The following is a 144,179-nucleotide window of genomic DNA, read 5'->3' on the forward strand; positions in this document are numbered from 1 at the left end:
TATTTATGTTTTCCTGGGGGCAAATAGGCATAGGTTTCCAAACTGTGTCAAATTATTGCCCCTCCCCACATGACACTTTACCAGAGAGTTCCCAGAGTTACTGTGAACACAATTCACTAAACTAGATCAAACTGCTTTTACCCCTTACCCTCATCATGGGGTTTGGCTTAAATCAGAGTTCATGACAGAACATACCACCCATCCATTTTAAGGTCTTCATAGACTAAGAATGTTTCAAGGGAAAGGAAGAGTTACAGAAATAGCACATACATTCTGTAAGGTTGTGGCTGCGACATTAAATGGTCTTACGTGTTCAAGAAAGGCAGAAGTGTGCAGCCATTGGAGACTCGGGAACACTGGGTAAGGCCTGAGCCCAGACCTTAGAGGTCACTATTCTCCACCATTAGTGTGCATCACAAACATGCATGGAACTGGTTAAAAATAGAAATATCCAGACCTACTGAATCAAAATTCAAGATTACTGTTGTAGAAGAATTTAAAAACCCATTCCTATGTCAAGCTTGACGCTGTTTTGCCACAAGCCAGTGCTTCGCAGAGTTCCCAAACACTAAAAACAAGACCAAGCATAAGCCCTGTTAGAGCCATTTGTTCTGGAAAACACTGTCCTGTATCAAACACCCTTCTATAAATGAGTTGGCCATGATGCTTTAGAGACCAGATGGGAGTTTTGTACAGTGAGTGACAGGGTTTTCCTTCCAGGGTTTCCATCTATTCAGACCACAAGGAAAATAAATGCTTTGTAAGAGAGCTATGCTTTCACCAAAAGCTGGTTGATTATCATTTATAGAGAGATAGCTTGAAGATTCTGTTTGTGTCTACAACTGTAGCTTTGATATTCCAATAGTCAGTCCTTCAACTGTAGAATCATTTTCTCCTGGTCAGTATCAGGGATTTTAAGAACCGGAGAGAAACTGGCACATGTTTTCATTCATTAGGACAAGAAAGACTGGGGTGGTCCTACATCTAACCACTCGGAATCTCAGCAGCCACACCTACCTGGGCCCTTGCCAGCCTGCACTTCACTGGCCGGCTCTGTCTGTGGGTCCCACATGGGTGAGCCATCAGGACAGAGCATCATGTACCCTGTCCAGCTGTACTCTCGCTCCTGAGCTCTAACAGCTCTATGACATGGGGCATGTTAGTTACCTTTTCCAAGCCTGTTTCCTCACCTGCAAAGTGAGGTTGAAAACATTTATTGGGTTGTTACACAAATTAGGTAAGTCCCATATGGTGCACAGTGTGGTGCCAGGCACAAGGTTAGCACTCAGTGAATGGCAGGGATGCTTTTGATGACCACCCTGCATCCATGTGAGTCAGTATCTAACTGCTCAAAGTCCACAAATGTGCTGGCAGTCACAGTGTTGCCACAGCCCATGCGTGATTCTCTCTCCTAGACTTTTTCCCCCACATTACATAAATCAGACAGTTTATTATTTTATACTAAGGTGTGTAACTTTTACCATGGACACTGAAATACCTATGTCAGAATATAGTTTATTTTTTCTAAAGGCAGTTACACAGAAAAACAGGGTATTATCAGGTTATCTGTCAAATATAGTACCCAAAGGGAAGCTAATCTTAAGGCCCACATCTCACCTAGGGAGCTGTGCACACCTTGCCACCACAGGGACAGCCCAGGCCCCAGTGTTCTTTGACTCTTCCATCCCTATGTGGCCCTGGGCAGGCAGTGCAACCTGGGCTTGCTCTTACTAATGTAGCCTCACTTGTTGACTTTGAGGGAATGAATGAATATGCTTACCCCTGTGTCTCTCTCCAGAAACTTTACATCATGCAGCTCTGAATTTGAGACAGTAATTTAAGGAAACAGATGGCATAATTAATTACTAACCAAAGGTACCTCTATCTCAAAAAAGAAAATGGTAACAGAGATTGCCCTGAGGGCAACTGGGGAATTGGAGCCAGGGATGGGAGTTTGACTTTTCACTATATACCACTTTATCTTTTGAATTTTGAACATCAAAAGTATTTCTAGCATATTAATATTTAAAAAGTTATGACATAATTTGTATTTTTGAAAGTTATGCCTCAGCATAGAGAATATTGTAATGAGGACTTATCAGGGTGATTGCTCTGTAAGGCATATAAGTGTCTGATCACTATGTTGTACACCTGAAGGTAGTATGTCATTTGTCAAAAAACTTTTGACTTATATGCAAGGAGTATGGGGGCTTATAATTCATGACTTTATGCAGGTCACTATTTCATTTACATGAGCATATTATAATCCAGTGAGTTTTGCTTAATCAATCCAATTGTCACATGAACAAAGAGAAACACATAAATAACTCCGATAATGATACTAATATATAAATACAGTGTTTCAGTTGGGAATAACAGAAGAGTTTTGGAGGTGAAGGGCAGTGATGGTCACACAATAATGTGAATGAATGTCCCTAATGCCACTAACCTCTACTTGTAAGTGGTTAAAATGAAACTCAAAACCCATTAGGCAACTCTTTTTTTGTGGTATATTTCAGTTTTGCGAGGTGAGAAAGTTTTGGAGATTTGCTTCACAATGCGAATGTACTTCATACTACTAAACTGTACCCTTTAAACAATTGGTAAAGATGGCGAATTTCATGTATTTTTTTACCACAATATTTTAACAAACCTTTTGAAAACGGTTAAAATGGTAAATTGTATGTTATGAACATTTTACCACCACTTGTAAAAAGTTCTTTGTGATCTGTGGAGATGGAAATCAGATGAGTGGTTGTCTGGCCCTGGGGCAGAGGGAGTGACGGGCAGTCACTGCTGGTGGGCATCAGGTTTCTTGGGGGTGATGAAAATTTCTAAAACTGGACTGTGGTGATGGTTGAGCAACTCCGAATACGCTACTAAAATCATTGAATTATAAACTTTAAATGGGTAAATTGTATCATATGTAATCTCTAGCTCAATAGTTTTTTAAACCAACAAACAAGTTTTGTCTCACCTGTGAGGGCTGGGGAGCTTGTGCAGTCTCCGCCATGTGCCCCCAGCTGGAAGGGTATGGAAGCATGGGAGGGGGCAGAAAAGGAAGGGAATCTTCTGGGTTCAGGATTATTCAGGTTTTGACTGGTTTCTGCACAAGGTAACCAAAGGAATTCCTATTATAGATTTGGCACAGGGCTTTCTCTCTAACTCTCGTCTACTGCCCAGGGAAAGTAAAGGCCCGAATTTGTAAAAGAACGGGGCAAATGCAGTGTGTGTGGGTGTGTGTCATTCAATAACCCACTCTGGTTCACCCTTCAATGCTGTTTTTCAAAATATTATCACAATAAAGAAAGATCTGGAAAAAACTCTGTGCCCTCTTAAAAATTGACTGGCTTAGAAATAACAAAGGTTGCATTTTATTTGATCAAGTACAGTCTGGTATTACAAAGCAGTTAGTTTTCTCCTTTTAGTCATCATTTTCCATCCCTGATGGAATTGTGTGTGCATAAAGAGAACAGCCCTGGAAAAAAACCTTAAATCTCATTATACAGTAGCCCATGGCAAAATGGGGTTTTGAAGAACAGTGTTAAAAATACATCTGGAAATGTGAAATGAATTAATATGAAATGCACTTATGAGGAAGTGAATTTACATAGAAAAAAGCTACACATAAAGCATAAAGACTGAGATATGCCAAGCTTACGCAGTTCAGAATCAGGCCTTTGTGTCTGGGGTGGCATTAGAAAAGAGGCACATTTAAGTTTCTGAGCATCTTGACCTACTGCCATGAAACAATGCCAACTGGCAACAGCTCTGCTTGTCTCAGGTATGTCCCAGCTGCTTCAATGATTTTGATGCACTCCAGATGAACACCGTGTTGGTGTCACAAGTCCTCACTGTGTGTCCGAAGGTGTCCTTTGGGTGCATAGGAAACATCAAGTACAGAGCAGAAGGGCGAATGCAGAAAACTGAGAAGAGTGGTTACTGAGGTGACATGGTCTCAGTTTCAGGCAGGTGTGGTGCTCTTACATGTCCAAATACCAAGAAGTTCATTCCCTTTATTTTCCGATTTTGAATGATTTAGAATCATGAACTACCTAGTTAAATATGACAAAGTGGTATAATCCCATGATCCAGAATCAGTGATTTCTATACCAAAAATCTTGATTCTGAAAATTTTAGGATTAAAAAATCCACAAAGCCTGCTCTGAATTCTATGTTATACTAGATGTACGATATCCATGCGTCTTCCAACTTTCTGCTTGCTGTGTTCAGCAAGTTTGTAGGCAATACCTATGGAGGCTGATTGGAGAGTTGTAAAAGCATGTTATTTTGGTAGCAAGAGCTTTGGTATCAGGGACAAACTGCATGAGCAAGAATTCAGTTCTGATGCCCCTTTGAGAGCTCAGCCGTAGCCCCAGGCCTCACAGCTGTCCCCACCATCCAGAGCAGGGTCAGCACTCACCTCTCTGGGTGATAACCACAGTTGCCTGCACACCTTTCTCCCAGAACTGCTTTGTTCAATACTGATGGTCATGCTTCACAGAAGCCTGAACCATCTCAGCCCCAGGGGTTGAATGTCCACTAGTTATTCAGTGCTTTGAGTTCCATTCTCCTTGCCAGTGACTGGCTATGATGAAAAGCTGGCTAGTGAGACTCAGAGGAGATGTGCTGGTGCAGGTCCCCTGAGCCAGTTGTCTTTCCTCTTAAAACAGGACAAAAGGACAAGATGCTGGCTGTCTCCTCCTCACCGGTGCCTACAGCTATGGTGACAATATTAGCATTGGGAGACTCAGCCTAAACAGGGAGTGGGATAGGAAGGACCTGGTCATGATGCCATTAAGTTATTACATTAAGCAACCTTAGGATTTCCTACCTCTAGACTTATGTGGTGAGGTAATAAAATATTCTTATTTCTAAAGCACTAGGGAATGGATGGGATATCTGCTATTTCTGGCCTCAAGTAATCAGACACGATCTTCTTCCCTGAAATGACCACCCATTCTATAGAGTGAAGTACACACATGCAGGCACACACACTCTTTTACACTAAACTAACTGGTGTGAGCACGAACTTTACCCCTCATCTCCTAAATTCAAGCCCCTGGGAGTGGAGTGCATGTCTGGATTCCCTGTCTGGTTGCCCTCTTCCCCAGCATGATCACATCAAGGTCCAGTTCAGAATCTGCCTCCTACAGGATCAGTCTCTTATGAAGTCCCTGCCTGAAGCTTTCTCCGATTCTAACACACAACATCTACTGCCTCTAATCTGCCTCCATGCTGTCTGCTGCTTCCTGAGTCTGCTCGGTGTCCAGCACTGGGCACGTATTTGGTTTAGTGACTGACTGAACAGAAGACTGAGTGCAAAGCACCATATCCCTTCACCTGAAACTTGGGGTTTCCCTTTGCTCTTTTTGTTCTTGTCTTCTTTCCTCATCTTTCTTCTCTGTAAAGACAAAAACTGAGATAAAAGAAATTCAGAGCTCAAATTCTGAAGGAAGAATATGCATTTCTAAACAAAGCTGCAAATGGTATGCCCTGTCTCTGGGAGTTACAAATAAGTGACAGAATTACAAAATGGGGGAATAGCAGTTAGATGCTATATAAGTGACCTCCTGTTGCTGTACCTCCCATAGACATTGACCATTTCCACTACTGAAACTAGGGCTGGGATGGAGGCATCCTAAAAAATCATGAGTTATAGCAGAAAATACAGCAGAGCTCTAGTCAAGATGGAGGCATAGGCAGATACACTTTGCCTCCTTGCATAACCATAAGAAAGATTACAACTAACCTCAAAACAAAAATACCCAAAACTGCCAAAACACTGAACTGTAAGAATTTAAAGAAGATATATTCATCCAGGCAGGTAAGAGGGGCAGAGATGGGGAGCTGGGTGGAAAGGATGTGGTGTAGCAGCAGTGAGGTGGTGCAACAGGCAGTCTGTTTTAGGGATACCTGGGGTGCAAGCCCTAGGCCAGCCTGTGAAGCCTAGGGTTCCAGTGCAGGGAAAATAAAGCCTGGTAACTCCTGCCTATAAAAACCAGTAGGGATTGGGGTGGTGGAAGAAACTGCTGGTCTCTCAGGAGAGTCTGTTAAAGGGCTCTCAGTGTCCTGGACATTCACAAACCCACCCACTCTGGGAATCACCACCAGGGCAACAGCTAGAAGAGCACCAGTTATGTAAGTGACTGAAAGTTGGATGAGTGCCGAACAAGCCTCCAGTAGTCAGGCAGTAGCATTGCCCCCTTTCTGCCCCCCTCACACACATACAAAGCCATAAAGTGGTGAAGCAGAGTGCCCTGCCCTGGTGATTGCCTAAGGCTCTGCCCATAAAATGAAACAGGTGCGCCAAGACAGGGAGTCAAAGCAGCTTGACCTAAAACACAGAAACAAACACAAGGAGGCTGCCAGAATGAGGAGACAAAGAAATATGGCCTCATATAAAAGAACAGAAAAAAACCACAGTAAAATAACTAAGTGAGACAGAGATAGCCAACCTATCAAATGTGGAGTTTAAAACACTGGTTGCTTAGAGATCTCATTGGGTATGACAAAAGCATAGAGGAAGAAATGAAGGCTACATTAACTGAAATAAAGAAAACTCCACAGGGAAACAGTGAAAAGAAGGAAAACTGGGTTCACATCAAAGAATTGGAACATAAAGAAATAAACATTTAACCAGAATGGAAAGAAACAAAAATTCAAAAAAATAAAAGAATAAGAAGACTTTAGGATGTTTCCAAATGTGCCAACATTTGAATCATAAGGATACCAGAAAGAGAAGAAGACCAAGAAATTGAAAACTTATTTGGAAAAATGATGAAAGAAGACGTCCCTAATTTGGTGAAGGAAATAGATGTACAAGTCCAGGAAGCACAGAGTCCCAAACAAGTTGGACCCAAAGAGGACCACACCAAGATACATCATCATTGAACTTCCAAAGGTTAAAGATAAAGAGGGAATCTTACAAACATCAAGAGAAAAGCAGAGAGTAACCTACAAAGGAATTCCCATAAGACTGTCAGCTGATTTCTCTACACTTTGCAGGCTAGAAGGGACTGACAAAAAGTATTCAAAGTGATGAAAACCAAGAACCTACAACCAAGATTACTTTATCCAGCAAAGCTATCATTTGGAATGGGAGGGCAGATAAAGTGCTTCCCAGACAAGGTAAAGCTAAAGGAGTTCATCCTCACCAAGTCCTTATTTATATGAAATGTTAAAGGGACTTATTAAAAAAAGATCAAAATATGAACATTAAAATGATAACAAACTCACAACTATGAACTGAATTTACGGAACAAACTAAGCAAACAACCAGAATAGGAACAGAATCATAGAAATGGAGATCACATGGAGGGTTATCAATGAGGAGGGGGAAGGAAGGAATAAGGGGGGGGGAAGGTACAAGGAATAAGAAGCATAATTGGTAGGTACAAAATAGATGGAGGGGGGCGGGTTAAGAATAGTATAGTAAATGGAGAAGCCAAAGAACTTATATGTATGACCCATGGACACGAAATAAGTGGGGGAATGGTTGGAGGCAATGGGGTTACCAGGAAGAAGAGGGCAAAGGAGGGAAAATTGGAACAACTGTAATAGCATCATCAATAAAATATACTTAAAAAAAAGAAAATACATCAGAGTGTAGCAAAGAGTAGGCCTTCAACAAAGGTCTCATGAGTGAAGGAGAGAAGACATAGCATCATATTGTTAGGGCTTTGGGCTTATAACTTAGAGCTTTTTATTGTAAACATAGAGTAAAATGTGGATACCAGTAATCATGCTGCTGTCTCAATGTAATGAACTTCATCTAAAGGTGTGACATAAAAAACATTTGATATAAGGTCAACTTCAAGATGTTTTGAAATGCAGAATGAAATCTTGGGTTGTTTTTCCTTCAAAATTCCCACACAGATTTCCAGACCATGTGCAGAAAGGCCTGTTGCACCACACAAGCTGAACTTCTCATAGTGGCTTTTCTGTGTAAAAGGTCTGGGGCATCCTTCTGGTGAGAGGGCAGAGCATTTCCAGAAATCAGACCCCGTGTGCAAAGAAGCTCACGTACCCTTGAAGGTATGTAAATGCCATTCTAACTATAACTTTCAATTCATTCCAGGTACTAATGACTTGTAACTTTCATTGTGTGGTATGAAACCGGCACTAGAGGTTCTGTGACATATTTTCTATTACACAAGAGTAAAAACTGCCCAAAATGTTCATATAGTTAAATGACCACCAAACACTACAAGTGTAACCAACATGGTTCTATTAAAAATGCTCTCCAACTATGGCATTCAAGGATAGCAATAAAATGTTTTCTTTACAAAGCACTAATGTAAAAATCTGCAAATGACAAATTCACTTGTAGTCTATTTTTTTCATATAGGCAGGTTATTAGATTCTTTCAATTATTTCCTGAGGTATTTTTTTTTGCACAGTGTACTTTTATTGTACTACTGGATGCATTATCTTTGATCATCCTTTCTTAAGATATTTTTAAAAGACCTGCAGAAAATTTTATTGCATAGCACACTATTCAGGACATAGAAATTGGGAACTGCAAATATGTGCCATTGGAGAAGTCTTACAAAGGCTACATTTAAGATTTTCCTAGCCCTGGCTGGTGTAGCTCAGTGGATTGAACGCAGGCTTGCAAACCAAAGGATGGTGGTTTGATTCCAAGTCAGGGCACATGCCTAGGTTGCAGGCCAGTTCCCAGCAGGGGATGCACAAGAGGCAACCATATATTGATGTTTCTCTTCCTCTCTCCTTCCCTTCCCCTCTAAAAATAAATAGGTAAAAATCTTTTTTAAAAACAATTTTGCTAAATACAGACTTCTGGCCAAGATGGAGGCATAGGCAGAGACACTTCTCTTCCTTGCACAATCAAAAGAAGGACAATAACAAATAAAAAAAAACAACAACCCAGAACTGCCAGAAAATCAAACTGTATGGAAGTCTGATAAGCAAGAAATTAAAGAAGAAACATTCATCCAGACTACATCACAATGCAACAAGGTGGGTTGCCCCACCCCAGTGAATACCGAAGGCTCCACCCCTTACAACATAACAGGTATGCTGAGACAAAGAAAAATGGGCAAATGAAAGAATAGATCAAAGCTCCAGAAAAAGGGCTAAGCGACAAGGAGATAGCCAACCTATCATATGCAGAGTTCAAAACACTGATAATCAGGTTGCTAACAGAAATGATTAAGTACAGATGTAAAATAAAGGAAGAAGTAAAGGCTATACAAAGTGAAGTAAAGCAAAATATACAGGGAACCAACAGTGAAGGGAAGGAAACTGGGACTCAGATAAAATATTTGGAACAGAAGGAAGAAATAAACATTCAACCAGAACAGTATGAAGAAACAAGAATTCAAAGAAATGAGGAGAGGCAGAGGAACCTCTGGGACAACTTTAAATGGTCCAGCATCTGAATCATAGGGGTTCCAGAAGGAGAAGAGGAAGAGCAAGAAATTGAAAACTTATTTGAAAAAATAATGAAGGAAAACTTCCTCAATCTGGCAAAGGAAATAAACATGCAGGTCCAGTAAGCTCAGAGAGTCCCAAAGAAGTTGGACCCAAGGAGGAACACACCAAGATACCTCATAATCAAATTACCCAAGATTAAAGGCAAAGAGAAAATCTTAAAAGCAACAAGAAAAAAGGAGACAGTTACCTACAAAAGAGTTCCCATAAGACTATCAGGTGATTTTGCAAAAGAAACCATGCAGGCAAGAAGGGGCTGGAAAGAAGTATTTGAAGTCATGAAAGGCAAGAACCTACAACCAAGATTACTCTATCCAGCAAAGCTATCACTTAGAATGGAAGGGTAGATAAAGTGCTTCCCAGACAAGGTAAAGCTAAAGGAGTTCATCATCACCAAGCTTTATTATATGAAATGTTAAAGGGACTTTTGTAAGAAAAAGAAGAAGATCAAAACTAAGAACAGTAAAATGATGACAAACTCACAACTATCAACAACTGGATCTAAAAACAAAAACAAACTAAGCAAACAACTAGAATGATAACAGAATCACAGAAATGGGGATCACATGAAGAGTTATTAAGGAGGAGAGGGAGGGAGAGAATAGGGAAAAAGGTACAGGGAATAAGAAGCATAATTGGTAGTTACAAATTAGGGGGAGGTTAAGAACAGTATAGTAAATGGAGAAGCCAAAGAACTTATATGTATGACTCACAGACATGAACTAATTGGGGTGAGGGGGCGGATGATGGATGGAGGGGGCATACTGCTCAGAGGGGGATGAAGAGGAGAAAAAATGGGACAACTATATGAGCCTAATCAAGAAAATATACTTAAGGCCCTACCTGTTGTAGCTCAGTGGACTGAGTTCAGGCTGCGAACCAAAGTGTCACGGGTTCGATTCCCAGTCATGGTACATGCCTGGTTTATGGGCCAGGTCCCTAGTGGGGACCATGTGAGAGGCAACCACACATTGATATTTCTCCCTCCCTTCCCCTCTCTCTAAAAATAAATAAAATCTTTAGAAATATATATACTTTAAAAATTTGCTAAATACATTTTTTTTTACAATTTGTCTCTTTTTAAAAATTGAAGTTACAGCTAAGAGTTCACTACATACAATGAAGCATTTTGGGAATGTTAGAGGTTAGATAATATTATGAATGATACAAAGGAAAAAAGCCATAATTCTTGCTGACTACATATTGTATTGCTTTCGAAAGCAACTGTACATGTAATCAGTTCATAGTTAGTTAAGTACTACTACTAATCTGTTTTAGGAGAGCAAATGTCTTTCAAGGTTTCAAGTTCCTCTATAAGCTTCTTGTTCTGAACTTCCAGCACCGCAACTCGACTCTCCAGACATTTTACATATTCTTTCTTTCGACGTCGACATTCTTTAGCAGCTTCCCTGAAAAAAAAAAAAAAGAAGCAAAGGGCAAAGAAAACAATTTTTGCATGCTATTGACTGAACAGACTGAAGTGAGCTTGGTGTATGTGATCACGGTTGCATTCCAAATTTGGAACAACACTCCCCACTCAATTTCAAACACTAAGCCAAACTGGATTCTTAAGGGTTACAAGTGTCCCTTCCATATGTCTACATGGCAATTAGTGGAACTGCTGCATCTCCTGCCTTGACTTCAGTTCATAGTAAACAAGGTCCAAATCAAAGACAGTTACTCTGCTTTATGGCAATAAAGATCTTTAAGGGCCTTGAGTTCCTCAATGAGAGTCTTGTTTTGGTTTTCAAGCACAGCCACACGATTTTCAAGACATGTGACATATTCTTTCTTCTTCCTGCGACACTCCCGGGCAGCTTCCCTGCAACCAACACAAGGCAAATGACTTAGGAATGACCTCCCAGCACAGTCCTGAGGGGCTCCATGAACTTTGGCCCCTCAAACTCAACAGTCAATCAATCCTAGGTAAGGTTTGCAGAAAGCCACACAACAAATGTTCTCAATGCCATGCCTTTTTGTAAGATGACTCTAAGACAACAGGAATGATTTGGAAGCAGAGTCCATTTGCCCAGCATTCATTGTAAATGGTGTTTTCATAGAGCACACATTCCACAATAACAGTGACCAGAATGGTTTTCAGTAACCTAAAACATTAGAACCACATTTCCAAGTGGAATTCCTACAAAAACATCTATGGATCCTTTTGAATCTCTTGGTTATTTTTGTCCACCAAAAGCCCTACATTCCATCATAATGAGTTAACTTTATTTCATCAAGAATAATTACAAAAATTAATCCTCAGAGACCTTATATATCAATGGAGATTTTCATTCTTTGAGACTAAATCACAGTGAAACAAATAAATTAATCAGGACAGTAAGACAGTTGTTGACTGGGAAACAACATGAATAAAAATAACAATAAATGAATAATAAATCATTGCATATTTTCATAAACCAAAATGAAATGGACTCTGCTTCTGAAAATTAAAGATGGAAAGAAGGAGAATACAAGATACAATACTCAACAGTTCAGACAATTTAAATCCAGGAATGTGAAAATACCAGGAAAATCATGAAAAGAAAGCTACTTAATTACTCAAGGCTATTCTCTCATCATAGGCATTTACTATCCAATCTACTGAATTTTAACACACTGTAGGCATACCCAGAGGAAAGAACAGACCAGCAGCCAAAGCAACAGACACAAGTAAAAATATGAGCCACAGTCATTTTCATGCATCGCTCCATCAAAAGAAACACAATGAATACAGCCAACATTCTCTCTCTCCTTTCTTTCTGGGCCTGAGGGGTTGGCGACAACATCATTTAATTCCTCTATAGATTGTATCCTGCTAACAGTTTCATTTTGGAGTTTTCGATTCAGAAATAACTGCCTTGGGGGTACCCTTCACATCAAAAAATCATACACTGAAAGGTAATTCAGGCCCTAGCTGGGTAGCTCAGTTGGTTGGAGTGGTGTCCTGACACTCCAAGGTTGCAGGTTCAATCCCTGATCAGAGCATATATAAGAATCAACCTATAAATGCATAAATGCAGGAACAATAAATCACTGTTTCTCTCTCTCTCTCTCATTTCTTCTCTCACTCTAAGATCAATAAATTAAAAAAAAAGAATTTAAGTATATTTTATCAAAGGTTGTGTCGAATATCTAAACACCAGTTACAGTAATGCCAATTACCACTGTTGCACACATGAATTAGGAGTGAGCATATGACAGATCTGGCCAATTCTGTTTTATTTTTAGGATAGTTGACTCTCACCCAAAACTGATTATGTGTTTCTTCCTTGCAGGAAGCAAGAGTCAGCAGAAATAAGGAGATCCTGAAATGCCAATAAACTGCAGGAAAAGATCAACCCCTGTTTCCTAACCAAGAACAATGCACTCACCCTGTGAACCCACAAAGTTCTCAGACTTCTCAACTCGTTAACAAAAAATAACAATGTATAAATGAATTGAATCTCATAAGTACTGCTTAACTTAATCTAATGATGCATGGGAAAAAGCTCAGAATAAATCCAAGGACACATATAAAACATGCCAGTTTGGGAACAGAATTCAACTATTCCACAAAGGAATAAAATATACATTTAATGAATACCAAGGTTTCCATAATTAACTCATTATATTAAATTCTAGATCTGGAAGGAAGATGGTCATTTTATAAAACGAGTCACCATTAAATGAAATTTTAAATATCTAATGGCAGTGTTATGGGCTATTTAACTTAAAATTTTTTTACCGAGGTGTACTATGTACTGTAAACATCTATACTTGGTGTTTCACACATGTGCATGTGCTGCTACCAGAGTCGAATGTTCCAAGCACAAAGCTTTAACTGATCACACTAGTAGAAGGCACACTCCTAAGAACTTAACTTCTCAGCTATGGAAAACACCTGTTTCTTCTATTAATAGTTAGAGCTCAGCTTTCAGGCCTTGCTTTTGTCTGGATATATCTTCAGCATGGAGAGAAAATACATGGCAAATGGGAAAAGCTGACAAGGCTGTAAAGAAAGAAAAACTGTGGCTGGATTGGTAGAAATATAATTAAATATCCACTATAAGTGCTAGACAAAGAATAAAAAGAAAAAAGGTGTAAAAGATCTTTCACATCGTTGAGTGAAATGTACATTCTTTCCATAAAGTTGAATCTGAAGCTCATGCTGAGGTCTTTCAGGGGTGACTCTGGTGTTAGTGTAGTGGGCAGGCTCTGGAATAGAGGCTGGCTGGTTGCGTATCCAGGTTCAGTCTAGTTTGCACTGTGCGATATTAACCAACTCATGTAAAGTCTCTGAATCTCAGTTCCTACCTGTAAGGTAAGGATAATAGCCAGACCTATTCTCATGTGATAGTTATGTGACAGTTATGCAAACAGTAGAAACAAAGCACTTAAAATGTGCATATGGTGCTCACTCAACAGATACTGAGCAACATAATAGACATTCATTTTCTGCTTTTCTCTTGTCTTTCTTCAAAACAGATTTGAAAAGCTAAAAGACTCAGAATCCCTTGAAGGTAGGGATTCTATTAGCTATTTCTAGTCATTGAAATGTGGGCAAAAGTTGCTGGCAGAGCCCAAAGTTTTTAGAAGGGTCAGACTCAACCAGCCCCCACTTTAAGCTTCAGTTCTTCTCTCCTCTTCCTGATGAAATGGCTGGAGGGGAGGCAGCCACACTGCGATCACAGGAACAAATGTCGCACAGGGGAGATTGGCAGGGCAGGGAGGAGGAGCGTGGATCCTGGATGACACTGTGGGGCCTTTGTTCTGGCTGCATGTACCTCTGGACCCACAATGTGAGATCAAATAACACCTACGCCCTGACCAGCATGGCTCAGTTGGTTGAATATCACCCTGCAAAGCAAAAGGTCACTGGTTTGGTTCCTGGTCAGGGCACATGCCTGGGTTGCAGTCCAGGTCCAAGTTGGGGGGTGTGTGAGAGGCAATGGATTGATGTTTCTCTCACACATCGATGTTTTTCTCCCTCTCTTTCTCCCTCTCTTCCCCCACTCCCTAAAAATAAATAAACAAACAAACAAACAAATAAATAAATAAAATCTTTTTAAAATACCACCTGCAAGGTTAAGCCTCCATTCCCTTTGGTTATTTAGAGTCCAAACACAAATGCTATCTAATTGTTATTAACAAATTATTTTAATCCCAATATTTTATAATTTTTCCCTCAGGAAGAGCTCATGTATGTGTAGGTAGCTGTGGGGCACCTTTTATAGGAACCCACTGCCTAATGTTTTATCTATTTCATTTTGGTAGTTCTGACATTTTTTATTAATCTAAAAATAAAGGTATAAAATGACATCAGGGAGATAACAACACTAAACTCCTAGTTCTTCCTTTTTTATTTTCTTTGGGAAAATAAGACATCGATGAACAATTCTGCATTATTATCACACTTTACATTATAAAATGAACTTCACAATGTACGTTCTGTGACCAGAGAGACAGTTATATTTGAGCTCCTGGGATCTCTGAAAGTGCAGTTTTAAAGTATCCACAATCCTCCATCTGATCCAAGTTAAGGACCTTTGATGACAGGATCTGCACACACCAACTGTGATACTATGTGAGTCCTGCCCATTCAGCCCCTTTAGACTTTCTGAGCAAAATGCTGATGATGCAAAACATGAATCCAGCAGGACTTACAACCTGGAACAACCACTGATACAGATGTGCGTATCTAATGGTCCTGTTGCCGGTAATCTGTCACAGGGCACAAAACTCCATCTAGTGATTTGTGATAACTAATAAGCCTGGGAACAGTAGAAAACAAAGTACTGTAACACAGCAAATTATGACATTTAAAAGGCTATTAGTAAACTGAATATAAACTGCTTCATAGTTACAAAGGACAATGATGAACTTATTTCTGGATTTGAGTCTTTTTTTAATTGTTCAGTTACAGTTGTCCCCATTTTCCTCCCATTATTCTCTCACACCCTACCTGTACCCCTTTCAATCCTCCCCCAACCCCTGTTGTTTTTGTCCATGGGTCCTTTATACATGTTCTTTGATGATCCTTCCCCTTCCCCCCATTATCACTTTCCCTCCTCCCCTCTGATGAGTGTCAGTTTGTTCTTTATTACAATGTTTCTGGTTATATTTTGCTTGCTTGTTTGTTTTGCTGTTTAGGTTCCACTGATAAGAGATCATATGGTATTTGTCTTTTACCACCTGGTTTATTTCACTTAGCATAATATTCTCCAGTTCCATCCATGCTGCCATGAAGGGCAGGAGTTCCCTCTTTCTGCTGTGTAGTATTCCATTGTGTAAATGTACCACAGCTTTTTGATCCATTTATTTACAGATGGGCACTTAGGCTGTTTCCAGCACTTGGCTATTGTAAATGACAGTGCTCTGAACACTGGGGTGCATAAGTTCTTTTCAATTGGTGTTTCAGGGTTCTTAGGGTATGATCCCAGCAGTGGAATCACTGGGTCAAAAGGCAGTTCCATTTTTTATTTTTTATTTTTTTGAGGAAATTCCATACTGTTTTCCACAGTGGCTGTACCAGTCTGTATTCCCACCAACAGTGTGTGAGAGGGTTCCCTTTTCTCCACATCCTCTCCAACACTTGTTATTTGTTGATTGTGGGGTCAACTTTTCCCACAAGTTCCCCCCTCCCAGCCCTCACAAATGAAAGTAAACACTACCAAGACATGATCTGCTTGGGCGGGGGGAGTGGTTGATCCCTCAAAGGAGAAGGGCCAAGAGCCCCCTGCTAAAGGGGCTTTTATTGGGTTAATTTGCATAAGAATACAGGTAAGGATCAAACAATAGCTAGCATTCAAAGAACTATGAGGGCTTATTCTCAGTCAGGGTGAGATAGCTAATGAGCCATAAAACTTTAAGGAACAAACTTCTTGCTTGGACCCTTATCATTTAAATGAGAGCATTCTAAACAAAGCAAGTTTCACAGGATTTTAACATTCTTTCTTAGGCCTGATCACCCAGGGAACCCACCCTTTCCAGCACTGGGCTGCACTGCCTTTCTCATCATAGGTTTTTAGGCTTAAGTGGATTAGAGCCAGGAAGTGTTTCTCCCAGAGGACATGGGAACTCAGGCTATGTCACATAGCCTGGGGGCTAGGGTCCATTGCTCCCTCTTTGTCCCAGCCCACTGGGTCCTTCTATGATGGCCTCCCAAGTGACCCAGTCTGGCTTAGGTTGCCCCTCCTCTGAGGGGTCTTACCCATCTCTGACTTCTGACCATGCTTTAGGGGCAGGGAGAGGAAACTGAGGCAGTATTCACTACCAGAGACAAACTTTTGTCTCCTGTGGCTGGCATTCCAGAGGTTACTCGCTCATCCTTAGCCATGGGGGGTAGTTACAATTCCTGAAACCAGGTAGGGTGGTTCCCAACAGTTGATTTGTTTATGATGACCATTCTGACCCGTGTGAGGTGCTATCTCATTGTGGTTTTAATTTGCATCTCTCTGATGACTAGTGATGCTGAGTATCCTTTCTTATGTCCCTGGGCCCTCCGTACGTCCTCCTGGGAGAAGTGTCTGTTCAGGTTCTTTGCCCATCTTTTAATTAGATTATTCGTCTTTCTGGTGTGGAATCCCTGTGAGTTCTTTAAAATGTTTTAGAGATCAAATCTCAGATCAAAATGTCTGAGATTTCATTGACAATTATATTTTCCTATACAATTGGTTCCCTTTTCATTTTGCTGATGTTTTCTTTAGCTCTGCAGAAGCTTTTTAATTTGATGAAGTTCCAACTGTTTATTCTTTCATGTCCCTTACTCTAGGGGACATTTCAGTGAAAATATTGTTGCATGGAATACCTGAAATTTTCCTGCCTATATCCTCCTTTAGGACTCTTATGGTGTCATGACTTATATTTAAGTCTTTTATGCACCTTGAATTTATTTTTGTGTATGGTGTGAGTTGGTGATCAAGTTTCTTTCTTTCTTTCTTTTTTTTTTTGCATGTAGCTGTCCAGATCACCCAACACCATTTGTTGAAGAGGCTATTTTTACTCCATCTTATGCTTCTGCCCCCTTTGTCAAATATTAATTGGCCATAGACACTTGGGTTTATTTTTGGGATCTCTCTATTACATTGTTCTATGTGTTTGTTCTTATGTCAGTACCAGACTGTTTTGATTACAGTGGCTTTGTAATATAGCTTGGTATCAGGTATTGTGATCCCTCCTACTTTGTTCTTGTTTCTCAGAATTGCTGAGGCTATTCAGGGTCATTTATGGTTCCATATAAATTTTTGAAATGGTTGTTCTATGTCTGTAAAATATGTCATTGGTATTTTAATAAGGATTGCATTGAATCTATAAGTTGCTTTGGGCAGTATGGACATTTTGATGATGTTAATTCTTCCAATCCATAAACATGGTACATGCTTCCATTTGTTTGTGTCTTCCTTAATTTCTTTTTTGAGTGTGTATAGTTTTCTGAGTACAGGTCTTTTACTTCCTTGGTTAGGTTTATTCCTAGATACTTTATTTTTCTTGTTACTATATCAAATGGGATTTTTTTAAATGATTTTTGTTTCTGATATTTCATTGTTGATGCACAAAAATGTCTTTGATTTCTGAATATCAACTTTGTATTCTGCTGTTTTGCCAAATTCACTTATTAGGTCGAATAGTTTTTTGGTGGAGTCTTTAGGGTTTTTTATGTACACTATCATGTCATCTGCCAACAATGAGTTTTACTTTCTCCTTTCCAATTTGGATGTCTTTTATTTCCCTTTCTTGCCTTAATACTGAGGCTAGACTTCCAATACTAGGTTGAATAAAAGTGGTGAAAGCAGACACCCTTCTCTCATTCTTAATCTTAGTGGTAAAGCTTTTAATTTTTGCCTCTTGAGTATGATGTTGGCTATTGGTTTCTCATATATGGCCTTTTTTTAATGTTGAAGTATGCACCCTTTACTCCCACTTTGCTCAGTTTTTATCATAAATGATAAGATCGTGATTTTTGTCTTTCCTTTTCTTTATGTCATGTATTACATTTATTGATTTGCGACTATTGTACCATCCTTTCATCCCTGGTATGCATCCCACTTGATCATGGTGTATGATCTTTTTAATGTATTACTGTATCCAGTTTGCCAATATTTTGTTGAGGATTTTAGCATCTATTTTCATCAGTAACATTGGCTTGTAATTTTCTTTTTTAGTTGTGTCTTTATCTGGTTTTGGGATTAGGATGATGCTGGCTTCATAAAAAGAGTTGGGGAGGCTTCCCTTGTCTTGGGTTTTTGGGAATAGTCTGACAAGGATAAGAGTTAGCTCTTCCTTAAATGTTTTGTAAAATTCTTCTGTGGAACTGTCTGGTCCAGGACTTTTGTGTGCTGGGAGTTTATTGATTACTGCTTCGATTTCAAAAGCTGTTATTAGTCTGTTCAGGTTTTCTGCTGCTTCTTGATTTGGTTTTGGAAGATTATTTTTTCTAGAAACATGTCCATTTCACCTAGGTTTTCGAATTTCTTGGCATATAGTCATTCATAGTAATTTCTTACAATGCTTTGTGTATCTGAGGTCAGTTGTAATCTCTCCTCTTTCACTTCTGATTTTATTCATTTAGGTTGTCTCTATTTTTTTCTTGATGAGTCTGTGTAAAGGCTTGTCAATTTGTTTATCTTTGCAAAAACCCAGCTCTTGGATTTATCGATCCTTAGAATTGTTCTTTTAATCTCTATGACATTTAATATTGCTCTGATCTTGGTTATTTTCTTCCTTCTACTCACTCTGGGCTGTCTTTGTTGTTGTCCTCTAGTTCTTGTGGATGTAGGCTTAGGTTGTTTATTTAAAATGTTTCTCTTTTTTACGTAGGGCTTGTATTGCTTAGAACTTCCATCTAAGAACTTCCTTGGTTGTGCCTCATAAATTTTGGACTGTTGTGAGTTCATTTTCATTTGTTTCCAGAAACTTTTTTATTTCTTCCTTGATCTCACTGTTACCCCATTCATTGTTTAATAGCATGCTATTCATTCTCCATGAATTTGAGTGTTTCTGATTTTTTTCCTTGAGGTTGGTTTCTAGTCTTAGTCCCATATGGTCTGAGAAAATGCTTGATATGATTTCAATTTTCTTGAATTTGTTGAGGCTTGTTTTGTGCTCTTATCATATGGTCTATTGTTGGAAATGGTCCATGTGCATTTGAAAAGAATGTGTGTTTTGCTTCATTGGGACAAAAGGTTCTATATATATCAGTCTGTTTGATCTACGGCATTGTTCAATGCTGCAATATCCTTGCTTATATTTTGTTTGGAAGATCTGTCCATTGTTGACAGTGGGGTGTTAAAATCCCCTCCTATAATTGTGTTGCTGTCTATATCTTTCTTGAAGTCCTCCAATATTTTCCTTATGTATTTGGGTGCTCCTGTTTGGGTGCATATGTTTACAATGTTTATGTCTTCTTCATGGATCTGATGGATTCTTCCCTTGAGTATTTTTAAGTGTCCTTCTGTGTCTCTTTTTCTGGTCTTTGTTTTGAAGTCTATTTTGTCTGATATGAGTACTGCTACCCCAGGGTTTTTCCCTGTCCATTTGCTTGGAGTATTTTTTTCTAGCCCTTCACTTTCAGTCTGTGTAGGTCTTTTGTTCTGAGGTAGGTCTCTTGTAGGCAGCATATGTGTGGGTCATGATTTCTTTCTTTTTTTTTTAATATTAAATTTTATTTAGTTACTTTTCAAGTACATTTTTTAAAATCTATTTCTCCCATCCCACCCCACCCCCCCGCCCGGTCTCCCCCCTCCCTCCCACTCCCCCCCCAGTCCTCATCTCTGTGTCTTTCATACTTGTTCCTCAAAATCCCTCCCCCTTTTTCCCCTTAAGTTCCCTTCCCTCTCCCCTCTGGTCGCTGCCCACTTGTTCTCTATTTCAGCGTCTTTGTTTTTATTCTGTTTGCTTGTTTGTTTTATTCTTTAGCTTCCTGTCAAAGGTGAGATCATATGGTATTTGTCCTTCAATGCCTGGCCTATTTCACTCAGCATAATGCTTTCCAGTTCCATCCATGTTGTTGCAAAAGGTAGTAGCTCCTTCTTTCTCTCTGCTGCATAGAATTCCATGGTGTATATGTACCACAATTTTTTGATCCATTCATTTACTGATGGGCACCTAGGTTGCTTCCAACTCTTGGCTATTGTAAATTGTGCTGCTATGAACATTGTGGTGCATAGGTTCTTTGAAATTGATGTTTTAGGATTCTTGGGGTATAATCCTAGCAGTGGAATTGCTGGGTCAAAAGGCAGGTCAATTTTTATTTTTCTGAGAAAATTCCATACTGTTTTCCATAATGGTTGTACCAGTCTGCAATCCCACCAACAGTGAACTAAGGTCCCCTTTTCCCCACACCCTCTCCAACATTTGTTGTTTGTTGCTTTGTCTATTATAGCCATCCTGACTGGTGTAAAGTGGTATCTCATTGTGGTTTTAATTTGCATCTCTGGGTCATGATTTCTTATCCATGCAGCTACCCTATGTCTTTTGATTGCAGCATTTAATCCATTAACATTTAAGGTTATTATTGATAGGTACTTTTTTCATTTTACCTACTTTGTACCTGTGTGTGTCTCTCTCTCACTCTTTTCCTTCCTCTTCTTATAGAAGTCCCTTTAAAATATCTTGCATTGCTAGTTTGGTGGAGATGTGTTCATTCAGCCTTCTTTTGTCTGGGAAACTCCTTCTTTGGCCTTCCATTTTAATTGAGAGCCTTGCTGGGTAGAGTAGTCTTGGTTGCAGGCCTTTGCTTCATTAGTTGGAATATTTCTTTCCATTCTCTCCAGGATTGGAGTGTTTCTGTTGAGAAATCAGCTGCTAGCCTTATTGGAGCCCCTTTGTATGTTACTTCTTGTTTCTCCCTTGCTACTTTTGAGATTCTCTTTTTGTCTTTAAAACTTGGCATTTTAATTATGTTGTGTCTTGGAGTAGGCCTCTTTGGGTTCATGTTGATCGGGACTCTCTGTGCCTCCTGCACTTGTGTAGTTTTTTCCCTCTCCAGGTTTGCAAAGTTTTCTGTCGTTTTTTCAAACAGGGTTTCTATCCCTTATGCCTTTTCTTCTGCTTCTGATATTCCTATGATTTGAATGTTGTTGCATTATCCTGGAGTTCCCTTAAGCCATCTTCATACTTTTGAGGGGTTTTTTTTTGTGCAGCTACTCTAACTGGGTGTTTCTTTCTACCTTGTCTTCCAGCTCCCAAATTTGGTCCTCTGCTTCATCCAGCCTGCTTTTAATTCCTTATAGTGGTTTTTTTTTTTTTAATTTCGGAAATTGTATTTTCCATTTCTTCCTGGTTCTTGTTTATAGTTTCTATTTCCTTTTTAATGCTGTAGTAGTTCCCACAAGTCCCTTATGCATTCTTATAACCATTCTTTTGAATTCTTTGTGATAGTTTGCTTGCCTCAATTTCATTTAGCTCTTTACTAGGGAATCTTCCAGTCCTTTCAATTGCAGGTTCTATTTTTTTGTCTTCCCATTTTAGGTGACTGTCTTTGTTGTTTCTGTGATTCTGGGTGCTCTGCCTTGCCAGCTATCTTCAAAGGGTGAACTTTTGTGGTAAGAGTTCTGTGGGACTCATTGGTACGGTCTCTTTGATATTCTTGTCTGGATGTTTTAGGGCTGCCCTTTCTTCCATTTGTGTGAGCTCCCTTGTTGGTCTGGGCTTTACCTGTTGGTGGCTTCTTTGTTGGTGGGTGCTCCCCTCCAGCGGGTTTACTGGTAGTTGTAACTTCCACCTTGTCTTATATGTTGCTGTACAGGTGTTGGTTAACAAAGCAGTATTACCACATGACCAAACCTATGCCAGGAAAAAGAACTACCTACCACATTTGTAGTTTCAATTGCAATAGGACTAAGATTAACAAAGGTAAAGAGAGATTGCAGATATTCTATGGTATGTCAAAGGGAATATGAGGGAAAGAAGGGAAAATGTTATTTCATGGTAAAAGGGAGAAATGTTGATTAAGAGTTGGGATAAACTGAGGTGAAGAAAAGGAGAGAAAAATTTTAAAACATAAATAAAACACAAAAGGGTGATGAGAAAAATGGGGTAAGAAGAGGGAAGAGTATACTGTGAAGTTTGGAGTAAAATTGGAAGTTTGGAGTAAAACTGGACCAACAAGAGCAATTTGCAGAAAAACCACAGCAGGGTCCATATCAATTACAGCTAAATCAAGTTTAATAAAGGTGGATCGGTAATAAGAATGTTGTAGAAAAGTGAAAAGTGAATATGAGATATCTATAGTAAAGAAAAATGGTTTTGTGAGGATGGGGGGAGTAAACTAATAGGAGTAAGGAATAAAGATCAGGTTGAGAGAGTGGGTAAAAAAAGGGAGAGAGGAAACAATGAAATAAAATTTCTCCCTCAACTGATTAGGGGCAGGTGGAAGTCAAAATGGAATGAGACAGTGCGAGAGCATTCTATGGGATTTAAAGTACATACAAGTAGTAAACAAATAAGTAGGAGATCCTTTGGAGAAGAACACCAATAACCCTGGTAGTTCGCTCAACCAGCCACTGTTTATAAAAGGTAGAATAGAAATAAGAGTCATAAGAAGGGATAAAGAATGTGAGCTGACTTAAGAAAGAGGAGCACTTGTGCAAGGTTAGATGGAAGAGAAAGAGTGAGAGTCAGGGATAGGAACTTGGCATAGTGTGAGAAAAAATAAAGTTTATAACAACAGTGATAAAACTCATGGAAACAATTAAATGAATTAAGACCAGGGAACGGTGCTGTGTGGAATTTGGAATAACAATAGTATGATAAGAAATACATAATCTGATTAAAAAGAATAAAAAGTGAAAGACCAAGAATAGTGTGTTATTTGGAATACGAGTGAAGTGAAAGAAGAAAAATTAAAATGCAATATGAAAGGGAGAATAAAAAGTCTAAACAAATCATCAAAAACAAACACAAGCACAAAAACTGAATAAATGGAAAGAAGAAAGGGAAATTAAGAAAAAAACATGCAAGTTCTGAAGGATAGCAAAGTGAAATCTGTCTCAGCTGTTGGTGTTCCCCTTCTGACTTCTTTCTGGATTTGTCTGTGGTTTTCTCTCAACCCCAGGTGCTACTGTCTCACTCTGGAGAAAACAGAAAGTCTTTCGAAAGAGAAAGCCCTGCAGGCAGAGGAGGTTGGGCTCCGTTTTTTCCTTTCCTGTGGGTTCCTCTAGGACTGGGGCTCAGTCTGGGCTACTGTAATCACTGGCGCCGAGTTTCCAGCCCAGGCCCTCAGAGTACTGTGCATCCCGCCCTCTGCACCGTGCGAATTTGAGCTCAGCCGGCACCAACAAGTCACCTCACTTTGCACCCCTTTGATCAGTCAGTGAAGTACACTGACTGGGAGCAAATCGCACCCATACTCCTCCCTCTTTGTTGGCTGGGCCGCTGTGCATGCGAGGTCCCTTCACAGTGAGGTGCGGCTAAGTTCCCCTTTTGAAAAGTCTCCAGGGTGCCATTGCTGCTCAGAGCCACAGCCTGGCTTTCTACACAGCACAACCCTCTGGCAAGTCCAGAGTCTATGTGGGTCACAGCCAGTTGCAGCCCGTCTCCTCTCTTGGCTCCAGGTGTCATCAGGATCCCTCAAATTCTCTGGCAATGTCCCAGGCAGCAACCGCCACCCCAGTCTTGGTACACAGCTGGCTGTACTTAGCTTGTTGCTCCGCCACCCCCCACCCCCCCCAACAACTTTATGGGGCCGGTCTGGGACTCCCCGCTTTGGGAGGGGAGGGAGCCGCTGCGCAGCCATCACTGACTGGTCTCTCCTCCTAGGTTCCCACAGCAGGCATGCTTTCGGCACCTGGTCCAGGTACCTTCCTCTAGGCCTATAAAATCTCCCTACTACCCATTTCGTTTCGAAGCATCCTCCGCACACTTTGGTTTTTAAACTTCTTATCAGCTGAGATTCTGGTAGCTGTTCACTCTGTTTTTCAGAAGATTGGCTAAGTGTCCCAGCTGGCTGTAAGAGCAAGTGGGCTCAGCTCCCAGCTACATTGCCACCATCTTTCCCTCAATTTGAGAGTCTTACAAACCACAATTTCTACATTAATCCAGTTGCTAACACCTGGTAAATTTACTACCATGTATTCCTGATCATAGGCAAACACATGATTCGATCTGAAATGTTTGGTTCTCCTGCAACAAGGACTTAGGAGAGGGTGACAAGACTACTGGGAAAAGACTATTTTTATTCTGTTCATTTTGAAAAATCAGATTCATTTGTACCATTCTCTTTAATAAAAAAGAAAACCAAGAAATAATATGCAAATTAGATCTATGTATTTATTTTAAATCCTCGCCAGAGGATATGTTTATTGATTTTAGAGATAGAGGAAGGAAGGCAGAGAGAGGGAGAGGGAGGAGAGGATGAATATTGGTGTGAGAGAGAAACATCAATTGTTGCCTCCATTAAGATGTGCTCTAACTAGGGATCACACCCACAACCTTTTAGTGTATGGGATGACACTCCAACCAGCTGAGAAACCTGGCCAGGGCTCAAACTAGATTTTAAAAATGTTGGAAAAGAGTATGATATACTGCTCTTTAAAAAATAAAGTTACGGAGAGACAGTACAAGAATAAGTGAGAAAATGAGAGACAGCAGGTTGGAAGTATATATACTATAATATTAGTGGGTATCTCTAGGTGGTGCAGTTATAGGTAATTTTAATTCTGTTGTTTTGTGTTTTTACTTGACTAGAATTTATCAGGATAAAGATGAATTGTGGTACAACTGGAAAAAACAGTTAAAAGTAAGTAAAAGGAAACATGTAAAAAACTTAGAAAATTCTTAACTCACACTTAAAGTTTTTTGCTTATAAAGAAACTAGGAAATTATACTTATCACCTAATTTCATGAAGTAAATGCCAAGTACAAAATAAATTTTTATTTGTAATAAAGTCCTCCCATCATCATTTAAAAAATTAATGTATCTTACAGACATTACCTTTCTAACACTTAGGGATGTACCTCCTGCTGATGAAATAGTTGCATGTCTAGCAGACAGTCTATCATCACATGCAGAGCACAAGCCCAGATAAAATGCCACTTAACACTGAACTTGGGGAAATAGCTTAGGAAAAGTAATTTTTAAAAAGCCCCACAGTTACAAATTATATGTCCTCTAAGTGGTTGCTGATTTCTTGTGAACCATCTTACCTGTTTTTCATCAACCTCAGCTCTCGTTTGCGTGTGGCTTCTTCTGCGAGTTGCTGGGGGCTGTGCAAACTTCCTGGGGAGGCAGCCACCACCACTCCCTGAGGCAAAGCAGTCGGAGGAGCTCGGATCTGGTAGGTTGGCATGTCGCCAGTGGCAGCTGCAATGAAATATTACATGCTTATATAAACATTTTACAACTTGGTATTTTATATAAAATTGACCTGGAAAAGCATACATCTCATGTCTTAAGGGGTAATGTTGCCAACGTTTAAGATGATTATTCTGAGCATTATAGGAATCGTAGGTATTAGAGTGCTTCAGCACTAGGAACAATGATATTTAGCATGCTCTAGACATTTAAGGAAGAAAATTGCCCTAATGCATTTTGGGGTAAGTTTTTTTATCAAAGGCTAAAAGTAGAGAGGCTTTTCAACTGAGAGTTTGTTGAGCCTAAAATCAGTGGTGTGCTGATGAAGGTTTAAACACCAGCTCTCCTGGAGCAAGCTGAGATCTGCAGCATGTTGATTCCATGATGTAAACACTTTCGCCATGGCCAATTGGAGGCTACCAGTATGACTTCAGTGAATGCAGAATTGGGAAGACATACACAGGAAGTGGCACAGCATGCAGATGAAACAGATGTAAATGACAGCAAGAGCATAGATTAAAAATTATAAAATGATAAATTTTGAATATTAATGTTTTAAGTAACTTATTAAATTTATCTTTAAATTTTTAATAGCTATTTTAACAACCAGCTCACAAAAATCCTGAAAGTTTAACAATTAGCTCTAGCAAATCAGTGAGAGCTTGTTCCAGCACACCACTGCAGAAATTTTAATTAAACAGAACACTTCCATCCAGTTAGATTTTCCTATAGCTTATACCCTCACCTAACATCCTTTAGTGCAAATCCTATTGCCAGAAAAAGTACTGGAAGGCAAATACTTGCTCACTGTATTTTCATCTAAGAGCAAAAAATAACATACAGAATAGCAAAGCTCTACTTAAAACTGGTTTGTACAGAGAATAGTAATTTTGTCTTAGTCTTCTTGGGATAATAATATATTCCTAAGTATTCATTTAAAAATATTGTCCAATTATAGTATAATCATAGTTAAAGACTTAGTATTTATTGTAGAATTCAGATTGAATCCTACAGTCCTCCAGGTGTCCTAATTTACATTTTGCATGAGTCCACCTACTGCAATAAACAGCTTCCTTAAGACAGATGGGTTAAATTGATGAAACATGTTCCTGCCACCACTGTTTCAACTTTGAGAACATACAGTCCAGAGTTCATGTGACATTCTGATGAGCTATGACCAAATACATGCTCTGTCAGAACTTAATGCAAGAAAATGGGTTGAAAATGATAAAACCCTATAAAAGTTGGTCTGAAGCAAATGCCAATCAAATATGAAACACATCACTTCCATACTTCACTAAGAAATGAAACTTTACTCAAAAGGGAGGCAAAGGCTTTTTTTCAGGTAAATGGAATATAATCTCTTAAAATAGCCAAGTGGTTTAAAGGGTTAATGAAAAATTGATCTATATGTTTCTTTTTAGGTAAATGCCATATTTTATCCTCCCTGGACTAAAGAATTACATGAAAGAATAAAATAATAAAAACATGGCTTTGGGAGAAAACCACTTAAAGGTCTTCGTAAGATTGTAAGGCTGTACTGCTTCTTCCTTCTACACATAATTTAAGAAAGAGTGATGAAACAATTATCACAGCTGTAATTGTGATAAATATAGTGATGATCACCAACTTGGGAATAAACCTAAATTTGTTTCTGTGACAATTTAAAGTACTGTACACACAGATGTCTCAGTATATGTCATAGAAAATTTTATACCTTTGAAATATTTTAGAAAAGAATTTTAAAGTCAGCTATAAACTGTTAGCGGACAAAAGATGAAAAAATATGTATTTAAGTTATATTGTAGAGGAGACAGATTGGAGCCTGGAGTAACAGTTCTCTTTACCCACATCAGGGAAGAAGGTTATGGGGTAATGAGGATGAAACAATGGGGCAGCTGGAGGAGACAAAGGCTTTCTAAAACTGGAACAATGGCAGTGACAAGGGGAAGTTTCCCATCATCATGTTGACATATGTAAGCAGCAGGGATGCAGGCCTTGGTCTAGGGTTGTTCTTGCCAAATTGCTCACAAACAAGTGCAATAAAATAATACAAAGGCACAGAAGTGTTCGTTAATCTCTCTAGTTTTGTATATATCTGCTTTTCTCTGTAAAGTTAGAGCAGGATGTTTACACAATATACAAAAGTTAGTTGGAGAGTACTCATTAAAAAGTCAAAAGGGGCCCTGGCTGGTGTAGCTCAGTGGATTGAGAATGGGCCTGTGAAGCAAAGGGTCACTGGTTCAATTCCCAGTCAGGGCACATGCCTAGGTTGCAGGCCAGGTCCCCAGTAGGGGACACATGAGAGGCAACCACACATTAATGTTTCTCTCCCACTCTTTCCCTTCCCCTCTCTCTAAAAATAAATAGATAAAATATATTTTTAAGAAGGTTAAAAGGGAAGGCAGGAATATTTCACAGATGAAAAAGGAAGTTCAGCCCTGACTAGCGTGGCTCCGTTGGTTGGGCATCCTTCAGCAAACCAAAAGGTCGCCGCTTGGATTCGGGGCACACGCCTGGGTTGCAGGCCAGATCCCCAGTTGGGGGTGCACCAGAGGCAACCAATTGATGTTTCTTCTTTCCACATCAGTGTTTCGCTCCCTCTCTTTCTCCCTCCCTTCTCCTCTCTCTAAAAATAAGTAAATAAAAATATATATATATTTTAAGTTTATTGGTCTTAGAAACAGAAAAGGCTCTAAATTCTTGCCTGTTTCCAAAACTGAAGCCACCTTACAAAGACCAAACATGGCACTGTGAAGGATCATGGCAATTCCAAAACAGGCATACTTAAAACATTTTGAGCAATAGCTTAGGAAAAAATACCCTAACATGGTGTTTTGGAAAGGATAATATATATGGATGTATTAGTCCTCAAATCTTAGCTAACAAACTAGGTTTTATTATGATTTTTCAGACATACTATGTATTCATTTTATCTCTCTCAACAAAAATCACATTGCAGCTCACTGGTTCAAGCCAGAAATATGAATTAGTATAAATTAGATGAAATTAGTATAACTCTCCAGTGATGGTATACTTCTAATGGTCACTGAATAAATATCAATGGATAAATTTCATAGAGTCAAATGATCTTATTAGTTAATACATTAAAAAGATATGGGCAAAGAGAAGGTCTTATTTTAAGGACATCCAAGTGTTAAAAGTTTTGTTAGTCAAACAAGTGATAAAAAGTTTATATACAAAAATTCAGTGGTAATTTAACGCAGATGAGATACCTGGCATCACAGTGCAAAGGGCATCCTGCATTCTTGGATGTCGTATTCTTACACCGGTATGCTAATAAAGGCCATGCTCCATCTGATTACTAATGTGCCAAAATTATTTTTATTCTAAAATTTCACTGTATAAATTATTCCTAAAAATAAATAGGTCATCAGTGGGGAGTTTAAACTCATGATCTAAGAAAGATAATAAAAAGATACACTAATTTAATTTTATTCTGAGGTAGCAAAAGTTTTAGACAAGCTGCAGTACCTTTTGTGCCTTGCATGTAATCCCCTAGAACCCAGCAACACTTGTCATATAATGGGTGGCTGGTAGGCTTACTTGTGCACCAGGGAGGAAAATGTTGAACTTCCCAGGGTTTTGCACAAGCCCACTGTCAACTGGAATACCTCAAGTAAGCAGTCTTATTATTATAAAACTATCATTAGCCATTATCAAAGCTAAGTCTGTAACACTAAGACATGGAAAGTCCTGAAATATGCTATGTATTTATTCAAACTGGCCTTTCTTGATAGAAGGCATTATTTTCTAAGCCTTCCCCCCTTTGGTGCTACTCAAATAACTTGGCATTTTAGAAGCAGAGGAGTTCTAATTACTCTATAGGGTTTCCAACCATCTAACTCCTGACATAAAAATATGTTTTAGGTTTGGTATCAAATATTTCATGAGAAAAGAAAATTCTTAGAACTCTCCAGTTCTGGTAATTAACTGCATACCTCTCTGTGTGAGCTTTAAACACAGTACAGAAGAAAAAAACATGGGATTTGGAGTCTGAGTTCTGGTGCAGCTCTGCCACTTACCAGCCATGTGACTTGGGGCAAGTTCAGTTTCCTCATCTGCAAAATGAGATACATTATCTCATTTAATACTCAGCACAGAGCCTGGCTTATGGTAGGCATTCAGCAAGTGTTAGTTCCCTTCCCCTTCCCTCCCTTAAGTTCTGGAAGATAATATTCTAAACCATGCTTATACTGCATATTAATTAAAAGGCAAATAACATCCATAAATTATTTCACTGAAATTTCCCTTCTAACAAACCTGGGTAATGGAATGATTAAAATGTATGGCTCTCATTCTTTATTTTGTAAAAAAACATGCCTATTAACTTTAAAAATGTATACTATATTTTATTATATCCCTTTGCAGTATTAAAAGATAGTATTATAAAATATCCCTTTAAATGTATGTAATTATTTAAAATATGTAATTGTAAAGGTGAAGAATCACAAAACACTGAATGATACAATCTCATCAACTCATAATAAAGAAACTGAAAAACCCCACAAGTAAAAGAGGTGTTTGTTTCCTCCTAAAAGAGAAAGAAATGAGAAGCCTAGCCCAATGCCTATCTTGATAACTTCCAATGGGAAAGTCTGTCAACACCCCACAATAGTGACTTTGCCTATTAATTGATTGATTGATATCTCTATAGTACTGAACACATTAACTGAACCAAAACATTTTTATCTGTGGAGCTCCTATCTTCACAGGTCTTTTTGCTATGTGTCACTAATCACAAATACACCTAAGTAAGAAGCAATAGAGGTAACTTAGATGTCACACTTAGAAGCAGAGAGCTCCAGGAAGCTACTGACATCTGTTTTTAAACACCTTTCTGTTTTTTTAAAATATATTTTATTGATTATGCCATTACAGTTGTCCTAATTCCCCCCACCCTGCACACCCCTCCCCCCATTCCCCTCCTTTAGTTCATGTCCACACGTCACAAGTTCTTTACCATCTACATTTCCCATACCATTCTTGCCCTCCCCCTGTCTATTTCCTACCTACTGTCTATGCTACTTATTCTCTGTACCTTATCTTCCTCTCTCTTCCTCCCACTCCTCTGTTGCTAACCCTCCATGTGATCTCCATTTCTATGGTTCTGCTCCTGATCTAGCTGTCCTCTTAGTTTGCTTGTTTTAGGTGTGGCTGTTAGTAACTGTGAGTTTGCTGTCCTTTCACTGTTCATATTTTTTATCTTCTTTTTCTTAGATAAGTCCCTTTAACATTTCATATAATAAGGGCTTGGTGATGATGAACTCCTTGAACTTGATCTTATCTGAGAAGCACTTTATCTGCCCTTCCATTCTAAATGAAAGTTTTGCTGGATAGAGCAATCTTGGATGTAGGTCCTTGCCTTTCATGACTTGGAATACTTCTTTCCAGCCCCTTCTTACCTGTCAGGTCTCTTTTGAGAAATCAGCTGACAGTGTGATGGGAACTCCTTTGTAGGTAACTGTCTCTTTTTCTCTTGCTTTTAAGATTCTCTCCTTATCCTTAATCTTGGGTAATGTAATTATGATGTGCCTTGGTGTGTTCCTCCTTGGGTGCAACTTCTTTGGGACTCTCTGAGCTTCCTGGATTTCCTGAAAGTCTATTTCCTTTGGCACATTGGGGAAGTTCTCCTTTATTATTTGTTCAAATAAGGTTTCCACTTGTGGCTGTTCCTCTTCCCCTTCTTGTACCCCTATAATTCAGATGCTGGAATGTTTAAAGATGTCCTGAAGGTTCCTAAGCCTCTCCTCATTTTTCTGAATTCTTATTTCTTCATTCTTTTCTGATTGGATGTTTCTTCCTCCTGGTCCACTCCATTGATTTGAGCCCCAGTTTCCTTTCCACCACTATTGGTTCCCTGTGCATTTTGCTTCATTTCACTTAGTGTAGCCTTCATTTTATCATCTAATTTGTGACTAAACCAGTTCTGTGAGCATCCTGATCACCAGTGTTTTGAACTATGTATCTGATGGGTTGGTTATCTCTTGGTCACTTAGAAATATTGGCTCTGGGGCTTTTAGTTGTTTTTCTGCTTGAGCCATAATGTTTTGGTGTGTAAGCACCTGTTATGTATGAGGGGAGAAAGCTTAGGTGTTCATGGTGCGGGGAGGGTCAACCCAGTCCCTAGGTTGTGACTGGGGGTTGGGTCAGAGAGGGAGAAATGGCGTTTGTTCCACTGTCTCAGATTTCAGTCCCCTCTGCTGCTTCCCACAGGCAAATTGGGCCCTTCTTGTGCTGCTTCCGGGGCGTGTGGGCTTGTGTACGTTCTAGGACCCTGTGGGTCTCTCCAATGAACTCTCCTGTGAGGCTGGGAGCCTCTCCTGGCACCTCAACCCCCGAAAGTTTTTTCAATCAGTGCTTTTAGGCTTTATTTCCCAGCACTGGGGCCTTGGGTTGCATGGTTTGTCTCGCTGTCCATTTTTTTTACCTGGTTTATGTGCATGTGAATGTGTGACCGTGGTCAGCCAGCTGCCTTGCACCCTCACTGGGTCTGCCTGATACCACCCCACATCTGGAATCTGTCAAATGCTGCCTGTGCACCTGGGTCAGTCCAGCAGCCACTGTTTTTCCCTGCTGTGACCCCACTTCACCAGCCACTGACCCTGCCCCTCTTACCAGTCTGGATGAGTGGTTCATTATTGTCAGACTTCCGTAAAGTTCAATTTTATGTGTTTTGGTTGTGTTTTTGTTTCTAAATCTTTGTTATCCTTAAACTTGGTTGTGTACAGTATTTCCACCTACACCTCCATCTTGTCCGGAAGTCCTATCTTCACCTTTCTGTTTTGGTTCTTGCCCTCCCTATGACCACACCAGTGCTCCTAATGCTGAAATCAGGCTCGTCCCTGATGGGTACCTCACTCTGTTAGGAAGGTTCTCCTCATTCTTGGTCCAGGTTTCCCAGCAAAATTAAATCCCATGCAAACATGACTATTTAAGTGCCAAACAGTTCAAATATGTTACAACACATAGACCACATAGAATCAAGTCATTAAGTAGTTTTTACTTTAAGTTATACATGAGTTATGCATTCAGTGAAAACCATAAGAGTAAAAAAATCTGTAAAAAATGAGAAATTATATGGATATTTTTAGTTGTACGTAATAACAAACTTATGCTCTGTTGTCCTAAGAGAGTAATAATGCTAGAAAAAATCTATTTTGACTACTTAAAATGATACAAACTTTATTTTGTATATTTTATAAGCAGTGTGTAGTGTGCTATTGTAACTCACCTAACATCAGCATTATTTTATCAATGTCAAGGTGAATTCTGAGAAGCAGCGTAATGTGAACAGAATCAGATAAGGACTTTGAAGAGCCAAGCTGTTTCACCTCTTGCTAGTTCTGTAAGCTTGTAACAGTCATATACCCACTCTGATCTGTGTGCTTATGTACACGATGAACATAATAATGTCTGCCTTGAGTAAATCAGGGGGTGTGGAAAGTGCTTTCCCTTGTGGGTATTTAAATGTGGCTTCCTCAGCAAGGCCTACCCTGATCCTTCAAACTATATTAGCTGTGAGTCTCTTACAATATGATAGTTTGATAGCACTTACCACACTTATATTTATTTTTATTTGTGAGATTAAGAGATTTTTTATTTTAAATTTTACAGAAATGCAAAGTATTATTTTACTAGTCAGCCAGTATGTTTACATAGGCAAATATAACTGGCAATTATCCCAAGTGATCTTTCATTAAAGATTTTTCAAAAATAGTGGGAAAATAGCATATAACAATTTCATACAGATTCAGAGTTCTAATGAAACTTAAGGTATGTGCCTCCTATATTTTCACTTCCAATATAATTATACTTGCTTTGCTACCAACTTCAAGAAGCTGTTATACCTGATACAAACTATACTTTTATGTGAAAATTACCAAAAACCTTTCCTTTCACAAAGGTGAAATGTATCCTCATTCTCTTATATCAAATATTAATTAAGATACTATTTTATAAATTTGAATAAGTTGGAACATTTGTTTTTAATAATTCAGATATCCAGGCTGAATACAATTCATTAGAGATTTTTAGACCCAGAGACTAAAAGATGAAGAGTTAGACTCTTAACAATCAGCTTATAAATAAAGCCAAAACTATTTCTAATAAAAACTTAAATTACATCTAACAGAATAATATAATTCTGTAAACTGTAAGTATTCCCTTTTCAAATTCAATCCCCTGTCCCTGTAAGTAAATGCTTCTAAAACCTTGCCCAGACTGGTCATTATTGTCAGCAGCCTGACGCTGGTCTAGATCAGTTTTCCAAACTGTAAGTTGTAGATCATTGGTGAGTCATAAAGTCAACTTCATGGGTCAAGAATAGCATTTAAAAAAAAACAAATAGAAAAGTATGACTACATTACATATACTAAAGCTAAGGATTACTTTTCAAGCAGATTTTTATACAGACACACAAGTCTACTGTCATGTAAATGTGGGTCATGGTCAAAAAGTTTGTGAGCCAATAATCTATACCAATCAACCTTAGAGAGAGAGAGAGAGAAAGAAATGTCCTTTTGATTTTCGAATAGCACTTTAAATAGAATTGATTCTGTGAGAACTGACCAGATTTCAAAAAACAATGATTTCCAGGGGTACAAATGAGGTAGTGAAAAAGTTTGACATTTTAAAGTGTCATCATTTAGAAAATTTTGAATTGGAAAGCATAAATCATACATAGGCATTATGGGTAAAACTGTGGAAAATTTATTCAAGTATGCTATATTCATTCTGGAAATGTTTACTTACAAGCAAAGGTTAAAAATTTATGCAAATTGTTATAAATGTTCATATTTAAATATATTCTAATTTCAGATCATTTTCTTTTTTTGTTATGATATTCGTTCATGTTTAGAGAAGTCAAATGATGAATTTAAATTTATAAACCAATTACTATGTTTTAGGAAATAAATATATGCACAAAAGTGGTTTTTGGTCCTAAGAATCATATGACATGCACTATTTCAGGTTACTTTAAGTTCATCTATACCTTACAATAAATTTGCCATTTGAGAGCTTCTGCAATCTATACTATCTCTAAAATTTCACAGAAGTTTTGAGAAAAACAATAGCTCAACATAGTTTTAAAAACAATTTTATACAGGTGTTATTTGCTTGAGACAATGGAATGTTCCTGTTTAGGAGGAGGAGCTAAGATCCACTAACTGAAGATGTAAATTGTGAGCAAGCTGTTTACAACTTTCCATTCTTCGTGAACTCAAAATGCAAATCAGTACTGGGTTAGAAATAGGGCACCACTCAATAAACACACTTGCAACAACATAATGAACATTGGTGACTAAGTCAGGATCATTGTCTATAACTAAGGAAACCGAACCAGGGCAAGAACTGCGGATTTTCAGAAGTGCGCTTCCCTAACCATGCACCGAGGGCACCGTGAGCTGCAGATCCTGCAGAGCACCGGGGTGAATGAGGGCGGGATGAGCGAGGGCGCCTGACCCGACCCAGATAGAGCCCACGCACAGGCGGACCTTGGAGTGTTGCAGGGCTCCTGGGATCTGCCCACACACGGCGGGGTAGTGCTGGCTTCCTACAGCAGATACTTACCTGCAGAAAAACGGTAAAGTGAGGCTCACAAGTCAAGCTACCCAGTCCAGGAGCTTCCAGGGAGACAGGCAAGCAGCGAGCTAGTTAACAACCTCGAGCTGTCAGCAGCGCTTCACAGAGCGGAAGGGAACTGGCCCAGTCACAGCCTGGCTCGGGGCTGACGTCAATGTGCAGCCCGCTTGGAGTTTAACTTTTCCACTTCCCCTGAGGACCCATGATTCCAGGAAATGCAATGACGTCAGCCCTTTGAACTCCATTAGGGAGGAACAGACCATTTTAAACACTGGAGCAAAGAAAGGAGTAGGCACAAAAACATCCCAACACTCTGGTCTGCTTTGGAGCTACATTTGTACACAGCAACGAAATCGGAAGCTTAATTTTTTACAACTTGAACAGTACGTATGTTTAACTTGCAGCCGCACTGGATATGCAACAGGTTGCCGATGAAGCAAGAGTTTACTTTAGTGGAGGCAGGGGAATGGGGGGAGGGGGGAGAGAAACTGAGACACTATCTTGATCAAGTAAGCGATATAACACTGACCAAAGAACCAATTCCACTAAGTTGCCTTGCAGGCTTGTCCGACCTTTTGGCGTCTCTGGGCCACACTGGAAGAAGAAGAGCTGTCTTGGGCCACACATTAAATAGATGAACACTAACAAAAACCGATAAGCAAAAAAAGGAAGGTTTTAAGTAAATTTACAATTTTGCATTGGGCTGCATTCATAGCCATCCTGGGCTGCAGGTTAGACACCTCTGCAAGCATGCTAAATAGATATAAAACTCCTCAGCTACTAGAAAAGTAGTATTTTTGATATACTCAGAGGTCTCTAAATAAGTTTTCAAAACTTCAAAACCAATTTCACAGAATTAAATCTTTCGCTGAAGCTCTTCTTACCTCTTTCATCTCCAGTCACAGCCATGACAAGCTTCTGCATAGGGACCTCCCCACTCTTCCTTTCACAGGCCAACACAGAGTGTTCTGACTAGCAAGCACGTGCAGTTATAAGTGGCAGTGCTGACCTCACAATGACATCACTAGCCTATCACTGCCATAAATTTGCTTTGTCACAGACAAGCTCACCAAAACCAAAGCACTATGAAAGCCCTGCAATAAACCATCAATGCTCGTTTCTTATTTTTACACAAAAAATCTCTTGAGAAAGGCTCTTTTTTTCTTATGGGGCTATTTCTTTATTATTATTCTGTCCAAGGCTTCTAAGTAAGGGACCTTAAGCCCTATAGACTTTTCATTAAGTTGGGGGAGAAAAAGAATATTTGGAGATTTAAAAAATAAACAACTGACATTCAGTCGAGAGATGCTGTACAGCAAACAGAAATGTATTTCATAGACATCTAGATTTTCTTACTAAGAAATAACTAGCTGCCTTTGTTTACTTATAATACATTTCTATCTGTTACACCAGAAAATCCAGCTGTTCCTAAGGTGACATATAATTTGCTAATTTCATTTGAAAGGAACGGATACTGAAATTTAAAAAATTCAAATGTAGCCAGTATAATATAGCACTCTTCCACAAATATTAGATTTAATATTGCTTATATTTGAGCTTTTGGGCCCACAAAAACAGCAATTACATGTGGCTCAATCTAACACATCATTTTACAAAATTAAAATCCCTTGAAATGAATTTTGTGACTCTTAAAAATTCATAAATAGAAGTTCTGGCCAAGATGGAGACATACATAGATACACTGTGCCTCCTTGCACAACCAAAAGAAGGACAACAACATTTTTAAAAACAGAAAACAACCAGTACTGACAGGAAATCAAACTATCGAAGTCCAACAACCAAGGAGTTAAAGAAGAGACATTTCATCCAGACCAGCAGCCAAGGTGGAGAGGACTTGTGGCAAGGTGGCACTGGAAGACCAGGGCAGGCCCACATTCATGTGCAGGTAACCAGGAGGAACAACTGGGAAGCGAGACAGATCATGCAACCCAGGGTTCCAGCATTGGGAAATAAGCCTCAAACCTCTAACTGAAAAAACCTGTGGGTATTACAGTGGCAGGAGAAACTACCAGTCTCAAAGGAGAATTTGTTATAGAGTCTCACAGGGTCCTAGCATTTACACAAACCTACTGTCCCCCAGAATCAGCACCAGAAGGGCCCACTTTGCTTGTGGGTAGCAGAGGAGGTGATTGAAAACTGACAGGGAGGTGAGCTAGCAGCATTGTTCCCTCTTCAACCCCTCCCCCATATACAGCATCATAAAGCACCAAAGTGGGTTGCCCTGCCCTGGTGAACACCTAAGGCTCTGCCCCTTACTACATAATAGGTGTGGCAAGACAAAAAAATGGCCCAGATGAAAGAACAGATCAAAGCTCCAGAAAAAAATACAACTAGACTTCTGGCCATGATGGAGACATAGATAGACAAACTGTGCCTCCTTGCACAACCGAAATAAGGACAACAACAATTTAAAAACAGAAAACAACCAGTACTGACAGAAAATTGAACTGTATGGAAGTCTGACAATCAAGGAGTTGAAGTAGACACATTCATCCAGATCAGTAAGAGGGGTGGAGCCATGGAGCAGGGTCAGAGAGGGCTCTTGGCAGGGTGGCTGGTGGACCCCAGGTGCACAGGTGGTGGCTGGCAGACCCCAGGCACACAAAGCAGCAGCTGGTGGACCCTGCGAGGTGGTGGATTGTGGAAAGGGTGCAGTGTGCAAGACAGCTGGCAGGTCGGGTGGTCCCACATTTGTGTGCAGATAAACCATGCAAAAAATGAAGAGCAAAACAGCACAACCCAGGGCCCCAGCACAGGGAAATAAAGCCTCAAAACACCAATTGAAAACACCTGTGGGGGTTGAGGTACCAAGAGAAACTCCCAGTCTCACAGAAGAGTTCATTGGAGAGACCCACAGTGTCCCAGGATGTACAAAAACCCACCCACATGGGAATCAGCACCAGAAGGGCCCAATTTGTTTGCAGGAAGCGGAGGAAGTGACTGAAATCCAGCAGAGAATGGAGCAAGCACCATTGCTCCCCCTAGGACCCCCGCCCCACATACAGCATCACAACCCTGCCACTGGGTTGCCCTGCCCTGGTGAACACCTAAGGCTCCACCCCTTACTATGTAACAGGTGTGTCAAGGAAAAAAAATGGCCCAAACAAAAGAACAGATCAAAGCTCCAGAAAAAATACAACTAAATGATAATGAGATAGCCAACGTATCAGATGCACAGTTCAAAACACTGGTAATCAGGATGCTCACAGAACTGGTTGAATTTGGTCACAAATTAGATGAAAAAATTAAGGCTATGCTAAGGGAAATAAAGGAAAATGTACAGGGAACCAATAGTAATGGAAAGGAAACTGGGACTCAAATCAACTGTTTGGAACAGAAGGAAGAAAGAAATATCCAATCGGAAAAGAATGAAGAAACAAGAATTCAAAAAATGAGGAGAGGCTTAAGAACCTCCAGGACATCTTTAAACATTCCAACATTCGAATTATAGGGGTACCAGAAGGGGAAGAGGAAGAGAAACAAGTGAAAAAGTTATTTGGAAAAATAATAGAGGAGAACTTCCCCATTCTGGCTAAGGAAATAGACTTCCAGAAAGTCCAGGGAGCTCAGAGAGTCCCAAAGAAGTTGCACCCAAGGAGGAACCCACCAAGGCACATCATCATTACATTAGCCAAGATTAAAGATAAGGAGAGAATCTTAAAAGCAGCAAAAGAAAGGGAGGTAGTTACCTACAAAGGAGTTCCCATAAGACTGTCAGCTGGTTTCTCAAAAGAGATCTGACAGGTAAGAAGGGGCTGGAAAGAAGTATTCCAAGTCATGAAAGGCAAGGACCTACATCCAAGATTGCTCTACCCAGCAAAGCTTTCATTAGAGTGGGAGGGCATATAAAGCACTTCCCAAATAAGATCAAGTTCAAGGAGTTCATCATCACCAAGCCCTTATTATATGAAATGTTAAAGGAACTTATCTAAGGAAACTAAGAAGATCAAAACTATGAATAGTAAAATGACAGCGAACTCACAACTATCAATTGAACTTAAAACAAAAACAAACTAAGCAAACAATATAACGAGAAGAGAATCACATAAATGGAGATCACATGGAGGGTTATCAGTGGGAAGGTGGAAAGGGAGAATGGGGGAAAAGATACAGGGAATAAGAAGCATAAATGGTAGGTACAAAATAGAGAGGGGGAGGTTAAGAATAGTATAGAAAAAGGAGAAGATGAAGAACTTACATGTACAACCCATGGACATGAACTAAAGGGGTGGGAGAGTGGTGCAGGGCAGAGGCAAATAAAGCGGGGGGGGGAATGGGACAAACTGTAATAGCATAATCAATAAAATATATTTATAAATTAGAAAAATAAAACTTCATAAATAAATTACAATTAATATTAATAAATTAAAAATATGTCCATTAAAAAAGTATCTCTGAATTTATTTAGGTTACTTAATGAAGACTTGACACAGGAAAAGCTAGATCACTGTAAATTTTACAATTCAAGGTTGGACACAGAATTGGAGCTGTTCAACAGTATAATGGACCATAGCCTGAGGAAAAATGATTGGCGTCTTAGGACACCAAAGTAAGTGACATGTCCCTGAGACCTTTCACTTTCATCAGTGGCTTATACAAAGTCCAGCCCCTTTTATGGTTAGAATTCAAGCTGACCTTAAATCAGTGAAAGGACATCCCACCACATTTTTGCCTTGTTCAAAGAAGCATCTTCTCATAAAATCAGGGACACTCAGATGCTTAGGAGAAGAAACATCAGGGAGAACCCATGTTTCCACTAATTCTCCAGAACACATAAACTGAAGACATCCTGGTAATGTGTAAGAAGATCTGGGGAGTACCTTCAACATCAACCCCATCAGTGGCTCTGTACAAATATCTTGTCATTGCATCCACACCTGAGTTTGGATCTAAGACTACTAATTGGTTTTATTCACATTTTAGAAAGTTCAAATTATTCTCAACATTTGTTTAATATATATTAGTGTAAAAAAGTGTAAAGAAGGAAAGGAAAGAGGGAAGTTGGTTGCTTGGCTGACTACTATTAGAAAGTTTTAATAAATTCTATATACCCAAAAAACTCAGTTAATCAGCACACAGAACTAGTAACATTTTCACTAGAGGAAGTGTATTCTACTTTCATTCAGTAAATGGTCACTGAACCCACTAGTCATATGCTAGGGACAGTCCTAGTGACTAAGAATCCCTGTCTTAGCACAAGTTGCCATCTAGGCAGGATCCCGAGAGTCACAATTCAGTGATACTGGCTCTGAGAAGGTGCAGTAGAAGCTGCAAGGGGTGACCTAAGCCAGTTGTGGAGGTCAGGGAAGGCTTTCTGGGGGAAGTGCTATCCAAGATGAAACAGAAACAATGTTTCAGGGTAAACGGGTGTGTGAAGGCCGGTAGATGAGAGCAGGCACAACACATGACAGGAAATGAAAGAAATCCAGCATAAGAGGGAGAAGTGAGAAAGAGGAAGTAAGGCCCAGATCAAGCAAAGGCTGGGCCATGTTAAGGATTCTGTCTCTGTCCAACAAGTAAGAGGCATTCATCCACTGAAGGGTTTTGAGTGGGAGGCTGACCTAATGAGATGTGAATTTTAGAATTACCACTGTGAACTGTAGAACTGAGAGTATAACAGAGAAAGGGAATGCTCAAGACACAGACTTTTGTTTTTAAGAACTATTAGCTCCCAGAATCGTTGGGAGGAATAAAGAAAGAGAGCCTAGCTGAACTTGCAGGGATAATTTCCTAAAAAATGAGCCAAGAAGGGATATGCTGTTCCCTGCATGATCAGGAAACTGAGGATACTGCTCCAGAGCTACCAGCTTGAGGCCAGGCACTTGGCAGGCCCAAGTCTGTTACAGGAATCCAGGTGAGAGGGGACAGCAGCTGGAACCAAAATTATGGTGGGGTGGAGAAAGAAGAATGAATGGAGAAGGCAAGAGACTAAGACATGACACCCAGGTTTCTGAACTGAAGCAACAGGATGGGAGAATCCATTACTAAAGTAGAGTAAACAAAGGAGAACTGGGGCTGTGAAATGGGTGGGGAGTTTTGGATTTAAGAAGTCAAGATGTATGAGGAATATGTCCATAGCTGACTGGAATCAGGGGCAGAGTCACAGTGAACTGGAGCCATGGGCAGGCATGAGTTCATCCAGGGACAGTAGCCAAGTCAGATGGAGGAAGGCCCAGGATGCAATCCTGAAGAACACCACTGACACTTCTGGGTGGAGGAAGGTTAGACCAATGAAGGAGCCTGAAAGAGAGGTAGGAGAGACAGAAAAAAATGGAAAGAATGCAATATCAGGGAAGTGAAGGAAGCACATGTCAACAGTGCTAAATACTGCTGAGGGATTCAATCAAGATAAAAACCAAGATCTAAAAAAGAAATTGCTGTGACCTTTCAATGGAATAGAGAGTAAGGGAAGAATGCCCACTGACCTGCTCTGTTTATCATCAAACTAGAACTCCTGGCCATTGTTATTTTTAAAAAGAAGAAGAAAAGGAAAAAGAGAAGAGGCAAGATGAGGAGAAAAAGAAAACAAGAGGAATAAAAGATCTGAAGGGAAGAAACAAAACATCTTATTTATGTTTGATATAAATATTCACATAGTATCAGAGATAGAGTCACGAAGAACCAGCACATTATTGGACGTAATTAGAGTTTCAAGAGTTAATAGTCAAAAGATACTTAAAAAAAAATCAGTCATATTTCTCCACACCAGCAACAACTAGAAAATGTAATAGAAAGGTATCCTTTAAGAGAGCAACAAAATCTGGGGGATGTGACTATAGTTAATAATACTGCATGTATATTTTTAAATTGCTGAAGAATAGATCTTAAAAGTTCTCATCACAAGACAGACAAATTTGTAACTATTTGTGGGGATAGATGTTAACTAGACCTATTGTGGTGATCATTTACTGTGACTTATACAAATGTCAAATCACTATGTTGTGCACCTAAAATTAATATCATGTTATATGTCAATTATATCACAATAAAAAAGACTTTTAGTTCTTTCTAAATTAATCTATAAATTAAATTTAATCTCATCATTGGTTTTATATTATTATTATTTAGAAACTCAAATTTATTCCAAATGCACATGAAAGAATAATGGTTCAAAAAAGCTAAATCATAACTTTAAAAAAAAATAAACTTGTTCTGTGAGATAACAGAGTTCTGAGACAGATCCAAGTAAAAGAGAACCTACTGTGTAATTAAGACTGCCTCATAAATTAATGGAGAAAGGACAAACCATTCGTAGGGGAAAACTGGCTCCATACTCCTGCCTAATACTATACACAGAGGTGAACCTCAGGTGAATTAAGGACCTAAATGTAAAAGTAAAAACTATGATGCTAACAGAGTTTTTGTAGAAGATATCTTTGTGACTGAGGGAAGAAAATAGTTCTTAAATAAACCTCAAAATCACAACACTTGCATGTTACCTATGCAAAACTTATTGTTAAAGTATCAATGAAAAAGCACTCATTGTTCAAGTATGAAGTTTGTGGTGGACTTTCTATATTAAAGACATTAGAAATGATGATTCTTTATGGCTATTCATTTATATATAGAGGTTTCATGAGTATAAGGAATACATATAGTCCCTGACTTAAGTTGGTTTGCCTTACAATATTTGAGTTTACAATGCTTAAAAAGCGATACCCATTCAATAGAAACTGCAGTTGGAATTTTGAATTTTGATCTTTTCCAGGGCTAGTGATATGAGGTCTGATCCTGTCTCCTGATGCTGGGCAGGTGCAGTGAGCTGCAGCTCCCAGTCAGCCAGGCGATCACAAGGGTCAACAGCCCAAGCTCCATGGTGTTCTCTGTGTGGCATGACTGGGCCCAACTGAGCATGTGTAAGGCAGGTTCGGCTAAGCTATGGCGTTTGGTAGATTAGGTGTCTTAAATGCATTTTCAACTTACTACATTTTCAACTTATAATAGGTTTATCAGGATGTAATTCCACCATAAACACACCATAAATCATCTCTTAATAAGTAGCTTTACTATACATTTAAAAGAAAACATTAGAGTTTTGGGTAAGTACTATGAAATTTTTCATACCTATAAATGCTACCACTACAGTTCTTCATATACCTTTATTACAGTCCACATTCACCTCTAAAATACGTAGGAGGAAAGCTAATTAACAAGAAATTTATCAATTATATTTGCATTTGTCCGTACTTGGAAGACTTTCAAACTAAAGGAACTGATATCACTCCCCTTAAAATTAGTGCTATATCATAAGTCCTCAGCATATGGCCCAACAATAATAGAATTAAGTTTAAAAAAGCAGATTTTTGAAAGTTCTAATAAACACATTGTAGTTATTATAAGCACTACTGAATAAAATTAAAATAATGCATAACTCAAATTTAATTGAAAGCTTAAGTTCCCCTAAAAGCATAGGGCTACATTCCAACTGCTTTATTTCACTACTATCAGCTTCCGTAAGAGGTAGAATGGGCACCCCAGATTTCAAACATATTATGAATAGTCTAAAGAAAAAAAAATCAGCCAGTTTTGAAATAAGATGTCTATATAGGACTTGAGCGTAACAGCTGACTTTGGGAAAGACCCAAACTCAGTGCATCACAGACTGGCTACTTCAGTCTTCATAAACTACAGGGTTTGGCGGAAATAACCCCTGCTTGAGAGTAGGTGGTAGGGTAATAATATGTGTGTGAAAATTTACAGTTTTAATTTGAACACTTCACTTAACATGTCATATGGTGTGCTTGAGTATGCTATTGTTATGTCACAGAATTATAGGCTTATTATTTTGTATTAAAACATAGGCATTATTTGTGCTGGACCCTGTAGGTAATAAACATAGATACAACATTTATAACCCTCTCAAAGAGATTATTTACTTAAACAATTCACTCATGTTTTCAACTCCCCTTTTTCATTATGATACTCTGAATTTAACTTTTCTTTAGCCAATAAAACCTGCTAGAAAATAAAAATCATGTAATGTATTTAACTTACTAAATGTATTAAATATACTAAAATATTTCTTCTTCAAGCCTTTAAGGGCCCCCCCCATCTACCTCCTGCATATTTCAGAACACCATAAAACCACCGCTGAGTGGAGTGCTTCAGTAACCCACAGGTACTGTAAATGCATCAGGTTAATAAACTATACCTTGGACAACCACTTGGCTGCCTGGAACAAAGAACTGCTGTGTGCCGTCAGCTGCCTGCACTGTGTCCTGCACAATTGTAGCACCTGGTGGAAGAGCTCCTGAATTTGTCACTGTTAATGCCTGCAGTCCCTGAACAACATCAGATCCTGGTTTAGAAATCTGGATTGTTCCACCTTGAGCTATAGCAACTTAACAAAAAAGAAAAGAAATATTAGAGAATTCAAAGCTTCATTTTTAATAATCTCATATTGGAAGGAAACACTCTGGGTCTATGTATTACCAGTGCTTCTCATTCTCAATTTATCCTTATTTCTGTGTGCTGAATTGATAAGGAGATCCTCTTTCACAGGATAATAGACTGAATGGCTCATAAACACTTGAAAATACCTTTCTTCAAGATTATTTTTAATATATATTATTGATTATGCTATTACAGTTGTCTTATTTTTACCCCTTCATTCCCCTCCACCCCCCCCTCCAACCCACAATCCCCCCCTTTAGTTAATGTCCATGGGTGATACATATAAGTTCTTTGGTTTCTACATTTCCCATACCATTCTATTTTTTAATATATTTTATTGATTATGCCATTACGGTTGTCCTATTTTTTCCCCTTCATTTACCTCCTCCCTGCACACCCCCTTCCCCACTATTCCCCCCTTTAGTTTATGTTCTTGTATCACAAGTTCTTTAGATTCTATATTATCCATACTATACTTGCCCTCCCCCCTATTTTCTACCTACTGTCTATGCTACTTATTCTCTGTATCTTCTCCTTTTCCCAATCCCCTGTTGCTAACCCTCCTTGTAATCTCCATTTCTATGGTTCCACTCCTGATCTAGCTGTCCTCTTAGTTTCCTTAGGTGTGGTTGTTAGTAACTGTGAGTTTGCTGTCCTTTCACTGTTCATATTTTTTATCTTCTTTTTCTTAGATAAGTCCCTTTAACATTTCATATAATAAGGGCTTGTTGATGATGAACTCCTTGAATTTCACCTTATCTGAGAAGTACTTTATCTGTCCTTCCATTATAAATGAAAGCTTTGCTGACTTCTGCCAAGATGGAGGCGTAGGTGGAAACATTGTGCCTTCTCGCACAACCAAGTTTAAAAACAACAAAGTTTAGCAACAAAAACCCAGCCAAACCTCAGAAAATTGAACTATAAGGAAGTCTGACAACAATGAACCATTAAGCCAGACCGATAAACTGGTGAGGGAGCTAGCAGTGAGACGGACCACACAGCCCCCAGCAGTGGGGAGCAGCAGAGTGGACCACTATTGTCCCTCTCTGACCCCACCCAAACATGCAGCATCACAAACCAGTGACCTGGGTGGCCCTGCCCTAGTGAACACCTAAGGCTCTGCTCCTCATACTGTGACAGGCTCGAACAGAGAAAAACACTATGGCTCAAGAAGAACTCAAAGCCCCAGAGCCCATAACTCTAAGTGACGAAGAAATAGCCAACCTTTCAGATGCACAGTCCAAAACACTGGTCATCAGGATGGTCACAGAACTGGTTGATTTTAGTCACAAATTAGAGGAACAAATGAAGGCTGAACTAAGTGAAATGAAGGGTAATGCACAGGAAACCAATAGTAATGGAAAGGAAACTGGGACTCAAATCAGTGGAGTGGACCAGAAGAAAGAAAAAAATGACCAAACAGAAAAGGATAAACAAACAAGAATTGAAATACATGAGGAGAGGCTTAGGAACCTCCAGGACATCTTTAAACACTCCAACATCCGAATTACAGGGGTACCAGAAGGGGAAGACGAATAGCCACGAGTGGAAACCTTATTTGAACAAATAATAAAAGAACTTCCTCAATCTGGCAAAGGAAATACACTTCCAGGAAATCCAGGAAGCTCAGAGAGTCCCAAAGAAGTTGGACCCAAGAAGGAACACACCAAGGCACATCATCATTACATTAGCCAAGATTCAAATGAAGGAGAGAATCCTAGAAGCAGCAAGAGAAAAGGGGACAGTCACCTACGAAGGAGTTCCCATCAGACTGTCAGCTGATTTCTCAGAAGAGACCTTATAGGCAAGAAGGGGCTGGAAAGAAGTATTCCAAGTCATGAAATCCAAAGACCTACATCCAAGATTGCTCTATCCAGCAAAGCTTTCATTTAGAATGGAAGGACAGATAAAGTGCTTCTCAGATAAGATCAAATCCAAGGAGTTCATCATCACCAAGCCCTTATTATATGAAATGTTAAAGGGACTTATCTAAGAAAAAGAAGATAAAAAAGATGAACAGTGAAAGGACAGCAAACTCACAGCTGTTAACAACCACACCTAAAACAAAAGCAAACTAAGAGGACAGCTAGACCAGGAGTGAACTATAGAAATGAAGATCACATGGAGGGTTAGCAAAAGGGGAGTGGGAGGAGAAGGAGGCAGAAGGTACAGAAAAAAAGTAGCACAGACAGTAGGTAGAAAATAGATGGGGGAGAGGGCAAGAATAGTAGGGGAAATATAGAATCTAAAGAACTTGAGACACATGGTCATAAACTAAAGGGGGGAATGGGGGGGAGGGGGTGTGCAGGGTGGAGGGGAATGAAGGGGAGAAAATAGAACAACTGTAATGGCATAATCAATAAAATATATTTTTAAAAAAAGCTTTGCTGGATAGAGCAATCTTGGATGTAGGTTTTTGGATTTCATGACTTGGAATACTTCTTTCCAGCTCCTTCTTGCCTGTAAGGTCTCTTCGGGGAAGTCAGCTGATAGTCTGATGAGAACTCCTTTGTAGATGACTGTGCTCTTATCCCTTGCTGCTTCTAGGATTCTCTCCTTCATTTTAATCTTGGCTAATATAATGACGATGTGCCTTGGTGTGTTCCTCCTTGGGTCCAACTTCTTTGGGACTCTCTGAGCTTCCTGGACTTCCTGGAAGTCTATTTCCTTTGCCAGATTGGGGAAGTTCTCCTTTATTATTTGTTCAAATAAGTTTTCCAGTTGTGGCTGTTCCTCTTCCCCTTCTGGTACCCCTATAATTTGGATGTTGGAATGTTTAAAGATATCCTGGAGATTCCTAAGCCTCTCCTCATTTTTCTGAATTCTTATTTCTTCATTCTTTTCTGTTTGGTCATTTTTTTCTTCCTTCTTGTCCACTCCATTAATTTGAGTCCAAGTTTCCTTCCCATCACTATTGGTTCCCTGTGCATTTCCCTTTATTTCACTTAGTTTAGCCTTCATTTGTTCCTCTAATTTGTGACTAAAATCAACCAGTTCTGTGAGCATCCTGATCACCAGTGTTTTGGACTGTGCATATAATAGGTTGGCTATCTCTTGGTCACTTTACAAGTATTGGCTCTGGGTCTTTGAACTGTTCTTCTTCCTGAGCCATAATGTTTTGGTCTGTTCGCACCTATTACATATGAGGGGCAAAACCTTAGGTGTTCACCAGGGTGGGGCGACCCAGTTGCTGGGTTGTGATACTGTATGTGGGGGTGGGGTCAAAGAGGAGCAATGGTGTTTGTTCTGAGGTCTCTCGGATTTCAGTCCCCTCTGCTGCTTCCCACAAGCAAATTGGGCCCTTCTGGTGCTGGTTCCCAGGTGTGTGGGCTTGTGTACATTCTAGGACCCTGTGGGTCTCTCCAACAAACTCTCTGTGATCCTGAGAGCCTCTCCCAGCACCTTGAACCCCAAAAATTTTTCCCAAAAGTGCTTTTAGGCTTTATTTCCTGGCACTGGGGCCCTGGCTTGCACAGTTTATCTCTGTTCATTTTTTTCACCTGGTTTATCTGCACATGAATTCGTGACCTCAGTCAGCCAGCTGCCTTGCGCCCTCACTGGGTCTGCCCATTGCCACCCTGTGCCTGGCATCTGCCAACCACCACCTGTGCACCTGGGTCAGCCTGGCCACTTTTTTGTGTGCTACCCTTCTCTGCCAGCTGCTGACTCTACCCCTCTTACCGGTCTGGATGAATGGTTCATTGTCGGACTTTCATATAGTTCAATTTTCTGTCTGAGTTGGTGGTGTTTTTGTTACTAAATCTTTGTCTTTAAACTTGGTTGTGAGAGGAGGCACAGTGTTTCCACTTATGCCTCCATTGTGGCCGGAAGTCCTCCTATACTATTCTTAACCTCTCCCTGTCTATTTTCTACCTACCATTTATGCTACTTATTCTCTTTACCTTTTCCCTCTCTCTCCCCCTCCCACTCTCCTGTTGATAACCCTCCATGTGATCTTTATTTCTATGGTTCTATTTCTCTTCTAGTTATTTGCTTTTGTTTCTGTTTTAGGTGTGGTTGTTAATTACTGTGAGTTTGCTATCATTTTTACTGTTCATATTTTTTATCTTCTTTTTCTTAGATAAGTCCCTTTGACATTTCATATAATAAGAGCTCGGAGATGATGAACTCCTTGAACTTGATCTTATTTGGGAAGTGCCTTATATGCCCTCCCACTCTAATGAAAGCTTTGCTGGGTAGAGCAATCTTGGATGTAGGTCCTTGCCTTTCATAACTTCAAATACTTCTTTCCAGCACCTTCTTGCCTGTCATATCTCTTTTGAGAAATTGCTGATAGTCTTATGGGAACTCCTTTGTCGGTAACTGTCTTCTTTTCTCTTGCTGCTTCTAAGTTCTCTCCTTATTTTTAGTCTTGGGTAACTTAATGATGATGTGCCTTGGTGTGTTCCTCCATGGGTCCAATTTCTTTGGGACTCTCTGAGCTTCTCAGAGTTTCTGGGAGTCTATTTCCTTTGCTAGATTGAGGAAGTTTTCCTTCATTATTTTTTCAAATAAGTTTCCAATTTATTGCTCTTCTTCCTCTCCTTCTGGTACCCCTCTAATTCAGATGTTGGAAAGTTTAAAGATATCCTGCAAGTTCCTAAGCTTCTCCTCATTTTTTTTGAATTGTCTCTTCATTTTGTCCTGGTTGAATGTTTCTTTCTTCCTTCTGGTCCAAATTGTTGATTAAAGTTCCAGTTTCCTTCCCATCACTATTGGTTCCCTGTACATTTTCCTTTATTTCCCTTAGCATAGCCTTCATTTTTTAAATCTAATTTGCAACCAAATTCAACCAGTTCTGTGAGCATTCTGATTACCAGTGTTTTGAACTGTGCATCTGATAGGTTGACTATCTCTTCATTGCTCTGTTGTATTTTTTGTGGAGCTTTTATCTGTTCTTTGGGGCCTTTTTGTTTGTTTGTTTTTGGCCTTGGCCTGCCTGCTAGGTGTAAGGGGCGAAGCCTTAGGTGTTCACCATGGCAGAGCAACCCACATGGCTGCTTTGTGAAACTGTGTGTGGGGGAGGGGTCCGAGAGGGAACAATGGTGCTTGCTCCACTCCTGGCTGAATTTCGGTCACTTCCCTGGCTACCCACAAGCAAAGTGGGCCCTTCTGGTGCTGATTCCTGAGTGGGTGGGCTTATGTACATTCTAAGACCCTTTGGGTCTCTCCATTGAACTCTCCTGTGAAGCTTGGAGTTTCTCCCACTTCCACAACCACAGGTATTTTCAATCAGTGGTTTGAGGCTTTATTTCTTCACATGGATACTCTGGGTTGAGAGGTTTGTCTGGCTCTCCAGGTGTTCCTCCTGGCTTATCTGCACATGAATATGGGACCGCCCACTCCACCAGCCACCACCTCACCACGTCCACCAGCCACCTAGCTGAGAGTCCTCTCTGTCTGGCTGCCCATCTCTACCCCTCCTAACGATCTGGATGGATGTTTTTTAACTCCTTGATGGTTGGACTTCCATACAGTTAAGTTTTCTGTCAGTTCTTGTTGGTTTTTGTTTTTAAATCGCTGTTGTCCTTCTTTTGGTTGTGCAAGGAGGCACAGTGTGTCTACCTATGCCTCCATCTTGGCCCAAAGTCCAACACTTAAAAATATCTTATGATCAAAATTATTTGAAATACATAGAGCCCATGGAACCTCCCTCCTCCCTGGCATCCATCCAACTAAATTATTTAAGAGGAAGAATTGGAGATACAGAGAGGAAGTCTTGATTCTTTATTCTTTCAGATATTTTTAGATATGTACAAACAGCATTCTTCTAACATTTAAGAAATGGTCAGTGAAATTTCATTGAGCATCATAAATACAATGAATATATTACTTCACTCAGCTAAATACTTTTCTAATTTATCATTAAAAGAAAATAGAGCCCTGGCTGGTGTAGCCCAGTGGATTGAGTACGGGCCTGTGAACCACATGATCACAGTTCAATTCCCAGTCAGGGCACATGCCTGGGTTGCAGACCAGTTCCCAGAAGGGGGCCCATGAGAGGCAGCCATACACTGATATTTCTCTCCTTCTCTCCTTCACTTCACCTCTAAAGATAAATAAATAAAATCTTAAAAAAAAAAAAAGAAAATAGAGTTCTGGCCAAGATGGAGATGTAGATAGAAACCCTTCACTTCCTCACACAATCAAAAGGAGGACAACAACCAATCGAAAACCAAAAACCAATAAACAACCAAAAGTGCCAGAAAATCAAAGTGCATGGAACTCCAACAACCAAAGAATTAAAGAAACAGTCAGCCAGAACAACCAGACTGGTAAGGCAACGGACAGAGAGAACCCCAGGTGGGGTGGTGGACCACATGGGTGGGACTGACTGAACAGGAAACTGAGACTCAGAGCTGACTGTGGACTACCTTGGTTCCCATGGTGTGAGAAACTCTGAGTCTCACACAAGAGTTCCTTGGAAAGGGGGGCGAGAGCTGAGGAGATGAGTTGCATTGTTCCCTCTCTGGCCCCTCCCCCACAGTCAGCGCCTCAGTGCAGCAAGGATGTTTGCTCTGCATGGGTATATATGGAAGACTCTGCCCCCTTACAACTTATCATGGGCCCCAAGCAAAGAAATAGGGCCAAAATGAAAAAACAGAGTAAAGCTTCAGAAAGAGAGCTAAGAGAAGATAACCAGCCTATCTGATGGATAATTTAAAGCCCTGGTAATCAAAATGTTCAAAGAACTGATTGAGCTTGGTTGGAAAATGAAAGATACCCAAAATGAAATAAAGCAAAATATTCAGGGAACCAACAGTGACAGGAAGGAAACCAGGACTCAAAACAACAATTTGGAACAAAGGGAAGAAATAAACATCCAGTGGGAACAGAATGAAGAAACAAGAATCCAAGAAGGTGAAGACAGGCTTAGGAACCTCTGGGACAACTTGAAATATTCCAATACCCAAATTATAGGTGTGCCAGAAGGAGAAGAACAACAGCAAGAAATTGAAAACTTATTTGAACAAATAATGAAGGAAAACTTCCCCAATCTAGTGAAGAAAATAGACTTTTAGGAAGCCCAGAGAGTCCCAAAGTTGGATCCAAGAAGGAACACACCAAGGTACATCATCATTAAGTTATCCAAGATTAAAGACAAAGAGAGAATCTTAAAAGCAGCAAGGGGAAAGGAAAGAGTTACCTACAAAAGAGTTCCCATAAATCTATCAGATGATTTCTCGAAACCTTACAGGCAAGAAGGAGCTGGAAAGAAGTATTCCAAATCATGAAAGGAAAGGACTTGGTTCATTTGGAATGGAAGGGCAGATAAAGTGCTTCTCAGATAAGGTCAAGTTAAAGGAGTTCATCAGCACCAACCCATTATTATATGAAATGTTAAAGGGACTTATCTAAGAAGTGGAAGAACAAAGTATGAACAGTAAAAGGACAACAAGCTCACAACTATTAACAAATGAACCTAAAAAAAATAAAAGAAAGAAAAACAACAAAAACAAAAACTAAGTAAACTAGAACTGGAACAGAGTCAGAGAAATGGATATCACATGGAAGGTTTCTGGTGGGGAGGAGGAGGGAATAGGGGATAAAGGTACAGGGAAGAAGAAGCATAATTGGTAGGCTTTAAATAGACAGGGAGAGGTAAAAAAATGGTATAAAAAACAGAACTCAAAAAACTTATATGTACAACCCATGGACATTAACTAAGGCAGGGGGAATGCTGGAGGGTTGGGGGACATAGGGAGGAGGGGGGATAAAAGGGGAAAATTGGGAAAACTGTAATAGCATAATCAATAAAATATACTTAAAAAAAGAAATCAAAGTCCTTTGTGTATACCAACAATGAAAAATAAGCAACAGAAATCAGGAAAAAAAGTCTCATTTGATATAGTGACAAGAAAAATAAAGCTAACCAAGGAATGAAGTTGTACCTAGAAATAAGGCTAACCAAGGAGGTAAAAGAACTGTACCCAGAAAACTACACAACAATGAAGAAAGAAATTAAGGAAGACACAAAACAAATGGAAGCAGGTACCATGTTCATGGAGTGGAAGAATTAACATCAAAATGTCCATACTACCCAAAGTAATTTATAGATTCAACACAATCCTCATTAAAGTACCAATGGCACATTTCATAGATAAAGAACAAACATTTCAAAAATTTATATGGAAACATAAATGACCCCAAATAGCCACAGTAATTTTGAAAAGGTAGAAAATAGGAGGGATCACAATGCCTGATATCAAAGGCCACTGTAGTCAAAACAGTCTGGTAACAGCATAAAAAAAATAGGACAATGGAACAGAATAGGGAGCCCAGAAATAAACCCAAGTGTCTGTGGTCGGTTAATATTTGACAAGGGGTCAGAAACATAAAATAGAGTAAAAATAGCCTCTTCAACAAATGGGGTTGGGAGATCTGGATGAGAACATGCAAAAAATTGAAACTCAATCACCAACTTACACCATACACAAAAATAAATTCAAGGTGCATAAAAGACTTAAAGATAAATCGTGACAAAACAAAAGTTCTAGAGGAGAATATAGACCCAAAAATCTCAGATATTCCATGCAGCAATATTTTCACTGATATGTACCTTGGAGCAAGGAACATAAAAGAAAGAATAAACACATAAGATCCCGTCAAAATAAAAAGCTCCTACACAGCTAAAGAAAATATCAACAAAATTAAAAGGGAACCAACTTTATATAAAGAACTCACACAATTCCACTCCAGGAAGACAAACAACCCAATCAAAAAATGGGCAAAGGACTTTTCCAAGGAGCACATAAAAAGGGCCCAGAGACATATGAAAAAATGCTGAGCATCACTAGCCATCAGAGAGATGCAAATGAAGACCAAAATGAGATACCACTTCACACCAGTGAGAATGGCCATCATAAACAAATCAACAAACAAGTGTTGGAGAGGGTGTGGAGAAAATGCAACCCTAGTACATATTTGGTGGGAATGTAGACTGATGCAGCCCCTGTGGAATACAGTATGGAATTTCCCCAGAAAACTAAAAATGGAACTGCCTTTTGACCCAGCAATTCCACTGCTGGGATTATGCCCTAAGGACCCTGAAACACCAATTCAAAAGAACTAATGCAACCCAACGTTCATGGTAGCACAATAATCCCCATCCATATCACCTTGTACAGAAAAGATCACTGCTTTTACCAATTCCTAAGTGGCATTAGGATATGCCAGGTGATTTTCAAGATGACAGCATCTTGGATAGTTAGTTCCCCAAACTTTAAGATGTCTGAGCATTATTTGTTCCATCAGTAATTCCCAACCTTTTCCATCACAGCATGAACAGGATATGATAATATATGTACAGCTGACCAGCCAGGAGGTTCCAGCAGGTCCACATAAGCCCTGCACAGACACTCTGGGGCCAAGAGCAGGAGGAGCTCAGCACTCCTGTGACCAGTGTGCTGCTCTGCCAAACTCACAGCTGGCAAACTCTGATTTTCAGTTCTACAACTTCTACCATGTGTTCCCAGTGAGCCAGACACAAAGGCATACAAATCAGTGATGTAACAAAAGTAAAAAGACAGTGATAACCCCAGGGTACAATTCTTATAGACAGTGGGGAGTTTTCCTTTCCTAACATGGACTTTCGGGTATGTTCACTCACCATCCTGCAGAGGTCGTGGACAAACTATAGGCCAGTTATGCCAAGTACTATGGTAGAGGCTACCCAAGAAATTGAATTACCAAAGGAGAGTGTTTGATGTTGCAAATCCACCACCAGTGTAAGAAAACCCCTAAAAAACAAATGACTCTCAGGCCAAGATGGTGACTGGCAAACCCTGGGCGTGGGGTGGCAACAGGCAGACCCAGCAAGGCGGCAATTGAGAAGCAGGGCCACATTTGCACACAGATAACTGGGGAGCAAGACAGATGGCGCAACCCAGGGTCCTAGCGCTGGGAAATAAAGCCTCAAAACACCAATTGAAAACACTTGTGGGGGCTGAGGTGCAGGGAGAGACTCCAACCCTCACAGGAAAGTTCCTTGGAGGGTCCTAGAATGCACACAAGCCCACCCACACAGGAATCAGTACCAGAAAGGCTTGGTTTGCTTAGGGGAAGTAGCGGAAGAAACTGAGGTGCAACAGAGAGGGGAGCAAAGTGACATTTTTTTCCTTTCTCGGACCCCGCCCCCACATACAGCATCACAACCCAGCAACTGGGTCACCCGGCCCTGGTGAACACCTAAGGCTCCACCCCTCATACATAACAGGTGTGAACAGATCAAAACATTATGGCTCAAGCAGAAAAACAGCTCAAAGCCCCAGAGCCAATACTTCTAAGTGACCAAGAGATAGCCAACCTATTAGATGCACAGTTCAAAACACTGGTGATTAGGATACTCACAGAATTGGTTGATTTTAGTCAAAAATCAGAGGAACAAATGAAGGCTAAACTAAGTGAAATAAAGGGAAATGCACATGAAACCAATAGTGATGGGAAGGAAACTGGGACTCAAATTAATGGAGTGGGCAAGAAGGAAGAAAAAAATGACCAAACAAAAAAGAATGAAAAAACAAGAATTCAAAAAAAAAATGAGGAGTGGCTTAGGAACCTCCAGGACATCTTTAAACATTCCAACATCCAAATTATAGGGGTACCAGAAGGGGAAGAGGAACAGCCATGAGTGGAAAACTTATTTGAACAAATAATAAAGGAAAACTTCCCCAATCTGGCAAAGGAAATAGACTTCCAGGAAATTCAGGAAGTTCAAAGAGTCCCAAAGAAGTTAGACCCAAGGAGGAACACACCAAGGCACATTATAATTACATTAGCCAAGATTAAAATGAGACTTCCACCAAGATGGAGGCATAGGTGGATGTGCCGTGCCTTCTCACACAACCAAGATTAGAGACAACTAAATATTAGCAACAGAAAACACAGCCAGAACACGGAAAACTGAACTTTTCGGAAGTCCGTTAACAACAAATTCTTCAGCCTGACCGGTAAGGGGCGAAACCAGCGGCTGGCGGAGCAGGGTTGCACAGGAGGACTCGGCCAGACACACTCAGGCCGGCGGAATCCAGGTGCAGGGTCAGACCTAGTGAGCGACCCAGCGAGCAACCAGGCGAGCGACCGCGGGGGAGACAGCCGGGCCCGGGGCTGCGTGTTGACTGAGGTCGCGCATTTGTGCGAGGGTGGACAGGCGAGGGAGTGGGCGGTTGGACCGGGCCGGCAGGTCCCCATGGCAAGCGGCAGTGGAGGGCGCCGCCATTTCCCTGCTCTGACCCCACCTCCACATACAGCGTCATAACCCAGCGACTCTGAGTGGCCCGGCCCAGGTGAACCACCTAAGGCACTGCTCCTCCGCACCCAGCTGTGAGAAGCGGCAGAGGGGGTCGCCATTTCCCCGCTCTGGCCACGCCCCCACATACAGCGTCACAACCAAGCGACCTGGGAATCCAAGGCGCCGCTTCTCACACTTAAAGGGCCCGAACAGACCAAGAATGGCGCAGGAGGATCTCAGAGCCCCAGAGCCAATAAATCTAAGTGATTTGCTGTGAGCAAAACTCACAGACGCACAGTTTAAAACATTGGTGATCAGGATCCTCACAGAACTGGTTGATTATACGGACAAATTAGACAAATATATGAAGGCGAAACTAATTGAAATGAATGGAATTGCACAGGACACCAATAGCAATGAAAAGGAAACTGGGACTCAAATCAATGGAGTGGACCAGAAGAAAGCAAATAATGGCCAAACAGAAAAGAGTCAAGAAGCAAGAATTCAAAGAAATGAGGAGAGTCTTAGGAACCTCCAGGACATCTTTAAACGCTCCAACATCCGAATTATAGGGGTACCAGAAGGGGGGAAAGGCACAGCCACCAGTGGAAAACGCATTTGAACAAATAATAAAGGAGAATTTCCCCAATCTGGCAAAGGGAAATAGACTTCCAGGAAATCCAGGAAGCTCAGAGAGTCCCAAAGAAGTTGGACCCAAGAAGGAACACACCAAGGCACATCGTAATTACATTAGCCAAGATTAAAATGAAGGAGAGAATCCTAGAAGCAGCGAGAGCTAAGGGGACAATCACCTACAAAGGAGTCCCCATCAGACTGTCAGCGGATTTCTCAAAAGAGACCTTACAGGCAAGAAGGGGCTGGAAAGAGGTATTCCAAGTCATGAAATCTAAAGACCTACAAACAAGACTGCTCTATCCAGCAAAGCTTTCATTTAAAATGGAAGGACAGATAAGGTGCTTCTCAGGTAAGATCAAATTCAAGGAGTTCATCATCACCAAGCCCTTATTATATGAAATGTTAAAGGGACTTATCTAAGAAAAAGAAGTTAAAGAAACATGAACAGTGAAAGGACAACAAACTCACAGTTATTAACAACCACACCTAAAACGAAAGCAAACTAAAAGGACAGCTAGATCAGGAGTGGAAACATAGAAATGAAGATCTCAAGGAGGGTTAGCAACAGGGGAGTGGGAGGAGAAGAAGGGGGGAGAAGGTACAGAAAATAAGTAGCATAGACAGTAAATAGAAAATAGATGGGGGGGGCAAGAATAGCATGGGAAATATAGAATCTAAAGGACTTGAGACACATGGTCATAAACTAAAGGGGGGGTGATGGTGGGGATGGGGGGTAGGGTGAAGGGGAATAAAGGGGGAATAGAACAACTGTAACAGCATAATCAATAAAAAAATTTAAAAAAAAGAATTTCATTAAAAAAAAGATTAAAATGAAGGAGAGAATCCTAGAAGCAGCAAGAGATAAGGGGACAGTCACCTACAAAGGAGTTCCCATAAGACTGACAGCTGATTTCTCAAAAGAGATCTTATAGGCAAGAAGGGGCTGGAAAGAAGTATTCTAAGTCATGAAATGCAAGGACCTACATCCAAGATTGCTCTATCCAGCAAAGCTTTCATTTAGAATGGAAGGACAGATAAAGTGCTTCTCAGATGAGGTAAAGTTGAAGGAGTTCATCATCACTAAGCATATATTTTATGAAATGTTAAAGGGACTTATCTAAGAAAAAGAAGATAAAAAACATGTATACTAAAATGACAGCAAACTCACAATTACTAACAACCACACCTAAAATAAAAACAAATGAAGGAAACAACTAGAACAGGAACAGAATCACAGAAATGGAGATCACATGGAGGGTTATCAGCAGGAGGTGGGAGGGGGAGAATGGGATAGGTACAGGGAGTAGGAAGCATAATTGGTAGGCACAAAATAGGGTAAGGACAGGGACCAGAGGGGAGAGAATTTTCAGGGGAAAAGGGGAAGGATTCACAGGAACAAGTATAAAGGACACATGGACAAAAACTAAGGCAGGGTGGGGGGAAATGGGAGGGAGGTGGGGAGCACTGGAGGGGGTGGGCTGGGATGGGAGTAAAAGACAGAAAACTTTACTTGTACAATTATTAAATTTTAAAAATGGACAAAAAAGAAAAGCATAAGAAATGGAGAAGCCAAAGAACTTACATGTAGGACACATGAACTAAGGAGTGGAGGGAATGGTGGAGGGAGGGGGGTGCAGGGCAGAAGGAAATAAAGAGGAGAAAAATTGGATAACTGTAATAGCATAAGCAATAAAATATACTTAAAATATACAGAAAAATAAAATTTTAAATACAATAATCTAATTATTATAGTTTTAAAACAATCATTTTTACCTTCTAACCTAGGAAAAACTGAAGTACAAATCATCGCAGTAGAGAATAGTGACAACAGGATTACATTTAAAACATAATTTAGAGAACATATATGCCTCTTTTAATTTAGTAAATAGAAAATGTAATTGTTAGTAGTAAAAGCCAGTAAGAATGAAATACAGATATTTATATCTTATATTTGCATGCATCATAAAGGCAACAAAATAGTAAGTTTTAAACTTTTACTAAACAGGAATATAAACATATAAATAAGAAAAAACACTCTATTTTTTAAAAAAACACTCTATTTTTAAACTCAAAATTTTCTTCTATATTCAGTAAAAAATTTTCACCTTTGAAAAGTATATGAGAGCTGTCCATTAAAATCTCTTACTTCTTTAACACGTACTTTTCACTCTGATATACAGATTAGGTATTATGATTTAAAATGAAACAGTTTAATGGAAAAACCGAGTTGCTTCCATGTAACTAGAGAAGGTTTAAGCTGGCACTCTATGGTATCGAAATGCAGCATACATACTGTATTGTCCCGTGCTAGTCTGGTATATGCTAGCCGGTACTGCCATGGTAGTGATATGAGGTGGCGTTCCTTCTTCCTCTGATTTTTCTTCAATCTTGGGAACACCAGGCACATCAGAGGAAAGTTCATTCAGTATTTTTCTAAAAGAGAATTTAACAATACAAATAATTAAAATATACAAATCAGTTTTAAAACAGAAAAGCTATAGTGGAAGACATGGTTTGATGTATGACTCTCCCTTTTTGAACAACAACAAAAAAAGCATCATTATGGTGGAAACTTAACTTACCCATAGGAGGGTCTCCGTGAGAAGATTTCTCTACGTTTATGAGAATCAATTACACCTTCTGATTCTGCAGACTCATCTGTCTCTGCAATTGTTGCTACCTATAATACAAGAGTTTCTGAAATGCATCATAAACAATATGATTTTCTTGTTTCAAAACAGCGCAACCAAGAGTCTGTGTGTGCAGCAGCACTAAGCCAGGTGCTGGGAAGCACCCAGCAGAAGAACATGCTGAACTCATGGAGCTCACACCTAGCTTAGGAAAGGAAGCACAGAGACAAGCATTTCAGCTGTAGGACAAGTGTGTATGGAAAGGAATAGTACAGAGAATAAATACTACAGAAATGCAAGTAAATACTGGCTGGAATGTCAAGTGAGGCTTCACAGAAAAGGCCTAAATATATGATACATAAAACCTAAGGTCCCAACCCTGAAAGTACTCTAACAAATCCAGCAGGGAGTGAATGAGTGACAGAGGCAGAAAAAAAGCCTCAATTTCATCGCCCTTTTTGCAACACCACAGCTGACGTGAGCTGGGTCTTCAGGTTAGACATTAGATGTGTCCCAGGATGAAAGAACTTGAACAAGCCTGGTTCAAGTTAGGATTTATGTTACAACGAGCTGTTAAGGTTTGATAATGATAGGTCTTGAGGTCTAAATAAAGTATTTCTCCTCAGATCAGAGTTTTAAGCATGATTTCTTTTTTTAAGTCAAGTAATAAAATGATAACATGATTATAAAACAAATTCATAGAACTAAAATAAAAAATCTTTCTTCAACATGACTGCTCTCATTATATACAACCATTATCATTCAAGGCCCAGGACAGTTAGGTGTTTACAAAACTCACTTTACTTAATATTACAATTATGTGGGAATTTGATTTGTGCAAAATCAAAAGAGCTTACTAAACTATGAACAGTGTACCCTGGCCAGTGTGGCTTAGTTGGTTGGAGCATCATCCCATAACCAAAAGGTTGCAGATTCTATCCCCAGTCCGGGCGCACACGATCCCCAGTCAAGGAGGCAACCAATCAATGCTTCTATTTCACATGAATGTGTCTCTCTCTCCCTTCCTCTCCCTTTAAAAGCAATGAAAAGGAAAAAGTCCTCAGGTAAGGAAAAAATATGTCAACAATGTAAGAAAAAATATATGCTTCCCAAGCACATGGATGAGCATACACGTTCACCTGCACACATGACCACACATCTCTGTTCACAGACACCCAACAAAGAAGCATACTAGCCAACAAATAGAATTCATTAGAAAAAATGTTGCAATATCACCCCCAAGCATTTATCACTTTACACCGAGTTTTCACACATATCTCACATAATTCCAACAACCTCCTTGTGTGAGGTAGGCTGTTAATTTTCAGAAAGGCAAAAACTGAAGTTCACACAGAGAGATTAAAGGACTTGTCCATGGTTAAACAGGTAGGAATTTTAAGACAAGACTCACCACCATCTATTTGTACAAAGATACCAATAATTAAATAATAATTTCACAAAATTTTAAAAAACCCTGCTGAATGTAAGACAAAACTTTCTTCTGGTCCCAGCTAGGTTAAATATAAGAAGCACCTGCACCCCAATACAAAGTCAAAATATAAAAAGGAGACTGGAAAGACTTTCTTGTTTTATAATTAGAGTCAGAAACTCTTGGAACCAAGGGTCATCAAGTGGGGGGAGGGAGATAACACTGAAAATTATTAAGACGTGTTGCCTCAAAGATAACCAAGCTTTCACTGCATGTGGGTTTATTACTTCAAATATCATGTTGCAAACCCCATTCTGATTTTGCAATAAATTATACCAAATATGCAGAAAAGAACAAAACTAAATTAGTACGTCTACTTTTTCCTCAAAGGTCTTTTTGTCATCAATTAAGTTCAGATAAATCTAAAATCTAAAAGACAATAACAAACTGACATAAAAAAAAGAGAAGTAAATTCAGTAAACAAGAAAAGTATGCTTCAAGAAATGCTAAGGATATAAACCCAGAGATGGTGAAGGTATAAACTCATCCAGAGATGTGTTTCTTTGATAATAATAAAATGCATCTCTGGATTACAACCATAATACTAACCACATCTGCAAAACAAAGGTTAAATCTGAGAGGGGTACATGATGTATAAACATAGGACCAAGAGACAATTATATTATTATTTTCTATGGATTACACGTATTGAATTAAAAATAAACTTAAATTTCTACCTATTAATGTGAGTATTCATGAAAATCGCGTCAATACTATAAGCTTTATATTATTGTGTTTAACAGACATCTTCTCCAAAGAATCCTCAAATATTTTTTAAGCACCATTGGAGAGCTCTGCTAAATAAATCCAAGTTTGAGCAGAGAACAACCTGAAGAATTATTCATCTGGCAATTACTCATCCTGCAAATTAAAAGCTGACAACAAAATAGCAACCCTTAGTCAAATCTTTGTATCTAGCAGAGCACAATGTGCTTCCCACGTAAAAGGAAATTCCTCCAAATCTCTAATAAAACAACTGGAGCATAAAAGCTACACAAGGAAAAGATGATAATTAGTTTAGAAAAGAAGAAGATTAGGCTCAAGCTCAAGAAAGTCAAAGACAAATCATGCTGGAAGGAAGCTAACCCGAACAGTTTGTGAGTGGTGACTGAATTACTCTCTGGACATGGACAGTCTGGCCTGAAGGTAACTGTACTAGAGTCACAGCTGGGGAGCCCCTTCCGGTGCCTGTTCCAACTACAGAGACCTGCAAAAATAAGCATCACCGAGGATTAAGGCTAGACCTTTCTATTGTTCTTTTTGCTTTTTTAAGAAAAGAAATACCATTGCTATGATGATTGGGCTATTTTTCCTGCTTCCAAGAAATTACAAGCAAGCCAGGGACCTTACCATTAGGATGTGGTCACTGTCCTGGAACAGTCATTCTCTGATGTGATACATAGTAAAGAACCCACGCTGCTCGCTTTTGGTTCCCATGCTTCGGTGGCTAAGAATGTTCCAAGCACAAAGTTCTAAAGCAGTTAAACTACCTCACTACTAACAGTGAAGCCTTAGGCCAGAGTATAAGCTACCCTCTCTCACTTCTTAAAAGAAACTCGAGGCAGAACTTTCAATAAGAGGAATTATTTTTTAATAAATGAAACATTCAACATGATATTATAGAATTACTCCAGACACAAACTAATGCCTTGTCTCTATACTGATGAAAATTGCAGTTATTCTTATGTCTCCATAATCACAAAAAGGGCTGACACTTCATTATACACCATCAGAAAAGCGTATTCACTAAAACCAACACCAGTTTCATCAGAAAACTGAGCCTGATATCAGTTTTCTGCTTCAGAAGCAGATATGGGGAAGCTGCCACGCTCAAAATGGCAGATGTAGGTTTTCCAAAATTCAAAACTTCTGCTTAAAATCTGGAATTTCATCTTTGTCAATAAAAACTGTCAGTTGTTTTCTTTGAAGTGACATTCATTTGATGAAATGTTTTATCAAATAAGTTTGAATAGCCACAGTTTGGTTATTAGTCATTCTTTGAGAGAAATGATGTCCTGTGGAAAAACCTCACTAGGTCCTCTTGCCACTCAAACAATAACTCAACTATTAGGTTTTTCCCCCCAAGAATGCCATCAGTATTCATTTACCCTTACAGTGAATGTCCTAATTTCATAACTCAGAAAATATTAAAACAACATGTACTTAAGGATTAAGATTTAACACAATTGATAATATGTACTGCTTCATCAAGAATATTCCTGAATGAAATTGTCTTTTTTTCATTGTAAGTGAATGGCACTGAAGAAAACAATGATGACTATCCAGTTTGGTGCCACTGATTTGATTCCTCCTAAGGTACCAACAGCTTACCCCCCATTGTTTTTGAACTGTTAATGCAAATGACAATACAGAGAAAAAGGAAAATAGATCTTAGCATATTATGAAAGTAGTTTTATCCTCCTAAACCTCCACAAAGAAGCCTCAGACTCCCCAGGGTTTTTGTGCACACACTTTAAAAACTGCTGCTCTCTCCTCATGGGGGCTCCAGGCCTTGGCTTCAAGAGCAGAATGTGATTTCGGCTCCACAGACAAACCACCACCTCCAATAACCCTGGAGGGCTCATATGTCAGAGACTGGGCAAAATATTATATAAATTATACCCAAGAGTACCAAGCATTCTTACAGACTAGGCCAGTGGATTGAGACAGCAGATACTGCCCACATTCACTTTCTGTGGGCAAGTGGCCCAGCTTCAAAGACATTACATATTTTGAAGGACTGAAGAACAACTCAACAAACAGTCATGGGTTTTGATAAGTATAAGTCATGCTTTAAGTTGTTTTAAATGCTCTTTCAAGCATAACTTTCAGGATTTTAATTTATTAAACAATTGCTCTATCCAAATGGCTTAGCATCGAGATATCTGCTGTAGAAAAGGAGCTGTACCCACTAATATAGAACTATATTCCTAGAATTCTGGGGATGAGCTACATGATGAAAGTTCCCTGTGTCCAAACTCTGGGCATGCAAAAGCTCATGAAACAACACGGACACTAAACTACTAAAATAAAGGCTAAGTACTAGCACATGTGACATACCCTAGAGTCAGAATTCAGATGTATCCTTAAAAAACAAAAACAAAATAAAAGACAAAAACCCTTAGATCTACAGAGCCTGACAGACCTTCTATATTCTTACTGCCAAAGTGACTGCCATTAAGTGGCTAGCATTAAGCTGTTAATAATTATGTCAGTAGAGTTAACAGGCTAAATCCACCATTACTCATAAGAAAAAAAAATTCACTTGACTCCCTACCTTTAACATCTTAGCATTATTTTATTATTATACTAATCACACGGGCCACAACTGAATCTATGCACCCTTGAAGCACGCTACATTGAAGGCATGGAAGAAACACAGGCAATGACTGAAGATGCACGATGGCTACAATGGCAAAACGGGCAAATTTTAAAGAAGCGTCTTTATGTTTGGAGTAAGGCAGTAGACTCAGTTTTAGGTAGGGCTAGGCTGAAAGCAATGGTAGGGCAGCAAGGTGAAATGTTTAACAGGCAAGGAAAATTATGGGACTCATGCGTGGGTTAAAGCTCAGATGGGAAATAAATATCTGAGAAAATATTGACAAAGCATAATCTATAGAGTATTTTAGTTATTTTACTCACAATGTACAAACAGAATTCTAAAATAGCTTTGGAAAGAGATGAGAACTAATTCTTTCCTAAAAGACACCACTGTTACAGAGACAAAATTCAGTGCACTTGAACTAAAATGTGCATACTGAAGGTAGAAATAGAAAATGTCTTATAAACATCAAATATTCACTCCAAGAGTGAATATTTGAATATTAAAGTACTTTCTAATAAGCAAAAGTCTCAGAAAGACCAAGGAGACGCCATGTGGACTGGCCTAGACAGTGAGAATACAGCAGTGAGTAAGGAGAAGTCTCTGCTCTCCTACACCAGGAGGGAACAGAAAACAGATGAAGAAACAAATACATAATTGGGGGTGGTGCTAAATTCTCAAAAGAAAAATAAAGCAAGGTAAATAATCAGAGAATGACAAAGAAATGTGGAAGAAGGTTCTTTAGGATACACCCGATGTGAAAGCTTCTTATCAGAGGGAACATGTGCACAAAAAGCCTAAATGGAGACAGGGAAAAAGCCATAGGAAGATCTATGAGTATATTCACCACATTCCAACAATCAGGGAGATACCTGCTCAAAAACAAATATCATCAAATGGATGTATTTTGTATTTCATAATTTATACCTCTTTTTAGGAAGTTCTAAAAGTATGTAGAATGAACTCATAGTACACATAATTTACCTTTTTGTCCAGCTCCCCTGAATAATCCTCTTCTATGGGATGCCTGAAACATAGATTGTGCTGATGCCACCACATCCACCAAAAACCCCAATATCGACGGTAGCTGATCCGTAAGTTAAGATGTTGCAACTGACAGCCTTACTTGTCTTTGCAATTTGAAAATAAATCCTAATAATGACATTTATAACTAGGAAAACATCATAATGTGTAACACAGCATTTGATTAACACCTAGCAGAATAGCCTTAGTCGGAAGCCAGGTTCCTTGCTGTGGGGTTTATGATGTCACAGTATATATGCAAATGTCACATGTACTGGGCTGCACTCCAGTCAGTTAATAAAGAATGAAAATTTGTGAATTCACAATATAAACAGACTTTGCTATCAACTCTGCTGCCTGAGAAATCACACCTAGATACTATAAGCTGTTTTAATTTCAAAGACTACAGTGAAAATCCATTAACACTCTGGATAATAAGGTGGACACCTATCTTGACTTCTGTGTGTTAACACAGGATTCTCAAAGAAGTCTGTCTCTCCTATGAAAAAACAATGCTTAAAGAATATTTCAAACATTTTAAGGTTGAAAACAGAAAAATACTATTATAAATATGAACACTTAAAGAAAGATGCAAAATATTTTACCATAAAGTCCTATTCAATTATGCTAAATGAAGATAAACACAAAATTTTAAAATGTAGTATCTTTAATGGCTTTCTTTCCCAATGAGGTTTTTTTTTTAACATTGTGGCTAACAAATTTCAAAATCAATGCAGTTAAATTTTACTTAATTTTATTTTTTAAGATTTTATTTATTTTTAGAGAGGGGAAGGGAGGGAGAGAGAAGGAGAGAAACATCAGTGCGTGGTTGCCCCTGACACACCCCCTACTGGGGACCTGGCCCGCAACCCAGGCATGTGCCCTAACTGGGAATTGAACCAGCGACCTTTTGGTTCACAAGCTGGTGCTCAGTCCACTGAGGCACACCAGCCATGGTGAATTTCACTTAATTTTACCTTGAGAATAGCAACTGAAAGTATTTCTTGAAAACAAAGCCATATATGAGTGATATTTTTTAAACTGCTCTCAAAATTCTAAAGAGAACTACATGGGATGTTGTTACCCCACACCCACTTTGCGTGTGTACAGCACAAATAAGTATGACCTGAAATCCATGTTAAATTAAAGTAGGGGGAAATAGATTGCTGTTTCTGGTATTGTAAATATAAAAAGCTAAATATTATGTCTCTTTTAAAAAATTACTCTCTTGAAAGCAAAGCAAGTACCAGAATCAAGTCATTCCTAACAACAGAGTCCCTTTTCCCTGTTTCCTTTATACTTGTTCCTCCAAATCCCTCCCCTTTTTTTCCCCCTTAAATTCCCTCCCCTTTCCCCTCCGGTTGCTGTCCCCTTGTTCTCTATTTCAGTGTCTTTGTTTTTTTTTTTTTCTGCTTGCTTGTTTGTTTTGTTGTTTAGCTTCCTGTTAAAGGTGAGATCATATGGTATTTGTCTTTCAACACCTGGCTTATTTCACTCAGCATAATGCTTTCCAGTTCCATCCATGTTGTTGCAAAGGGACAATAACTAAGGGGGGTGGAAATGGGAGGGAGATGAGGAGCACGGGGCGGGGTGGGCTGGGCTGGGAGAAATAGAAAACTGTACTTGAAAAATAATTAAATAAAATTTAAAAAAATAGAGTCCCTTTTGATAATACTTCCAATAAACAGGTTGATCAGTTGAGGACATATTAAAATTAGGGGTTCTTTTTTAAAATATCTTTTTATTTTATTGATTATGCCATTACAGTTGTTCTATTTCCCCCCTTCATTCCCCTCCACCCTGCACACCATTCCCCCCACCTTTAGTTTATGACCACGTGTCTCAAGCTTTTTAGATTCTGTATTTCCCCTACTATTCTTACCCTCCCCCCATCTATTTTCTATCTATTGTCTATGCTACTTATTTTCTGTACCTTCTCCCCCCTTCTCCTTCTCCCACTCCCCTGTTGCTAATCCTCAACTTGATCTTCATTTCTATGATTCACTCCTGACCCAGCTGTCCTCTTAATTTGCTTTTGTTTTAGGTGTGGTTGTTGATAACTGTGAGTTTGCTGTCCTTTCACTGTTCATCTTTTTTATCTTCTTTTTCTTAGATAAGTTTCTTTAATATTTCATATAATGAGGGCTTGGTGATGATGAACTCCTTGAATTTGATCTTATCTGAGAAGCACTTTATCTGCCCTTCCATTCTAAATGAAAACTTTGCTGGATACGGCAATCTTGGTTGTAGGTCTTTGGTTTTCATGACTTGGAATACTTCTTTCCAGCCCCTTCTTGCCTGTAAGGTCTCTTTTGAGAAATCAGCTGACAGTCTGATGGGAACTCCTTTGTATGTGACTGTGCCCTTATCTCTTGCTGCTTCTAGAATTCTCTCCTTCATTTTAATCTTGGCTAATATAATGATGATGTGCCTTGGTGTGTTTCTTCTTGGATCCAACTTCTTTGGGAATCTCTGAGCTTCCTGGATTTCCTGGACGTCTATTTCCTCTGCCAGATTGGGGAAATTCTCCTTTATTATTTGTTCAAATAAGGTTTCCACTCGTGACTCTTCCCCTTCTGGTTCCCCTATATATATACAATTCGAATGTTGGAACGTTTAAAGATGTCCTGGAGGTTCCTAAGCCTCTCCTCATTTTTTTGAATTCTTGTTTCTTCATTCTCTTCTGTTTGGCCAATATTTGCTTTCTTCTGGTCCACTCCATTGATTTGAGTCCCAGACTCCTTTCCATTACTATTGGTATCCTTTGCATTACCATTCATTTCAATTAGTTTAGCTTTCATATGTTTCTCTAATTTGTGACTAAAATCAACCAGTTTTGTGAGGATCCTGATAACCAGTGTTTTGAACTGTGCATCTGAAAGTTTGGCTATTTCCTCATCGCTTAGAATTATCGGCTCTGGGGCTCTGAGTTGTTCTTGAGCCATTTTTGGACTGTTTGCGCTGGTAAGTAAGTAAGAGGGGCAAAGCCTTAGTTGTTTACCAGGGCGGGGCCACCCAGGTCACTGGTTTGTGACGCTGCATGTGGGGGCGGGGTCAGAGAGGGAGCAATGGCGGTCCTCTCCGCTACCCCAGTCTGTCGTGTCCCACCACTCGACCCAGCCTGTTTATCCAAGCAGAACTGTGGGAGCCTGCTGCCCTGCGCTGTACAGTCTCAATGCTTGCCTCTTCACTGGTTTATCTGCACGCAAATGCGCGACCTACCACAGACAGCCAGCCGCGCCTCTTCCCTGTGTGTGCCCATAGCTAGCCCGTGATCCGCACCTTTGGCTACTTGCGTGCCACCAGGTCAGGGATCTTTTTGGTCAACTGGCTTCGCTGCTGGCTTACCCATTTAGCTGAGCATTTCGTCCTTTTTTTGGACTCCATATTGTCAATTTTCTGTGTGGTCTTGTTGTGTTAATCATTGTTAAAAATAGTTGTTCTTAGATTTGGTTGTGCACGGAAGCAAGGTGGGTCCACCTACACTTCCATCTTGGCGGAAGTCCTCAGGTGTGGTTCTTAATAACTGTGAGTTTGCTGTCCTTTCACTGTTCATCTTTTTTATCTTCTTTTTCTTAAGTAAGTCCCTTTAACATTTCATATAATAAGGGCTTGGTGATGATGAACTCCTTGAATTTGATCTTATCTGAGAAGCACTTTATCTGCCCTTCCATTCTAAATGAAAGTTTTGCTGGATAGAGCAATCTTGGTTGTAGGTCTTTGGATTTCATGACTTGGAATACTTCTTTCCAGCCCCTTCTTGCCTGGAAGGTCTCTTTTGAGAAATCAGCTGAAAGTCTGATGGGAACTCCTTTGTAGGTGACTGTCCTCTTATCTCTTGCTGCTTCTAGGATTCTCTCCTTCATTTTAATTTTGGCTAATATAATTATGATGTGCCTTGGTGTGTTCCTTCTTGGGTCCAACTTCTTTGGGACTCTCTGAGCTTCCTGGATTTCCTTGAAGTCTATTTCCTCTGCCAGAATGGGGAAGTTCTCCTTTATTATTTGTTCAAAGAAGTTTTCCACTTGTGGCTGTTCCTCTTCCCCTTCTGGTTCCCCTATAATTCAGATGTTGGAGCATTTAAAAATGTCCTGGAGGTTCCTAAGCTTCTCCTCATTTTTTAAAATTCTTGTTTCTTTATTCTTTTCTGTTTGTTCATCTTTTTCATCTTTCTGGTCCACTCCTTTGATTTGAGTCCCAGTTTCCTTTCCATCACTATTGGTTTCCTGTGCATTTCCCTTCATTTCAATTAGTTTAACCTTCACATTTTCCTCTAATTTGTGACTAAAATCAGCCAGTTCTGTGAGCATCCTGATTACCAGTGTTTTGAATTGTGCCTCTGATAGGTTGGCAATTTCTTGATCACTTAGATTTATCAGCTCTGGGGCTCTGAGTTCTTCTTGAGCCATGTTTTGAACTGTTCTCTCCTGTTATGTTTGAGGAGAGGCACCTTAAGTGTTCACCAGGGTGGGGCCACCCAGGTCACTGGGTTGTGACACTGTATGTGGGGGTGGGGTCAGAGAGGGAGCAATAGCAGTCCTCTCCGCTCCTCCCCCACCCCCTGCCTGTTTATCTGTGTGCAAATGTGGGACTGTGGTCAGCCCGCTGCATTGCGCCAGGGCCTGCTCAATCTGTCTCAATGCTCCTCTCTTCGCTGGTTTATCTGCACGCAAATGCACAGACTGCAGTCAGCCAGCCGCCCCACGCCTTCCCTGGGTCTGCCCCACACCTGGGATTTGCCCCCTCCACTCCCTTCGTGCCACCCAGGTCAGGAGATCTTTTTTGCTCAACCTGCACCGTTGCTGGCTCCGCCCCTCTCACCGATTTAGCTGAACGGTTCATTATTTTCGGACTTTGTTTTTTTTTTCCTTTTTTTAAATAATTAATTTTATTTAGTTATTTTTCAAGTACAGTTTTTTGTCTATTTTTCCCATCCCAGCATCCCCCGCCCCTTGCTCCCCACCTCCCTCCCATTTCCACCCCCCTTAGTTCTCTGACTTTGTATTGTTTGATTTTCTGTGGCTTGGCTGCGTTTATTGTTGTTAAAACTTTTGTTTTTAGATTTGGTTGTGTGAGGAAGCAAAGTGTTTTCACCTACTCCTCCATCTTGGCAGAAGTCCTCCTCATACATGTCTAAAATTAGGGGTTCTTTATGCTTTGAAAAACAATGTTCTAGCTAATTTTTTCCTAGCTTATTCTTATAGTGTCTAATATTTATAATAGTTGGGGCATCATCTTATATATAACCAAATGAGATGTGGGTCATGTATTATAATACATTTAAAAAGTATTATAAAAATGAACACAATCTTGACAGAAAGTCAAAATTCTAGAACATTTAAAATCAATGTTATACTTGTTTGTAGAATATTCTTGAGTATAGTGGTGCCTTGGGCTATTTTGTCTGTAACTATCTGCAAGTAACTCAGGTTTAAAGATTCAACTACTGAATAAGTAAACTTTCAGTTGACCAAGACTCATTGCCTATCAATCTAGTCACTTTTTAAAGCCTTAAATAATATAAGAAATTTTGATTGCTTGATAGTCTTACATTTTAGTCATTGTTTTCTGAAATCTCCACTGAGGCTTCAAGCATATATAAAAGCCCCTTTTCATTGCCTACAAAAGAGATAAATATTTACGTTTTAGATAGAAATCATTAATCCAGCTCATTAGTTTTAAAGGTTAATGTAGAATCTGTACTACTGAATAGAAGTCTCAATGCCAGTCACCAAAAACCCAGTGTCTCTAAATAGAGTTTAAATAACAAGTCACCTAAAATCAGGCTACTTCCTAAGCTAACATTTCTGAAGAAACCTATGATTTTTAATGGCTATGTTTGTACAAATTACACTCTAGTCCCTATAACCCAAGGCCAATCAAAACATAATATGTTATTACAAACAGAAACTTTTTCTAGCAAGGAAAATACTTTTAGCACTGGAAAATTACAGTATCAAGGCTCACCTCATGGCAAAAAGCTTCAAGGAGGTAATTTCCTGTCCCAGTTCAGGTCCTGATCTTGACATGACTGAAGGGGACTTGGGTTCACTGCCCAGTTTGCTCATCCATGAATCTGGAACAACACACCTACTTTACAAAGGAATCATGAGATACAGCACACCAAGTGATGCATTTTCCCAATTCAAGATATGAAATTGGAACCTCATTGTTTGTGATATTCCCCCCACACCCATCAATGACTCTCTGCTATTTTAACTATTAATTGCTTCTTTGTTCTCTGTTTCAATAACTTCCAGTCAGATCACTGGGGCTTTCTAACCTTGATGTCTTCCTGGCTTCAGTCTCTGTTGGTGAACCCTCAAATAACTTTTCTGATGAACATTACTCGTGACTCACAGTCCACCCTTGCTTCCTGGTGACCCCTGCTCCACTTACAGTACTTGCTGCCATGCCCTGGCCTGGGCTATCTCTGGACAAGCCTGCCAGCTAGTCAGCTTGCCACACATGATGGGAAGGCCACAGCCATTCCTGCATAGGATGGAGTGCACATCTATCCCTGACTCCTGCCCCCTCCTCCCAGGTGCGGCCCTGCACACACTGTAATAATGCCCCTCATGTGTCATAACTATGTCAGGACCTTCCTCAGGGTAAATGCACTGCTTTCAAATTCCTAGTGCTCTTTACACAAGGCAGTTCAACATATATCCCCCAACAGTGATTGTCAGAGTTGTTATTCATCAAGGATTTGGTTTGTAAATTTGGGTTGAATAAATATGAAATAAGAGGAAAAAGGATTTAAATTCAAGAAGCCTATAGTATCCGGAAAACTGATTTTTATTTCCACCTTCAAGTATACAATTTCACATTTTAATATTAAACTCCACAACATTTTTCCTAGCTCAGTGGATTTCCTCTTTCTAATTTAATCAATGAACATGTCACAACCATACAAACAATATTAACTGAAAATATTGTTTTAGCTCAGTATTTGTTCTTATTATATCATGAATTATACATGGAAAGGCATCTGTATGATTCATTATTATGCGTGGAAATAGTAATGTCCCACTATGTGGTATTACAGGGAAGAGCTCCATTCCACATAAATGAAATTTCTGGATAAGTGAAAATTAACTCCTTAAAGACCAATCCTGTGAAAAGTTTCACCATTTTTCATGGAACTCTGAATTTTTGAAATAATAAGAAAATCAAACACCTTAATATAATTGATAATCAATGGATGTTTTTCTAAAATAATATAGATGCTTGCATCCTTATACAAAAGAAATCAAACTTTTTCATTACATCTCCAGGGTATCCATTATTGAATATTGTAATAATTGAGTACTAATTTTACTTCTTAGGATTCTTGTCACTCAAGATTTCTAAGTGATACTTCATGCTGTTATTTTACATGTGGATCCTTCTAATTTACTGCTTTTAATCTATGCCAGGCAAGCAAACCAGGTCATTAAATTTAAGAGTTAGGACATTTTTGTTCACTGCTAGTAGAAATGTAAAATGGTGCAGATGCTATGGAAAATAGTATAATGGTTCTCCCAAAATAACAAATAGAAATTATGTTATGATTTAGTAATTCCATTTCTCACCCAGAAGAACTGAAAATATGTTCTCAAAAAAATTTTGGACATTCATGTTTATAGCATTATTCATGACAGCCAAAAGGTGAATGCAACCTAAGTGTTCATGGGCAGATGAATAAATTAGCAGAATGTGGTATAGCCATATAACAATCTGTTATTCAGCATAAAAAGGAAGAAAATGTTGACACATGCTACAACATGGATGAAGTTTGGAGACATTATGAAACATAAAACAAGTCTATCAAAACAAGATAAATACTGTATGATCCCACATACAAAGGTACCCAGGGTAGTCAAATTCACAGAGGTAGTGGGAAATGGGAAGTTGTTTAATGGTTACAGTTATTTAATGGGCACATGCCTGAGTTGCAGGCCAGGTCCCCCAGTTGGGGCATGAGAGAGGTGATTGATGACTGTCCCCCCCGGCCACCAATAACTTTGATTTCAGTATTTTGAGTGTGTCGGATATCTCCCTTGTGGTAGAATGTGGATTGTTCTCAATTAATGTCTTGATTTTATCACTATCAACTTCAACTGGTACTCAACTATGGAGCATAATCCAGCCAGAAATCTCCAGCACAAAACTTGCAAACAACTTTTGACACGTTGGATCAGTCACTGCACCTTCTGCATATACTGTGCAAAACTTTTTTGCATTTCTGTAGATTTTTACTTTCTTGAAACAATAAAGCATAATATGCCAGAAATGTTGCTAATTTTCTTCCAACTTCAATATTAAAATAGCTTCTTCAGAGAATCTCCATGCTGCTCCTGGATGTACATCAGGAAGGAGATGGTCCACTTCAGGGTCATGACCTTGTCTGTCTCCAGTGACCTTGTCAGTCTCCACGTCGCAGAACCAGATGAAGCGGTTCAACTGTCACAGCAAATGTGGATTCTGTACCTTCTGTCCCCCTCCATGCAGTTGTGCCTCTCCTTGTGCTACAACCTCACCCCAACCCCACCCTGTGCTCCCCCAGGTGGGGCTGCGTGGACACGTGGACTGCTAAGAGCAAGGGGTTGCCTTTCTCCACGTTCTGAATCTCTCCCGGGGCTGTTCGCTCCACACGTTTGCAACTGGCTATCCTACTCTGATTCCTCTTATGTATTGCTTATTTGCACAGCGTTTCTCACACCTCCCACTTTAATTCAAACCTGCTCAGGCAAAGCTTTGTTTCTTCTACCTAAAGTTTGCTTAGTGGACTCAACTTCTTGAAGTGAACATAAAGAAAACGCTCTGGGCCATCTGATATCCTGATGCTTAACAGCCTCAAGTACAGAACAGGAGTTAGTAGAACTGTGCAAGAGTCTGGCGCCTCGGCTTTGGCTGTGAACAGAGGGTAGGTGGGCTGCAGGATTGTGGCCGCGCTGCCATCTTATTTTTCACCAGTGTTGTGCATTTGTTTTGTTGCTGATGAACAGGAACACTGTCAGATGTCGGTCGAATAAGAGTCACCAAATTGTTGAGCACCACGCTGGGCTCTGGAGACTGTGTGCCGTGCGCAGGCGGGGACTGAGCGGGGTTGCTGTTGAGGCCATCCTCCAGCCAGACGCCAAGGAGGGCTTGGCACTCATCTGGGGTGCTCTCTCTGCCGCCAACGCAGACCCGTTCTCTTCAAGCACAGCTCTGGGCACCTGGGGCTGGGCCACAGCTGCGTCAGCCTGGAGCAGGGAGCCTGACGTTTTCACCTCGGCAGGGTGGCACGCCTACCTCGCTTACCTGCATCATGTCTACAAGATGAAAACAGTTGGGGACGTCGACTGCACACAATGTGAATGTACTTACACAAATCAACTGTACACTTAAAAATAGTATACGTGGTAAATTTTATGTGTATTTTACAGTTAAAATAAATTTAAAAGAGAATTGGAAACATGCATCACTTCCTTAAATATTTCTCTTGTGCCTACTAGGTATCAGGTCTGTTCTTGGTGCCAGGGATAAGGCGCTAAAGAAAACAAAGTTGGGGATTCATGGAGCTTGTATTCTGGTGTATCTTATATGATAGCAGCTATATCCTTGTAGTCCACTCAATAAAATGAATAATTCTAGGATATTGGCTTTCATAAAATAAATTACTTACCCAGAATATCTGCAACTTGACTTGTATGTAAATGAAGGCTATATCTGAAGTTTAAATATCTTAATTCAAAAAGAGCACAATGATTAAAATTTAAAAATTAATCTTGATCCAACATCTTTTGGATGTGTTTGCCAATATATATGTTAAGAAATGGGATGTGAGACCAAATGTACAAATGGACAATGGTCAGACCATAAATATAAATATAGAACTTTAGCCTTGGCCAATGTGGCTCCATTGATTGGAGAATCATCCTATAACTGAAAGGTCATGGATCCATTCCCTGTTGGTGTACATAACCTAGGTTGTGGGTTCAATCCTCAATATCCCTTCTGCCCCAGCACTAAGATCCCCTGTCCTGGTGGGTGTGATAGGCAATCAATTGATGCCTCTCTCTCACATGGATATTTTTATCTCTCTCCCTTCCTCTCTTTCTGAAAGCAATGGGGAAAAAATATCCTCAGGTGAGGATAAAACACATTTAAAAAAATATAGAACTTTAACCCACAATCTGCGGCAACCTGCCCAGGAAACTAGCCTGCTGTAAGACTTACCAGAAGCAAGAATGCTATCTCTAGTGAAATTCAGGAAGTTAAACTGTTATATCCATAAAAATCAGCCTAAAATGGCCAAGATTGGATTAATATTTAACGGCTTTCCTATTTTTTCCCTGCTTCCCACTTAAGACCAACCAGAGAAAGCCATATCAGAAATACTCCTAACGAATGGCAGAGGATGCCTAGCTTCCAGTTAGTTATCCACCTCCAGCTTCCTCAGGACAGCAACCTCTAATTGAGGTGCCCCCGAAGCACTTTACAAACCCTTTGCCTACCTTGGACCCTCATCCAAAACACAAGAAAGGGTTGCTGACTCAGAATACATAGCTTTTGCTTTACTTGTTTTATTCATCTTCACTTAATTCCACAAATGTTTACTATGTAATTGTAAATTGCTATTCAATGTTAAAACAGTTAATAACTACCAAAACATAAAGAATTATCAGGAACTGTCCTAACTATGGAGTTACTAGCAAGATCACTACCCTGGCCCATTACCATGTCTCCCTTGCACACAGAGTTGCCTCGGCTTTAGCCAGTCATCTAACAGAAAGAATAATCACCACGTAATGAGATAGCTCTAGACCAAACAGTTTTCCCATTATTACAACGGCATAATTTTTAACAATGGGTAATCATTTGAAAAATTCTTTTAGAATGATTCTTTTGCCATTAGACTCCAGGGTAAGTATTGAGGAATATTTTTCATTTTTGTTCTAACATTTAAGGAGGATTGGGGTGACCCCAAATGATGACCTCCAGACAACAGGGACATTTCTACAGTTTACTTAAAAACGTACATACAAGAGGTTAGGAACTATTTCTGTTTGTTTGGGTCTGAATAACTAGTGGCTAAACATGAGGTGTAAAAATGTACTTGAAAGAGCTGGGTCAAGTGTGATGCTGGATAATCACTATAATGGATATTATCTTAAAATAAATGATGCACTTTTCTCCCTGTACCTTATACCACTTTTGTGACCTCCCCCATTTGGTAGGGATCATCCATTTGCCTCAGACAGTATAACAGTTCTCATGGCAGAAGGCTAAGAAAAAATATTACATTTTCAGACTAGCCTGCTTTTGAGAATTTTTCAGACCACAGATTTGCAAAACATGCTTTCAAAGAAGGAAATTTTTTAAATATAAATAGGGCAATCAAGATGGTGGAGTGGTCAGTGGAAGCTGCACAAACCTCCTCCTGGAACCAAACTGGAAATACAACTAAATTGTAGAGAAATCATTCTAAATAACCAACTGAACACCAGCTGGAGAGAAGCCTTATGATCAAGGACAGACAGAAGAAACCACTTCACCACAACGAGACTGGTGGGAAGTGTGGGGAAGGCACAAGAGGGGTGGCTGGGCTCCCATGGGTGGCAGCTGAAGTTCCAGAGGGGTATTTCAGCATCCAGGGGTTCACCCTGAGAAGTAGGGGGTCTAAATCCCAAGCTGGGCTCCACAGCCTATAGCAGCAGAGCCTGCAAAGGAACCCAGATAACATCCAGCTGTGGAAAGTAGTGGGGCTTCTGTCTGTCAGGGAGATACAGACAGGCTGGAAGACTGGAGATACAGACAGCCTCTTAAAGGGCCAACCCACAAAATCCCATTTGTAGCCACTTACCCTGGACTCTAGCAGAGGTACAGCAGAGTAGACTAGAGTCACATGAGAAGAGTCAGGGTTGGTGACTCTGGGGAGAGAATGGAAAGGTCAGCAGCCAGGATCCCTGTGCTACGTCATTCCCCATACTGCAGAGGCCATCTTTCTCAGGCAGAGCACTCCCCTCCAAGTGACATCAGCCTGAGGGGAAACAATAGCCCCACCCACAAAAATTGCTCTGACCCAGCCGGTGGTGCTTAAGGCTGACTGCTGAGTAGATTTGGAGGTTGTCTCAGTGATTAAATTTAACAACTAAAAGAGATCTCTGGGAGCTCTGAGACTTTAGGTGACCTTCCCCCTCACCCAGTATTAAAAGGCAGCCATGGGCACAGTCTGGTTCTTTCTGCACAAACCCAGGCCCGGCAGGGGGAACCATAAACTGTGGATTGCTGATAGTTCCAAACAGGTTGCCCAGGGCCAGTCATGGACAGGATCTGACAAAAGGTGCACAGGAGCTCTTACAAATCTATGTAATACATAGAAACAAACATAAAGAGGCAGCCAAAATGGGAAGACAAAGAAACAGGCCCAGATGAAAGAACAAGAGAATCCTCCAGAAGAAGAACTAAATGAAAGGGAGGAAAGGGGTTTATCAGATACAGAGTTTAGGTTAATGATTACAAGAATACTCAACTGCATGAAAACAGGTATAGAAACCATGAAAAATGCCAGTCAGAAATAAACAATGCAATATCGGAAGTAAATAATACACTGGGAGGAATAAACAGTAGGTTGGATGAGGCAGAGGATCAAATGAGCAATTTGGAAGACAGGGTAGAAAAAAACACCCAAGCAGAGCAGCAAAAAGAAAAAATAATTAAAAAATGAAGAGAGCTTAAGAAACCTTTGGGATGACATGAGAGTAGCAATACCTGCATCCCAGGAATACCAGAAAGATAAGAAACTGACCAAGGTATCAAGAACCTATAGGAAGATATTATGACCAAAACTTCTCTTTATTTTTTTTTATTTTTTTATTTTTTAAAATTTTATTGATTATGCCATTACAGTTGTTCTATTCCCCCCATCATTCCCCTCCACCCTGCACACCCCTCTCCCACCATTCCCCCCTTTAGTTTATGACCACATGTCTCAAGTTCTTTAGATTCTATATTTCCTATACTATTCTTGCCCTCCCCCTATCTATTTTCTACCTACCGTCTATGCTACTTATTTTCTGTACCTTCTCTCCCCTTCTCTCTTCCTCCCATTCCCCTGTTGCTAACCCTCCATGTGATCTTCATTTCTATGATTCACTCCTGATCCAGCTGTCCTCTTAATTTGCTTTTGTTTTAGGTGTGGTTGTTAATAACTGTGAGTTTGCTGTCCTTTCACTGTTCATATTTTTTATCTTCTTCTTCTTAGATAAGTCCCTTTAACATTTCATATAATAAGGGCTTGGTGATGATGAACTTCTTGAATTTGATCTTATCCGAGAAGCACTTTATCTGTACTTTCATTCTAAATGAAAGTTTTGCTGGATAGAGCAATCTTGGTTGTAGGTCTTTGGTTTTCATGATTTGGAGTACTTCTTTCCAGCCCCTTCTTGTCTGTAAGGTCTCTTCTGAGAAATCAGCTGACAGTCTGATGGGAACTCCTTTGTAGGTGACTGTCCCCTTATCTCTTGCTGCTTCTAGGATTCTCTTTTAATTTAATCTTGGCTAATATAATTATGATGTGCCTTGGTGTGTTCCTTCTTGGGTCCAACTTCTTTGGGACTCTCTGAGCTTCCTGGTTTTCCTGGAAGTCTATTGCCTTTGCAATATTGGGGAAATTCTCCTTTATTATTTGTTCAAATAAGGTTTCCACTGGTGGCTGTTCCTCTTCCCCTTCTGGTACCCCTATAATTCGGATGTTGGAGTGTTTAAAGATATCGTGGAGGTTCCTAAGCCTTTCCTCATTTTTTTGAATTCTTGTTTCTTCATATTTTTCTGTTTGGTCATTTTTTTCTTCCTTCTGGTCCACTCCCTTGATTTGAGTCCTAGTTTCCTTTCCATCACTATTCATTCCCTGTGCATTTTGCTTCATTTCACTTAGTGTAGCCTTAATTTTTCCGTCTAATTTGTGGCTAAAATCAACCAGTTCTGTGAGCATCCTGATCACCAGTGTTTTGAACTGTGCATCTGAAAGTTTGGCTATTTCTTCATCGCTTAGAGTTCTGGGATCTGGGGCTTTGAGTTCTTCTTGAACCATGTTTTGATCTGTTCACACTCATTATGTATGAGGAGCAGAGCCCTAAGTGTTCACCAGGGTGGGGCCGCCCAGGTCGCTGGGTTGTGACACTGTATGTGGGGGCGGGGTCATAGAGGGGCAATAGTAGTCCCCTCTGCTGCTTCTCGCCACTGGGGCCCGCACGGTCTGTCTCACTGCTCGCTCCTTCGCCTGGTTTATCTGCATGGGAATGTGTGACCACTGTCAGCCAGCTACCTTGTGCCCTCACTGGGTCTGCCTGTCGCAACCCCACACCTGAGATCGGCCAACCGCCGCCTGGTGCCTGGGTCTGTCTGACCCAGTTTTCCTGCACAACCCAGCTCCACCAGTTGCTGGCTCCGCCCCTCTTAACGGTCTGGCTGAAGGGTTTGTTGTTGTTGGACTTCGGTATAGTTCAGTTTTCTGTGTTTTGGCTGCATTTTTTGTTAGTAAAACTTTGTTGTCTTTAAACTTGGTTGTGCGAGAAGGCACAATATTTCCACCTGTGCCTCCATCTTGGCAGAAGTCTATGACCAAAATTTCTCTTAATGTGGTGAAAGAAGACACACAAGTCCAGGAAGCTAGGAGAGTCCCAAACAACAGAGACCCAAAGAGACACACACCGAGACACATAATAATTAAAATGGCAAAGCTTAAAACAAGAAGAGAATCCTCAAAGTCACAAGAGAAAAGCAGGTAGTTTATGTACAAGAAACTCCAATTAGAATATCACTGGATTTCTAAACAGAAACATTGTGGGTCAAAAGGTTTTGAAATATTCAAGGTGATGAGCAGTAAGACTCTACAACCTGGGCTACTTTACCCAGCAAGGCTTTCATTTAAATGTGAGGGAGAAATAAAGAGCTTTTCACACACGCAACAAAGCTAAGGGAGTTTGTCAATACCAAACCAGTATTGCAATAAATGTTAAAGGACTTGCTTTAAGAAGCAAAGAAAAAAAAAAAAACAAAGGGAAACAGTTTAAAAATAAAAAGTCAATAAATATGTATCTATCGATAATCACCTGAAATATAATGGCTTAAATGTTATAACCAAAAGACAGCGTAGCTGAATGGATAAAAAACAAGACCCATATTGATGCCATCTCCAAGGGACCTACCTCAGATCTAAAGATACACACAAAACTAAAGATACACACAAAACTAAAAGTAAAGGGATAAAAAAAGATATTTCATGCAAATGGAAAGGCAAAAAAAACCCTGGGGTAGCAATATTTATATCCAATAAAATAGACATTAAAACTAAGTCTATAGTAAGAGACATAGAATGACAGTATGTAATGATAAAGGGAAAAATCTAACAAGAGGATATAACCCTAGGAAACATTTATGCACCCAACACAGGAACACCTAAATATGTAAAGCAAATCTCGATTGCCGTAAAAGAAAAGACCAACGGAAATATAGTCATAGTAAGACAGGATAGTAAAAAGCTAGGAAAGTTTCTGGGCAAGTGGAATGGGGAAACTGAGAAAAGAAAAAACTGAGATGAGAAAATTAAACAAGGCCAAACAATCTGAGCAATTGACAGCCAGCTGGTGAACTGCAAGACCTTATCTCCTCTAACCAAGGACATTTGAGCAAATGGTATATACCTCTCCTCCTGAACCAGAGAATACATAACCTCCCTGGCCATAGAACACAGGTGTCCTGGGAAGAGAAGAATGCTAACAGAAATGGAGAGATAACACTGGGACAAAGAGAGCCAATTTGGAAAGAAGCTGTGTGACTCCTCTGTCAGCTGCCCCTCCCAAAAGAAGCAGCATGTCTGCATGTCTGTGCTCCTCCTAGGAATTTCCCATTCCCAAATTTCCACATTTTCCCTACATAAACTTGCCTTTAAAACCTCAAGTTAAGGTGGATGTTAAGGTTTTAACCCACCACCTTCTCAGACTGCTAGCCTCTGGTATTAATAAAAGCACAATTATAATCCAATCCCTGTCACTACTTTTTGGATGAGCAGTAACAGGCAGCATGAGCCCAGACACAGTTGCCCTCCAGTTTCAGTAGTAGGGAATTTTAACACCTTTTTGATTTCAGTGGAAAGATCTTCCAGACAAAATCAACAAGGAGACAATGGCCTTAAATGACACACTAGATTTAATTGCTATATTCAGAGCATTTCACTGCAGAACAGCAGAATATACACACTTTTCATGTACAAAAGGAACGTTTTCTAGGATAGAACATATTAGGACATAAAACAAGTCTCAGTAAATTTAAGATTGAATCCATATCAAGCATCTTCTTTGACCACAATGCTATGAAACTAGAAATCAATCACAAGAAAAAATACTAAAAAATACAATGACATGGAAGCTACATAACATGTTATTAAACAATGAATAGGTGAACAATGAGATTAAAGAAGGTATCAAGATACCTTGACACAAATGTAATGAGAACAACAATCCAAAATCTACAGGACACAGAGAACGCATTTCTAAGAGGGTAATTCATTGTATTACAGGCCTATCTCAAAAAACAAGAAAGAGCTAAAATAAACAATATAACTTTACACTTAAAGGAATGTGAAAAAAACAAACAAAGCATAAAGTGAATGGAAGTAATGAAATAATAAAGATCAGAGCAGGAACAAACGAAACAGAGTCTTAAAAAGTGAGACAAGACTTCCGCCAAGATGGAGGTGTAGGTGGACCCACCTCACTTCCGTGCACAACCAAATCTAAGAACAACTATTTTTAACAACGATAATTACAACCAGACCACACAGAAAATCGACAATACGGAGTCCGAAAAACAAAATAAATAAAGGACGAAATGCTCGGCTAAACAGGTAAGCCAGCAGAGAAGCCGGTTGACCGAAAAGATCCCTGACCTGGTGGCGCGCAAGCAGCTAAAGGCGTGGATGGGATGCAGGCTCACTACGAGTGCACACGTGGAAGAGGCGCACACAGGGAAGAGGAGCGGCTGGCTGTCTGCGGTAGGTCGCGCATTTGCATGCAGATAAACCAGTGAAGAGGCCAGTATTGAGACCGCAGGGCGCGGGGCAGCAGGCTCCCACAATTCTGCTTGGATAAACAGGCTGGGGCAGTGGTGAAAGGGGACGGACTGGGCTAACGGAGAGGACCGCCATTGCTCCCTCTCTGACCCCGCCCCCACACGCAGCGTCACAAACCAGCGACCTGGGTGGCCCCGCCCTGGTGAACAACTAAGGCTTTGCCCCCCCTACTTACCGGCACAAATAGACCAAAAATGGCTCTAGGACAACTCAGAGCCCCTGAACCAATAAATCTAAGTGATGAGGAAATAGACAAACTTTCAGATGCACAGTTCAAAACACTGGTTATCAGGATGCTCACAGAACTGGTTGATTTTAGTCACAAATTAGAGAAACATATGAAAGCTAAACTAATTGAAATGAATGGTAATGCAAAGGATACCAATAGTAATGGAAAGGAGTCTGGGACTCAAATCAATGGAGTGGACCAGAAGAAAGCAAATATTGGCCAAACAGAAAAGAATGAAGAAACAAGAATTCAAAAAAATGAGGAGAGGCTTAGGAACCTCCAGGACATCTTTAAATGTTCCAACATTCGAATTATAGGGGTACCAGAAGGGGGAAAGGAACAGCCACCAGTGGAAAACTTATTTGAACAGATAATAAAGGAGAATTTCCCCAATCTGGCAAAGGAAATAGACTTCCAGGAAATCCAGGAAGCTCAGAGAGTCCCAAAGAAGTTGTCCCAAGAAGAAACACACCAAGGCACATCATTATTACATTAGCCAAGATTAAAATGAAGGAGAGAATCCTAGAAGCAGTAAGAGATAAGGGGACAGTCACCTACAAAGGAGTTCCCATCAGGCTGTCAGCTGATTTCTCAAAAGAGACCTTACAGGCAAGAAGGGGCTGGAAAGAGGTATTCCAAGTCATGAAATCCAAAGACCTACAACCAAGATTGCTCTATCCAGCAAAATTTTCATTTAGAATGGAAGGACAGATAAAGTGCTTCTCAGATAAGACCAAATTCAAGGAGTTCATCATCATCAAGCCCTTATTATATGAAATGTTAAAGGGATTTACCTAAGAAAAAGAAGATAAAAAAGTTGAACTCACTGTGAGCAAACTCACAGTTATTAACAACCACACCTAAAACAAAAGCAAATTCAGAGGACAACTGGATCAGGAGTGAATCATAGAAATGAAGATCATGTGGAGGATTAGCAACAGGGGAGTGGGAGAAGAAGGGGGGAGAAGGTACAGAAAATAAGTAGCATAGACAGTAGATAGAAAATAGATAGGGGGAGGGTAAGAATAGTAGGGGAAATACAGAATCTAAAGAACTTGAGACACGTGTTCATGAACTAAAGGGGGGGAATGGTGGGGGAGGGGCATGCAGGGTAGAGGGGGGGAATAGAACAAATGTAATGGCATAATCAATAAAATTTAAAAAAAAATAATAAAACCTAAGAAAAACAGAAAAAAAAAAGAAAATACCTATGTTAGATAAACTTTGTTTAGGCATGGTTATAGTGCTATTGGCCATGAGTTCAATGTTAATGAGCCAACAATATATATTAAGATATCACCAAGCCCTTATTATATGAAATGTTAAAGAGACTTATCTAAGAAAAAGAAGATAAAAATATGAACAGTGAAAGGACAGCAAACTCACAGTTATGAACAACCATACCTAAAACAAAAGCAAACTAAGAGGACAGCTAGATCAGGAGCAGCACCATAGAAATGGAGATCTCATGGAGGGTTAGCAACAGGGGAGTGGGAGGAGGAGAAGGTACAGAGAATAAGTAGTATAGATGATAGGTAGAAAATAGATAGGGGAGAGGGCAAGAATAGTATGGGGAATATAGAATCTAAAGAACTTGTGACACATGGACATAAACAAAAGGGGGGAATGGTGGAGGAGGGGTGTGCAGGGTAGAGGGAAATAAAGGGGGGAATAGGACAACTGTATGGCATGATCAATAAAATATATTTAAAAAACAAAAAAAAAAGTGAGACAAAAGATCAATGAATCCACGAACTGCTTCTTTGAAAAGATAATCAAGGTTGACAAACCTTTAATCAGACTCATTAAGAAAAAAAAGAGAGGAATCAAATAAATAAAATCAGGAATGAAAGAGAAGAAATAACAACTCTCACCAAAAAAATACAAAGAATTGTAAGAAAATTTTAGAAACAACTATATGCCAACAAGTTGGACAACCTGGATAAATTCCTAGAAACAGAAATTTCTCAAAACTAAATCAGGAAGAATCATAGAATCTGAATACACAGATTATATCTAGTGAAATTGAAGTAGTAATCAAAAGACCCCCAACAAACAAAAGCCCTGGATTAGATAGCTTCAAGAGGTAAATTTTATCAAACATTCTGAGAACTATCACCTCACCTTCTCAAACTATTTCAAAAAAATTCAAGAGCCAGGAAAGCCCTCAATCTGATTTTTTGAGGCCAGCATTATGCAAATTTCAAAACCAGAAAGACACTACAAGAAAAGAAAATGACAGGCCAGTATCCGTGATGAACATACATGCTAAAATCCTCAACAAATTATTAGTGAACCAAATCCAGGTTGATGATGTGTGATTAAAAAGATTACACATCATGATCAAGTGGGACTTATTTTGGAAATGCAAGGTTGATACAATATTCACAAATCAATAAATGTGATTCACTACACAAATGAAATGAAGAATAAAAACCACATGATCATATCAATAGATGCAGAAAAATCATTTGATAAAATCCAGCACTCATTTATAATAAAAACTCTCAGCAAAATAGGATTAGAAGGAACATACCTAAACACAATAAAGGAACATACCTAAACACTATATATGACAAATGCACTGCCAGTATCACACTCAATGGGCAAAAACTACAAGTGTTCCCTTTAAGACTGGGAACAAGATAGCAAATTCCACTCTCATCTCTCTCATTTAACATACTACTGGAAGACCTAGCCATAGCAATCAGACAAGAAGAAGAAATAAAAGGCATTCAAAATGGAAAGGAAAAAGTAAAACTGTCTTTATTTGCAGATGACATAATACTGTACATAGAGAAGCCCAAAGATTCCACCAAAAAACTACTGGAACTAATGAATGAATTCAGTGAAGTCACTGGTACAAAATTAATATCCAGAAATCAGTTACATTTTATATGCTAAAAATGAACTAACAGAAAAGGAAAGTAAGAAAACAATCTCATTCAAAAATAATAAAATACCTAGGAATAACTCAAACCAATGATGTAGAAGACCTGTACTCAGAATATTATAAGACACTGAAGAAAGAAATTGAAGAAAATACAAATAAGTGGAAATGCATATGATATTCATGGATAAGAAGAATTAACATCATTAAAATGTTCATGCTACCTGCCCTGAGTGGTATGGTTCAGTGGATGCAACACTGGCCTGTGAACTGAAAGGTTCAATTCCTGGTCAGGGCACATGCCAGGGTTGTGGACTAGGCCCCCAGTTGGGGACATGCAAGAGGCATCGAATGTTTCCCTCAGATATCGATGTTTTTCTCCCTCTCTCTCTCCCTCCCTTCTCCTCTTTCTAAAAATAAATAAAATATTTAAAATGTCCATAATACCCAAAGTAATCCATAGATTCAATGCAATTCCTGTCATAATTCCAATGACATATTTCATAGAACTAGCAAAAATATTTCCAAAATTTATGTGAAACCATAAAAGGCCCCACATAGCAACAGAGACCCTGAGAAAGAAGAATGAAGTTGGAGGAATCATGTTACCTAGTATGAAACTATACTATAGGGCCATAGTAATCAAAACAGCATTGTACAGGCATAAAAACAGACACATAGGTCAATGGAACAGAACAGAGAGCCTATAAATAAACCCACACATTTATAGTCAATTAATACTGGACAGAGGAAGCAAGCACATACAATGGGCTAAAGATAGGTTATTCAATAAATAGAATTTTGAATATTGGACAGATTTATGCAGAAAAATGAAACTAGACCACCTTCTTACACCACACACAAGAATAAATTCAAAATGGATTAAAGACTTAAATACTAGAACCAAAAACATAAAATTCTAGAATTTTTCATAGGCAGTAATATCTCAGACAGTACTTACAGCAATATTTTATCTGATCTATGTCCCTGGGCAAGGAAACAAAAGAAAAAAATAAACAAATGGGATTATATCAAATTCAAAAGCTTTAGCGTAGCAAAGGAGATCATCAAATAACAAAAAGACAACCAATGTAATGGGAGAATATATTTGCCAATATATCTGATAAGGGGTTAATATCCAAAATTTATAAAGAACTTACAGCCCTGGCTGGTGTAGCTCAGTGGATTGAGTGTGGGCCTGCGAACCACATGATCACGGTTTGATTCCCAGTCAGGGCACATGCCTGGGTTGCAGGCCAGTTCCCAGCAGGGGACACATGAGAGGCAACCATATATTGATATTTCTCTCCCTATCTCCTTCCCTTCCCCACTAAAAATAAATAAATAAAATCTTAAAAAAAAAAACTTACAAACTCAACGCCAACCCCCCCCAAATAAAAATCAATCCAATTAAAATGTAGGCAAACAACCTGAATAGAACCTTATCCAAACAGGGCATACAGATGGCCAACATGAGTCTATACATGAGTCTCTGTTTTGCTTGTTAGTTCAGTTTGTTCAAAGATTCCACGTATAAGTGAAATCATATTATATTTGTCTTTCTCTGACTGGCTTATTTCACCTAGCATTATGGTGAAATAAACCTAAAGGTAGGCTGTAAAGAAGAAGACAATTTTACCCTTTATGACAGCATGGATGGACCTGGAGAACTTATGATCAACATCACTAATTATCAGAGAAATGCAAATTAAAACCACAATGAGATGTCATCTCATACCTGTAAGAATAGCTATAATAAATCAACAAACAAGTGCTGGCAAGGATGTAGAGAAAGGGGAACTCTTTTGTACTATTGGTGGGAATGCAGACTGGTGCATTCTGTGGAATACAGTATGAAGATACCTCAAAAAAATTAAAAATAGATTTGCTTTTTTACCCAATGAATCCACTTCTAGAAATGTATCTGAAGGAACCCAAAATATTAATTCAAAAAAACATAAGCACCCCTATGATCATTGTAGCATCATTTATAATTGCCAAGATATGGAAGCAGCCAAAGTGTCCATCAGTAGATGAGTGAATGAAAAAGCTATGGGACATTTACACAGTGGAATACTAGTAGGCTCTAAAGAAGAAGACAATTTTACCCTTTATGACAGCATGGATGGACCTGGAGAACATAATGCTAGGTGAAATAAGCCAGTCAGAGAAAGACAAATATAATAAGATTTCACTTATATGTGGAATCTTTGAACAAATTGAACTAACAAGCAAAACAGAGACTCATGTATAGAGAGCAGAATGACAGGTATTGGGGGAGGAAGGGTTTAGGGGGTGATAGGATCCAGAAAAAAGATGACAGGACTCATGGACACAGACAACAGTATGGTGATTGAAGAGGGATGGGGGTATAAGACAGTTAAATGGTAATGGAAAAAATGCCATAAAATAATTTAAAAATATATATATATATGTATATATATATATAAAAATCTTGAAAAAAAAGACACAGAGAAGGAAATTTTTTAATCCCAAATGCTCCCTTTTTATGTCCCCAGAAGAAAATCCGGCTAGCTCTTAACAATGTATGACCATTCAAAAAATTTAAAAGTAAATCAAAATTTTACTTTTAGAGTCATCTTCATTTTATTAATATTTTTATTGATTATGCTATTACAGTTTTCCCAATTTTTCTCCTTCTATCCCCCCATCTGCCCTGCTCCCCCAACCCTCCAGCATTCCCCCCTCCCTTAGTTCATGTCCATGGGTTGTACATATAAGCTTTGAGTCCTCTGTTTCCTATGCCATTTTTTGTCTCTCCCAGTCTACCTTATAACTATTAATCATAATTCTTTTTCCCTGTACCTTTCCCCTCTATTCCTCCCTTCCCTCTCCCCACTGAAATCACTCTGTGTGATGTCCATTTCTCTGATTCTGTTCCTGTTCTGGTTGTTTGCTTAGTTTGTTTTCATTGTTTTTCTTTTGTTTTAGGTTCATTTGTTAATAGTTGTGTTTATTGTCATTTTGCTGTTCATATTTTTATTTTATTTTTCTTAGATAAGTCCCTTTAACATTTCATATATTAAGGGCTTGGTGTTGATGAACTCCTTTAACTTGACCTTATCTGGGGAGTACTTTATCTGCCTTTCTATTCCAAATGAGAGCTTTGCTGGATAGAATAATCTTGGAAATAGTTCCTTGCCTCTCATAACTTGGAATACTTCTCTCCAGCCCCTTCTTGCCTGCAAGGTTTCTTTTGAGAAATCAGCTGATAGCCTTATGGGAACTCCTTTGTAGGTAATTGTCTCCTTTCTTCTTTCTACTTTTAAGATTCTCTACTTATTTTTAATCTTGGATAACTTAATGATGATGTGCCTTGGTGTGTTCCTCTTTGGGTCCAACTTCTTTGGGACCCTCCAGGCTTCCTGGACTTCCTCCTGGAAATCTATTTCCTTCACCAGATTGGGGAAGTTTTCCTTCATTATTTGCTCAAATAAGTTTTCAGTTTCTTGGTCTTCCTCTTCTCCTTCTGACACACCTATAATTTGGATATTGGGACATTTCAGGTTGTCCCAGAGGTTTGCAAAAGTCTCTTCACTTTTTTGAATTCTTTTTTTTTAATTTTTTTATTGATTATGCTGTTACAGTTGTTCTATTCCCCCCTTCATTCCCCTCCACCCTACCCCCCCATCCCCACCATTACCCCCCTTTAGTTTATGACCATGTGTCTCAAGTCCTTTAGATTCTATATTTCCCATGCTATTCTTGCCCCCCTTCCATTTTCTACCTACTGTCTATGCTACTTATTTTCTGTACCTTCTCCCCACTTCTTCTCCTCCCACTCCCCTGTTGCTAACCCTCCTTGAGATCTTCATTTCTATGCTTCCACTCCTGATCTAACTGTCCTTTTAGTTTGCTTTTGTTTTAGGTGTGGTTGTTAACAACTGTGAGTTTGCTGTCCTTTCACTGTTCATGTTTTTTTAACTTCTTTTTCTTAGATAAGTCCCTTTAACATTTCATATAATAAGGGCTTGGTGATGATGAACTCCTTGAATTTGATCTTATCTGAGAAGCACTTTATCTGTCCTTCCATTCTAAATGAAAGTTTTGCTGGATAGAGCAATCTTGGTTGTAGGTCTTTGGATTTCATGACTTGGAATACCTCTTTCCAGCCCCTTCTTGCCTGTAAGGTCTCTTTTGAGAAATCAGCTGACAGTCTGATGGGGACTCCTTTGTAGGTGATTGTCCCCTTAGCTCTTGCTGCTTCTAGGATTCTCTCCTTCATTTTAATTTTGGCTAATGTAATGATGATGTGCCTTGGTGTGTTCCTTCTTGGGTCCAACTTCTTTGGGACTCTCTGAGCTTCCTGGATTTCCTGGAAGTCTATTTCCTTTGCCAGATTGGGGAAATTCTCCTTTATTATTTGTTCAAATAAGTTTTCCACTGGTGGCTGTGCCTTTCCCACTTCTGGTACCCCTATAATTCGGATGTTGGAGCATTTAAAGATGTCCTGGAGGTTCCTAAGACTCTCCTCATTTCTTTGAATTCTTGCTTCTTGACTCCTTTCGGTTTGGCCATTATTTGCTTTCTTCTGGTCCACTCCATTGATTTGAGTCCCAGTTTCCTTTTCATTGCTATTGGTGTCCTGTGCAATTCCATTCATTTCAATTAGTTTCGCCTTCATATATTTGTCTAATTTGTGGCTATAATCAACCAGTTCTGTGAGGATCCTGATGACCAGTGTTTTAAACTGTGCATCTGAGAGTTTTGCTATTTCTTCATCGCTTAGATCTATGGACTCTGGGGCTTTGAGATCTTCTTGCAACATTTTTGGTCTTTTCTGGCCCTTTAAGTGTGAGAAGCGGCGCCTTGGACTCCCATGTCGCTGGGTTGTGACGCTGTATGTGGGGGCCTGGTCAGAGCGGGGGAAATGGCGACCCCCTCTGCTGTTTCTCACAGCTGGGTGCGGAGGAGCAGCACCTTAGGTGGTTCACCTGGGCCGGGCCACTCAGAGTCGCTGGGTTATGACGCTGTACGTGGAGGTGGGGTCAGAGCAGGGAAATGGCAGCGCCCTCCACTGCTGCTTGCTGCGGAAACCCGCCAGGCGGGTCCAACTGCCCACTCCCTTGCCTGTCCGCCCGCGCACAAATGCGCGACCACAGTCAACACGCAGCACCACTCCCCCGCTGTCTCCCTCACGGTCGCTCGCCTGATGGCTCGCTTGGTCGCTCACTAGGTCCAGCCCTGCGCCTGGATTCCGGGTGTCTGGATTCCACACCTGAGTCCGTCTGACCGAGACCTCCTGTGCAATCTCGCTTCACCAGCTGCTGGTTTCGCCCCTTACCGGTCAGGCTGAAGAATTTGTTGTTAACAGATTTCCGAAAAGTTCAATTTTCCGTGTTCTGGCTGTGTTTTCTGTTGCTAATATTTAGTTGTTTCTAAACTTGGTTGTGTGAGAAGGCACGGCACATCCACCTATGCCTCCATCTTGGCGGAAGTCCCCTGAATTCTTGTTTCTTCATTCTGATGAGCATTTACTTCTTCCTTTTATTCCAAATCATTGATTTGAGTCCTGTCACTGTTGATCCCCTGAACATTCTGCTTTATTTCACTGTTGGTATCCTTCATTTGTTTTTTTATTTTTCAAGCAAGCTCAATCAGATCTGTCAGCATTTTGATTTTCAGGGCTTTAAATTCTCCATCAGATAGGTTGGTGATCTTCTCTTCACTTAGCTCTCTTTCTACTGTTTTACTCTGTTCTTTTATTTTGCCCCTATTTCTTTGCTCCAGGTCCCTGATAAGATGTAAGGGGGTGGGGCCTTCTATATTCATTCAGGCAGGGCAAACCTCCTTGCTACACTGAGGTGCTGCCTGTGGGGGAGGGGCCAGAGAGGGAACAATACTGCTCACCTGCTCATCTCTAGAGCACTTTTCAACAAACTCTTGTGTGAGACTGGAAGTTTCTCCTACCACGGCAACTGCTGTAGTCCACAGCCACCCCAGAGTCTAAGTTTCCCCTCAGTCAGCCCCTCCCACACAGCTTGCTGCCTCACCACAGCCAGCCCTGCTCCCATGGTCCATCCACTGCCTCACCTCAGTTTTTCTTTGTCCACAGCCTTACTGGTCTGGTTGTTCTATTTGACTCTTTCTTTAATTCTGTGGTTGTTGGAGTTCCATATAGTTTGATTTCCTGGCACCTCTGGTTGTTTATTGATTTTAGATTAGTTGTTTTACTCCTTTTGGTTGTGTGAAGAAATAAAGGGTTTCTACCTATGCCTCCATCTTGGCCAGAACTCCTATGTTTGATGATTGAAGCAAAAAGTATAGTACTGCCTAATGTGCATATGCATATACAGAAATTATTTATTGATCCAACATGGCAGAGGAGTGAGTAGAAGTTATACTAATCTACTCCCAGGACCAATCTGGAATTACAATTAAATTGTGGAGAAATCACCCAGAACAAACAACTGAGCAATAATGAGAGAGAAAACTTATAACCATGGACAGACAGAGGGGGCAGCTTCGGAGCAATGTTACTGGTATGGAGTGCAGAGGAGAACAGGAGGGTTGGTTGGGCGCCCACAGGTGGCAGCTCCAGAGAGATATTTAAGTGGCTGATTGCATCCCCCTAAGTGTGAGGTCTGAACCCTAAGCTGGCATCCCTAGCCTACAGCACCAGAGCCCTAAAAGTACACAAACAACATCTAGCTGTGAAAAGCAGCAGGGTTGCTCTCTGCCAGAAACTACAGCTTGAGATGCAAAGAGCCATTTAAAGGGGCAATGCATAAATTTTCATTTGCAGCCACATACCCTGGGCTCTAGCAAAGTGGGGGAAGTGGCACAGTGGACTAGAAATGCTTGAGGAGACTGGGGATGGAGGCTTTAGTGAGAGAACTGAGAGAGTAGCTTCAGGGATCCTGGTGCTGAGTCATACCCCATACCACATCTGCCTTGTTGCTCAGGAAAACCACTCCCCTCCTAGAGGCAGCAGCCTGTGGAGAACAATAGCCCCAAACCCAGGGGGTATTCTGTCCCTCCATGTGGTGCTTAAACCTGACTGCTGAGTGCAGAGTGACTGGATTAATAACTGAAGGAGTCAGTGACAGACAGTAGATCCCTGGAAATCTGTAATAGGCTGCCTAAGGTCAGATGGGGTCAATATCTGACATCACCAGAAGTAGATTCAGAAAGAAAAAAGAGTGGTAAATACTAGATGCTACTGGGACTAAATCCACCATGGTCTTCTCCATGATTTGGATATTTTCTCTCATGCATAGCTTTTTTTTTTTTTTAAGGGAGGTTAAGAGGAAAGTGGGGCCCACCAGGGGAGGTTGGGACTTTCCTGCACAGTTTTTTAACATTCATTTCTTGTCCATCAAGTGTGTGTATATTAAGTCACTAGATTTTATACTATAGTTTATTTCACTTCACATATTTGCCCATCCCCTCTCCTACCCCATTTTACCTTCTTTCCTTTTATTATTTTTGTTTTAAATTTTGTTTTCTCTCTTGCTACAACTTGTTTCCATTCTTCACACTTATATTCCTCCCCAACCAGCCCCCCAAAACCAATTTTCTTGTCAATGGTCAGCTCACATTCTTTTTCCTGCTTTTAAAATACCCGTGTTCTCTCTCCTCCTTTACAAATCTTTGCTCATTGGTTGTGGATAGGGATGTTGTTGTTGCATTTTTTCAATGTTATCTCTAGATCTTCACTAATTTTGTAAATTAAGTCTCAAATTTTACTGTTCCCCTCTCCTACTTTATTTCATCTCAAATTCTAATTTTGCCCTGTCTTTGTTTCTTTTTTCCTCTTTCATCCTGCTTTTGCTAACCTTTTCCTTTTCATCTCAAATTTTAATTTTTCCCTGTCTTAGCCAGGTTTTCATTCCTCTCCTTTGCCCCTTTTCACCCCGAAATTATTTCACTTTTCTCTAGACATCACTTAAGCTTTTCTTCCTTTCTTTTTTCCCTCTTATTTCCATCCCACCTACATTAATTTTAGCTCATTTGTTGTTGATAGTACTGTAGTGGATCTCTCTCTCCAATGTGGTTCCTATATTTTTATTATTTACTTATTTTTCTTTGTTCTTTCTCTGTCACTTTATTTTATTTTAATTTCTGTTTACAATGAATATTATATGCTTCCCTTCTCTTACTCCATTTCTGCCATCTTCATTCCTTTTTTTATTTATGATGTAAATTTTACTTTCTCTATAGCATTGCTCTGCTTCCCTATTCTTATTAATGCCCCTCCCTCTACCCTCTCAAAGTCATTTTTCTTTCAGTAGGTCCTCTCATATCCGCTCTCTTTTCTTATAATAGTCATAATCTCTACACCCTTATTAATACTGGTTAATTGGCTGTTGATAGTGGGATTGCAGGTGGGAGGTATTTTTGCCGGTGGGGGTTTGTTTTCTGAGCTTTGTGGTTGTGTTCTGGCAGCATCTGCACAACAGCATACAAGACGTGGTGGCTGAAGTGACCCTCAGTCAACCAGCTGGAGGGAAAGACCCACCAAAGAACCACCTGACAACAATAAAAACTCAATTATATACAGAGAGTCAACATAAATGGCATAAAGAGCATCCCCAAAACATCAAGTTCAGGAGAGCAAGAGAACCACACCACTGAATCCCACAGGTCTCCTATGATAGAAGTTCACTCCACAAAGACAGGCAGTCAAAACAAATAAATTTAAGAAGCAGAAGCAAGAAGATTTTCCCCCCAAAATGGGAAGACAAATAACCCCCAATATAAATGAAAGGAAGAATCCCCATAAAGAGTGCTAAATGAAATAGAGGCAAGTAAACTATCAGATACTGAGTTAAAAACAATGATTATAAGAAAGCTCAATTAGCTCAATGAGAATTACCAAAAACTACATGGAAGCTACAAGGAACTTATTGCAAACTACATCAGCATGAGAAAGGACATAGAAACTATCAACAAGAGCCAGGAAGAAATGAACAATACAATTTCTGAATTGAAGAACACAGTGGAAGGAATCAAAAGCAGGCAAGTTTAGCAGAGGATCAAATCAGTGAGCCAGAGGACAAGGTAGGAAAAAGCTCTCAAAAAAACTAACAACAAGAAGAAGACTTGCAGACTCAAAAAGAATGAAGAGGGATTAAGGGAACTGCAGGACAACATGAAATGTTGCAATGTCCATATAATAGGGATACCAGAAGGAGAAGAAGAGGAGCAAGGGATAGAAAATCTGTTTGAAAAAGTAATGATGGAAAACATTCCTAACCTGGAGAGGGGAAAAGTCACAGAAGTCCAGGAAGCACAGAGTCCCAATCCAAATCAATCCAAAGAGGCTCACTCCAAAACACATCATAATTAAAATGGCAAAATTCCAAGACAAAGAGAGAATCTTAAATGTAGCAAGGGAGAAACAGGAAGTAACATAAAGTAGCTCTGATAAGGCTAGCAGCTGATTTCACAACAGAAATACTACAAGCCAGAAATAAATAGCAAGAAACATTCCAAATAATGAAAAGCAAAGGCCTGCAACCAAGACTACTCTACCCACCAAGGCTCTAAATTAAAATGGAAGGCCAAATAAGGAGTTTCCCAGACAAAAGAAGGCCAAAAGAACATAACTCCTCCAAACAAGCACTGCAAGAGATGCTAAAGGGACTGCTTTAAGAAGAGGAAGAAAAACAGTGAGAGAGAGAGGAACTCAGGTACAAAGAGGGAAATGGCAATGAATAAGTACTTATCAAAAGTAACCTTAAATGTAAGTGGATTAAATGCTCCAATCAAAAGATATAGCAAAGCTGAATGGATAAGAAAACATGAACTGCACATATGCTGCCTACAACAGACTCACTTCAGAACAAAAGACCTACACAGACTGAAAGTGAAGGGTTGAAGAGAATATTCCAAGCAAATGGACAAAAAAAAAAGCAACTGGGGAAGCAATACTCACATCAGACAAAATAGACCTCAAAACAAAGGCCATAAAAAGAGACACAGAAGGGAAGAATCCATCAAGAAGACATAAATATTCTAAACATATAGGCACCTAACACGGGAGCACCCAAAATGTAAGGAAAATCTTGGAGCACTTCAAGAAAGATGGAGACAGCAACAAACTTATACTAGGGGAATTTAACACCCAACAGTCAACAATGGCTAGATCTTCCAAACAAAATATCAAAAAGATTGTGTGGCACTGAATGATGCACTAGATCAAATGGACTCAGAACCTTTCATCCCAAGAACCAAAATACACATTCTTTTCAAATGCACATGGAACATTTTCAAAGATAGACCACATGATAGAACACAAAATAAGCCTCAACAAATTCAAGAAAACTGAAATCATATGAAGCAGCCACATAGGGACTAAGACTAGAAACCAACCTCAAAGAAAAAAATTGAAATTATTCAAATTCATGGAGACTGAATTGCATGTTATTAAACAATGACTGGGTTAAGAATGAGATCAAGGAAGAAACTTAAAATTTTCTGGAAACAAATGACAAGGAACACACAACAGTCCAAAACTTATGGGACACAGTGAAGACAATCCTGAGTAGGGAGTTCATAGTGATACAGGCCTACCTAAAAAAAGAAACATTTCAAATAAGCATCCTGACCCTATATCTACAAGAACTGGAAGAACAACAACAAACAAAGCCTAGAGCAATAGAACAAAGGACATAACCAAGATAAGAGCAGAATTAAATGACATAGAGACTGAAAGAATAATTCAAAGAATCATTACATCCAGGAGCTGGTTCTTTGAAAAGTTAAACAAAATCGACAAGTCTTTAACCCGATTCATCAAGAAAAAAAGAGAGAATACCCCCAAAACTAAAATCAGAAATGAAAGAAGAGAACTTTACAACTAAAACCATAAATAGACAAAGGATTATAAGAAATTACAATGAATAACTATATGCCAAGAAATTTGAAAACGTGGGCAAAATGGACAAATTTCTAGAAACATATAAACTTTCAAAACTGAGTGAAGAAAAAGTAGAAAGCCTGAATAGATCAATCACAACAAGGAAAATTGAAGCCATAATCAAAAGACACCGAGCACACAAAAGCCTTGGGCCAGAGAACTTCATCAGAGAATTTTACCAAACATTTAGAGAAGGGTTAATCCTGACTCTACTCAAACTATTTCAAAAAATCCAAGAAGAGGGAAGATTCTCAAACTCTTTTTATGAGGTCAATATTATCCTAATTCCAAAACCAGACAGACACAACAAAGAAAGGAAACTATAGGCCAATACCACTGATGAACATAGATGCTAAAATCCTCAACAAAATATAGGCAAACTGGATCCAAAAATATATTTAGAAGATCATACACCACGATCAAGTGGGATTCATCCCAGGATGCAAGCATGGTAAAATATATGCAAGTCAGTAAATATAACACATCACATAAGCAATACGAAAGACAAAAACCACATGCTCATATCAACAGACGAGGGAAAAGCATTTGATAAAGTATAGCACCCAATTATGATAAAAACACTCATCAAAGCAGGAGTAGAGGGAGCATACCTCAACATAATAAAGGCCATATACAAGAAACCAATTGCCAACATCATATTCAACAGGCAAAAACAAAAAGCTTTTCCTCTAAGATCAGGCACAAGACAAGGATGTCCATTTCCACCACTTCTATTCAACATAGTGTTGGAAGCTCTAGCTACAGCAATCAGATGAGAAAAAGAAATAAAAGTCATCCAAGTTATCTTCATTTTGGAAAGGACAAAGTGAAGCTGCCACTGTTTGCAGACAACATGATAGTGTACATAGAAAATCCTTATAGATTCCACCTAAAAACTCCTCAACCTGATAAATGAATTTGGCAAAATGGCAGGATACAACATCAACATTCAGAAATTGAAGACATTTTTGTACACTAACAATAAAATATAGAAAAGAAAATCCCACTTACTACAGCACAAGTAAAAGAAAATACTTGGGAATAAACATAATGAAGAAGGTAAAAGAACTTTTCTTAGAAAACTACAGAACGCTGAAGAAAGAAATTAAGGAAGACACAAACAAATGGAAGCAGGTACCATGTTCATGGGTTGGAAGAATTAACATCATCAAAATGTCCATACTGTCCAAAGCGATCTATACATTCAACACACTCCCTATAAAATTACCAGTAACATTTCACAGATAAAGAACAAACATTTCCAAAATTTATATGAAACCATAAATGACCCCCAAATTGCCTCAGCCATTTTGAGAAAGAAGAACAAAGTAGGAGGGATCACAAAACCCCTATGATTCTGATATTAGAGTGTCAGGTTGTCCTAGAGTTTCCTAAGCCTTTTTTCATTTTTTTGAATTCTCATTTCTTCATTCTGTTCTGGTTGGATGTTTATTTCTTCCTTTTGCTCCAGATCATTTATTTGAGTTCTGGTTTCCTTCTCTTCACTGTTGGTTCCCTGTATATTTTGTTTTATTTCAGTTTGGATAGCCTTCATTTGTTCCTTCATTTTGTGACTGCGCTCAATCAGTTCTGTCAAAATCCTGATCACCAGTGTTTTCAACTCTGTATCAAATAGGTTGGCTATCTTCTCGTTGCTTAACTCCTTTTCTGGAGTTTTGATCTGTTCTTTTATTTGGGCCATATTTCTTTGTCTTGGTGCATGTGTTATGTTGTAAGGGGGCAAAGACTTAGGTATTCACCAGGGTTGGGCAACCCTCTTTGCTGTGTTGTGTCTGTGGGGAAAGGGTCAGAGACAGAATAATTCTGCTCACTTCTTCCTCTAGTAGCCCCACTTTCCAGTGAACTCTCTCATGTGAGACTGAGTTTCTCTCCCCATAGCAACCTCTGCAGTAGTTTACAGCTATCTTTGAGCCTTTAGTTTATGGTTCAGCCAGCCCTGCCTCGCCTGAGGAGTTTGCTGCCCTGCCCCTCATCCTCTCCCCTCAACTGCCCATCTCTGCCCCTCCTATCCTCCTACTGATCTGGGTGAATGTTTCTTTAACTCTTAAGTTGTCAGAGTTCCATGCAGTTTGATTTTCTGGCACTCCAGGTTGTTTATTGTTTTTAGATTGGTTGTTATTCTTCTATTGTTTGTACGAGGAAACAAAGAATTTCTACCTATGCCTTTATTTTAGTTATGCCTAAATTATTATTTATTTTTGCCAGAACACTCTCCCAATTTTTTCTATAGTCTGCTTACATTACAATCCTAGTTAAGGTTCCCTTCTCTTTGTTCTGATAGCTATCACATTTACATGTTCTATGAAGCATTGTCTCTTTTTCATTTATTTAGGATAATAAATAATTTAATAATATAATGATCTATTATGACTATAGCCATTAAATAAATCATTATTTTAAAAAGTATATTGGCATAAGATCATTTCTGAAGGCAGATTTTTAGACTATAAGCTCAAATTTAGGCATTTTTATTTCTATTACTGCTATATTTAAAATATTAATGCTGCTAAAATAATTTTTGAGACACATATAAATGTACATAAATGTAAACACTAAGGTAAATAACTGGTGGGAAACTCAAAATTGAATCTAGAATAGAATAAAAATATACTGTAATAATTAGATTATTCCTTAGATTGAAACTGGACTAACTATTTGAATAAAAGCATGCAATAAATAATACTTAACACATCACTGACCTAAATCAATTAAGAAATTAGACTACATTAAACTTGGTTTATAGACTTTCCATAATTCTTCATATTAAAACAACCCCCCTGAAAGTTAGTAGGTAGTATTTAAATATTTATTAATCTTGGGCATTGTGGCCAAGATGGACACATAGGTAGAAACCCTTTGCTTCCTTGAACAACCAAAAGGAGGATAACAAACGTACTAAAATCAATAAACAACCAGAAGTGCCAGAAAATCAAACTGCATGGAACTCCGACAACCAAGGAATTAAAGAAACAGTCAACCAGAACAACCAGAATGGTAAGGCAGCAGATAGAGACAACCCCAGGTGAGGTGGTGGACCATGGGGCTGACTGAACTGGAAATTGAGACTCAGAGCCAACTGTGGACTACCTTGGTTGCCATGGTCAGAGAAACCCCCAGTCTCACACAAGAGTTTGTTGGAAAGTGGGGCAAGAGCCGAGCAGGTGAGCTGCATTGTTCCCCCTCTGGCCCCTCCCTCACAGGCAGCACTATAGCGCAGGAAAGAGGGTTGCCTGGCCTGGGTGAATACCTAAGGCTCCGCCCCCTTACAACTTAACAGGTGTGCTGAGACAAAGAAATAGGTCCCAAATGAAATAACTGAGAAAAACTTCAGAAAGAGAGCCAAATGATGAGGAGATAGCCAACCTATCTGTTGGAGAATTAAAAAACCTGGTAATCAAAATGCTCAAAGAACTGATTGAGCTTGGTTCAAAAAATGAAAGATACCCAAAATGAAATAAAGCAAAATATTCAGGGAACCAACAGTAACAGGAAGAAAACCAGGACTCAGAGCAACAATTTGGAACAAAAGGAAGAAATAAACACCCAACTGGAACGGAATGAAGAAACAAGAATCAAAAAAAATGAAGAGAGACTCAGCAACCTGTGGGACAACTTGAAACATTCTAATATCCAAATTATAGGTGTGCCATAAGGAGAAGAACAACAGCAAGAAATTGAAAACTTATTTGAACAAGTAATGAAAGAAAACTTCCCCAATCTCATGAAGGGAATAGACTTCCAGGAAGTCCAGGAAGCTCAGAGAGTCCCAAAGAAGTTGAACCCAAAGAGGAACACACCAAGGCACATCGTCATTAAGTTACCCAAGCTCAAATATAAAGAGAGAATCCTAAAAGAAGCAAGAGGGAAGGAGAGAGTGACCTACAAAGGAGTTCCCACAAGACTATCAGCTGATTTCTCAAAAGAAAACTTGCAGGCAAGAAGGGGCTGGAAAGAAGTATTCCAAGTTATAAAAGGCAAGGACCTACATCCAAGATGACTCTATCCAGCAAAGCTTTCATTTAGAATGGAAGGGCAGATAAAGTGCTCCCCAGATAAGTTCAAGTTAAAGGAGTTAATCATCACCAAGTCCTTATTATATGGAATGTTAAAGGGAGTTTTCTAAGGAATAGAAGATCAAAAGTATGAACAGTAAAATGACAACAAACTCACAGCTATCAACAAATGAACCTAAAAAAACAAAGAAAACAAAAAATAATTGAACTACTAGGAATAGAATCAGAGAAATGGACATCACATGAAGGGTTTTCAATGGGGAGAGGGGAAGGGAGGAATAGGGAGGAAAAGGTACAGGGAAGAAGAAGCATAACTGGTAGGCATAAAATAGACAGGGAGACATCAAAAATGGTATAGGAAATAGAGAACTCAAAGAACTTATATGTACAATCCATGGACATGAAGTAGTGGGTGGGGAATGCTGGAGGGTTGGGGGTGCAGGGCAGAGAGGGAAAGGGGGAAAATTTGGGAAAACTGTAATAGCATAATCAATAAAATATACTTTAAACAAAATAAATGAATAGATAAATATTTATTAACCTTATGCAAGATAGGCAGATAATAATTTAGTTTATCTAAATATAGATTTCATGGATTTTATCCATCCTATTATGTTTTGTTTTGTTTTTTTTTTTGGTTCATATCATCCCAGGATTTTTTTTAACTTTTTTATTGATTATACCATTACATTTGTTCTATTCCCCCCTCCATTCCACTCCACCCTGCATACCCCTCCCCCACCATTTCCCCCTTTAGTTCATGAACACGTGTCTCAAGTTCTTTAGATTCTGTATTTCCCCTGCTATTCTTACCCTCCCCCCTATCTATTTTCTATCTACTGTCTATGCTACTTATTTTCTGTACCTTCTCCCCCCTTCCCCTCCTCCCACTCCCCTGTTGCTAACCCTCCATGAGATCTTCCTTTCTATGGTTCTGCTCCTGATCCAGCTGTCCTCTTAGTTTGCTTTTGTTTTAGGTGTGGTTGTTACTAACTGTGAGTTTGCTGTCCTTTCACTGTTCATCTTTTTTATCTTCTTTTTCTTAGGTAAGTCTCTTTAACATTTCATATAATAAGGGCTTGGTGATGATGAACTCCTTGAATTTGATCTTATCTGAGAAGCACTTTATCTGTCCTTCCATTCTAAATGAAAGCTTTGCTGGGTAGAGCAATCTTGGTTGTAGGTCTTTGGATTTCATGACTTGGAATACCTCTTCCCAGCCCCTTCTTGCCTGTAAGGTCTCTTCTGAGAAATCCGCTGACAGTCTGATGGGAACTCCTTCGTAGGTGACTGTCCCCTTATCTCTTGCTGCTTCCAGGATTCTCTCTGTCATTTTAATCTTGGCTAATATAATTATGATGTGCCTTGGTGTGTTCCTTCTTGGGTCCAACTTCTTTGGGACTCTCTGAGCTTCCTGGATTTCCTGGAAGTCTATTTCCTCTGCCAGAATGGGGAAGTTCTCTGTTATTATTTGTTCAAATAAGGTTTCCACTCATGATTGTTCCTCTTCCCTTTCTGGTACCCCTATAATTCAAATGTTGGAACGTTTAAAGATGTCCTGGAGGTTCCTAAGCTTCTCCTCATTTTTCTGAATTCTTATTTCTTCATTCTTTTCTGTTTGATCATTTTTTTCTTCCTTCTGGTCCACTCCCTTGATTTGAGTCCCAATCTCCTTTCCATTACTATTGGTTTCCTTTGTATTACCATTCATTTCAATTAGTTTAGCTTCCATATGTTTCTCTAATTTGTGACTAAAATCAACCAGTTCTGTAAGGATCCTGATTACCAGTGTTTTGAACTGTGCATCTGAAAGACTGGCTATTTCTTCATCGCTTAGATCTATCGGTTCTGGGGCTCTGAGTTGTCCTAGAGCCATTTTTGGTCTATTCGTGCCGTTAAGTAAGCGGAGCGAAACCTTAGTTGTTTACCAGGACGGGGCGACCCAGGTTGCTGGTTTGTGATGCTGTGTGTGGGGGGGTGGTCAGAGAGGGAGCAATGGCGGTCCTCTCGGCTAGCCCAGTCTGTCCAGTCACACCACTCACCCCGGGTCTGTTTATCCGATCGGAATTGTGCGAGCCTGCTGTCCCGCGCAGGCTTCCCTCCTCACTGGTTATCCGCACGCAGATGCGCGACCGACCGCAGACAGCCCGCCTCGCCTCTTCCCTGTGTGCTCCCATAGCTAGCCCTCGATCTGCGCCTTCGGCTGCTCGTGCACTGCGCACCACCCGTTTGGGGATTTTTTCTTGCCAACCTACTCCGCTGCTGGCTTCGCTCCTATTACCGGTTTAGCTGAGCATTTCGTTTTCTTCGGACTCCGTATTGTCGATTTTCTGTGTGGCTTGGTTGTGTTTATTATTGTTAAAAATAGTTGTTCTTAGATTTGGTTGTGCACAGAGGCAAGGTGATTCCACCTACACCTCCATCTTGGCAGAAGTCCCATCCTATTATTTTGATGTGACTAATTTTTACTGTCTGCACTGTTACTTTATAGATCAAGAACATTCAAACTTAGATTATTCAAGTAAAATTCTATTTATTTGTAACTCAAGAAAGCACCCAACTTTTTAAAAAGTTAATTTAGGAGAGTAATCATCAAGAATATTTAAAATTCAAATAGATTCCAAGTGAGCCCTATGGTCTAGAGAAATGCAGAAAGTGTAAGATAGAAGCTGGATTTCAAAGACTTAATAAAAATAAGGAGGTAAATTATCATATTAATATTTTATGTTAATTATATCTTGAAATGGTAATTTCAGGTTAAAGAAAATATATTAAAATTAACTACCCATCTTTCTTTGTACTAATTTAAATGTGGCTACTAGAATACCTGAAATATATGTGTGGCTCACATTTGTATTTTACATTCTATTTTTATTGTACAGTGGTCTAGAGACTATCAAGTAAAGGGCTGTAACTTCAGCAATGAGAACAGAGCAGAGTAGATCAACAGAATACAGTTGAATCTCAAAAAGTAAATGATCTTAAAAAGTAAATGATTAATTTGTAAAGAAAGAATTAAAAATACTAAGGCAACCTGTAGTATAACCTGTGGTAAATTTACATGTGGGAAAAATATAACACAGCAGAAGACAGTAAGGTATTATAATATTTTTATAACATAATGTACTCCCTATGGACCTTCACAGAATTTTAATAAAAAGTCATGTGAAATGACCCTAACAATAAGAATAAATGTACATATATTTTACATATTCTAAATATGTAATATTTTTTAAATATGTAAAAAATAAATATTTTTTAAAATAAAATTTACATATTCTAAAAGTATGAAGATTTATAGCAGTAGTAACACGTTAATGTTACATAATATTAAGACAAAAATATCAAATTAAGTATTATTTATAATTCAATGATAACTAAAATCATGAGGAAATTATAATATCTATACTGCATAATGTTAGTGAAACTACTGAGGCAGGACAGTCATATTTCTGTCAATTATTTTAAGAAAAATTTAAAAAATAAGTAAATGCAACTGACTCAATCATGTACTTTTAAAGGATCACTCTGTCATGTTATAGCTCATCTTGTCATTAAAAAGCTAAGTGTATTCAGAGAAAATCTTATTATGAAGCTCCTAGAGGATTATAGGATGTTTTAAAATTTAACATTTATTCAAGAAATACCTTCTTCACAAGAAAAGCGAGTACAGTTTGGTACAATTTAAGTATGAATCCAGAAATCTTGAGTTGTAACTGAAAGTGGGATGCTATTTCAGGCAAGTAAAATAGATGACACATGAAATTATACATATATATATATATTTCTTTATTATTTCATGCATGACACATTAAATAATAAATATATGTACATATTTAGATCTTTTAGAAAATAGTTCTTTTTCAGAAAGAATTTTTGTCACCAAAAAAAAAATTCAAGCAATGACTAGATCAGAAGTTAGCAAATTTGTCAAAATGCAGACTGTAAATATGTCAGGCTTTGTGGGCTCTAAGGTCTGTGTCATAGCTACTCGCCTCTGCTGCTATAGTGCCATCTATTTCCTAATAACTCTCTGGAACAGAAATAACCTTTACAAATTCTTAGTCCATATGGTTGGGGTGGAGTTGGCTCAAATTAATTCCAGAAATTAGTACGTAACTTGGAGCATAACTAATTAGAGTATTAAATTTTTCTAACCAGATTGGCTCAAGGAAGGCCACATGACAAAATAGAGATAACAAAATGCAATTGAATTTTGCAATCATTTATTGACAGAGTGTTTGAAAAATAGTGCAGCTTCTGGTCAAGATGGAAATATAGGCAGACAAGGCTCAGCTCTTGGCACAACTACACCAAAATTCCAACTAAAATATAGAACAACCATCACTCAGGAACACCAGAAACCGAGTTGAATGGAAATCTGGCTGCTACGGAGTTGAAGAAATCACATCTGTCCAGACTGGTGGGAGGGGTGTGGACATGGGACAGGCTGGCCCAACACCCACATAGATAAAAAATTTGGGACAGATATCTTGAGAGGGAGGAGTCCCAGACCCACACCAGGACCCCCATCCCAGGATTCTAGCTCCAATAAGGTAAGTCCCCACAACTTCTGGCTGTGAAAACAAGCAGCAATTGAGTCAGTGGAGGAGGCTGCTGGAGCCCTAAGCAGTTCTCTTGGGAAACCCACATACAGACTCACCTACTCAGACTTTCTCTCTCTGAGCTCAACCACTGGGGTGGCAGGGAAATACTGAAGTCTCAGGGAAATACTGAAGTCTCTGGCAACAGATGAGCAGAGTCATTTGTCCCTTTCCTGAGCCCTCCTCCCACAGAGCTGACAGGCTTGTGCCATACCTGAGACTCCGTCAATCTGGCTAACACTGTGTGTCATATCTTGGAGACCCCCAGAGGCTCCACCCCACCCAACTTATGGGCTACCCTAGCTGCTTTTCCATAAGAATGGCTGGTCTTTGCTCCTAAATCCTATCAAACAAGCAACTGCTAGTTTCAGTGAGCCCTAGTGGCAGCCAGATTAGTCACAGCTTGACTTCATCTGGGAATCTCCAAGTCCAGCACAAGGGGCAGCCACCTCAGATTGTTTTACAGCTCAGGCAGGGTGCCATAGCAAAACACAGGTGAGGGCTGACCTTGGCCTATACTACCTAGGGAACCCCAGGGCCAATGCACCCAGATAGCCCCTGCACAGCTGATCCTCCATGGAGGGTGGAGGATGGTGGTCAGTGGTCACAGCCAGTCCTTGCAGCTGAATGGCCAGGCTACATCCCTCCCATTAATCTGCCAATAGTAACTAAGACTCAACTGTAAGAGGAGGGTGTACTCAGCCCATATGGAGGGCACACCTCAAGTACCAAGCTTGGGTGATATGGGAAGCTGTGTCACTGGACCCCACAGGACACCAACTACATTAGGCCACACTACCAAGACACATAGTCAAAGCAGCTCTTCCTAATACACAGAAACAAACACAGGGAGGCTGCCAAAATGAGGAAACAAAGAAACATGGCCCAAATATAAGAATAGATCACAAATCCAGAAAAAGAGTTAAATGAAATCAAGATAAGCAATCTATCAGATGCAGAAGTCAAAACACTGGTTATAAGGGTGCTCAAGGAACTTAGTAGCATAAAAAAGAAGAAGAAAAAGAATCCAAAAAATGAGGATAGTATAAATAGCATCTGGGACAACTTTAAAGCAATCCAACATTTGCCTCATAGCGGTGCCAGAAGGAGAAGAGAAAGAGCAAGAAATTGGAAATCTATCTGAAAAAATAATGAAAGAAAGCTTCCATAATTTGGTGAAGGAAATAGACATGCAAATCCAAGTAGCACACAGAGTCCCAATTATGATGGATGCAAAGAGGCCCACTCAGAACACATCACTATTAAAAAGCCAATGGTTAAAGATAAAGAGAGACTCTTAAAAGCAAGAGAAAAGAAATTAGTTACTAGAAGGTTGCCAGATAGGAAGGGGGAGAATGGGTGAAGAGATAGAAGATTAAGAAGTACAAATAGGTATAGTTACATAATAGTTATGGGAATATAAATTACAGTATAGGAAATGGAGTAGCCAAATAACTTATATGCATGACCCATGGTCATGAACAATGGTGGGAGCATTGCCGAAGGGTGTAGAGCACACTGGGTAAGAGGGAAAAGTCAGGACAACTGTAATACTATAATCAACAAAATATAATTAAAAAACAACAACAAAAAGAAAAATCGTATGTGTATTTCTGATTTAAGCAAACTTATTTTTGAAAATGTCCAGCTACACAATGTACTTAAAAACAAACTAAAAAAACAAGGCCCTAATGGTATCTAAATTATCTTATAGGACATGATGACACAATATTAAATTTAAGGTAAAAAATTTAATGTTGACTAAATCCACTAGGATTAGGCATCAACTAGGCAGTCGGAGAACATTAGCTCACTTTAGCAGTACCTAATAGAAGGGATGAAGCCAGGAGTTTGGAAACTACAAGTTCACAGTTATAAAACTACTTTCAGGGAAAATCTTTACATTTTAGAGAAAAGTAAACCTGAATTAAAAAGTTGCTATAGCCCTGACCGATGTAGCTCGGTTGGGTGTCTTCCTGCAAAGTGAAAGGTCACTGGTTTGATCCCTAGTCAGGGAACATGCCTGGATTGCAGGCTGGTCCCCAGGTGGGCATTTGCAACAGGCAACCATTGATGTTTCTCTCACATATCGATGTTTCTCTCCCTTCCCCTCCTTCTAAAATATAAATAAAATATATATATTTTAAGTTGTTGTAATGCTTTGGAAAAGCTAACAGAACAAGCAGAATATCATGGAATAAGGCCCCAATCTCTCTCTTCATCATTAATAATATCTAACATTGTTTACTGAGAACTTTATTTTCCCTAAGGAAAAATCTTATTGTTCTAACATGACTGGTCCATGAAAATACAGGCTTTAACATTACAAAAATTTTATTTGTTGCCAGCTCTGACAAACAATATAGGATTACCTAGAGAAGAATACAAAATATTCATCACAAATCAATCATACACTTACCCTGTTATTATGATCACTAACTTTCATGATAGGTTTATTTTTTCTAAGATCCCATATGGTGGCCTGGCCACTGGGACTGGCTGATGCTAAAATGTGCTGGACTTGTCTGTTCCATGCAATGCAGCTGATATCTTCTGGGGGCTATAAAGAATAAACGATTACAAAACATTCCTCAATTATAATCAAATTTAACCATAACACCTGATCCTCCTTTTCAAAAAACAGACTACTTAAAAATCTAATCTGTGTACTTCACAAACTTGCTTTACATTCCTAAATTCTCAACATATGCAACAGTTTTATATTGTCTCATCCACTAGGGATTTATTAAGCTCATGTTATAAATAAAGCCCTGTTTCTTTATTTTGCAAGTGCCACAAGGTGGATGGGAGACCACAATCAGATGTCGGTCCATATAACAACTAGACAGAGCAAAAGTTACAGCCTAGACAACTAGAAAAATATATTTTTTCTCTTTTTTAAAAAAATATATTTTACTGATTATGCCATTACAGTTGTCCTATTCCCCCCCTTCATTCCCCTCCACGCTGCACACCCCTCCCTCACCTCACCCCTTTTGTTTATGTCCACGTGTCACAAGTTCTTTAGATTCTATATTTCCCATACTATTCTTGCCCTCCCCCTGTCTATTTTCCACCTACTGTCTATGCTACTTATTTTCTGTACCTTCTCCCCCCCTTCTCCTTCTCCCACTCCCCTGTTGCTAACCCTCCATGTGATCTCTATTTCTATGGTTCTGCTCCTGATCTAGCTGTCCTCTTAGTTTGCTTTTGTTTTAGGTGTGGTTGTTAATAACTGTGAGTTTGCTGTCCTTTCACTGTTCATCTTTTTTATCTTCTTTTTCTTAGATAAGTCCCTTTAATTTTTCATATTAGGGCTTGGTGATGATGAACTCCTTGAATCTGACCTTATCTGAGAAGCACTTTATCTGTCCTTCCATTCTAAATGAAAGCTTTGCTGGGTAGAGCAATCTTGGTTGTAGGTCTTTGGATTTCATGACTTGGAATACCTCTTTCCAGCCTCTTCTTGCCTGTAAGGTTTCTTTTGAGAAATCAGCTGACAGTCTGATGGGGACTCCTTTGTAGCTGACTGTCCCCTTACCTCTTGATGCTCCTAGGATTCTCTCCTTCATTTTAGTCTTGGGTAATGTAATTATGATGTGCCTGGGTGTGTTCCTTTTTGGTTCCAACTTCTTTGGAACTCTCTGAGCTTCCTGGATTTTGCAGAAGTCTATTTCCTTTGCCAGATTGGGGAAATTCTCCTTTATTATTTGTTCAAATAAGGTTTCCACTCATGATTGTTCCTCTTCCCTTTCTGGTACCCCTATAATTCGGATGCTGGAATGTTTAAAGATGTCCTGGAGGTTCCTAAGCCTCTCCTCATTTTTTTGAATCCTTGTTTCTTCATTCTTTTCTGTTCGGTCGTTTTTTTATTCCTTCTAGTCCACTCCCTTGATTTGAGTCCCAGTTTCCTTTCTATCACTATTGGTTTCCTGTTCATTTCCCTTCATTTCAATTAGTTTAGCCTCCATTTGTTCCTCCAGTTTGTGACTAAAATCAACCAGTTCTGTGAGCATCCTGATCAGCAGTGTTTTGAACTGTGCATCTGAAAGTTTGGCTATCTCTTGGTCGCTTAGAATTATTGGCTCTGGGGCTTTGAGCTGTTCTTGAGCCATAACATTTTGGTCTGTTAGCACCTGTTATGTATGAGGGGTGGAGTCTTAGGTGTTCACCAGGATGGGGTGATCCAGGTCACTGGGTTGTGACACTGTGTGTAGGGGCGGGGTCAGAAAGGGGCAGTGGCATTTGTTCCACTATCTCTCAGATTTCTGTTCCCTCTGCCACTTCCCACAAGCAAATTTGGCCCTTCTGGTGTTGGTTCCCTGGTGTGTGGGCTTGTGTACCCTCCAGGAACCTGTGGGTCTCTTCAACGAACTCTCCTGGCACCTCGACCTCAAAAGTCTTTCCAATTGGTGCTTTCAGGCTCTAACTGCTGTCGCTGGGGCCCTATCCTGAGCAGTCTGTCTCACTGCTCGCTCCTTCACTTGGTTTATCTGTGCGAGAATGTGTGACTGTGGTCAGCCAGCCACCCTGGGTCCTCACTGGGTCTGGCCGTTGTCACCCCATGCCTGGTATCCACCAACTGCCACTTGTGCTCCTGGGTTGATCCACCCATCTTTCCTACCTGACCCCTGCTGTGCCACTGACTCTGCCCCTCTTACCAGTCTGGCTGAATGGTTTGTTGTTGTTGGACTTCTGTACAGTTCAATTTTCTGTCTTTTCACTGCATTTTTGTTACTAAAACTTTGTTTTCTTTAAACTTGGTTGTGTGAGGAGGCACATTGTTTCCATCTACTCCTCCATCTTGGCCAGAGAAAAATATCTTTATAATGGTCAACCACACACTATCCCTTATGTCAACCTCAGACTGGCAAATGTTAGGTCCCATTATCATTATAATGACTACTCAAATTGAGTAGTGTACACAACACAAAGAAACTGAAATAGGCAGCAGAAGAACTGTTCTTTCTCAACTTATCAAAAATACATAGTACAGCCCTGAGTGGTGCATCTAGGTCATTCCTCAAAGCGAAAGGTCACCAGTTCAGTTCCTAGTAGGGGCACATGCCTGGGTTGAGAATTCAGTCCCTGGTTGTGGTGTGTATAGAAGGCAACCAAATGATGTTTCTCTCTCTTTCTCCTTCCCTTCCCCTCTCTCTAAAAATAAATAATAAGTGAAATGTTCTAAAAATTACCTAGTATAGGGGATAATGCCTTAGAGCCATCACAACAGAATAAAACAGGTGACCTACCTGGAACCTGAAATTGTCTAGAACTCAATAATCCCATGGGTCTTTTTGACTTCAAGCTAGGGCTGGGTTGCTTTTTTAAAAATAAGTTCCCTGCTCTGGCTATGTGGCTCAGTGAATCTCTGTGACAGCCTGTGAACCAAAGGGTCTCCAGTTGCAAACTCGGGGCAAAAGCCTGGGTTGTTGGCCAGGTTCCCAGTAAGGGGTGCACAAGAGGCAACCACACATTGATGCTTCTCTCTTCTACCCTTTCCCTCTGTCTAAAAGTAAATAAAATCTTTTAAAAAATAAGTTCCCCTGAGACTATTTTTTTTTATTCTAAGTTTGGATTGTGTTAAAATACTATATCTAAAACAATTATTAAAGACGAGTTTTTTTTATTGTCTACTGTATGTCTAGTACATTGAATAGTCTCTGGCAGATGCAGTGAATAAATATTTGTTGTTGAAAGACTCACTGATACTTTGAAAAACACTGATTTAATACTTCACTGCCTGAAGAAAAGTCAATGACATCTAAACACTGATTTTAAACAAATATATTTAGTGTGGGGGAAAAAACCTGAAATAAATTAAAGGTAGAAGAACTGATTTTGGGTCTTCTGATCACAGCAAAATGTATAATACCTGTGTTTTGGCTCCTGGTATCATTGGAGTTGCAAAGTTGTTTAGATCCCAAATGTAAATTTCAGACTCATTAGCACCAGAGGCTACTAGATTAGTCTGCAATAAGAAATAATTAATAACTAAATAGCACTTACAAAAAATTAAAAGAACTCAAGTTAACTCAGTTCATATCTGGAAGGATCTGTCAGTTTGAGGTCATACAATTTTTCCATTTAATGGAAGAAGCAGAAAGCATGAATTTCTAACTACTATGAATAACTATAAATTTTAAATAGTTTCTTAGAAAGAATATAAAATTCTATTTAATGCAAAAAAGATAATGTGTGTATTGACATTTTAATACAAGACATTAAAAAATAATTACATGCATAAATTCTTAAACAATCATGCAACCCCATGGGGATTATCATTTGTGGTTTTAAATCTCTGGAAGGGAATCCCATTGTGGACGGCAAAAACAGATCACCAATTATTGCTTTCAGGCAAATACTGAATCCTAAAATAACAGCATGTATCTCCAGGTACTGCAAACCTAGCTTCTGGAGCCAGAACAAGGTAGTATTAGTAAACTCTCTCCTTTAAAATCCCTCACATAATTCTACCTCATTTACACTCAATCTTGTTCCAGGTGGCAGTATTTCTAGGTTTTCTCTGTTGCATACCTTTATGGTCAAAAAGACCCTAAAACTGACATGAAGTACAGCAAGATAATGAGTTTCATGCACTAATCTTCATCCTTTATTGTTCACTCTCATAAATTCTTCTCTGATCAACAGACATATAACTGAAAATAGAGGAATTCTATGGTAATAGGTACCTATAATACAAGATGTTAACCAAAAATCAGCAGCTGTTTGATCCAAGTAACAAAAGAACTAGCTTTCTAATCTAGAGTAAATAGCATAAATGGCAGAAATTAAGAAGTTTGGGCTTCAAGTATCCATTAGTAGATGAGTGGAAAAAACAACTATTGGACATTTACGCAATGGAATATTGCTTGGCCATTAAAAAAAAAGGATGGTTTACCCTTTGCAACAGTATGGATGGACCTGGAGAACATTATGCTAAATGAAATAAGCCAGTCAGAGAAAAAGAAATACCATATAGTTTCATTCATATGTGAAATCTAATGGACAAATCGAATTAACAAGCAACACAGAGACAGACTCATATATGGAGAACAGATGACAGCTAGTGGAGGAGGAAAGGTAAGGGGGTGGTGAGACTGAGCAAAAAGGTAAAAGGACTCCTGGACATAGACAACAGGGTGGTGATTGCTGGGGGTATGGGGTATAAGTGAACTACATGGTAATGGAAAACATATAATAAATATTATATATTTAAAAAACAAGTTTAGGCTTTAAGTTCTATATCTTAGGTATCTACTTATAATACAAAAAAAGTAACTAATATGAACTTTAAGATAATAGTTATACTTTTTGCTTGATAGACTCTAGTAGTCTATTAACTCGAGACCTTTATTAATCTATATATTTATAAAATTAATATTCAGTAATGATTATAATGGTAACAGTAGAAAGACTCTTAATTGTCTATTAATTAAATTTGTATTTTATTTGTGACACTAACTTTAGTTGAGTTCTGATAATCCACTACCATCGGACCAGCCTGTATTTTATTTGTGTATATTTCTAATTATGTCATAGAGTAGTGACCTCTTTGTCATAAATGCCAAATTTCTCAATTAATAAAACAGTGGATTAACCCAGACATCACAGCACCAACCCAATGTTGCATAGTACAAACTTGGTTTCCAACCTATGGGGCTCCTAATGCAATCTACATTGGCACACATTCTTAGCTTTTCATTCCAAGACTGAGGCATAGTAGATTCATATACTTATTACAAATATATAGCCCATATCTCAAGGGTTGTAAATAAATATCAAAAGTCTAACCTGGAAGATGTTCACATCCAAGGCTCTCACTGGGCCAGTATGCTTGTCATTTTGGGCAATCACAACTTCCTTCTCTCCAGCTATAATTTTAGAAGGATCATAAAGAATAATATTTCCATTTTCACCACCTGCAATCAGAACTCCAGAGATATTTCCTTTGGAATCCATCTTATGAAGCCCCCAAATCAACTTGTGGTACCTTTAAGAGAAAATGAATAAAGCCACTAATTTTTTAATTAAGTCAAATAAATGTAGAATTTAATTTGAAGTCACACATTTAATTCTTCACATATTCATAAATACTGCCAAAACACTGCTTCTCCTCTAGTCCTGGTAGCTGTGAATGACTTGGTGAAACAGCGCTTTCATTATTATACTCATGTTCATATTTGATTTTAAAATTTAAAAGAGTAAAAATATGCTTTTGTAAGAGGTAATACAGTGTGACAAAGTGTACTTGATCTGTGTGTCAAAGATACAGGGTTACAAGTGGTTTCATCAGCTAGAAACTGTTAGGTCTGGGCAAGTTAGTTGATCTTTCTAGGCCGCTTCTGGTTTATCTGAAAAATAGAGCTCCAACCACTTCCCTTGATTCTATTTGACTATGGAAGTATTCACCAACAAGTGATTTGTTAAACAGTAAATGTGAAGGGAATCATCTAAAATTCTCTAAGAAAGTCCTGGCTGGCATGGCTCAGTTGGTTGCGCATCATTCTGCAAAGCCGAAAGTTGCCGGTTCAGTTCTGGTCAGGGCACATGCCGGACATGCGGGCCTGGTCTCTGGATGGGATGCTTGCGAGAGGCAACCGATCAATGCTTCTCTCACAAATCAGTGTTTCTGTCCCTCTCTTTCTCCCTCCCTTCTGCTTCCTCTATTTAAAAAAAATATTTTATTTATTTTAGAGAAAGGAGAAGGGAGGGAGGGAGAGTGGGAGAGAAACATCAATCAGTAGCCTATTGCATGTTTCCAACAAGGGACCTGGCCTGTAATCCAAGCATGTGTCCAGACCGAGAATCGAACGCTCAACCTTTTAGTTTTGGGGACCACGCCAAATCCACTGAGCCACACCAGCCAGGGCGAATAAACTCTTTATATAAATATAAAAAAGTAACTCTACTATATCATGAGGGGGAAAATACTGGAAACTGGATTCTCTCCTTCCTATCCCACATATTACAGTCAACAACTAAAAAAAATCAATAGACATGGACTCTTTTTTACTTCCACAGAAATTCACTAATATATTTTTCACAAAATATTTCATGTCATTGTGGTGATATTCTTTGCAGTTTCTAATAATGATATATTTATAGAAAACTAGTCACAAATCACAACATTCATTCAAATATAGCCACATGAATTTATGGTTGAATCTCATACTCATACCTGTGAGAAGAAGAGAAAGTGGCACAAGATTTCATATCCAAGGATGGATCAGAAAGGTTTAATTCAAATATCTCAAGGGAAGCATTAGTGCTAAATGTTGCATCCAATTGCTGAGCAGATGTTCCTACAGAAAATACATTTATGTAACTATGCATGCAAAACACAAAAACAAAAGACTCAGGAAACCATACAACATAGAAATTAAATGCATGTTTCTTAATGATCTCACCCATGAGTGCTGTAATAGTGGCTGGAATCTCAGCACACATACCACTGAGCAGATGTTTAAATCACTACAGCAATGAGATCCTAACTCAGGGCTCAGAGATGATGTTTATAAGCGGGAAGAATGAAGATAATTATTTAAGCCTACAGAACCTTTAAAAGCTCTATGTAAAAACAGTACCATGATTTACTATGCCTCCTTATAGTCACAAATGATATAACTCCAAGTCTTTTTCTATAAAAAAGCTAGCATCAAAATTGATCTTCATTCAAACTGATATTTAACAGTTTTGTTTACATGTATCTACTGTGCTTAATACTGGAGCAATAAAGATAAAACACACCTTGTATAAAGTGGGGAAGATACTGTAAATATATTGTGTTTAATGCTATGATCTATAAGGTGCTCTGGGAACACAGAGGAAGGTCACTGAATCCAGCTGACAGCAAGGAAGGAGGTATCTTGCCAGGGAAGAAGAGGCTTTCTAGAGATGAAGCTTGACTTGAATCTTAAAGAACAGGTATGAATAAGTCAGATGCACTATCTTCTCTGTTGAACTTACCTGTAGCTAGGTAAATGGGGTGATTCTGAGCAGGGCTCCATGCCTGCATAGCTGTACGATCTACTTCCTTTAACTTCATCCTGCTGAACAGAATATTTCACATAGAACTATACTGAACATGTAATATACAACATAAAAATACACTGGACAAACCATTACATCACTAATAATGCCCAAACACCAATAAATCCAATTCAGTATCATTTCTTGGGAAAGTTAAATGTTAGAAAGAAGAGACACTTGGTCAATTTTGAGACACATATAGGGCTATTCTGATGTTTACTGAATATAGTCTGTCAGCTAGAAAATCAGTGTGGAAAAAAATTGACTACACTCTGTGCTTCTCAGACAAGGATACTTGGCAACGTACCAGGGATAAGAGAAGGCACATAAAGCACAGGTGCATCTTCCTGGAGCAGGATCGTTCAATAAGAGCAGTTTTTAATATTAATTTTAAATTAGACTAACTACAAAGAAGAATATAGTAAGCCCACAGGTTTTAATGATAAAGCAGAAATTTTTAAAGACCTATTCACTCCAAACTACAATCCCCATACTACTAGTTTATATAATCTCTTTGTTAAAGTTACTTTCGTAGAAAAATTCAGGAAGTACTGTGCTATTATTAAAAAAAATATATATATATTATTCTATATAAATGCATTCACATGACACAGTAGTCCACTGTAAAGATACACCATAATTTAACTGCTTAGTCCATTAATGATTGCTATTTTTACAAAAGCAAAAGCTGAAATAAATGGCCATTGTACATATTATTTCATTAAGGGGCAAGGATAGCTATAAATTTCCAGAAGTAAAACTGCCAGGTTAAAGGACAAATGAGATTTCAATTCTGATGGATATTGCCATGTTGCCCTCCATTGAACTGTACTTTTTCACACTCCCAAGAGTAATACATGAATAGCTGCTGCCCTACAGCCTTACCAGAATACCACTATTTTTTTTTGTGGGGGGGCAGTATTTGACTTTTAACAACAGGACTGATCAGTGAAATATTAGCTCTATATAGTAGTATAATTTGCAATTCTCAGACTTTAAAGAATGTTGAACATAATTTCCTTCTCTCACCTTTATTTTTTTTAATTTTTAATATGTTTGTATTGGATTGTAATGTAACAGTCAATTTCTTATTGTGAATCTAAGGACTGAGCATTTTGGAACAGTAAAAGACACTGATAGAAAGGAAGCTGCAACCAGTTTTAAGAACAGCTGTGGTTTCTGTTCAATGGTTGGCATTGGTGTCTGGACCACTGTATACTCTTAACATTTTTTGAAGACTCCCAAAGGGCTGTTGTCTTTGTGGATTCTCTACTTATATTTATCAGAAGTTAAAACAGGCAGGATTAAAAATTTATGTATTGATGTCCTTAAGGTAACAGTAATAAACTCATTGATTACATGTTAACATGAGTAAGATTTACATGAAACACTGCTGTATTTTCCCAAACAAAAATTGAGAAGAATTGTAGTGTTGCCTTTTTTTGTGCCTGGCTTAATAAAACATAACTAAGTTCTCAAAAAATATGTTTATTGATTTTAGAGAAAAACATTGATGTGAGAGAGAAACAACTGGTTGCCTCCCATACATGCCCCAACCAGGAATCAAAGGGCTACCTAGGTATGAGCCCTTACCGGGAACTGAACCTACAACCTTTGGCATATGGGAGGACACTCCAACCTACTGAGCCAACTGGCAAGGGCTCTCTGTCTCTGTCATCTTTTCTATCTGTTCTTACTGTATCATTTGCCTATTTTTGCATTATGTTCTCAGACTTTATCTGTTGGTTTTGCTTATGTATTTTTTACCTTCCACAAGATTTAATTTTTAAAAATAGATGTTATTTATTAGGATAGTTTCAGGTTCACAGAAAGATGGAGTGAAAGTATAGAAAGTTCCCACATACCTCTCCTCCACCCCCCAACCACACTCTTCCACCATCAAAACCCTGTACCACAGTAGCACATTTATTGGTTTCAGGCAATGACCCAGCAAAGACACATCATTATATCCCAAAGTCCATTATGTACATTAGGGTTCACTCCTTGTGTTATACATTCCGTGGGTTTTGACAAAGGTATAATGACTCATACCCACCATGATAGTATCATGTAGAAGTTTCCCTGCTCTAAAAATTCTCTGTGCTTTCACCCTTCTCTTTCTCCCTCCCTCCTGGCAACCACTGATCTTTTTACTGTCTCCATAGTTTTGCCTTTTCCAAAATGTTGTTTCGTTACAATCATAGAATATTTAGCCTTTGCAAACTGACTTCTTTCACTTAGCAATAGGCATTTAAGCTTTCTCCATGTCTTTTTGTGACTTGACAGCTCAATTATTTTTAGCATGAAAAAATGTTCCATTGTATTGATGTATCATAATTTTTATTTTTTATACTCAGATTTGTCACTTAAAAATGGTTGCTGAAGCACAGGGTGGGGGAGGCTGGATTGGGAGAAATAGACAAAAAACTGTATTTGAAAAATAACTAAATAAAATTTTAAAAATTAAATGGAAAAAGGAAAAAATGGTTGCTGAATTTTGATTAGTTAGCAAGGACTTGTGCATGCCAGATTATGAATAAATTCACCCAGATTTTTCTTCTAGAAAATCCATCTATGGCTTATGCTCTACATTTAAATTTTGCCTCACTTGGAACATATCCTGGGATACAATGGATATTCAAAGTTTCTTTTTCTGTTATCACTCCAAAACTGTTTTTTGAAACATCTTTTTCCTACTAATTTTAGGTATCATTTTTATCATGTGCTAAATTCTTTTCATTAGGTTTATTTCTGAATTTACTATTTAGGTTTATATTCCTGTAAGTATTAGGATGTAGTTTAGGATTTACATTCCTCTATATGTTTAGGTTTATTTCCGCATTTCCATAGGCCCATTTGCTTACTGACAGGTTCAGCAGTCCACTGTTTTAAATACTGAGACTTTATATATGATTTCAGTAACCCCAACCCACTGCTTTCCCCCACCCTGTTTTCTTTGTTATCACTTTTTATTTTATTACACAAATGTCACAAAGGTTTTTGTCAATTCCAGAGAAAATGTTAGTAATTTTATGGAATCTACATCAAATTAATCAATTTAGGAAAAACTAACACAATGTCTGACTCTTCCTAGTGAGCACATGGTGTCTTCATTCAAGTCTTCTTTTTGTATCTTTCAGTATTATTTTAATTTTTTTGACATTGGATTTCCTTATTCCTATTTCACCTTTTGGCTTTGCTTGTAAATGTGGCTCCCCCCCCCTTCATTATCCTGTCTACCTTTCTGTTATTGTTATATAAAGCCTAATGATTTAATTAATTTTTTTATCCTGTTATGTTACTGAATTCTGTTTTTTGAGTAGTTTCTCAACAGATTCTTTTGTGTTTTCCACATATAGACTCATGTCATGTGCCAATAGTAACACTTACCTCTTTCTTTCAAATTGTTATTCTTCTAATTTGTCTTGTCCCAGTTGGCTAGTATCTGTAGCAGCACATTAAACAATAGTGATCACAGTGAGATTTCTTGTCCTGTTTTCTTTTCAGTGGGAAAGCCTACTGTATCACCACTGAGCATGATACTGGGATTTGAGATATATATACATATGTATACACATTGAGTATATATAATGTATGGACACAGCTGTTGATTACTGTTTTACTGAATGCTATCTATAAAGACTGGGTGTTGAATTTTGTCAAATGCTTTTTTATTAGGTAATTGGAGATGACCTATGATTCTTCTCTTTAAGCCTATCAATAAAACAAATTATACTATTAAATTTCCTAACACTCAATTATCTCATACCCTGAATAAACATCTCTCTCTCTCTCTCTCTCTCTCTCTCTCTCTCTTTTTCCCTTTTTGGTCCTAGAGCCTGAGGTATTGTAACTTATTGTGAAACTATGTAACCAAACATCTAAATATATCTACAGCATGTACACCACAGTAATGTATACCATATAACATGCTAACATCTCAAAATGAATTTCTACTACAGTTTTATGCAAATTATGGTAAGATTACCACGTGACACAATCTGAAATGGCACCAACTTCTCATAGCATTCCATGTCAATTTACTAGTCAAAATCCCTACTGGTAATGATGTTTCATGCATTATCATCTGAATATTTAAATTAAGCTGTTAATCTAGTAACCACAGTAATTTACCAGTTCAAATCACTGCATATGTGGATGTTAAAGCAGATGAGTAATACTGCAGGAAAAGTATTTCTAACTGAATAAACTTCTCTTGATCATGAAGCATTGTTTTACTGATGTGCTGCTGGATTCTACTTGTTTAAAACAGTTTTGCATCTAGAGTCACAAAAGTGAGCTTCAGTCTATGGTTTTCTTCTTTTGTGCAGTCTTTGTCAGGTTTTGGTATCAATCTTATACTTGCTTCCCCCAAATATGGAAGTTTTCCTTCTTTCTCTGTGCTCTGGAACAGTCTGAAAAGCAGCAGTGGAATTATTGGTTCTTTAAGGATTTAGAAGAATTACCCTGTGAAACATCTGGGCCTGATACCACTGAGGAAGTTGCTTCTTTAGTAATTTTCTCTTTCTTCGATGCAAACTGGTCTACTTGAATTTTCTTTATGCAAGATCACTTTTGGAAATCATAGTTCCTTGTGTTTTCATTACTATGATCACCTATACATTCTACAATTGCTCTTTGTATTCTCCACTGATCCAAGAATTGAGCTTAATATTGAAGTGGAAGAGCCTTAATTTTTACTACATTGTGATTTTTTGATACTATTTCTCCTTAATGATGCTTACTGAAGTTTTCTCTAGGACCTATATAGGTATTTTTGTGACTCTTCCATGAGACTAAACAGGGCAGTGCTCTGGCTGCTCAAACCTGAGTCTTGGCCTCTTGCCTTCTCCCCTGAGCAACATGAGCTTTCACGCCCTCTCCAGCTTCTCCACAAATGACCAGATCCTGGATTCCTTGCAGTCGCCCAGACACCAGGCCTGGCCGGCCAACAGTGTGACCAGACTCTATACGAGTGCTGGGCGCTTAGGCTCCTGGAACTGTGTGTCCCATTCCACCAGCGTGCAAAGTGCCTGGGGTTCCAGGTGCCTGGCTGTGGGGATGGCCTGGGGTGCAGAGGGCACATGGGGAATCCAGAGCGAGAAGGAGACTATGCAATGTCTGCATCACCAGCTGGCATCCTACCTGAAGAAGTGAGACGTCTGGAGGCTGATGATCGAAGACTGGAAAGCGAAATCCAGGAACACCTAGAGAAGAAGGGACCCTGGGTCAGACACTGGGGGCATTATCTCAAGACCACTGAGGACCTGAGGGCTGAGATCTTTGCAAGTTCTGTGGACAATGCCATCTTGCTACTGATGACTTCAGAGTGAAATACGTGATGGAGCTGGCCATGCACCAGTCTGTGGAGAGTGACATCAATGGTTTTCTGAAAGATCACTGATGACACCGATATCACTCAAATGTTGCTGGAGACAAAGATCAGGGCTCTCAAGGAGCAGATGGTCCTCAAGAAGAACTGCAAGGATGAAGTAGTCTACAAAACCCAGACTGGGTTTTGCCAGCTCTGGGTCGACCATGGAGTGGAACGCCCCCAGATTTCAGGACCTCAGCCAGATCACAGCAGACATCCAGGCTCAGGATAATGAGCTAGCTCAGAACAACTGAGAGGAGCAGTCTAGTACTGGTCCCAGCAGACTGAAGAGAGCACCACAGTGGTCACCTTATAGACTGCTGAGACAGGAGCTGTTGAGATGACGCTCACGGAGCTGAGACTACAGTCCTCTCCTTGGAGATCTACCTGGACTAAATTAGAAATCTGAAGGCCAGTTTAGAGAACAGCCTGGCCTTCAGCCAGGGAGAGAACAGCCAGGGAGAGGCCAGTTTAGAGAACAGCCTGGGAGGTGGAGACCCGCTATACCATGCAGATGGAGCAGCTCAACAAGATCCTGCTGCACCTGGAGTCAGAGCTGGCCCATACCCAGGCACAGGGGCAGCACCAGGCATGCGAGGGTCCTGATGAACATCAAAGTCAAACTGGAGGGTGAGGTCGCCAACTATCACTACCTGCTGGAACAAGGGGGAGGACTTCCATCCTGGTAACACTCTAGACAGCAGCGACTCTGAAATCCATCCAAGACCCACTACCCACAGGACTCTGGACAGCAAAGTGGTATCTGAGGTCAACACCACCAAACTTCTGAGGTGTTAAAACAACAGAAGTGGGGCATGTCATAGTAGAGAGGAGGCCAATAAGTAGTTCAGAGATCACTGAACATTTTTAAAAAAGGGTGATCTATTTTCAGGATCAAGTTCAATATTTCTTAATCAAATCAACACAATTACTTTATTGTTTACATCTTCTCTATACTAATTCTTTTCCATTTGATCTGTCTTGAACCAACAATGAATTAAAAGTCTCCTCACTAGCCCTGGCTGGTACGGCTCAGTGGACTGACTGAGGGCCTGTGAACCAAAGGGTTGCTGGTTTGACTCCCAGTCAGGACACGTGCCTGGGGTGTAGGCCAGGTCCCCAGTAGGGGATGTGTCAGAGGCAACCACACATTGATGTTTATCTTCCTCTCTTTTGCCCTCTCTTCCCATACCGAAAAATAAATAAATAAAATCTTTAAAAAACAAAGGTCTCCTCACCAATGCATTTGTGCCAATTTCTCCTGGTAGCTCCTGAAACTTGCTTTATAAAAGTTACTTTGTATTTAATACATCCTTATTTGGTAGACAGATACTCATAATGTAAAATATTAAGTATCAATCATTTTCGCTTTATAAAGTATTGTTCTTAGTTTTAAATAATGCCTTTGGGCCTGAATTAAGATCACATTATATTAAGGTGACTATTTAGATCAATACCTTAGTTTCCTTTTTATTTGCCTTTATGAGTATATTTTGTCCTTTTCAACTTTTGAACCACTGTGTTTTCACTGGCTGTCTTAAATTGTTTTAAAAAAGAAATTAAGCTTTGCTTAGTGAACACAAAGAAAGAGCTTTGCTCAGTGATTCTATTGGAAAATCCAACAGATCAACTAACAAGGCCATTTAAAATTTATTGATATGACAGATAAGGTCGTTCTTAGTTCTGTCTCATTTTGCTATGTTTGGTTTTAGAATTTAAAAATCCTTTCACCGTTGTCTATTTTTTGTGTGCACTTATATAATTTTCCTGACAATTAGGATGTTTTACTTTTGTTCTGACATGTAGTTCTGGTTTTATCTTTATAACTATGATTTTAAGTATTTTTATTTAATACCATTAATTGTCTAAAAGTAACTATGAGCACAAAAGAAATTAGCTTGTATAAAATTACTGTCCCTCTTGCACTACAGTTACAGTCAATAGTATTATCTTTCTCAGTGTTTACCTTTGTACTGTGAAATAGACTTATACTTCTACTAACTGATTTGTCAGCTTTAAATGATGTCCTTTGACTCCTGGCCATTACAGATGAGGCAATCCACAAACTTATTCTACCTCCAGTTCTCTTCCTGCTTTCCTGTTCTCTTAATATTTTTTAAAGAATTTATTTATAGGGGAGTATAAGGGAGTTAAATGGTAATGAAAAAATAAAAGAAAAAAAGATTTTATTTATTTGGTTTTTAAAGAAAAGAGAAAGGAAGAAAGAGGGAGAAAAACATCAACATGTGACATAATCATCCATTGGTTGCCTCTCGCACACCCTCAATTTAGGACCTGGCCTGCAACCCAGGCATGCGTCCTAACTGGGAATCAAACTGGCAACCTTCAATTTGCAGGACGATGCCCAACCCACTGATCTACAACAGTCAAAGCCAGGTCTCTTAATGTTTTCAAGTTTTATAACCAATTCCTGTATCACAAAATATTTAACATATATACTTTATTATTTCTATTTGAAAAATTTTTTAAATATATTTTATTGATTATGCCATTACAGTTGTCCCATTTCCCCCACTTCGTTCCACTCCACCCTGCACACCCCCTTCCTCCACATTTCACCCCTTTAGTTCATGTCCATGTGTCATAAGTTCTTTAGCTTCTACATTTCCCACGCTACTCTTGCCCTCCCCCTATTTTCTCCCCACTGTCTATGCTACTTATTTTCTGTACCTTCTTCCCCTTTCTCCTTCTCCCACTCCCCTGTTGCTAACCCTCCATGTGATCTTCATCTCTATGGTTCTGCTCCTGATCTAGCTGTCCTCTTAGTTTGCTTTTATTTTAGGTGTGGTTTTTAATAACTGAGTTTGCTGTCCTTTCACTATTCATATTTTTTATCTTCCTTTCCTTAGATAAGTCCCTTTAACATTTCATATAAGGGCTTGGTGATGATGAACTCCTTGAATCTGCCTCTCCATTCTAAATGAAAGCTTTGTGTCTTTTCATTTTATCCTTTTGGAAAATGGTATCTAGGCTTCTTAACTAGACTTCTGCCAAGATGGAGGCATAGGTGGAGATGCCGTGCTTTCTCCCACAACCAAGTTGAGAGAGAACAAAATATTAGTAATAGAAAACACAGCCAGAACACAGAAAATCGAACTTTTCGGAAGTCTGATAACAACAAATTCTTCAGCCTGACCGGTAAGAGGGGCAAAGCCAGCAGCTGGCGGAGCAGGGTTGCACGGGAAAACTTGGTCAGACAGACTCAGGCGCGCATATCCCAGGCGTGAGGTTGCAACGGGCAGACCCAGTGAGCGACTCAGTGAGCGACCGGCGTACCCAGCAAGGGTGCAGGGCAGCAGGTTGACTGTGGTCCCCCATTCGTGTGCAGATAGACCAGCAAGAGAGTGGGCGGTGAGATGACAGGACCGAGCATGCCAGAGCAGCGTGAGGCAGCAGAGGGGTCTGCCATTTCCCCGCTCTGACCCCACTCCCACATACAGCATCACAACCCAGCGACCTGGCCAACCCTGCCCTGGTAAACACCTAAGGCTCCACTCCTCATAATTAACGGGTGTGAACAGACCAAAAATGGCTTAAGAATATCTCAAAGCCCCAGAGCCAATAAATCTAAGGGACGAAGAAATAGCAAAACTTTCACATGCAGTTCAAAACACTGCTGATCAGGATGCTCACAGAACTAGTTGATTTTAGTCACAAATTAGAGGAACATATGAAGGCTAAACTAATTGAAATGAAGGGAATTGCACAGGAAACCAATAGTGATGAAGAGGAAACTGGGACTCAAATCAATGGAGTGGACCAGAAGGAAGAAAAAAATGTCCAAACAGGAAAATATGAAGAAACAAGAATTCAAAAAAATGAGGAGAGGCTTAGGAACCTCCAGGACATCTTTAAACATTCCAACATCTGAATTATAGGGGTACCAGAAGGGGGAAAGGAACAGCCACCAGTGGAAAACTTATTTCAACAAATAATAAAGGAGAATTTCCCCAATGCAGCAAAGGAAATAGACTTATAGGAAATCTAGGAAGCTCAGAGAGTCCCAAAGAAGTTGGACCCAAGAAGAAACACACCAAGACACATCATCATTACATTAGCCAAGATTAAAATGAAGGAGAGAATCCTAGAAGCAGCAAGAGCTAAGGGGACAGTCACCTACAAAGGAGTTCCCATCAGACTGTCAGCAGATTTCTGAAAAGAGACCTTCCAGGCAAGAAGGCGCTGGAAAGAGGTATTCCAAGTCATGAAATCCAAAGACCTACAACCAAGATTGCTCTATCCAGCAAAGCTTTCATTTAGAATGGAAGGACAGATAAAGTGCTTCTCAGATAAGGTCAAATTCAAGGAGTTCATCATCACCAAGCCCTTATTATATGAAATGTTAAAGGGACTTACCTAAGAAAAAGAAGATAAAAAAGATGAACAGTGAAAGGACGGCAAACTCACAGTTATTAACAACCACACCTAAAACAAAAGCAAACTAAGAGGACAGCTAGATCAGGAGCAGAACCATAGAAATGAAGATCACATGGAGGGTTAGGAACAGGGGAGTGGGAGAAGGAGAAGGGGGGGAGAAGGTACAGAAAATAAGTAGCATAGATGGTAGGTGGAAAATAGATAGAGGGGAGGGCAAGAATAGTATGGGAAATATAGAATCTAAAGAACTTGAGACACGTGGTCATAAACTAAAGGGGGGAATGGTGGAGGTGGGGGTGTGCAGGATGGAGGGGAATGAAGGGGGGAAATAGAACAACTGTAATGGCATAATTAATAAAATATATTTTAAAAAATGAAAGCTTTTCTAGAGAAAGCAATCTTGGATGTAGGTCCTTGTATTTCATGACTTGGAATTCTTCTTTCCAGCCCCTTCTTGCCTGTAAGGTCTCTTTTGAGAAATCAGCTTACAGCCTGATGGGAACTCCTTTGTAGCTGACTGTCCCCTTATCTCTTGCTGTTTCTAGGATTCTCTCCTTCATTTTAATCTTGGCTAATATAATGGTGATGTGCTTTAGTGTGTTCCTCATTCGGTCCAATTTCTTTGGGACTCTCTGAGCTTCCTGGACTTCCTGGAAGTCTATTTCCTGTGCCAGATTGGGGAAATTCTCCTTTATTATTTGTTCAGATAAATTTTCCACTTTTTGCTGTTCCTCTTCCCCTTATGGTACCCCTATGATTCAGATATTGGAACATTTAAAGATGTCCTGGAGGTTCCTAAGCCTCTCCTCAATTTTTTGAATTTTTGTTTCTTCATTCTTTTCTGTTTGGTTGTTTCTTTGTTCCTTCCGGTCCACTCCATTGGTTTGAGTCCCAGTTTCCTTCCCATCACTATTGGTTCCCTGTGCATTTTCCTTCATTTCACTTCCTGCAGCCTTCATTTTTTCATCTAATTTGTGACCAAAATCAACCAGATCTGTGAGTATATATTGATAATCAGTGTTGTGAACTGTGCATCTGGTAGGTTGGCTATCTGATGGTTGCTCAAAATTATTGGCTCTGGGGCTCTGATTTGTTCTTCTGATTGAGCCATTTTTGGTCAGGTCATACCTGTTACATAAGAGGGGTGGAGCCTTAGTTTTTCACCAGGGTGGGGCAACCTAGGTTGTGATGCTGTATGTGGGGGCTGGGTCAGAGAGGGAATAATTGCACTTGCTCTGCTCCCTCTTGGATTTCGGTCCCTTCTGTTGCTTCCCACAAGCAAATTGGGCGCTTCTGGTACTGGTTTCCAGGAGGGTGGGCTTGTGTACATTCTAGGACCCTGTGGGTCTCTCCATCAAACTCTCCTGTGATGCTGGGAGCCTGTTTTGGCACCTCAACCCCCAAAAGTTTTTCTAATTGGTGCTTTGAGGCCTTATTTCCTGTTGCTGGGGCCTTGGGTTGAGAGGTTTGTCTCGCTGCCTGTTTTTTGCCTGATTTATCTGTGTGCAAATGTGTGACCGCGATTAGCCAGCACCTTGCCTGCCTTACTGGGTTTGCTGGTGTCCTCACCCGGGTATGCGACCACCACCTTTTTCTGCCTGGACCCCACTGGCCATCAACTCCATCCCTCTTACCGTTCTGGATGAATGGTTCGTTGTTGTGGACTTTGGTACAGTTCTATTTTCTGACTGTTCTGGTCATGTTTTTGTTTCTGATTCTTTGTTATCTTTAAATTTGGTTGTGGGAGGAGGTACAGTGTCTCCACCTATGCCTCCATCTTGGCCGGAAGTCCCTTAGACTTTATTTCATCTTCCTATTCTCTAGTTTTTAGTCTTAAATCTTTGGTTAAATACACTCAATGCTCTCCAACAGTACTTTTGCCAGTTTCTTACTCATCTCTAGAGGATGAAATTCATCCTCTACTAGTTTCCTTAAGATGACCTTAGATTAATAATATGCCTTGTGTCTTACAGGTTCTAAATGTTTATATAATAGAAGAACATTTTACAGATGATAAATTAAGCCATAGAGAGATAAAATAATCTGTACATGCTAACAAGAGGCACAGCCAAAATTTAAACTCAGAAGTTCAGATCCAGAGTTAAGCTCTTACTTGTTGCTTCAACCAGTTCAGATATTCAATTTTAATTACAGATGAAATATTAACATTAGGAAGAAATGGTTAATAGCAAAGCATGTACAACACAAGATGAAATTAAGAGAATAAAAAATGTATTTTTGAAAGTGTGCTGGGTTAGGCAAAAGTGGATTAGGAGGTTGGATAACTTGTGCTTAAAAGCCAAGGCCTGTAAACTCAATCTTTGATTTGAATATTGGCTCTGCTACTTATGATACCTTGGACACAGCACTGAAACCTCTCAGAGTTCCAGTTTTTACATTTGTAAGATTGGGATAAGAGTGACTACTGCATGGGATGTTGTGAGGTTTAAAGGAAATAATTTTTTATCGAGGGCCAGACTCAGTGCCTTCAACCTAAGTTAGTAAGTGTTTTAATGTGCTAACTACTTTTTAAAATTATTACTATCATAAGGTTAATCAGGAAAACTATGCATGTAGTTTAGTAAGATTATAATGAAAAAAAGAAAATATCTCAATATTCTAAGAAGTGGAAAAGAAGCCTATTTTCCTTTTATGAAATGCCATTTTCTTCCTTTTAGCCATCTGTCAAGTTCAAGTTCCAACCCTCTCATAAAAATTGCCCTAATGATCCAATCCACACTGAACTACATAACCTCCTGTTTATATTTGTCTGTATCACACTTTCAGCATTTTATAAGAAAGCATCTTATTCTATCTTAACAAAATTTTGTAACATTATACTAGTACATATTGTTAACATATTTTCCCACTGCCTTTTTACCAATAGTTTTATATGCCATCTTATCACATTAAAAACACAAATAATTTATTTTCTCAATGAGTGTTACAGTTTTTACTCTTTTTGAGATCAAAATTACCCAGCACAAGAGAGTAGGCCCACAGAAATTTGTCTTCTTCAGAATGTTCATATTTAGGGAAATTCAAATAGACTGATGAGCTAGAAAAGCTAAATTCAGGTAAAACATTTAGTTTTTTAATTCTTAACTGTTTGAAAAAAGCTTTTCCTATTTAAAGAATAGAGGCAAGTATCATTATGGGGGAAAGAGGTTTTATAAAATGTCTTTAGAATAATTTATAAAAATGAAAACAAAATAGTTGTATGTATTTTAAAAACCCAGGGGGAGCAGTGGCCAGGTAGCTCAGTTAGTTAGAGCACCATCCCCATATGCCAAGGTTGTGGGTTCAATGCCCAGTCAGGAAACATACAACAATCAACCAATGAGTGCGTAAATAGGTGGAGCAACAAATGGGTGTGTCAATATCTCTCTCTCTCTAAAATCAATCAATAAATTTTTTTTAAAAACTCAACTGAATAGTATGATAGTATCTCTAAAGAGCAAAGGTACAAGGGCTACATAATTCATGAACATTTAACATGTGACATTTACTGAAAGAAAGATAAATTTGTTAAAACAATATAGTTAAGTGGGGATTCAAATTTTTTTCTTTTATACTCCATTGTCTTTTTTTTTAATTGATTATGCTGTTACAGTTGTTCTATTCCCCCTTCATTCCCCTCCACCCTACCCCCCCATCCCCACCATTACCCCCCCTTTAGTTTATGACCATGTGTCTCAAGTCCTTTAGATTCTATATTTCCCATGCTATTCTTGCCCCCCATCTATTTTCTATCTACTGTCTATGCTACTTATTTTCTGTACCTTCTCCCCCCTTCTCCTCCTCCCACTCCCTTGTTGCTAACCCTCCTTGAGATCTTCATTTCTATGTTTCCACTCCTGATCTAGCTGTCCTCTTAGTTTGCTTTTGTTTTAGGTGTGGTTGTTAATAACTGTGAGTTTGCTGTCCTTTCACTGTTCATGTTTCTTTAACTTCTTTTTCTTAGATAATTAACATTTCATATAATAAGGGCTTGGTGATGATGAGCTCCTTGAATTTGATCTTATCTGAGAAGCACTTTATCTGTCCTTCCATTCTAAATGAAAGCTTTGCTGGATAGAGCAATCTGGGTTGTAGGTCTTTGGATTTCATGACTTGGAATACCTCTTTCCAGCCCCTTCTTGCCTGTAAGGTCTCTTTTGAGAAATCAGCTGACAGTCTGATGGGGACTCCTTTGTAGGTGACTGTCCCCTTAGCTCTTGCTGCTTCCAGGATTGTCTCCTTCATTTTAATTTTGGCTAATGTAATGATGATGTGCCTTGGTGTGTTCCTTCTTGGGTCCAACTTCTTTGGGATTCTCTGAGCTTCCTGGATTTCCTGGAAGTCTATTTCCTTTGCCAGATTGGGGAAATTCTCCTTTATTATTTGTTCAAATAAGTTTTCCACTGGTGGCTGTTCCTTTCCCCCTTCTGGTACGCCTATAATTCGGATGTTGGAGCATTTAAAGATGTCCTGGAGGTTCCTAAGACTCTCCTCATTTCTTTGAATTCTTGTTTCTACATTCTTTTCTGTTTAGCCATTATTTGCTTTCTTCTGGTCCACTCCATTGATTTGAGTCCCAGTTTCCTTTTCATTGCTATTGGTTTCCTGTGCAATTCCCTTCATTTCAATTAGTTTCGCCTTCATATATTTGTCTAATTTGTGGGTATAATCAACCAGTTCTGTGAGCATCCTGATCACCAGTGTTTTAAACTGTGCATCTGAGAGTTTTGCTATTTCTTCATCACTTAGATTTATAGGCTCTGGGGCTTTGAGATCCTCTTGAGCCATTTTTGGTCTGTTCGCGCCCTTTAAGTGTGAGGAGTGGCGCCTTGGACTCCCAGGTCGCTGGGTTGTGACGCTGTATGTGGGGGCGTGGTCAGAGCGGGGAAATGGCGGTACCCTCTGCTGTTTTGCACCACTGCGTAGGAGCAGAGCCTTAGGTGGTTCACCAGGGCCCGGCCACTCAGAGTCGCTGGGTTATGACGCTGTATGTGGAGGTGGCGTCAGAGCAGGGAAATGACGGCACCCTCCCTGCCACTTGCCACCGGGACTCGCAGGGTCCCGGTCCAATCGCCCACTCCCTCGCTTGTCTATTCCTCCCTCGCTTGTCTATTCGTGCACAAATGCGCGACTGCAGTCAACCCGCAGCCCTGCTCCCTTGCTGTTTCCCCGCGGTTGCTCGCTCGGTAGCTCACTAGGTCCAACCCTGCGCCTGGATTCCGCGCACCCGAGTTCGTCTGACCGAGTTTTCCTGTGCAACCCCACTCCACCAGCTGCTTGTTTCGCCCCTTACCGGTCAGGCTGAAGAATTTGTTGTTAACAGACTTCCGAAAAGTTCAATTTTCTGTGTTCTGGCTGTGTTTTCTGTTGCTAATATTTAGTTGTCTCTAAACTTGGTTGTATGAGAAGGCATGGATATCCACCTATGCCTCCATCTTGGCGGCAGTCTGGGATTCAAATTTTTAAAAACTCTATTTTTTGTCTTAGTACTCTATGTGCCACCTGAAGCAGATTAACCTGTACTGAACACAAGCTTCAATGCTATCAGAAAAATAAATAAATAAATCACTGTACTACGAAAATGGGTTACAAATACATGACGCGGCCTAAATTTAATTAAACAAGTGTACCATAATCTACCTAGCGTAAACATTCTCAAAACTACTAAGAATGCTATTGAAATACAGCTTCATCTGGATGTATATTTATTTCCTTCACTTAGAAAAGATCATTCAGCCCTGGCTGGTTTAGCTGAGTGGATTGAGCACAAGCATGCAGACCAAAGTATTGCCAGTTCGATTCCCAGTCAGGGCACATGTCTGGGTTGTGGGCCTGGTCCCCAGTAGAAAACATGCCAGAGGCAACCACACATTGATGTATGGTTGCCTTTCTCCCTGTCTTTCTCCTTCCCTTTCCCTTTCTCTAAAAAATAAACAAAATCTTTTTAAAAATCTAATAAAAAAAGAAGAAATTATCATTCAATGTTAAAACATTAAGGTTCAAATTAAACCATGTGTAGCGTGCTTTAACAGCTTTGTGTGTTTTTTTCAATAATATATGTAATTAGAATCCACATTATGTGGACTTCTCATTCAAGACTATTTTACATGGAACGCAATCATTCTGACAATATCAAAAGAAAGTTGTGAGGAATGTGGCTTGTTCACAGAGGCCACCTACAAGATATTATCTGTAGTACGGCAGTTAAGAGTACAGAGCTGGGAGCCAATACTCTCAGTTTAAATCCCAGCTCCACCATGTCTTACATCTGACTTCAGGTATGTAACCTTACTTATGGTGTCTTGCCTACCCACTTGGTAAAATAAGTATAACACAACTACTGATACCATAGGGTTGTGGAGAGAATTAAATGAGATATTACACAGAATGCTCAGAAGAGTGTGCGGCAGGTAGTAAATAAATGCTCTTAATTGTGACCTATTACAGAGGAACAATTTAAAATGTCAGTCCTGTGTGGCTCAGGATTGAGTGGTGGCCTATGAACTATAGCGTTGCTGGTTTGATTCCTAGTCATGGCACCTTCCTGGGTTCTGAGCCAGGTTCCCCAGTATAGGGCTCAAGAGAGGCAACCACACATTGATGTTTCTCTGTCTCTCTTCCTCCCTTCCTTCCCTTCTGTCTAAAACTATATAAATAAAATCTTTAAGAAGTATGGCTGGATGGCCCAGTTGGTTGAAGCAGCATACCTACACCAAAAGGTTGTGGGTTTGATTACCAGTCAGGGTATATAAAGCTTGATTGAGGTTTTCAGCCCTGGTTGGGGAGCATATGGGAGGCAATCAATCCATGCTTCTCTCTCAAACTGATGTTTCTTTCTCTCTCTAAAACCAACAAATATATCCTCTGGTGAGGATTAAAAGCAAAATAAAATGTTTATCCCAGTGAATATTCATGAGTACATCTACTGAAGAAAATGTATGTTCCAGACTAGAACCCATATTATTTTCATACAACATTCCACAATAACTGCATGCAGTTAAGTGGAAACTTTTTTCTCTCTGTTCATTTTTTTCTTCTTTTTTAATTTTTTTTTGAGAGAGAGAGAGAAAAACATCAATTTGTTGTTTGACTTGTTTATTCAGTCATTGCTTGATTCTTGTATGTCCTCAGGGATTGAACCCACAACCTTGGTGTACTAGGATAATGCTCTAACCAACTGAGCTACTCAGCAGAGCTCTGCTCATTTTCTAAATGATAATTTTATTAAACAATATTGAAACAAAACAGTACTATTCTCCAAAAAATGCCAATCTTATAATGCAACACAGAGAGAGGACCTACATGTCAGAAAGTAAAAAGTGTAGATGGTAATAGAATTGAAAATGTTGACTCCCAAACCAGAAATACAGTCCCTACCTCACACTGCCTTTAGTAAAGATACCCATTTTGTGTGGGCAAAACATCTCATTATGATGGGCACATTTGTTCTATGGAAATTATTTGGTTTGATCAATATTCTACGCTCATCTCACTCAACCAAAACCAAAGAAGCAACTGATCACTGACCTAGAAAGTCTCATATTTAACTGGAGTCTAATAAATATAAACTTTCTGAGCTGAAATTAAGCTATTCAAGAATGACATTTCTAAAAACAATGGAAAAAACAAGTTAATAATATCACTTCATGTGAGTTTTTAACTTAGGATTGCCAAACCTCATGAAATTATATAGAAAATCCTACATGTGTGTGCATTTTTCTGGGACAATGACCCAGTATCTTCATCAGATTCTCCAAAGAGAGCAGAATCCCAAAAGCTTAACAATCATTGCTCTTTACAGTTTACAAACTTCTTTCTATTCTTATGTTATTAGTTTCAGAAAAGACCCTACTTACATGAAATTTAGCAGTATAATTCCAAATCTCATGTAAGTTCTTACAGCCTACAAGCCTTTCCCAGAGCTGTAATTAAGGGACAATGAAAAACAAGGAACACAGGAGACTCACTAATCAAAGCAGTCAACTTTTTTAGCCAACTCTGGAACAGTTGGTATGTACAGAAAATGTTGTATACTGTAATAGAAGGAGGAATCTCTAATTATAAATTAACAGTCACAGCTGCTGACACAGACAATCACAGTTCAGTTTTCTATACTTACATAAAGCAGTTTAGAAAAATAATCTTTGTCCACAGACCATCAAAGACCTATGTAAAATTAGTTCCGTGAGCAAACAGAAAAGTTTAAAATATCCACAAGCCCAGGCAATACTTTGATATATTTTGCACCTGCCCCATAATTTAACACCTTATGATTTATTAGCAAAAATTTACAGCATTCATGAGACTTCTTCCGAGGTATCGGCTGCGATTGGTGACCACTGCCCATAAAATAACCCAATACTGGATGAATGACAGTAGTCTTCAGTTAAAACCCGCCAACCTTTCATTCTGGCAACAGTTAAAACACAAACAAAAATTCTAACCAAACCAAAGGAATCCTGAGGTTTGTTTCCTTCCCTCACCCTTGGGGACAGCACCTCTTTGTGCACAAGGGTTTGAAGGTAAAAACCATGTGACAATTGGGCTACAAGGACCTTAACTGCAGGGACAGTAACTTGTGATCAAGTTTTTAAAACTTAGTTGGTTCTGCAACATTGTGTCTTGGTAACTTTAAATCCATATGATCTGGCCACACCCTAGGGCTGTTGATTCCTTACTCCAAAGAGGCATTATGGGTAAGGTGTCCCATTAATATCCTGTGGTATAATTTGAGCTCTGTTAGCATTTGCCCCAGTTACTAAAACTATATTAAATGGTTTAATGACAGCCTGGCATCTAATTAGTGTGTTTCCCGGATGTTGTTCCTAGATTAGGGGGACAGTATTTCCAGTGAAGAAAGTACAACCGGAGGAAAATTACTTGCTGAAGTACCAGAACCTGCATTCAACAAGTCCTTGAAACTTCTAGACCAGTTCTTTTTACTAGAGACTAGTCAACGGTCTCTTTCCTAACACCCCAAGTGCCTTCATTGGAAGGAATGTTTCTCTTTCTTGTACAGAGAGTAAATTATGGCTCTTTATGTCAGAAATGTCCAAATGTGTAGAGAATTTTTTAGTTCATTTGAGTCAAACTTGATGACTTATGCCCAGGAGCAAGATCTCAAATGCTCCAGAGAATAAGTATGGCAACTTTTAAAAAATGTATTTCAAATTAAAAAGTGAACAGAAGAAAATAAGTAGAAGAAAAAAAACTGAGAAAATAAGGAGGGGTGGGTGGTGGTGGATTACAGGACAGTTAGCATTACGTGCTTTCTTGAAAGTGGTTAAGGCTTATTTGGTTGTTTTTATTGTTCAAGTAGTTTCCTGCCTTTTCCCCCCACCCCAATCCAACCCCCGCTTATTTGTTTTTAAAGTACTTACCCAAGGACATGCTTACAGAGTTTAGGGAGAAGAGAAGGGAGACACGGAGAGAAACATCCATGGGGAGAGTTGCCAGGGACAGAATCCACTTAAGGGACATTGCTCCAAAGAATGCACATGGGCCAGAACTGGATAAGGCTCATTACAAGGGTGTGTTAACCATGCTCTGACCAGGGTGGCTCAGTTGGTTGGGTGAACTCCTGCAGAACAAAAGGTTGCCTGCTCAGTCAGTGAACTGGCTGAGCCAAGTTCCTGTGCCATGACCCCAAGGGCAATAGGAAGTTAGAGTGCAGACACAGCAGCTTCAATCTCTCCTCACCAGGTAAGATGGATCCCGAGCACACCACATGCTGGCCTCCCTGTGAAGCCAAGACCTCTCTGTGGTTCCTAGGTGACCTTGAAGCCAACATAGCCGGCTAAGTCATGTAGGAAGAGCAACACTTGAGTGCTGACATCCTGTGTAATCTGTGATCACCCAGGGAAGGGATAGAGAAAGAAGGCTGACTCTTCAACTTGAAGTGACTGAGACCAAGATCAATGCCTTCAAGGTGAAGTATCCAGGTAACCTGGATGAACGACTGAGGCAGTTACTGAGAGCCTGGAACAGCAAGAGGAAGGAAGCCCAGGGACTGGAGGCTGAACCTGGTGGCAGACCTCATGGGAGACCAGCCCAGGCCCTCCAGGGCAAACATGAAGTGTTAGCTGCGCTGTGCCTGGTATTATGGAACTGAGATGCACACACCTCTGCAGCTCCTCATGATCCAGCTGCTCTTCTCTGGGGGACTGAGGATGTCTGCACCGTCTGAACTTTGGCTACCACCACTGAGGATGACCAAGTGCATTCCATGTGCCAATGCTATTAAAACCTAGCAGTGAGCCAAGATGAGGGACCCAAGCATTGGCAGAGCCAGACTGGCTTCTCCATTAAAGGTGTCATTTATAGAGGTCTTAGTCTGCACCAGGCAGGGCTTTGAGCACTATACAGATACTTCCACGTAAGGGAGATAGACTCTGGCGTGCCCATTAAATGGGTTCCTTCAGGAAGATTTGGAACCTTGTCCAATGCATAGAAAAAACGTCAAGTTAGTGGTTATTACTGTTGTGATTCTACAGGTGAGCAAATGAGCACAGAGCTAAGGAGCTGAAGGCAAATTGGGATAGAAAGAGGAGTCGTGTGGCTCCAGAGCCCACACGTGAAACCACTGGGTCATTCTGCCACCCCTAGGCCTTGAGGCCCTCAGTGTAGATCTGTAAAGCAGGGCAGGTCACGTGGGTGCGATCCACCCTGACCTACACTTAGGAAGCCTACTGCGCCCATTCTCCAGCCCTTGGCCCTTGAGTGAATGGAGTCTCCTGAGGTTTGCAAAGCAGGGACAGTATGTTTGTGGACTGACTGAGGTGATGCCTAAGTGCTCAAAGTGACTGGCTCAGTCACCACTCTAGAAATGTTAGTTCGTAGAAGTATGATTCCTGTGATCCCAATTTGTTACTCTTTTGTGTTAAAGTCACTCTTTCTGATCATGGAATTAGCAAGATAGCTGGATCCTGTAGTTTTAAAAAGTAATCTTTCTTCCTGTTTCTCAGGTCATCCTATTAAAGCAGATGGCTTTACACTTCAAAAATAACCGTATGATCCAACTACATGCTCCTCTTACATACGTACAACTACAAACTGCAAATCTCCCCATCCCCACCCACTTTTGTAGGGCCCTATGAGCTAAGAGTACTGTAAACACAAAAATTTCTATGGGCAAAACTATTTCACGATGAGAATATTATATGAAACTCAACCTTCAGTGTACATAAAGTTTTAAGTAACTCTTTAATAAGGCCCTCAACTACACCCTCATATCAGGTGTAGTTGAGGGCCTGTAAGGGGAGCTTAGGCCCTACCACTGGTCCATCTCCCCCAACAGGAAGAGGCACTTTCTACCTTCAACAGGAAGATGTCTTACTCTGCTACTCTGGCAGGAAGTACTAGATCTTTCCCCAACAACCAGCCAAACTCAGTGCACTGCAAACTGTTTGCTCCAATCAACTGGTTACAATAACCCCTCTGAAATACCCACCCTATCACGCTTGTTCTTCACCTTTGTTCTCTGGATTTGCACTTGGTTCACCACTGGACCAAATGTCTCAAACTGAAATTTGTTGTCCCAGAATAAACTCACTTTGTTGGAGAAATATTCCTTGAGGTGAAGAGAACACAGCCATGCTCCATGGCCTATGACCGCTTCTGGGCCATCAGGACAAAGTAGGGTAGCTGCAAGAGACTCACAAAACCTAAAGTACGTACTGTATGGCCCATTACAGGAAAAGTTTGTCAAATCCTGTTCTATTAGGATTCAGCCTACAATCGGATTAACACCCTAAGTAAAAAAACGAGACATGTAAATATTATAAATTATTTCAAAGCTTGATATAGTAGGATAAAAAGGCAACTTGAAAACCGTCAACTATAATTGGTTCCAGTAAGGCTCAAATATACCCATTTCTAGACTTGATGTATTTATATTTGGTGAAATGTAAAGACTCCAAAGTCAAAGTTGTGGAAAGCAATCTTAATCTATGATTACTGTGACCTTACATCAAAACAGTAAGCTCTCTTGATGTTGGTTATAAATGTTAAAAAAAAAAGTAAAATATTTAAGACATTCAACATTGAGAATTATAGTGTTTTATTTTCTTTATGAGTTCCCTTTCTATGCCGTGGCAGGTTTGGACCAGCTTCTGAAGTTTTATTTGTGCTTTCAATGGCAGAAAAATCGCAGAGTTCCTTTAGTGAGCTTTCTCATCTGCATCACTTCCTCTGAGACGCATTCATCTTTCACGCCACAACCCCTTTCCTCACTTAGTTCCTCTGGCTGCATACCCAGCACTACTTCTTCAATGGAGGCAGTGTCAATTTCCCAGACTCATCTACTATTTCTAGAACTCCATTTACATTCCATCCACATCCTGTAGTTTTCACACTTGTCTTGTCCGACTATGAGGAGTCAACACTGTCTGTAACTCTTGGAGTCTGGGTGCAAATCTCACAGTAGCATCCTTAACCTGAGCTTGCAGTTTCACCAGATGGTTTAAGGTTAATCAATTCATGCAGGATTCTGAAACGATGCAACCAGCCTCTTTGCTGGAAATAGAATGTTCTTGTTGTCTCCTTGTAATTACCTTCCCCTTCAGTGCAGCACTAAGATACCTTGGCCTGAATGCTAGTGAAACTGACTGGGATTTGTTTCTCATTACAGTCCTCAACCTAAAGTAGAAGAAAATGCTCCAACTGAAACATAAGCAGCTTTCTCTTCCTACTGCAACTTAAACTAAAAGAGGTTGCAGCAACTTTACCTTAGTTTTTACATTCATGGGGCTTTTAAAATATGGTTTGTACTGGAGCTTCACGTAGGCCTAGGTCTTCTCACCTTGTCTTTGCTTTGCTATCACCATTTTCGAATCTAACCACATTCAATTTCACTTGTGTTATCGCTTTTTGCTTCCTTACTGCTGTCCGCATTCTGGACCAATTCCCTCTTTTGATTATCAACTTTTGTAAAATGTCATACAGGTTTATCACAGGAAGACAAGAAAGCAATACAACTATTCTTTACTGCTGTGTGGAAATTAACTCACCACCAACAAACTTAGAAAGAAGTGATGTAACTGGTTGCTAATCATGATGCACATCTTTTATTTGCAAAATGGTTTATGGACTAAAGAGCGAGCTGCAAAGTTTATGTAACAATTCAGTTAGTAACTGGTAACTGAATTTCAACCACGGTGGGGGCTGGTGTTACTTAGCTGTGAAAAATGCATGTTGGAATGGTGCAAAGTAAGAACTACATGCATCTAAAAAGAAAACCTTGTATTAGTTCACAGTCAATCTTTAATTAAATTTAGGTAACTACTAGCCAGTCCTAATCCTAGTTACATAAAACTTGGAGCTTCTCAACGGAACTCTATTTCTCAAAGGAATGCTAGTTCCAAGACTCTGAATTACTCTTTGGAGCTAGAAGAATGTTCACACAATTTTCCCAATTAGGATTTGTAGACAATCTAAAAATCTATTTTTTTTTGACAACTTAGGCCCCCTTTGCTCATTTTAATGATCTTGAGTTCTGCAAAAACTACTGTTGTCCAGATTAGAAAACTTTACAATCATCACAAGGCACAAGACCATGTGTACTTACTTACAGCTTGTTCCACAGCAACCAGTACAATGCTGACTGATGTAAAAGAGGAGCGTCCATCACATTAATGTTGTTTTAGTTTTGACTTTATCTTAGCCAAAAAGGCTGAAACAGCAATCAGTTTTGTTTTTGAATTCATTTATTTAGTAAATCTTTTCATTCAGGGCCATAAACAAAGTTTACATCGACCTTTAAAAGAAAATTAACTTGCCCTGGCTGGTATGGCTTGGTGGGTGGAGCGCTGGCCTGCAAACTGAAGGCTTGCTGGTTCAATTGCAGGTCAAGAGGTATGCCTGGATTGTGGGCCGGGACCCCACTAGGGGGCGTGTGAGTGGCAACCAGTTGATGTATCTCCCATGCATACAACGATGTTTCTCTCCTCTCTCTAAATGAAGAGCAAGGGCCAGAGAAAAAGGGAAATAGAGAAAGAGAGAGAATGAGAATGAATGAATGAATGAAATTAACATTGACTATTTATGAAATTTCCCCTCTTTATATTTCTCATATTTGAGAAACCCCTCAGACAATATGCCTAATTAATGACAAATTAACCTAGTATTAGTTTCAAGACTCCCAGCTTGCAACCATCTCTGCCTGACTTGAACAGAGCTCAAGTCATATAGGATGATCACCCACTGGTACATCAAAGAGTACTTATAAAATGTCTAGTAGTTCAGCAAATGTAAACCCCAGAACATTTGATCTCTGAGAATTTCAGGGGCTGAAAAGATGTCATTATTTTTAAGAAAAGATGACTACTGTTAAAAGGTCTGCCCCCCCACCCCCAACCAATGGCCTGTTCTTAAACTACTGATTCAGAAAAATTATACTATCCTTGAAATCATATTTACTTTTGAAAGCTGAATGAAGGAAAAAACTGCTAATTGAATACAATATCAAAATTCTGCTCATGTCAATTTTTTGCTCAGTTTTTAAAATGTTTTATCCAAACTAATTTACAAACTTCTTACCTTATTAAATAAATTCTTTGATTTCTTGATCATATAAAGCATACAGACGTTTTCTTAAGAAAAACATCCTGCAACTTTATTCCTAAATGAAAACAAATTTACAGGTAAAACAACATACAAAAACTAATACCGATTATGACCCTCACACTTTCCATTTTCCATTATGTCCTCATCCACATACATTAATCACAACAAGTCATGATGTGAACAGCAGTGGTAAAAGTTTAATCATTGGACATTTACGCTTTCTTATTTTTAACTTATGCTCTAGTCATAATGTTTTCAGTGCTTAGCCATTAAAAAAATACATAATACATGCACATTTCTGTACATTTCAATTCTCTCAGGTAGAAGAGATGAGAGCCCCAATTTTACTGATCAGAAAAAGCCCACAACAAATATAATCTCAAATATATCATCTATCTACTTTGCACACCTTGTGTTATGGAAATTTACAGGCATACTCTCACCATCAGACCTGAGATGGAAAGGCTAATCATACTTCAGTATATTCCAAACTGGTTATGCCTTGCTTTATGTGTAATGCCTTTGTTACTAGACAAGGTTTCCAATGATCAAAAGTTTTAAAGCTTTCAGAAGAAAAAGACAAGAGGATCCTAACTACTGTGGTTCAACCTGGTTGGGAACCCTCTGCAAAGCAAAGGGTCGCCTATTCGATTCCCGGTCAGGGAACATACCCAGACTGCAGGTTCAATCCCTGCTGAGTCCATGTATGGGAGGAACACACTGTCATTTCTGTCTCCCCCGCCCCAAATCACTAAACATATCCTCCAGTGGGGATTAAAAAAACAAAAACTGAGACATGCCAAGTGAGACAGTTTGGAAGTAGATGTCCCCCTCTACCCACCATAAGTGTTTGTTACTTTAAACTACTAAGTTTTGGGTAATTTATTACATAGTGGTATATAAGTAATACAGAGGGCCCCAATCCATATCCAAAAAGTAAAATGTACAACTTATGAATTAGCTGAAAAGGTCTAAAATTCAGAATTGCCTTTATCTTTGGTCAACAATAATTTCAAAACTCCACAGCTTTCTGAAGAAAAAATAATAATAAAAATTAAAAATCGCACAACAACCCAGAGATTTAAGGGGATGAAAACCTCAGCAAGAATGTAAATCAGTTACTAGAAATATACTTCATTATATCAGGAAAACAAAATAGATTTTACCTTTATAAATCCATTTTCTTTTAGTTGGACAATCCTTCGTTTCCAACTCATCATTATTGTGCCAGAAGTACTTTCTACATTTAAGACAGAAAGATACACTACCTCTTTTTCCTATTTCCAGTCATTTTCCAAGACCCAGGAATCCTTTTCTGACATCTCTAAGATTCCTGAAAAGAGATGTTTTCTTTTAAATTACTTTGTGTAACAACCAATGCCTTTTGCAAATAATATATTTAAAATAGCTTATATATCCTCATTAACATGTTCAGTAATCACAACAGTTCATTATGTGAACAGCAGTGAAAAGGTTTAATCACTGGATATGAATTTATTGGAGGAAGCAAAGATATAATCAAATAATCAAAATGAGAACCTCAGTGTCCTTAGCAAAACAATAAAAACTAGTAACAAAAATCACACAAAAGTGATAAACAAATATAAATACAACTCGACTAAGAAAAATTCCATTTATAACCAAGTACAAACTTCTCTATCCACAAGTACACCAACAATACCTATGGCAGTGACCCCTTGTGGCTTCCCTGGATTAGTTAGTGACTTTCGGTTAAGCAGTCTACATTTGAGTAAATCTGTTCTGCAGTAATACAAAGAATGCACCAGAATAATGTGACAGCCACTCTTTCATCTTTCCTAAGAGAACCTCAACACCTGGAATCCAATTGAGCAGAAAAAAGAGCCCTCTTTTCTCTGTACTCTGAGGCGAACTGGCAGCACCTTTACTTTCACTCTATCTTTAAAAAACTGAAAACTCAGCGCCCCCATTCCTGGTACCCTCCCCAGCCCCACCCACCTCCACCTAGGTTCTCAGCAGGTTCCATACTTCTGAAGCCATTTGAAAAGAAGCCCTTTTGCCCACAGTTCCACTTCCATCGGTAAAATCTAGCCCCACCAGCCTTCCTGTTTTAATACACCTACACCCCATGGTGCTATCCATTTAAAGTTACCTTTGATGGGGTAGGAGGGCATTAAGACTACTTCGTGCTGATCACTGCTTATTTTCAAGATTATCAAATTGCACAGGGTTTCCCCACAAGCCCTGGTTCTTTCAAATGCATAACTGGTTGGACAGGAGGTTTTTTCAGGAACACATATGACACTCATCTATCTGCGTACCAGGGCCTGAAAAGACAAATTCACCTTAGATACTGTCTCTGCACTCAAGGAGCATCTTCTAGCAGGTTCCTTACAAACTCTGAGTCCTTAAAATTAGGGCAACCACCACAATGAGCCCCCACTTCACACCTACGAGACTGTGGAGAAAATGGAACTCTCATCCACTGTGAATGGCAATGTAAAGTGGTGCAGCCACTTTGGAAAAACAGTTCAGCTAGCTTTCCTCAAGAGGTTGGTTGGACATGAGGAGTTAGCATATTCCCCAGCAATTCCACCCTTAGGAATAGACTCATAAGAAAAGCAGGTTCAGCCCTGGCTGGCCTGACTCAGTGGATTGAGTGCTGCCCTGGGAACAGAAAGGGGGTTACATTCCCTGTCAGAGCACATGCCTGGGTTGTGGGCCAGGTCCCCAGCTAGGGGCCTGCGAGCAACTGACTGGTGTCTCTCTCACACACACAGGAGTCTCTCCCACTTTCTATCTCCCTTCCCTGCTCTCCAAAAAATAAACAAATAACATCTCTATAAATCAATCAATCAATCCAGGTCCTACCCTTTGCACGCCAAGCATGCTCATTCTGCATGGACCAATTTTCCCCAAATGTGACTGTTAAGAAAGCTATATAACCAACAGCTCTATGAGTTTCAGTCAAATAAAATATAAGCATATTATAGTAGAAAGTAGATGTAATAAATAATACCTTGAGCTGAGTCTTTTTGACTAGAATTTGGACAAAGTAACAAAAAGGGGAAAAAGAAACAATATTGCTTGGACATGCTGGAATTCTTCTTGCGAGTCTTGCAAGCAAGAGAAGGAAACGAAGAAGTTACAAACATTCTGGTAAGCAGGAAATAAATAAGCCACTTAATATGCTAAGGAGCTCTTCCAAGAAGCAAAATAGAAATTATGCCCTAACTAGCCCCATTTTGTTTTTCTATGAAAACTGCAATTTCATACCGTAAACATACAGCATCGTCCTAAGATATTCCCACTCCTGAAAGCTTTCTATGCTGCCCCACACCTTAAACAAAACCCTTCTCTACAGCCCCTCTTAAGACTGCTATTGACGAGTCCCCACTAGACCCTGAGCTTACCAAAACCTCACCTTATTTCCTTAATTGCCACATTGTTGCAAAGGGTCTTACAAGAAAACTGTCCGTTGAATTGAAAGTCGACGTCTTCTCCTATTAGACTCATTTATGCTCCTTTGGGGTCACACACCTACGCCCGACCATACCAACAGCTCCATTACCTATGCATTAGGAAACGACCAAGTAAAACGCAAATACATACACACACACGGTGTGTGTGTCTGTGTGTGTCCCTCTTAGTAAATTTACTTTTGGCCCAAATTTGTCTTCAATATTTCTAGGACACACGCGTTTATCCCCTCTTTCCATCAAGTCCTCCATTCCCTTTTGGAGCTCGCGGCCAGAGACCCGTCGCTTGCCCCGGAACTCGCCTCAGCGTTCGTCCTGCCGCTCCGCTTCGCATCCTCAGGCGTGGCCTCACAAGAACAGCGATGGCAGTGGATTTAACCACGGGGAGCGAAAACAGCGCAGAACAAGTCGATTACAACAAAACCCCCTCACCAACCCGGAACAGAGAGAGAGGCTCCCTGAAGTGCTCGACTTAGTGCAGTCCCCCGCCTTTCCAATTGGCTGCTGACACGTGACGCGGCCCGTCACCGCTCACGGCGTCTGGCGTCTGGCGTCTGGCGCGGTGACCACCGGAAGGAAGGATAAGAGCCCTGCGCCAAACTAGGAGCCCGCCTTGCGGACCAACGAGCGGCGCTGGCGGGGCGGGCGGAGTAAAATTTACTGTGATTCACGGTAGCCGGGAACTTCGACAGTGCAGCTCTTTGTACGAGAGGACCCGAGTTTGCTCGGCAGTGGGCTGCAGCACTCAGCACACCGTGCTAGGCCGCCAGCGCGGATACTGCTTTTCACCAGTGCGCAAGAGCAGCCCCCGAGCTACGTGAAAACCCAGCACGGCCAGGCCGGTGGGAGGCCAGAGAGGGGGGCGGGGCCGGGCTGAGCGGGGGAGGGGGGGTTGGCTCGGTGGACGTGACGTGCTTGAGCTGCGTAAAGTGAGACCGGGGAAGGAAACAGGCCGACCTGAAGGTTTCAAGTCGTTGGAGGTTTTCCCGCTCAGTGATTGCCTCCAAATTTCTCATACTTTCTTATTGCCTGCCGCTTCCATGACTTTGAACGACAGTTACTCGGAAGGAATTCTGCTTCCTTCCTTATGATTTAACACGGAGAAACGGCAAAAGAGGGAAATTTGGGAGAACTGTTGAAGGCGTGCGCTTCCATTTAGAGTGTGTGGGTTGCTCTTGAGCATGAGTACAGATCAGATTTCACACCCCCGAGTTTGATGAGGCCGGTCGCATTCTGGCAGGATCTGGTCATTGGCTAGGAAGTTTCCTTTAGCTCTAGAGGAGGGCAGATCTTAAGCCCAAGCTAATTTGAACCCATATTTATAGTCCAGGCTGGTAGGTTGGTCATTAAAATCAATGTTCAAAGTAAAATGGGAAATAGAAACGTGGGTAAATGTGATCATAGACAAAAGAGAAATGCACTTTCAAAAGAGGTAGCATATTAAGGTAATGTGAGATGCGGTGTTAAGCTGTTGACAAAGCACTACTCGATCAAAAGGAGCTTTATGGGAGTGGAGGTCATTGAGTTGGACCTTGA

General features: G+C 39.5%; 1 protein-coding gene, 2 long non-coding RNA genes and 1 pseudogene across 11 annotated transcripts; all 4 read right to left on the reverse strand.

Annotated features, from left to right (window-relative positions):
* Positions 1 to 3,351: 3,351 nt before the first annotated feature.
* On the reverse strand, positions 3,352 to 65,112 carry LOC119038977 (cAMP-responsive element modulator). Of its 7 annotated transcripts, XM_037131599.2 has the most exons (7): positions 65,038 to 65,112; positions 59,195 to 59,292; positions 58,906 to 59,045; positions 44,505 to 44,693; positions 29,773 to 29,808; positions 25,579 to 25,735; positions 3,352 to 10,865 (listed from the first exon to the last, which is right to left on the reverse strand). In XM_037131599.2, exons 1-7 carry the CDS (start codon positions 65,110 to 65,112, stop codon positions 10,721 to 10,723), a joined length of 840 nt encoding a protein of 279 aa, XP_036987494.2. In that variant the 3' UTR covers positions 3,352 to 10,720. The 7 variants fall into 7 exon arrangements, with proteins under 7 accessions (XP_036987494.2, XP_036987496.2, XP_036987495.2 ...); XM_037131600.2 differs by lacking the exon at positions 29,773 to 29,808 and having other exon boundaries at positions 10,643 to 10,865; XM_037131601.2 differs by lacking the exons at positions 29,773 to 29,808; positions 44,505 to 44,693.
* Positions 65,113 to 73,379: 8,267 nt separating this feature from the next.
* Positions 73,380 to 118,254, reverse strand: LOC119038992 (transcription factor-like 5 protein; annotated as a pseudogene).
* Positions 118,255 to 118,266: 12 nt separating this feature from the next.
* On the reverse strand, positions 118,267 to 120,223 carry LOC128628496 (uncharacterized). The gene is made up of 3 exons (XR_008392895.1): positions 119,997 to 120,223; positions 118,986 to 119,266; positions 118,267 to 118,296 (listed from the first exon to the last, which is right to left on the reverse strand). It is a non-coding gene; the product is annotated as an uncharacterized LOC128628496 (long non-coding RNA).
* Positions 120,224 to 138,308: 18,085 nt separating this feature from the next.
* LOC128628497 (uncharacterized) lies at positions 138,309 to 142,735 on the reverse strand. 3 transcript variants are annotated; one of them, XR_008392896.1, is made up of 5 exons: positions 142,589 to 142,735; positions 141,317 to 141,491; positions 140,454 to 140,518; positions 139,159 to 139,240; positions 138,309 to 138,572 (listed from the first exon to the last, which is right to left on the reverse strand). It is a non-coding gene; the product is annotated as an uncharacterized LOC128628497 (long non-coding RNA). The 3 variants fall into 3 exon arrangements; XR_008392898.1 differs by having other exon boundaries at positions 140,352 to 140,518; XR_008392897.1 differs by lacking the exon at positions 141,317 to 141,491.
* Positions 142,736 to 144,179: the final 1,444 nt, after the last annotated feature.

This window comes from Artibeus jamaicensis, unplaced genomic scaffold, assembly GCF_021234435.1.
Source record: "Artibeus jamaicensis isolate MK-2021 breed Jamaican fruit bat unplaced genomic scaffold, CSHL_Jam_final contig_785, whole genome shotgun sequence".
NCBI lineage: Eukaryota > Metazoa > Chordata > Mammalia > Chiroptera > Phyllostomidae > Artibeus > Artibeus jamaicensis.

Coding starts and splice junctions, on each gene's coding strand:
- LOC119038977 (XM_037131599.2), bottom strand. CDS start 65,112: ATGTGGTGGCATCAGCACAATCTATGTTTCAGGCATCCCATAGAAGAG. Junction 44,694..58,905: donor GACTAGCACGGGACAATACA/GTATGTATGCTG, acceptor TTTTTTGTTAAG/TTGCTATAGCTCAAGGTGGA. Junction 29,809..44,504: donor CAGCCAAGTGGTTGTCCAAG/GTATAGTTTATT, acceptor CTCATTTTGCAG/ATGAGGAAACTGAACTTGCC.